At 44.3% G+C, this 121,896-nt stretch overlaps 3 protein-coding genes across 4 annotated transcripts; 2 read left to right on the forward strand and 1 right to left on the reverse strand.

Annotated features, from left to right (window-relative positions):
• The first annotated feature begins 13,132 nt into the window (after positions 1 to 13,132).
• Positions 13,133 to 14,014, forward strand: LOC142557955 (CXXC motif containing zinc binding protein). The gene has a single exon (XM_075670137.1). The coding sequence runs from the start codon at positions 13,279 to 13,281 to the stop codon at positions 13,759 to 13,761; it is 483 nt and encodes a 160-aa protein (XP_075526252.1). The 5' UTR covers positions 13,133 to 13,278; the 3' UTR covers positions 13,762 to 14,014.
• Positions 14,015 to 16,130: 2,116 nt separating this feature from the next.
• LOC142557931 (craniofacial development protein 1-like) lies at positions 16,131 to 52,952 on the reverse strand. Of its 2 annotated transcripts, none has more exons than XM_075670129.1 (9): positions 52,934 to 52,952; positions 52,343 to 52,413; positions 51,676 to 51,784; positions 45,243 to 45,453; positions 42,718 to 42,824; positions 39,420 to 39,524; positions 22,663 to 22,735; positions 20,553 to 20,638; positions 16,131 to 16,356 (listed from the first exon to the last, which is right to left on the reverse strand). In XM_075670129.1, exons 2-9 carry the CDS (start codon positions 52,410 to 52,412, stop codon positions 16,257 to 16,259), a joined length of 861 nt encoding a protein of 286 aa, XP_075526244.1. In that variant the 5' UTR covers position 52,413; positions 52,934 to 52,952; the 3' UTR covers positions 16,131 to 16,256. The 2 variants fall into 2 exon arrangements, with proteins under 2 accessions (XP_075526244.1, XP_075526240.1); XM_075670125.1 differs by lacking the exon at positions 52,934 to 52,952 and adding an exon at positions 52,515 to 52,669.
• Positions 52,687 to 115,750, forward strand: dnk (deoxynucleoside kinase). The gene is made up of 9 exons (XM_075670134.1): positions 52,687 to 52,820; positions 54,333 to 54,388; positions 54,852 to 54,926; positions 57,293 to 57,346; positions 81,512 to 81,675; positions 85,048 to 85,136; positions 102,702 to 102,781; positions 108,204 to 108,284; positions 115,019 to 115,750. The coding sequence occupies exons 1-9, from the start codon at positions 52,760 to 52,762 to the stop codon at positions 115,133 to 115,135; spliced, it is 777 nt and encodes a 258-aa protein (XP_075526249.1). The 5' UTR covers positions 52,687 to 52,759; the 3' UTR covers positions 115,136 to 115,750.
• The last annotated feature ends 6,146 nt before the right edge of the window (positions 115,751 to 121,896 follow it).

Genomic DNA, 121,896 nt, shown 5'->3' on the forward strand with positions numbered 1-121,896 from the left:
CATTCGTGCAGCTATTTACAAGGAAACAGCTACCTTATATATTGCGCAGAGTTTCAGCTTTTCTCTTCCTTGCCTTAGCATTGGCATGCAATATCTTGTCATTCATCTTGAAGCAGTAGTTCTTCAATAACATATTCGCTACACCACAAAACGTGCCTTAACACAAATTCACATTTGTGTCCATCCTCGCAGGCGTCGAACTATGAGGAATCATCACTTTCTTCATCACTATTTTTCAAAGGTAACTATTTAACGAAGTTCTGAACATCTTACCATGGAGAGCGGTAATACAATGAAGTAAGTCTGCACGTGGAAGCGCCCTAATCCAGGCACTCTGGGCTTCTTCATCTTGCCGAAACTTGAAGACATGATTTTTCTGCCCCGATTTGTACATGTAATTGCTCCGGCAATTGGGCATGCAGCACTTATTAGGCATATCTTGGCATGACACTTTACATAACGGGGCAATGAAGACTCGCAGTACACAAAATCGCAAGCACACCACAAGCGTTGAGACTACATGCACTGGTCACGTCTAGAAAAAAATGTGCGGTCGGAAGCATGCAACAGCGTGGCCAAACATGCCGGGACTTTTTTAACCCCGAAGCTCTTCAAGGAGCGGCAGGGCTCCTGGAACTAATCGAATTGTTGCCGCCGCCGTCGTCCCCTCGGTCTTCTCCGAATAGCCGGTGTTAATCATTGTATATCTTCCACGCTTCACTTTCAACACAGATGCGATGCTCGTAGCTTCGTAGCGCGCTGCACGGAACTTCTATGTAAGCTTCTTTTGCGTGAAGTAGCTCAAGGGGAGAGGGTCAGCTAGAAGGCCTTAAGTTCTCTACAGGGTGTTGCCTTTGCTCCTTGAATATGTGACTCTTCCTAGGCACTACGATGGAGTTTCTTTGCGCGTGCAGCGTGCGTTTGTCACTAGGCGTGCCGGCATGGCGGAGGGGGGTGGAGTTTGTTTACGCTCCGCCGCTGACTGCACGCGCTGTGAGACAGTGGGCACGGACGCCCCATTTAGTGATCACTGTCTCTGAAGGGGAAAGGTTCTGACTGTGTTGTATAAGACGCGGGTCACTTTGGTAGTCGAGGACGATAGATTGCATTTTTACAAGCACTGCTCCAGGAGGGCACATGTAACCGGCAAACCGAGGCCTCAGGAGAGCACCTGAGGTTATATTAAAGCAGGCGGCGCAGGATCTCCGGGGCACCCAAGCGGTAGCAGGGGGATCAAAGCTGGAAGCAGGGCGGCCCGTGGGTTGGGGCCGCGGAGGCCGAAGCGTGCCAGGGGGTGTCAGCATAAAAAATTGGCTGTCCGCTATAGCAGACAGGCCGCCATTGGAATATGAACCTGGCAACGCTTAAAGCTAGAACATTATCTAGTGAGGCGAGTCTGGCAGTACTATTGGAGGAATTAGAGGGCAGTAAATGGGATATAATAGGGCTCAGCGAAGTTAGGAGGCCAAAAGAAGCATATACAGTGCTAAAAAGCGGGCACGTCCTGTGCTACCGGGGCTTAGCGGAGAGACGAGAACTAGGAGTCGGATTCCTGACTAATAAGAATATAGCTGGTAACATACAGGAATTCTATAGCATTAACGAGAGGGTGGCAAGTCTTGTTGTGAAACTTAATAAGAGGCACAAATTGAAGGTGGTACAAGTCTATGCCCCTACATGCAGTCATGATGACCAGGTAGTCGAACGCTTTTATGAAGACGTGGAATCGGCGATGGGTAAAGTCAAAACAAAATACACTATACTGATGGGCGACTTCAATGCCAGGGTAGGCAAGAAGCAGGCTGGAGACAAGTCAGTGGGGGAATATGGCATAGGCTTTAGGAATAGCAGAGGAGAGTTATTAGTAGAGTTTGCAGAACAGAATAATATGTGGATAATGAATACCTTTTTTCGCAAGCGGGTTAGCCGAAAGTGGACGTGGAGGAGCCCGAATGGCGAGACTAGAAATGAAATCGACTTCATACTCTGCGCGATCCCTGGCATCATACAAGGTGTAGACGTGCTCGGCAAGGTACGCTGCAGTGACCATAGGATGGTAAGAACTCGAATTAGCCTAGACTTGAGGAGGGAACGGAAGAAACTGGTACACAAGAAGCCAATCAATGAGTTAGCGGTAAGAGGGGAAATAGAGGAATTCCGGATCAAGCTACAGAACAGGTATTCGGCTTTAACTCAGGAAGAGGACCTTAGTGTTGAAGCAATGAACGACAATCTCATGGGCATCATTAAGGAGTGCGCAATAGAAGTCGGTGGTAACGCTGTTAGACAGGAAACCAGTAAGCTATCGCAGGAGACGAAAGATCTGATCAAGAAACGCCAATGTATGAAAGCCTCTAACCCTACAGCTAGAATAGAACTGGCAGAACTTTCTAAGCTAATCAACAAGCGTAAGACTGCGGACATCAGGAACTATAATATGGATAGAATTGAACAAGCTCTCAGGGACGGAGGAAGCCTAAAAACAGTGAAGAAGAAACTAGTAATAGGCAAGAATCAGATGTGTGCGTTAAGAGACAAAGCCGGCAATATCGTTACTAATATGGATGAGATAGTTCAAGTGGCTGAGGAGTTCTATAGAGATTTATACAGTACCAGTGGCACCCATGACGATAGTGGAAGAGAGAATAGCCTAGAGGAATTCGAAATCCCACAGGTAACGCCAGAAGAAGTAAAGAAAGCCTTAGGAGCTATGCAAAGGGGGAAGGCAGCTGGGGAGGATCAGGTAACAGCAGATTTTTTGAAGGATGGTGGTCAGATTGTTCTAGAGAAACTGGCCACCCTGTATACGCAATGCCTCATAACCTCGAGCGTACCGGAATCTTGGAAGAACGCTAACATAATCCTAATCCATAAGAAAGGGGACGCCAAACACTTGAAGAATTATAGACCGATCAGCTTACTGTCCGTTGCCTACAAAGTATTTACTAAGGTAATCGTAAATAGAATCAGGAACACCTTAGACTTCTGTCAACCAAAGGACCAGGCAGGATTCCGTAAAGGCTACTCAACAATAGACCATATTCACACTATCAATCAGGTGATAGAAAAATGTGCGGAATATAAGCAACCTTTATATATAGCTTTCATTGATTACGAGAAAGCGTTTGATTCAGTCGAAACCTCAGCAGTCGTGGAGGCATTGCGGAATGAGGGTGTAGACGAGCCGTATGTAAAAATACTGAAAGATATCTATAGCGGCTCCACAGCCACCGTAGTCCTCCATAAAGAAAGCAACAAAATTCCAATAAAGAAAGGCGTCAGACAGGGAGATATGATCTCACCATTGCTATTCACAGCGCGTTTACAGGAGGTATTCCGAGACCTGGATTGGGAAGAATTGGGGATAAGAGTTAATGGAGGAAACCTTAGTAACTTGCGATTTGCTGATGATATTGCCTTGCTTAGTAACTCAGGGGACCAACTGCAATGCATGCTCACTGACCTGGAGAGGCAAAGCCGGAGGGTGGGTCTAAAAGTTAATCTGCAGAAAACTAAAGTAATGTTTAACAGTCTCGGAAGAGAACAGCAGTTTACGATAGGTAGTGAGGCACTCGAAGTGGTAAGGGAATATATCTACTTAGGACAGGTAGTGACTGCGGATCCGGATCATGGAGAAATAATCAGAAGAATAAGAATGGGCTGGGGTGCGTTTAGCAGGCATTCTCAGATCATGAACAGCAGGTTACCATTATCCCTCAAGAGAAAAGTTTATAACAGCTGTGTCTTACCAGTACTTACGTACGGGGCAGAAACCTGGAGGCTTACGAAAAAGTTTCTGCTTAAATTGAGGACGACGCAACGAGCTGTGGAAAGAAGAGTGATAGGTGTAACGTTAAGGGATAAGAAAAGAGCAGATTGGGTGAGGGAACAAACACAAGTTAATGGTATCTTAGTTGAAATCAAGAAAAAGAAATGGGGGGCATGGGCAGGACACGTAATGAGGAGGGATGATAACCGATGCTCATTAAGAGTTACAGAATGGATTCCAAGGGAAGGGAAGCGTAGCAGAGGGCGGCAGAGAGTTAGGTGGGCGGATGAGATTAAGAAGTTTGCAGGGACAACATGGCCACAATTAGTACATGACCGGGGTAGTTGGAGAAGTATGGGAGAGGCCTTTGCCCTGCAGTGGGCGTAACCAGGCTGATAATGATGATGATGATGATGATGATAGCAGACAGCCGATCTTACACTCCCCTGGCTCGCGCAGGCCTCTGCGAGCCCCAACCCATGGACCAGTCCGGCTTCTAGCTTTGATGTCGCCCTTGCCACTTTGGTGTCCTGGAGGCGCCGCCAATAATGCGGAATAGTGACACGTTGTTTTAGTTAGCAGACAACACGACTGAATAAATGTAATTGCATCAAGCCGCCAACTTGCGATGCTAGGTTTAGCACTACGACACCCCGCACCCCGACACTTCTGTCGGCGCGCCTAGGGACAAGCGCATGCAATACGCGCTAAGAAACTCCTCCGTATACAGTGCCTAGGCAGAGTCGTATATTCAAGGAGCAAAAGTCCCCACATTGCCTCTCTCGCACCCGCTCTTACTCGCGCATGCGCGCAAACGTCCATCGTCTCCGCAAGTGCCACGCCCCGCTGTACCTACTAGCAATTGGAAATACGCTGCCGGGTTCGCCTCGTGATAAGATCGTCATGGCGCGCCGTATGCTGTGTGTACAGTCGCGATCAATTTGAAGGTGATCGCGCGAGCATCCACCGGCGGGCCTTCCAAGCAGCATAGCGGCCGATTTCGGAACTGTAAAGATAAAAATTGCGCTGCCTTCTTCCCCTATTATGCTCTTCCAGGCTGCGACCATCACCCCCAAGACCAATTCGCCACATTTTTGTGTTTGTTTCCCTTTCATGGCAATGATCTGTGTGCATCGCTTCCTCATGCATATCTTGGCTAACAATGACGCCTCTGTGCAAAAGCAAATAAAGGGAGTGACAGCTTTTCAGCGAACACCAAAAGAGAGAGAGGGGAGCTATCTGATGTTTCCCTCTCGACCGACGGTGATGACGTAACGTGGCGCTGCTCCTACTTTTGGTCGCCGCTCGAGCGATCACCTTCAAATTGATCGCGACTGTACGAGGGAAAGCGTGCGACGGTGAGCCGACGATGGCGGCTCAATCTCGCGTGCGCAGGGGGTGAAAAGGCGGAGGAAGCACGCCGTCTTCTGTCGCGTGCATGGCACCGGGGGAAGGGTGGATGGGGCCGTTGTACGGTTTTCTTCGGCCGCGCACGGTCGCGCGGGCTTTATTTGAAAGCCATCTGCTTAGGGGGCACCGTCTAGGTGGACTGATGGCTCGTAGGTTTGCGTGCGCTATGTTCTCGCCACACAGTTTGTGTTCAAGCGATAGACAGCACTCAGGCCACGTCCCTCGCTGCTGCTGCCGCGATTCCTCATCGCAGCATTTTGACAAAGAGCGTCCGCAGTCCTCGAGTTTGATGTGTTCATGCTTGTTAATTTTGTTAGCAAGCGAGTGCTTACAAGGGGGCATTACATTCCGGCCGCTGCTGCGTATGGCGCGACCATGCGAGCCCTCTCTTGAATATGATCTGCGATGCGGGCAGTTTAGGCGTCTAGGCGCACCAAGAGCCGATAGCTTCATATGCGATATAGGACCCATACGCTTGCGCGTCACCCGCGTCCACGAAATGAAACGTCACTAACTTTTTGTTTCCTCCTCTTGTTTCCGCATGTGTCCGAGGGTGATGTGCGCCACAGGCCTCCAGTAGGGTGCCTCGATGCGCGCGCCCCCGGGCGCGGTGCATCAAGGCACCTTAGGCTCCATGATCGGTATCGGTGGCGGTCACTCCGAATGTTCGTCTTAACCGAAGAGTATGTCCGAAACGGTTCGTAGTAAGCAGATTTTTTTGTGCATTGAGCCTGCGGAAAACCAAACGCACATTCCCATGTTCGCTAAATGCAAGAATTCGGCTTAACTGAGCTCGTCTTAACGAGAGTTCACTATATATATATATATATATATATATATATATATATATATATATATATATATATATAAGAAGCCAACAAACACTGACACCAAGGACAACATAAGGGAAATTACTTGTGCTTAATAAATGAAATAAACGATATATTAATGGAAATTAAAGTGGATGAAAAAACAACTTGCCGCAGGTGGGAACCGAACCCACAACCTTCGCATTTCGCATGCGATGCTCTACCAATTGAGCTACCGCGGAGCCGTTTTCCCATCCACTTTCTTGGGTATTTATGTGTCCTAGTAGAACCCTGGCCTCTGCCATTGGTACTTGCCAGTACCCGGAGTGCAGATCCAGCGATGAAAAGAATTCCGCTCCCTGCAGACTGTCCAAGGCATCGTCGATGTGCGGCAGCGGATAAACATCTTTGCGCGTTATTCGGTTAAGACGGCGATAGCCGACGCAGAACCGAATGGAGCCATCTTTTTTTTTTAACGAGGACAACCGGAGATGCCCAGGGACTGTTAGAGGGCTGGATGACGCTCCAGCATGGGATGCTCCAGGGACGCTCCTGGGACGCTCCAGCATGTCGTCAACGTGCTGGTCGATGATACGGCGTTCAGCGGCCGACACATGATACGGACGCTGGCGCAATGGTGTTTGTTGACCGGTGTCGATACCGTGAACGACTGCGGGCGCTTGGCCCAAGGATGGTTGGTCAATGTCAAATGAGGAACGAAAACGTTGGAGGAGCTTGACGATTTCTGCGTGCTGCGCAGGTTTGAGTTCTGCGTCGAAGGCACGAGCGAAGACGTCTGCAGGGACATCGGTCGCAGCGGGAGGAGTGACGGCACAAATTGGAAGTGATGCCGTATCACCAAACGTGGTCGCCGGGAGAACGCAATCGAATGCTTCAAAGGTCCCCAGGCACTCGCCGAGAAGTAGGGATGATGGGCAGGCGGACGGATTGCACACGTAAAGGGCAGCAGAACCGTCGCAAAAAGTGACAATAGCAAACGGAAGCAGAAAGTTCCGGCGGCGCGCACAAGTGGCCGAAGGCATAAACAGAACAGATGAGTTCGCAGCAGAGTTACATGATACAGGAACCAAAGCGGCGGAGAAAGGTGCGATATCGATGTCAGAGGCGGCAACAACTTTAGGAGAATAATGGTCGTCAGCGTCAAAGCACGGCACTGATAACGTAAGTTCGGCACGAGCGCAGTCGATAAGAGCTTGATTGACAGATAGGAAATTCCAGCCAAGAATAACGTCGTGCGAGGAACGAGGTAGGACGACAAATTCGATGACATACATAACGTTTTGAATGACGACCCGGGCTGTGCACGACGCTGAAGGCTGAATGCGATGCGAAGTTGCCGTACGCACAGAAAGAGAGGTACGGGAATGGTCACTTTGTTTAAGTTGCGTCAAAGCTTCTCACTAATAATAGAAACGGCGGCTCCGGTGTCGACAAGTGCATGTACGGTGACGCCGTCTACGTACGTACAGTTCGATTTCGCTCGCCGGGGAAGAATGAGGCCTCGAAACGTTCGACGTAAACGCAGTTCTTGCCTCTGGAACTGCGGCTGTTAGTTTTCCTCTCGGGTTGGGCTGGTTCGGCGAACCATTGGGGAAATGGATCGGCGACGTGGGGAAGGCGACCGGCGTGAACCGAAGGGGAGGCGACTGTGAGGCGAGTCCGGAGGAAGGTTACATGGGTCCTGACGCGGAAGTCGAGCAGGCATATAGCCTGAGGCGCCCCCACTGCCAGGTAAACGGGGGCTGTGACGGCGGCAAAATCGTGCTACGTGGCCCGGAAAATGGCAGGAATAGCATATTGGCCGGTTATCAGGTGTCCGCCATGGGTTGACGACAGGGGCTGCAGCGGCCGAGTAAGGGACGACAAACGGACGCGAACGTTGCGGCGGCACATGGAAGGCGCCGGTGGCCCGGTAAGCATCAGGAGCCGGAGGAGCGTAAGGCCGGGCGACGACGTCAGCGTACGTTAGCGGTCCAGCTGCAGGCTGCGGAGGAGGGGCAGATGGCAGCGCCGCGGCAACTTGCGTCTGAATGACATGACGAAGCGAAGGAGCCAAGGTTGTCGACGGCTCAGGTGTGCTATTCGCCAGAGAGTTGGCGGGCGACTTCCTGACGGATAAACTGCTTTATCTCCGGCATTAAAACAGAGATGTCGGAAGCGTCGCGGCCGTAATCCAACGGAGATAGATCCGTGGTGTCATGCTGAGCAGCGCGTGTTGATGCACGCTGCTTACGCACCTCGTCGTACTGCTGACATAGCTGTATGACCTCGGCAATCGTCCGGGGACTCTTCGCGACGAGCATTTTAAAGGCATGGTCATTGATGCCTTTCATGACGTGCTTGATCTTGTCAGCTTCGTCCATAGAGGAGTTGACGCGCTTGCAAAGGGAGAGCACGTCTTCAATATAACTGGTGAAGGTCTCGTCCTGGCGTTGAGCTCGACCACGCAAGCGCTGCTCAGCGCGAAGCCGGCGAACGGCGGGACGGCCGAAGACCTCAGCCAAAGTTGTCGTGAAAGCCGACCAGGTGGTAAAATCGGCTTCATGGTTGCGGAACCATAGGTTTGCCACGTCAGTCAGGTAAAAGATGACATTTGTGAGCTTGGCGCGGTCGTCCCACTTATTATAGGCGCTTACACGGTCATATTCGGCGAGCCAGTCTTCCACATCGTGGTCGTCTGTGCCGCTAAGTATAGCCGGATCGTGCTGCCGTATGGCGCCAGAGCAGACGATGGCAGGGGCCACGGGAGCAGCAGCCTGGGACGGTCCCGGTTCATCCATTGCAATAGTTGGTGGTAGCGTCCGACTGCGGAGTTCCAGGATGTCGAAGAGAAACCCAGCAGCTCCACCAAATACAACGGGGATGTTCGCCTAGCAGCACTAGTTCTAGTTTGTAGCAGTATAGGCTTAAACAGGTCGGCGCTATATCAAAACCGGGTATGGTATGGTATGGTATGGTATGGTATGGTATGGTATGGTATGGTATGGTATGGTATTCCTTATGCGATGGCGCACACCCACTGTGTGGGATTGGCCAAGATTTGGATGAAATTAGGCTATCTTTATTAAAAACTAAAATTGGTAAAGCTAATTGGAGAAAATGAACAAAAATAAAATGTTTAAGAATTCAAGACAATCTCTTTGTAGCAATTATAAAGTCCTCCACGGTTGTGCAAATATCCCTGTGGCACTTCCCAAGAGAGGAGGCTCCTAGGGAAAGGATATTTATAATTGAAAAGCTCAAACCAAGCTGTGTAAATCTTGATTCTAGATTTTTTTCTTAAAGAAGTGAAACGGCGGCAGAATATGAAAAAATGATCTATTGTTTCATCTTTTCCACAGACTGGGCACAGAGGGGAGGGCACCAGACCAGCCCTGTGACGATAGTAGTTTAATTTTGGTATTCGACAACGTAATCGGGTAAAGATGACTTCAGTTTTTCTGGTGTGAAAGGAATTTTTGGGCCAAGGGAATAGGAGGTGTCGATATTCTGAAAAAATAGCTACAGCTGGGTTCAAAAAGTCTTGAGTAATTGTATATCTCCTGAATCTAGTAGTCGTCAGGTAAGCTATTGTAGGAAGTAATGGTAATACAAGGCCACTGAGGGCCGCTCTCGCGAGACTGTCAGCCATTTCGTTCATGACTAATCCTTTATGTCCAGGCACCCAAAGCAATCTAATTAAATTTATGTGGGCAGGCACTAGAAAATGAAATGTACGTAAAAGGTTAGTGACACCATTTGCTGTGAGCGAGGAACATAAGGATAAAGAATCTGTTATTATTACTACCGCCGATATTGACAAATTTAGTTTGCGTAAGGCTAGGACTACAGCCAAAAATTCAGCCAAAAATATGGAATAGAAGTCCGGAATTCTCATTGCAAATGACCAGTCTAGAGCGGGACAGAAAATGCCAATTCCAGATTTTTCTTCACACTATGAGGCGTCAGTCGCAATGACCGTACTTATAGATAAACTCAATAAATGGTCCTGTAATAAGCCGTTTAATATATTATAGGAGAGATGTTTTGCATTATTTGGGTAGATGTCATCATATATGAACCAGCACTTCTCGTCGTCCTCTTTCACTAGCACCATGGCCACTGCCCACTGCCTTCAGTACAATATATATATATATATATGGAAAGCTGGTCGGGCCTGTAGGGATGCTCGACTCTCAGGCCCCTAATGGACGTCAGACTCTGGAGTTTCGCAAGACGCGTAGCGCCGCCTGCCGTTGCGAAGAGGCAGTAATTGAGTAGTGCGAAGCCTGACTCCTTTGCTAAGTTGCCTATGCAGCTAGCGACTGCGAAACAACGATTTAACTAGATTTTGGTCCATATGGCGAGCCTTTTGCGCATTTAACACCCAGACAGAGAGCTACGAATTTCTACGCTAGTCGGACGCGCCTCCGAACTGCCATAAAGCGCTTGCTGGCTCATTCGTCAGACTAATAGCGGAAACGACGGCAACCGCGATAGCTCCGCGCGCTACAGAGAAACGCCGCAATCGACGCTACTGTTGTGTTGTAAATTGCCATGAACGTGAAGGACGGAATAACAACGTTCAGTTTTACCGATTTCCATCGCGATCGTATGAAGGGGAAGGTGAGAGCGCTGGATACGGGCCGTTCAACCTGTTGTGTAATCGGATTACTTGCATTCCCCACAACACAGCGGCTCGCATGAGAAAGTGCGACAATTTTGTTCTGCTGTAGTTGTGTTGCGTAGGCCTGACGGAGGACCGTGGTAACTAAGCGAAAACTCAAGAATTTGCAGCCGCCACTCCGTTAGTAACAGAAAAAACAACGTTGCGAGCCATCTTGCTTATGTGCCATCGATATCTCCGCCTTTTAACAGACGTCCTTTCTCCGGTTGACTCAACAAATGGAACGGAGAGATCTGGCTGGTCAGCTTAACCAAACATTTTGGTTCGTTTATGAATTCAAAATCCTGTTCTAGAGCATCGTTGCATCGCGAGTTCATTTCACTTACGGTATTTTGTATGTCCTGCGCCGATACAACAAGCACGCTTCGCAATGTGCTGAGCCTGCTCGACTGCGTTTTTCAAATGTGAGCAATAAAGTTGCTTTAGGAGCACTGGATGAGTAATTGCGAAATAACGCACATTTGTAAAGCAAAAAAATGTCGCATTTATTTACATTTATTTGTGCGCGCTTGTTGCTCGAAGCGTCTGCAAAAAGTTCAAATTAAGGTACTGAGCGATGCTGTATAGCTCCTGCGAGAAACAAAGATGCAGCGCGTAGGCACTGTAGGAAGCTTACTTACGTTATGATCGCATGCTGCCTTGGAAAACGTTTTCTGTTTGCTGCCCTGGAAAAGGCTATGAAAGGGTTTACTCTCTGTAAATAATTGCGAGACAAAACATTACAATAAATATACATAAAAACATAGGAGATACTTAATAAATCTTGTGTTCAGGAGATATTCAATATGAAACAATTTGAAATGCTTAGATTTTTATGCTGATATGCCTATAGACAAATCTGATGCTCTCTGTACTTGCGAGTTGCAGCACGCCGAAATAACGCTTGAAACTTTATTTTATATTGCACACGTACTTCGCCCTGCTAAGCTTCCTTTCCGAAGCGTGGATGGGCGGAAGAAGCTTTCCAGGCCCTTGATTTTTATGTAACCGTGCCTCAACACAAACGAAAGAGAAGGGTCCATTGTGGCCTATGCACCGTAGCCTGCGGACAGCTCTCCTTGCACTACTCAGTTTGCGCCAAGGCTCCGATGGGGGCGCTGGTGCCGGGTTTTTCCGCAGCGCCGCCTGGGCAGAGTCTGAGGTCTATATGTTGCTTTATCGCATAGCTCCCGTCTTCTGTAATCCGGCTTCGCCGCGTGGCTTTATTGCGGCGGTCGGTATGCTTGCAGGGTAGTAGGAGAGATGGCGCGAGTGTTGCTCTGCTAACGCCACCTAACGCCGGGGTTACTTGAGCGCAAAAAGGAGAAGGCTCTTCCTCTTTCGCTCGGGTTCGGAAAGCGGCGCGGACGTTCTGCGCGTGCGCCGATCCATGCTTCTGCGAGACCGTCTCGCGAAGCCTACCCCGGAATGGACGAACACGATCGTTCGAACGCGCCACCGTTCGCGTGACCGTACGCGCGAACGACCAGGCGTTGGTGTCCAGCATCATCATCATCATCATCATGATGTCCAGCATGGGGCGAACATATTCGCTCGTTATGTGGTCGCAGTGAATCGATCGGACTTCCACGATTTCTCGGGCGCCCATCGGCATATTTTGTGGATAGCAGCTCGGCTAGCAGGCATTAGTCTATGAAAGGTGCAATAAATGCCCTTGTGATTGTTTGAACTACTAGCTGTGTTGTCGCTCCTTTGTCCCAAGAGCACGGGTGAGAACCACACAGGCCCCAGCATCCCCCCCCCCCCCGGCGAAATTAAAACTTTTCGCCTGTGCATCTAAACATATAACTATATTTAAAAAAGGCTATGCACACCTTTCCCTGAAGCGGACTCGATCAACTTGCACACATCGGGCGCAGGAATTACATGTGAAAACCTTTACCGAATCCTCTGCCTTTGATAACTGCACACAACAGCAAGTTGTCCTTTCTAATAGCCTAATGTCCTTTCTGACATTAGGCTATCTCTAATCAACTAAAGAAAAATCTAGTACATGCTATGAATTTTTAAAACAATTTTTTTCAGTCTCTTATGGAGGCTAGAAAAGGGAAAGTTAGTTATGCCGTCTAGCATTGCAGCTGCCACCTGTGCTCGTTGTTTACCTTTCTTGCGCCGCTCCTCCTCCTCTAACCTCACTGTTCAAACGCAAAACATTCGCAAATCCTGTTTTCTTTTTATATTTGTGAATTTATTCACTCACCACCAATACAAGCGCTCTGTGCTTGCCAAAAAGGCAGCAGGAGCATTGGAACAAATCGCGGAAGCAGACGACACGAACGGGTTATAACTAGCGCTACTCTGCCCGTACATTCTGCCCCTAGCGACTAATAGACTAATATGAAACTCTATGCTAGCGACAAATAAGTTGAACTAGAGCAGGCGTGCTGGGCAAAGACATCACATGGTTGAATGAAGAGTCTTTCCTTTCTTTAGATCACTATCATCATCACATGATCTGGAGCTGAGCAGGTCGACAGCATTCCGAAAGTACCAGCGCCATTGACAACCAATTCGTTTTCGAACGTTTGCTAAGCAGGGTCGAACCAAGTCAGGCTGTTTGGCATCAGATTTTCTGCAAAGGTATATTTTACGCCAAATAAGAAATGGTGAAGATCGGACTACAACTTCGAGCGAACTTGGAGAACCTCGCAAACTTCAAGCCGTGCCCAGACTGCGTGTGGCACCTTCGATTGAAATGCATGAATTGTGGCGAGCAAACTAGCGCCTGGCAAACCGTCGAGGCCGCCAACCGATCGCCAATGAAAGGTAGTCGCGGCGATGCCAATTTAGTGCTGAAATGCAAGTTGTGCAGCCGAGAGAACAGTATGGATGTCCTCAACGACAAGATACAGGCGTACGATGCTGAAAACTCGTCGCAGTTTGTCACCGTTATCGTCTTTGAGTGCCGCGGCGTGGAGCCGATCGCTTTCGACGCCAGGGATGGCTTCACCGCTACAGCTGCTGAAAGTGGAACCATTTTTGACGAAGTGAAGTTCGAGAGCAACGAGTGGGCCGAGTACGACGAACAAGGGAAACAGGCCGTTGGAATTTACGACCTGGAGCATCAGTTCATCAAGGTGAAGTAGGCCGTGCATTGGCCTCCTGCACCTGGGGTGAACGCTTTTCTAGTTCTCCGGCACGAAGCAAGGGACGCCGGTGATGGGCCAGAGAGACGCTTGGCCAAGTTCGAGACTGAAACTGCGTGTGTGTGTGCCTTTGTGCAGTTAACTTTTTTTTTTATCGCTTTTCTGACGGTCAGCCAGCCGATAAGTCACAAGTGGTGGATGACTTTTTACACGCACAAAGTTGTGCTTAGTAAAATTTCATGTTACTAACCAATTGTTTCTGTTGCCAGTACTCGGTGCTCTGTTTTGCCCTTAATGTAGCACGAACAATACGCACATGGTTTAGCGCTCCATTGGCAACCAGTGGCGTGTTAGACTGGTGATAAGTAAGTTTCACGTACTATTGTTTGTCCATGCACGCAGAGGGGCCCCGATTCTCTGTCACTTTCGGCACGCATTCACTGTATAAGCCATCACTCCAGCTAGACGTTGTGCAAAAGTATCCCCGAAAGTAATCGGGAGAGTACGAGGCAGGCAAACATATTACAATCACTATTTTACACATACTGCAAATAATATAAAACTGTGGCACGAGACGTATGCACATTTGTAAAACGCCTCTTGGCAAGCAGTTGTTGTTGCCTCAAAACATGGCTCCATAGGGTTGAGCCAAAACGGTACAGTTTCCCACTACTGCTGCATTTAACAGGAAAAGTGCAACTGTGTTATGCCTATGTAAAAGAAATGAGCGAACATGCTTTTACTTGACCACGGTGTAAACCCCAGATGGTCGAAATTCATTTGGAGTCCCCCACTGCAGGGGGGGTGCCTCATAAATCATGTTGTGGTTCTGGCATAAAATCCATAATGTAATATATATTTTTTTAAATGTGAAGTTATGTGTGAAGGGAGAAATTCTGGATACAAAGCAGGGAAAATGCAGGAAAATATCTTGAGTGAAGGAGCAATTGACTTGAGAGAAACAAATGCAGGTTAATTGGGCGAACAGTGAATGGAACATTTCAGCATCCCTTTGCCCTTCCTTTTCGTCCAGTTATGCACTATACGGCACGGTCAATATGTTGCAACACACAGGAAAGTGCTCAATTACACTGGAGTGCATGGTGAAGATAAGCTACATGTTTGTAAACAAACTAAAATAGTACTGGCAGAATGAGCAGCTAACTACACTAACACAGGTCTTCAGTTTGAAAAATCTTTTCAATGTAGCTTTTAAAAACTGCCATGTCTATTAACCTTTTTAAAAACACAGGCAGAATCATATTGTGCCTAAAGCACAATGAGTGTGTTCATCATCAGGTGGTGTTCACAGAAAGTCTGACCTGAAAGCTGAGAAACACATTGTAAAATATAAAAAAGTGGGACTTTTTTCCACTTCATCTAGGACATTTTTATCAAAGGGGAATGTGCATCTTCGCTGCCCACTTCTATTTCATCATGGCTGCTCATAAAGGATCGGAAGAAGCCTGTGTGCACTAGTACACTTTAGAAGCAACCAATGCAATTTTCACATGCTTCCGCTGAGTTTCCTGAGCACCCTTTCAACAAGCATTGCCTTTAAGGGCTGCCCAGTAGCACAAAAGTTCCCTTAAAGAAATAGATCCTTCTTTGAAAGCCTCAAAGGCTATATACTAGCTGTGATGAGTGGATGAGGGTAACAGGTTAATCAGTTAATGGCAGTGAGAATGGCAAGTTGCGATGCCCAAGGTCACAAAAATGCAAAATGCACACCGTTGTCATGAATAGTCATTTTTACACATTTTTGATATACATATATGGGTAAAATTGGGTTTGACAGTTCCTGCAACTAATGTAACACGCTCCTAAAAGGAGCGTGCTACAGCCCTTAATAATATTGTAATGAGCTGGTCGTAACTGTTAACAGAGCCACACAGAGACACTCGCAGAACTTTTAAAACCTTGCATGAAAACTAGATAGTCAGAATGAAAAGTACTTGCAGGTTAATCAAGCACACACCTTAGATTGCACAGTGAAGTAGACACAAGACAAGCACTAAATTGCAGCAAAAGTTTATTCGGAGCATAGAGCACACATATAAACAAGGTGTGCAGACTATTATAGCGGCCAGGAATATTATAGCCATATTGCAATGCATACGAAAAAACTCGTAGCATTCTTTCTAAAAAATATTTGTTCATTACTGTGCAACAATACAGATGTGTCACTGATGCATGCCTTCTTATTCTTTGACATTAATTTGTGCACAAACTGTCTTCACTCTTACCCAGATTTGTGTCTACTTCACTGTCCCAATTAAGGTGTGCGCTTGTTACACCTGCAAGTATGAACCAGCTAAGCCTAGAAACATGTTCCATTAAAGAATGAAAAGTCCTGGACACAAGTAAAATGTGGTTTGGTACATGAAGTACAATGTCTTTATTATACATTAAAATGACAAACTGTGATGTTGACAAACATGAAGAAAGAATGAAAGGACAAAAATATATATAAAATAGAACACTCGGAATCTAGCTCAGAGGTAGCTGGATGGCCTATTCTTGGTTCTCAGGTTCTTTTCTATTTCAAACTGGCGAACATCAGCCCGCTGCAAGAAGGCTTGTTTCTCCAGGTACCTGCACGTTTGGATGACAAGTATAACTTGTGCATGGACCAGGATGTTGAGACACAAGACAATGCAGTGAACACAGGCAGAGTGAACTTCCTATAGGGTGAACTTAAGACAAGAGAGTTTTAGTTTAGGGGACGCAAGGCATTAGGGCCCCTAGAGCTTGGGTGCATTTGCATTTGAGTACGCAAGCAGAAACATGTTATATGTTAGCGGCCCCAAACGCAAGCCGCACTGAGGTCGCATGCGCTCACAGCGCCATCAGTGTCGGATAGTTGCTGTGTTATCATATTCTAAAATATGAAAACAAGCATATGAAGTAAAGTACATTAAACTATTTTTATTAAAAGCAGTTAATATATATAAAAACGATGTCTGTCGATACTAGGAAAAAGATTTGTAAAATTATCTACGTGCCTACGTTATGACTGAGGCCGAGCCAAAGCAAACCAAACATACGTTTCGTAAACTGTAGTTAGGCGTCTCGTGCAGCATAATCCGTTGTGGTCTGTGTTTTGTTTATTTAGAGACTCCCGCAAATTTTGACATGCCGCCGTTGCGGCGACAGCGTGCCGGTGTGTTCTGCGGCCAGCTTCTTTACCACGTCGGCCGTGAAATGCACACATGCACACGTCCTCGCTGGCGAAGCCGTGTTCTCCGTCTGTGTGGCGGGATGGGAGGCCTGTCTCCGCTGGTTTCGCTTCTCTTAAGTTCTCATACACCGCGAGAGTCACGTGGGTAACGTGACCCCTTAAGGGCAGCGATGTTTTCGGCCGCACCAACAGCCCAAGGACGCAAGTAGACGTAGCGGTCTGTGCATGCGCAGTACTGTTGCCCCTAGTTCTTGTGTATGCAAGCCGCTTGCGTCCCCTAAACTAAAACTCTCTGATAAGCTGAACAGTTTAATAACCTTTCTTGCCAATTCAGTGGGCTCCTGTTAAGATAAATATATGTAAGGTCCCTTTATATTTATCTTACTGTAGAGCACTAACAGCCACATTTTCATTCTAAAGTATAATAAGTACCAGGAATGCACTTGCTAGCTTAATGCAGGTCATATCAGTGTGACGATAATGTATAATGGTTAATTTGCAGTTAAGCTACAGTCACTTGAACAGGGGTGGGACTGCCCAAAGTCATTTTGGAGCAAGTATAACTGCATTTTGGAGTACGTACTTTGGGGCAGACAAAATTGCATTTCGGAGCAGCTTGGAGCAGACTAAATTTCATTTTGGAGCAATTTGGAGCAGATCAAACTTCATTTTGAAGAAGTTTGGAGCAGGCCAATCTGAATTTTGGTGGAATAATGGAATATGGCAGCGCACTTCAAAACCACGACAAACCAACACAAGCACTGTACTGCAACTGTCTTAAATAATGTTTTAAGCTGAATTTTGAAGCAGCTTACTCGGGTACTGAAACCGTCTAGTGCATGGAAATTTTGGTAATGGTGCCTATAGATTTTTATTAGTTATAGCAATCACAAAAGCATGCATTCTGCAATAGTGAGTCAGAAAACTTGAAATGTAGCCCAAAACATTTTTGATAAATACATCTTTCTTTAATGTCTTGACGGTGTGGGTAAAGTGCCTGGAAATGCACTTCACCAACAGACTGTATGGAGAAGCCATGGTTATTACGAACTATTCTAGTTTATTATTGATATAGCAATTATATGGACCTTCCAGGCGCATTTATGCTGGCATCGTCGGCTTCGCTGTGATGTCCTGTATAAAGTCCAAGGACAATAACATCATCACCGTGCACCATATGCTGTACGTGCGACTGAAAGCGTGCGAGGTCGAGCCGACGATGGTGGCTCAATCTCGCGCACACAAGGGAGGAAAGCTGGAAGCGTGCAGGGCACCGGGGGGATGGGGGGTTCTACCTTGGTGGCTGCTGCGTATGGTGCAGCTACTGGCGCGGGCCCAATCTTGAAGGTGATCTGTGTTGGGGACAGAGGCAAGTGCCGAGTGCTGATAGCTTCGTGTACGCTGTGTTTTTGCTGCTTAGTTTGCGTTGAAGTGAGGCAGCACGAAAGCCAATTCGCCCACTACTGCTACCGCGCTTGTTAATTTAGTAAGCTAATGATTACAGTTTTATACGACCAATAAAGCTACTATCCTTGCTTCGTATAGCTGTCTACTAATTTTCTATTGCAATCGATGCTTCGCCTCTTGGGCGAAACTACCTTTTTTAAAGGAATTTTTACATAATAGACCAGGGCGATTCCAAAGCACCTAATGCTGAACTTTCTGGTATAACGTAAAATTACTCCAATCTGTTTTTATTCCAAATCCTCCATTAGCCCTTGTCATAGGTCAAATCTGTGTTTATGCTGATATGGGCCTTGCCCATATCAGCATAAACACAGATTTGAATAGTTTTACGTTATACCGGCCCTAGGGACAGAGACGCTCGCCTGCTGGACCCGCTGCAGCATGCACCTGCCTAATATCTAGCTCGTTCACAACACCCTCAGCCTACTGTTAGTTGTTTTGCGCCTCAGCTATAGGGAGCACAGTGCCGCTCAGCCCGCTCAACCGTATTCTAATACACTCTAAAGACAGCTGCCCTGGCCATTCCGACAGCAGTGAAACAACAGTTTGGAGGGCCGCACACGTGCCGGCCGCTTGCCGGAAGCACTGAAAAGTCCTGTTAGAAGCGAGAAAATTATGAGAAACCGTGCAGGAGGCGGCGTCATGCAGTGTGAGAAATGTGAATGGCTGCACTCTTTTTTGGAGACCGAATCCGCTCACTGTTCACGGCCACTGCAGGAGCACACATGCTGAAGCCGTTCTAGTGCAGCGAGGTGCAATTTCAGTCAATTTCTGTTTTTGGTGCAGTTTGATGCAGGAATTTGCATTTGTATCAAAATGGTGCAGGAGTCCCACCCCTGCTTGAAGCGCAGTATGAGATACATAAAAAATTCTGCAGTTTCAACAGGACTCCCTTATACATGCTACACAAGTTGATTGAGAACAATCATTCAGAAATTTTCATTAAAATTGCGGAACACTAGTACAGTGAAATTCCAGTAATTTGAAATTTCCTAATTTGACTTGAATAATTCGAACTGTTCAGTTGGTCCTGCCAGAGTCATATGTACTATTTGAATAAGGAAGAAATACTGCAAATTCCATATTCCAGAACTGTGCAATGGTTATTTTGAACAAAATTGCTTGCGCTCATGGACAATCTTTCGGACAACCAAGAGTCAAAGGCTAACGTCCAATGCATAGCTAGCCACTGTAACTATGTGTAGCGTGGAAATGAGCTTTCCAGTTTTGCTTGATACATTAGGCTCACAGTGCATGCGCTGCCCTTCCATGAAACAGGGGTAAAGCACTGTGACATAGCATCATCATACAACTTCTGCCTTTGTAAATCTATTCAATTTAAGAAGATCAAGTCATTTAATTAGAAATCAAGCAAAGCCACTAGCAAAAAAAAAAAAAAAATAACTGAAACCTGGCACAGCGCATTTCCAATGCTGTTAAAAGCTTTTCTTGGCAGCCTTTAACATCAAACAAAAAGCACATACATCTGCACCGTCTCAAAACAGATACATTGCATAGTATAATGATAAATGCTCATGTATTGAAATGCCAAACAATTTCAGAATGATGCTGTTCTTTATCACTTCTCTACCTTTCAAGAACTACGAAATTTCTGGAACTATAGTAAGTGAGACACATGCTTGATACTAATTGACGCTAACTGATGCTAATAACACTTCAGGAACCCTGAGCATTAATTACCTAGGCTATGGGGGATGCCAAAATAGCAAGGCTCCAGATTACGGTAACAATAAAATTCAAACAGCGCTAGACGACAGGACCAGAAAGAGGAGGAGACAAACACGGCGCTGTCTCCTTCTCTTTCTGGTCCTGTCGTCTAGCGCTGTTTGAATTTTATTGTTACCATGGAACACCAACTCGCTCAATCCGCTGCCCTTCTCCAGATTATGTCAGAAAACCAAATGGTGTTTCTTATATGTTTGCCTAAATCTCACTATATGCAGTTTTTTTTCATCGTGCTATTACTGGAATCCAGCCATGGCAGCCAGGATTTGAACCTGTCACCTTGTGCTAAGCAGCAAAAGTTCAATATTGTTTTTGCCCAAATGTGTAACTGTGTCCCAGTGACACCAAAGTAACCTGGCCTGATGTGCAACAACTCCAACGAAAGCACTTTACTTACCCATCTTTGCCTCTATTGTGACTCTGCAGATCTTCTACAAGGCCCTCACTCTTCTTGTAGTTGTCCCAGTCCAGCTTAGACTTTTCCTGTGCCATTATGAAAAAAGCCTTTTAGCTAAAATCTGGTTGCAAAATTAATTACTGCAACTGTAATTCAAATATTCTTCAAGGGCCTATGGTGTGTATGTGACCAACACAATTAAATTCTACACTGCAGTGAAAAATACAGGGGCCTCTCAATGTATCCTTGTATCTTTAGAGCTCAGCGTACTATAAGCTGAAGGCTTGTTTTTCCCAACGGGAGCATGCACTGTGACGATATGGATCAAGACCCCCCCCATTACAAACTACAACTCTCCATTTATCGTCTGCAACGCACAGGCCACCGTCAGGCTGATGAGCTATGTAAAGTGTTCAGAATTTAGGACTTTCACCTACTCTTCCAAGCAGCTACAAGAATGCGGTTACATTAGACGGACACGAAACCAATCTCTCAACAATGCTAATTAGCCGATATGCCAGCAGATGGTGTTTCCAAAAACAGCTGGTTTGTCTCGCTAGGCAGACAATGATGCTGAGACAAGTGATGTTTATGCTGGCCATATTATGTACAATAGACTTCTGTTACCTGAACTCTGCTTAATTTGATTTTTCAGTTAACTTGATCTCAATCGAAGGTCCCGGCAGGCACCCATGCATTCCTATGGGCCCAAACTTTTGTGATTTCCATCCTAAAATTGGCCTTTGCTGGATAATTCAAACTTGACCAGCCAGCACACTCGTGCATGACCCTTACGATGACCCCAATAGCAACCCCTTTAGTGGCAGCATCTGTCTTGGCGGAGCTTGGGGACAGTGAATGTGGTGAAGACGTGTCCAAAAAAATTTCCCAGTGAAAATGCCCATTTATTGCATGCTCTAGGAACATTTTCAAGCAGTAACCGTAGCTCACAATGTCTGATCAGGGTATTTAACCAATTCCAACATGTGCCTTTTTTCTTCCAAGAAAATTGGGCCGAAAATTGCCTGCACGATGCAATCAGACATGAAACCAAGACAGGCTTCACAATGTTTGTATGCTTTACCGCATAACACATATGTATGTATTATGCCGAAGCTGACTTTAAGGAACGTGCAGCAAAGCTGACTTTAGGAAACCGGCTGCCATGGTGAAACACATTTAGACCCTTGGCCATTTTTCTCGACAAAAAATCGGCTGCACGTTAGATTTGTACTTTGTTTAGGAGCTTTAATGTAATGTATAAGTTAATTTCTCTGCTTTTGACACATAGAAAGCTGGTGCGCTCTTTCTTTGGGGGCTGCTAGAATCAGGCAAATACTGCCAAACGAATCAGCGGTGTGTTTTGGCCTTTTGGCCTTTTTTCTGCATCATTTAATTCAACCCACCGGATAATTAGGTAAATTTCACTGGTCCCGTCAGGGTCAAATGCACAATGGCATAAAAAGCTAAATGGTATATTTGGCTAGTCGGTTTTGAGTAGTGTTCTGAGAGCTCTTGGAACAAATTTCCCTAGTTCATTCAGAGCACCATGTTCCAACTACGTGTGACTGAAGGCACTGTGACCTTTGTGTTGCGAGTTGCAATTGAGAGCGAACAGAGTTCCAGTCAAGTGGCTGCTGAAACTTTCATTTGTGTGGTACCTGCTGGCATGATTCTGGAAGTTTTGTTTTATGCGTGCCTGCCTTGTGCGTCCACCATATTTTTAACAGAAGCAGCACTGATGTGCTTCCATTTCTGGCTTCAAATTGCGCTTACAAATGGCCGAACATTAGGCTTGGGCAACCTTCCTCGGGCTTTGATCTCAAGTTGGCTTTGTAATGTCGCAATCCATGTCTAGGTGCAGTAGGAACCAGTTAAATGTACTATAAAACCCAAAAATGTTGCCACAGCCTTTTTCACTAAATTGAACAAAAAGATGCGTAGTTTTCTAGCAAGGCATCCTAGGCAAAAAATATAGCACATCAAAAATTCCCTGATTCAAGTCTGTTAAGTTCATGTTCAAAATGTACGAAAAAAAGTGCAGGTTTAAACAACACTTTACCACCTCTATGTGATAGAATCGAGGAAATAAGAAGATAGCAGGACCAACCAGTGTACTAATTTTTTGCTTCTTGCTGAACAGCTGATTTAAGACATTTCCAACACCACCAGGCTTCCTTTTTCTGAAATTGAGAAAAAAAAAAGTAAAACAGAAGTGCACGTGTAAACATTCAGACTGCAACGTATCCCTCCTTTCTTCTTTCTTTTACATACAGCAAGAAAATGCAGGTGCCTTTTTTAAATCAAACCTCTGTGGGACTTTTGTTTTATCTTTGCTTGCATAATGCAAGACATTCACTGCAACCAACAATTACTTATTGCCATATGGATAAATGAAATGCAACGAGAGCATGGCGTGAAAGACAAAGGCTTTTAAACTATGGCATGAGTTCATTTTGCAGCCCCAGTAGCAAACTACTCTCGATTCTCATAAATTTTTCTGTGTACTCAACTGAGGCTTCACACAGGTTTTAGAAAAAAGGACAAAAAGAGGACATGCAAGGCATCACAAGGCACTGTCAACTTATTTTCAAGGATGCCACAAGATTCTACAGGGGGCTGATTTAGAAGATTTTGTTTAACTCTTGTTTAACCTGTTGGCTGGGAAGCATGTCTTCAGACCCATAATTTCAGCAGACCCAGTATGATCCTCATTAATGCTGGCAGTTGCAGGTATAATGTAAGTGATGCCTGCCACTAGATGCCTAAAGAGTATGTTCTTGTTACCTAGTTAAACATGTACTTGTTACCTAGTTAAGCAATTTCCCAGCCACTGTCAGCATGTTTGTGACATTGAAAGAAAGTTAGCCTAGTGTGCGAGAACTCTGAAGCATAGCCTGAGCTTTGCTAATGGCACCGAAGTAAAGCATGTGGTGCTGAACATGCAAGTAAAACCTTGTAACAGGCATGTTTGGGTATTTTTAGCAATGACTGCTTTTAATAAAAGCTCAGAACAGAACCCGGCCCAAAACATAGTTAGCTTTGAAACTGCGTATCCTCATGCACTGCACATGCATATGAGAGTACCACTACTTGGAGGTACAGACTGTAGTCGCAACTGTTACAGAAGGCTTGCTCATTCACATGCTTCTAATATGACAACCAGCAAGGAGTTTCTGGTACATTAATAAACATTCCTTCCATGCCCAAATTAATTTATTGCGGAAAAAGCGCTTACTTATTCAAAATATCTGCATAGGTATTTCTGTATCTGTATAGGTATAATATAGGTATTGTAGCAGCTTAACTATCATCTCCAAAGCAGGTGAAGAAAATGGGCTTATGTGCAGGTAGCGCATGTTAAACACGCTATAGTGCGCTCGACCTGAGCGGCCACGGTGTCGGCTGCTCCCGAGATCCTGCTGCACCATGGCTGGCTGGCCTAAAAAAACCATGGCTACGGCACCTACGTCTTCGTGCCGCCTCCCACAAATTGGTGACCTGGACGCCTGAGCCGAGCCGTGCCAGCATTAGCACACTGACTCTACCAAGACGAATGATGTGGCCTCACACAATCCGACAGAAGTCCCGCGGTAGTAGAGTGACCGCAAATTCATCGACATGCCGGAAATCTGGTTGATCCAGCTGGGCTGCATTTTCCTTCTCAGCAAGGTTCCAGGCTCTGGGTGTGTTCCAGGCTCCTGCTGTCATCCCCTGGCCCCAACGTCTACGCAGACTTGCGGGCAGCCATCCCTGCTCACTGCGTCACCTCGAGTGCTCACTCACAAAAGCTCTCGCCATTTGAACCATCGTGTCATTCTGCGTCTCGCCGTTCCACATTGCCTACGTTCACCTTTGCCGATCGTCAGCACACACCGCCCCAGCACCAAACCTCTACTTGGTTATGAGCCTCCTTCCTACCTCAAACGCAGCTGTGCAATGACTATTTTCAAGGACTTCACTAGGCCAAACATGCACGCTTTCAGCTACTCTTCGGCCCGCCTCTCTCCTTCCTTGGACATTTTCGCGAACTGTCTGCTTCCCGTACGAGGGCACCTCACACACTACAGATTCAGAGGCTCTCTCAGTGGCTCCACTAGGTACAAATTTCCCTAACACAGGCCCGGCGACACCACACGCATAACCTTGGCGATGCCTGTAGTGACCACGGCAACCCTGATACGATTGGCATTCGAGATTTCGCCACAAGCAGCAAGTGGTGAACCTTCCCATGTTGTGTGCTCACACCTTCTGCAGATGCATGGTCTACCAAAGTTTTACAGGAGCAGCTCTGCCATTTAGTTTCTTAAGCTCAAACATCACTTCTACATCTACATTGTGAGTGATAAACACTTGCGCTATCTCTATGTAAGTCCTGAGCTGCCGGACGTTCTACTTTTGGAGCTCCAACTTCTACATGCCTGGGCATTTACGAGAACCTGCGGCAGGTCATGATTTCATACTACGGCATCACTTTGGCGGCGCGGCGATCATAACCTATGCTGACAGTGCTGCCTGATACATCTCTCTGGGATTGCGTGAACTCAACACTACCAATGACGTCATCAACGCACAAGACAATGCAACTTGTGTCTAAACTTGGTGTTCCTACGGCACCGTCTGCACATTTTACCTGGACTCCTACACATATTTCCATTGTACTTCGCACTAGGAGGAGGGCCCTGTAATGATGCGACTATTGCATCCAAAGCAGGGGAAGTAGAAGATGGACTACGTGCAGGTAGCGCGAGAATAGAACACGCTATAGCGTGCTCGACCTGAGCGGCAACGGTATCGGCTGTTCTCGAGATCCCGCTGCACCATGGCTGGCCGGCCTAAATAAACCGTGGCTACAGCGCCTACATCTCCATGCCACCTTCTACAGTATCAACCATTATTGCAAAATTACATGGTCTCTTAAGATCTTTCTTAAGAAATGAATGGTGAAAGCCTACTCTTCCTCCTATCATTCTCCTCTTTCTCTTGGCCTCTTCTCTTTCTCTTCTTGCTTTTAGTCATTACTGCTCACTACTAAGCATTTTCAGTCATTCGTAATCAATTGTGGTCATAACAAGCCGTTGTTAGACATGTTGGTCATATCATAGTCATTAGTAGTCATTTCAGTCATTATTAGTAATTACCCATCATTACTAAGCATATTTAGTCATTTCTAATTAATTGTAGTCGTTACGAGTTGTTGTTAGACATATTGGACATTTCATAGTCATTACTAGTCGTTACAAGTCATTTCAGTCATTACTGCTCACTACTAAGCGTTTTTATAGTCATTTGTAATCAACTGTGGTCATTACAAGCCATTGTTAGACGTTGGTCATATCATAGTCATCAGTATTCATTCCTAATCAATTGTAGACGTTACAATTTGCCGTAAGACATATTGGTCATTTTGTAGTCATTACAAGTCATTTCAGTCATTATTGGTCATTGCTGGTCATTACTGGGCATTTTTAGTCATTTCTAATCAATTGTAGTAGTTACAAGTTGTTGTTAGACATATTGGTAATTTCAGTCATTATTAGTCATTGCTGGTCAATACTGGGCATTTCTAGTCATTTCTAATCAAATGTGGTCATTACAAGCCATTGTTAGACATACTGGTCATTTCGGAGTCAGTAGTCGTTACAAGTCATTAGTAGTCATTATTAGTCAATACTAGTCATTATTAACCTCTACCAATCTATTATAATGTTATCGTTCACTAACTGTCACTATCAATCATTTTTCATTCTTTAATCTGTCTTCATATGGCGTGATGACGCCTCGGCGGACACTTCGGCAGTTAGGTCTGCTGACACAAACTTCACCATGAGCCACAAAGGAAGACATTTAGGAGGTGAAACTCCCATCAGCGCGAGCGACCAGATAAGGTCACAATTGTATGCACCGACGGGGCCGTATGCAATGGCGGCGCCATGCGGCGCGTCATACAAGCCGCAGCGAAAAAAAAAAATGCAGCGCCCGGGCAGGCGGCTCTGGCGCGCTCTCTGGCCACTTCCTCCGTGCCCTCAATAGAAGTCAGGTGCGCACAGCCGAATGGGAGCAACACGCTCGAGCGGTTGCCCTGGCAACCGAAACGGCAGTAATTTCTTTCCAGGCCGCCAGCATTGATAATGGCGCCGCGGGCTTGCGACCTTGTCTGGTCGCCGCAATTTCCACTCCGAAATGTTTCTTGCTCCGTGCCATGAGCCTAGAAAGGCTTTCACCTTAAAAGTGAAGATTAACAGCACTGTATTATATGTTGTGTAATAGGTGTAAAAGGAGAACAATGAACTCGATGTTAGCCTGCAGAGTGCACTTTGAAATACTTCGATGAGTCACCTGTGTCCTCCACATCAAAAACTTCTTACCTAGAGATATAAAAAACGGGAAGCGAGGAAGGTGTGCAGGGGCCTTGTTTACGTTGAGTTTACACCACTGTCTTATTATGCCAAGTTCACGAGAAGCATAGCTCTCAGTAGACGAGGCAAGTGCATGGAGAAACCTCAATGTCGTTTCACTCAGAGTACACTTCATCTTTGGAATAACTCAATTAATTGCTAAAGTCAGGTTTTCTCATTTGCAAAGAAGCGAACAAATCTAGAGCAGCCGGTGGTGCCATATTTAAAGGCCTCAGTTGCTAACTTTTTATTTCCTCTGCGAGAATTAACTCACTCCTACTTGCACCATTACACATATTTTAGGCTGCCGTCTACACACAAAGCACGACAAGACACTGAGAGGAAGCCATTTTGTCCACTGTATTGCTAGCAAATGAAAAATACTGTCAACGAGCATAGCTCTTCTAGAACGCATGGATGAGCCCAGCTCATCCAAGGCACAGAAAGAATTAAATAGCCCTAATAACCATTTTTCTTCTGCACAAATGTTCACTTCTCTGACAAAATTGAATGCAGGAAAAAAGAAAGGGGAGGGTGGGGTCATATGCGACTAACAAAACGCCACTGAATTAAATGCAGTCTATTGGAAAGAAACTGAGATTTGAGGCTGTAAATACTACGTCTAACCATCGCGCTGGAATAGCTCCTTGAATTCCCCATGGGACTGTGCAAAACTGTTTTCCATGCTTCTTCAAGCAGAGAGCAGTGCTAATGTCCACAAGTTCAAGTTCATGCTTCTCTTGACAATCGCAAGAATTTTCCACACTCCTCTGACATTAAAGGGGCCCTGAACAACTTTTTTAATCACACTCAAGAAATGCATTTGAAATTAAAATGGACTATTTCATAAATACTTTGCTGAAAAAAGTGCTTGAATGTGTTCAGCAGAAGTGGAATTATTGGCAATAAACAATCCCATTCATGGTGCTCCCACTTCTTCAATGAATTGCACTGCAAAGGCATAAGAGTGGTGGGGTGTGCCCACAACACTCTAGTAAACATCCCTGTAGCGCACATTTCAAATTTGATTATGGATGCTTGCACAGACACTCCTTCAGATTTTGGCACCTACGATGTGCCAAATGCAGTTGTCATAAGCGAGCTGCAGCGTGCTCAGCCAGCTGCCGCAGCAGCCCGTGGCAGTCACAGTGTCTACACTACGTAGCAGACCGCAGCTACATGCAACTGTAGTGCATATGCACAGTATTTGCTTTGTGCACGACAGGGCTTGAGTGCAAGCGCTCGTGCTCATATACTCCAGTCTGGTCGTGCTACGTGGTGCAGACCGGCCTTGTCCTGCACCACCTTGTCCGACAAATAGTAGCCACATCCAACTTGCACATTTTGAAGTGCTATCAATAGCTCAATACAAAATGAAGTCTGCAAAGGTGTTTAACCAGAAGCGGCCCAGGAATGAGCACAGGCTGGCAAGCATGTGTGTTGTCTGACCTTAAGTGTCGCATGGTTCCAGGCTAGTTGACTGTTCGAAACTAGTCAAAATTAACGAGACCCAATGGCTACGACAAAGGGTGGCCAAAGTTTAATTCCTATACTGGCGGCCGCGGCCGTGCCTGAGCAGACGACAGTCAGCTTCTTGAAATTTGTAAGTATTATAGAAATTCGAAAGCCCATATTCGCTTAATTCAGCCTATTTATTAAACTGCATCAGCAAACATACAGCAACAGTAGGAAGAAGCCCACTGATCCAAAGTCTTCTTCATGATGTCAGCTATTGACCAATAGCAGCTGCGCATAGGATTCTGCTATATTATGAAATAAATCAGCCGAAAAAAGTGAGGAAGAAAGTGAGCAGGCTTCTGCTGAAAAGAGAGTGTTTGAGAAAAAGGTGACTTCACCTGCGAGCTCCACGCACCACACACAACTGTGAAATTTGGCTGAGATGTTCACAGCAGCATGTGCTAGCTGGGGACTGTTCTTTCACCAAGCCCAAGGGGTAGTTCAGGACCCCCTTAAGGTGTATGAAAAGCTTTGTGGCTGTCATCAAACTAGCAAGAAATGTGGAAAGCTATAGACTTCTTTGATATTTGTAATTGGGAGCAACATACAATGTTGTTTGTTGTCAACCTTACAGTCGACAACGAACACTTATTCAGCAAAGCTCTTGCACTAAATAAAGAGAACAAATGGCAGTTTTTATGGACTGAAAACAGTCAGATTAAAGCCCGTAAATCAACCATTAGCAGGGTCTTCTGAATAAACTGGGAGGCTGATTTTTGCATGTTTGCGTAGGCATAGCTTATTGCGACATTTCTTGTCCCGTGGATAGATTGCACACTCATCCCTGAATACTTTTCATAGTGTCTTTGCTATCACCAGCCGAAGTTAAACCATTGCTCACATCTTCTAATATCTCAATTCTTCATATCAATGCACGAAGTTTGTGCAAGAGCCATGATACCATTGCAGCATTCACTGACTCACTTAGTCACTTGTTTTCATTTATTTGTGTTTCGGAACATGGCTTGATACTGTGGATAGTAATTTCTACGGTTTTTGTCCACACCAAGCAGAATACTGCCACCATATTTCGAATTGATATGGTGGTCACGCTATATTTCTTGCACCTCATATTAAGTGTAAGCATAGGCTTGATCTTTTTCTTAATGTAAATCGCTGTGAATCAGTATGGACTGAAACCGACTTACAGTCGAATTCTCATAATCTTAACAGTTTTATTCTTGGTTGTGTCTACCACTCCCATTCTTCATCTATCCCTGATTTTCTGATGAACTCTCCATGGTTTTGCAAAAAATTTTTCTTGACTATAAGCAAGTCCTAATTGTCAGTGATATTAACATTAACTTACTTATGTCAATAATGGAAGTGTATCACCTTATACAGACTGTTTTGCTGGTTTCTGACTGGAATCATTAATTATCTCACCCACTAGGTGTTCTACTCATGGTACCAGCACGCTTCTTGACCATGCTCTAACATCGCGCCAACTCCAAACTCTGGTGTCATAGATACTCAGATCCCAGACCATTTTCCAATATTCATCTCCTTTCAGGCCAAAATACCTATGTCCGAGCCTTGATACTTTTCCTCCAATCTTGACCGAGATAGTTTTGTTAACACTATAACAAATATTGATTGGCCTGTAAATGCCTGCATGACCCCAATCAAGTTCTTGAAAATTTTTTTTTTCCATATATATAAAAGCCATTCGCGCTAACACAACTACCGTCAGATGCAGGAAACATTTTAAAGGGCCCCTCACCAGGCCCCATAGCAAATTTTGGTTATATGCTGGAAGTTGTTACGCATCCTCTAGGGAGTGTTCTGCCACAAAAATTTTTCAGGTCGGATCATTAATAGCCAAGATAGAAATATTTCAGTGTTGCGAACCCATGATTTCAGGAGACGAGCTTCACCGCAAACATAGATGCTCTCTCCACTTGCTCCGTCTAGCCTGTGCAAGCGAAATTCCTTCACTGCATTCTCCTATACCGGACCTAAAGGATCGCGTGATACATACATCACGGGCCCTGCCTGCATCTTTTTTTCTCCTCGCTTTTTTGCGGCACGGCGCATTTCCGCTGACAGTATCGTGTGCAAGCTGTTGCGATTGTGGAGCGGCATAATTCAGTGCTATACGAATACTAAGGCAGACACAAGCGGATCACAGAGCTTGATTCCACGTTAGAACACAGTAGAAAATGACATAGTTTCGGTGTCTGCGCAAGCAACCGCATGATGTGGGAACAAGCAGACTAAACGGAAGTGCATCTCTCTTGCTGCAGTGCGAAGTAAAACAAAAACATGTAGGCATTAGGTTTGTGTGTTTTATTATTTCTCTAAGCTTTAATTCGTCTATTCAAGCAACATATTACACAAATAACAGATGTTGCCTAGAATAATTCTTGAAGTCACGTGTCACCACGAGCAACGTCACAGCAAATGCGTGTACGTAGGAGCACTAGCACGTCATCCTCCGACTTGGAGCGCAGTAGCCGCAATGAGGAGGAAAAACAGCGTTCGGTTGAAAATCTCGGCTCTTTCCGCGGCGCGTAGAGATGTAATACTTTGCAGACATGATCGTTATCGCGCATTGTATGCTCTGTGCTTGTCAGCTAAAAATGGCTAGACGTGGTGAGGGGCTCTTTCAGTTTTCCGGTGATCCTTGGGTAACGAAAGCTTTACTGACTAGTTTGGGAAAAAAGAAAACCTATAGAAAAAGACCAAAAAGAAACCTTCTAATGTACGCTTAGCAGCACATCATAAAAATTATTGTAACATTCTGAATAACTTACTAAAGAAGTCTAAACGACAGTATTACATAAATGAATTTCGAAACACAAGAACAATCCCAAAAAACAATGGCAACTTCTTAATGCGTTCATGAATTTGCCTAAGCCCGGTAATACTGCTGACAAAATAAATTACAACAATAAAACTCTTATTGATTCTTCTAGCATGGCAAATAGTTTCAGCGACTACTCCTATAATATATACAGTAGTCGTTAAATGACCGCTACTTATCCCATTTATCACTGCAATCATCCTTTTTTTCGCTTTCCCATAACTGCAGATGAGGTATGCTCTGTGGTATTAGCTCTGAAGAATACTAGCCCTGGCTTAGATAACATTTCTGTATTTCGTCTAAAACTTGTTGCACCACTTATTTCTGATACCCCCCCACTTTGTATTATAATTAATCATATTTTTAAATGTGGTATTTTTCCAACTTTGCTTAAAAGGGCTAAGATTATTCCTGTACATAAGAATGTTGATAAAATGGACGTGTTTGACTATCATTCTATTTCTATCCTCTCGTCAATTAGTAAAGTTGTTGAGAAGTTATCTATTTTGTAAGTGCCTAAATGTTTAATTTTAAAAATTTAATTTGTTGCAATCTTGTTGCAATTTGTTGCAACGCTGGCAGTTCGGACTAACTCAGCTTTAATATCCCTAACTGACTACATTCGTCACACGACTAACACGGGTAACTTTGTTGGTTTGGTATTTTTGGACTTCACTAAAGCTTTTGATACAATAAATCATAATGTACTTTTTACTAAGGTAGAAGCCCTAGGAACTACCAGTCCAGTACTAAAACTCCTAAAAAGTTACTTGCATAATAGAGAACAAACAGTTTTTTCTGGAGGGGCTTATTCTGATACTCAAGTTATTAATCAAGGTGCACCACAAGGCTCCATACTAGGTCCCTTATTATTCTCCATTTATATTAATGATTTACCTTCGTGTCTTAAAGGGAACCTAAAGGTTACTATGAAGTCAAGTTAGAGTGATAAAGCAATGCTCTAGAATGTCTAAGGCGTCAATATAATCGCAAACAGAGCTTTAGTAACCGAGAAATTGAGGTAAATGCATGACACTATTTGAGAACCCTCAGCGACATTCCGACAGCCCACTGACGAAGGCACTCCTCATCATAATTTATATCCCTAGTACTAAACTGCAGTCGAACCCGACTATATCGAACCCGTTTACATCGAATTATTCTATATATCGAACAATTTCTGGTCACGGTATAGTTACAATGAGTATATATAGCAAAAATTACGCTTACATCGAACAAATATTGCAGTGACTCCCGATATATCGAACCTCAAGCTGTGGAAAAGTGCCCCCAGAAGTTGGCTTTCCCCCACGGTAGCAGGGAAACCCGGCGGCGCGGCTCCATTCAACCGCTCTCCCTACCGTGACCGTGCTGCCTCGGGCTGTTCAGGCGAGCCGTCGACACTCCCCAGCAAAAAAATGATCCTGGCCCGCCTACAGCGCTTGCTCAGACAGCCAATCAGAGGCTCTTGTGCTCCCGTCGTGCAAGATGGCGAAAGTGCGAGTTGTCTGGCTGCTTTTCTGGTTCATCGTGTTTGCGCCTTCTGGGCCCTCTCCCGCAGTGCTGCCGTGACGAAGCGGCAGAATTCGCCTTTTGTCGTGAAGCTCGAAATCATAAATCGCGTCGAACGCGATGAGGAGTTGGATGTCCCCACAGTGTGCAAGATTCCGAGGAGCACTCTCGGCATGATTAGGGCTAAAGTGGCCAGACTCACAACCCGGTGCCTGTGGCGCCCAACGCGTACGCGTGGCCGTGTACGAGGGGTTCTTCATACGTGCCGGTTTCCGCGTGCCCGGTGATGACTGTAAATTCTGATGAATATGACGAAGGCATTGCTGCCGTTGCCGAAGTTTGAAGCGAGCTGTCAAAATTTCCGGGACATTTGAATCAACGGTGGACGAGTTTGTGAGTGCAGATGATAGTGTCGTGACCACGGGAGAGCCCAAAAACGAAGAAGACTACATCACCGACATCGTACCGAGCACAAATGAAAGTAGGCACAATAACGAAAGCAACTACGGTCCTTTGCCCACATCTTTCGAAGTGATTGATGCACTTGCATTAGTCCGGTGCTTCTGCACGAATGCGGAAGGTTGCGGCCTCAGCTGCTCAGACTCCTTAGACAATGTGGGGAAGTGCGTGCGTCGCAGGCAGTGAAATTGCCCAAGCAGAAGAAAATGCAGGACTAATTTATGCAAAACTAAGCTAATTTCATCAATAAAGTGATTTTATAAATGGTATGTGCTTTTATGACATCCAATTATTTAGCAGGCTTATATCGAATTGTGCTCTATATCGAACTGATAGGCATTTTTTTGCGAGTTCGATATAGCCGGGTTTGACTGTACTCGTATTAAAAAGATCATTTCATTAGGTTACAAGATGGAATAAAATGGCACTTGTCTACTTCTGTTCAATTCTAAGAAAAAATAACATTTTGACGTTACCCTTCAGTAGTATCGGTGGCCGAAAGGTTTCGTTTTTGCTCGACTCTGCGCCGCGCGCGCTTTGGAGTTTCAGTTGTTTCGTTATCACGTCGTGCTGCGCTGGTTCTGCTGGCTCGCAAAACATGCATTTGGAACAAGCAGCGAGAATGCCACGTCCATGTGATGTCGTGGGATGCGCGAACGGTCCGCGGAACTTGGCCAAGGACAGTTGCAGCAGCGAATCCAAAGTTACTTATCATTGTGTGCCAATGAGTGAACCTCTCCGTCCGAAGTGGTTAAGTGCCGTACCTCTGCCACAGCGCATTGGCAAAGAGCCAAAAAATCGCATAGTGTGCTCGCTGCACTTTCGTCCAGAGAATTACGAGCTCAACGCCGACTTACTGAAGTCATGTGGAGTGCCTTTCAAAGCAATGCTTTTTCGTAGCGCTGTTCCGTCGGTCTTGCCTGCATTCTCCAAAGCGCAAGAACAACTGCAGGTAGAAGATGGAGCGGTGAGTGCGGCATTTCGTTTTCACGAAGGAAAAGCTACAAACGTGCAAATATGTACAGCCATGAAATACAGTTGCTGTGGTAGTAGCACGCAACGACACCGGCAGCACGAGCCCTCAGCAGCAGGTCACGTTCATCAGTGCTTAAATCGCTGAAGTCGAGCCCAGCATCACGAGCCAATGTGTCGTTGTCAGGGTCGTCCATTGCAACGGGTGTCAAAGTTGGCGTCATAAAATAAAGAAGCAGCTTATCATCGTGCGCTTTCCCTTCCACTAGCCATCATAGTTCCGCTTTCGCGCTGCTGTCAGCTATGTCTTGGCTCTGTTTCTGGCCGCGCGTTTGCGTTTTGCGCAGAAAAGCCGTAGCGCCGTCTGCAGGCGCCGTTTCACTCACCGACGGCGCAACGTCACTATGAGACCATGACATCACCACTCCTCGATCGGAAGGCGGGCGATATGAACTGCGCTAGAGGTACGCGGACGCTTCAGAACGCATTTTATTTTAAAGTACGTCTCTTCTTCGCACAAAACAAGTGTTTCGAGGTGGTATTTCAACAGTCCACGTTGACTTAATATTAACCTTTAGTGTCCCTTTAAATCTGCACATTGTGTACTATATGCAGACAATACTCGTGTGACAAATCTTTAACCTTATTCCTTAAACTAAACAATGAGCTTGAAATACCAAATGCATTTTTAAAGCGCTATGCGGAATGGATGTCCAAGTTCTTGCTGATTATCTTTGTAAAATCATTGCACATGGGCGAAGTTCCTGTGAAATGGAAAACTGTTAAGGTTATCCCTATACATAAATCCGGTGACCTTACCAGCACAGCAAATTACCGACCAATCTCACTTGTACGGCCGGCAAAATCCTTGAACATATAATCCTAAAACACACAGTGTCTTTCATAGAAAAAAATAATTTAATTGTCCCTAATCAGCATGGCTTTAGAAAAGGATTGTCTACGACTACTCAATTGATTGAGACAATCCACGACTTAGCGATTACAATGGACAAATGCAGTCAAACCGATATGATATTCCTAGATCTATCTAAAGAATTCGATTGAGTTTCCCATCCAAAGTTACTTCAGAAACTTATCCACTACCTCGGTGATAACAACATCACCAAATGGATAAAAAGCCATCTTGCAGGTCGACGTCAATATGTATGTTTCAAAGGCTACTCTTCGGATTGCGGTGATGTGCTATCTCGCGTCCCACAAGGAGCCCCCGTTCTAGCTCCTATCCTCTCTTCTTTTTATCAATGACTTACACATCAATACTAACGCCACTGTAAGAATGTTTGCAGATGACTGGAAATAACCTGTCATGAGGACCAGATAACCTTAAACAGTACACTTGAATATATAACACAATGGTGCCAAACATAGCAGATGGTGATTAACACAGGAAAAAGTTTGTATGACAGTGACGAATAAAAGAGCGCCCATGAACTGCCCATATTATTTACAAGGACAGATGTTAAAGAAAGTAGAAGAGCATAAATATTTAGGCTTCATAATTTCATGAGATCTTAAATGGGGCAAGCAGGTAACATATATTGTTAATAAATCACTGGCAGTTCTATACTCTTTAAAATGCTCACTTAGATCTGCATCAATAGATACAAAACGCTTAGCATACCTGTCACTAGTTTGCTCTATACAGGATTATGGAAAAGTATGTTGGTTTCCCTTCCGTAAACAGTACACAGCAAAATTGGAGAGTGTACAAAGGAAAGCGATTAGATTTATTTTTCATAAGTATCGCCGTCTTGACTCCCCCACAGAACTATTAAGGAAAGCTGAACTTCCCACTACACAAAATCGAGCTCGACTACTTCGTCTTAAGTTTCTTTTCCTTCTTCTTAATGGCAGTATGAAAATCAATGCAAGTGACTACTTACTACCGACAGAAACACGTGGTTCTCGAACAAAACACACCAAGCACTTAAAAGAATACAGATTTCACAATGACATATTCAGGTACAACTTTTTTCCACGTGCAATCCGTGAATGGAACATGTTGCCCTGATGACGTTGTCACCTGCACATCACTCGAAACTTTTATCGCCAAGTTATCAAACAATGCTCTGTAGCTACGACCTGCACATAGGTGAGCTGCATCGTACAATGGCATTCTGATTCACTTCTCAGTGTCTTGTATTCTGCCCTGATGTAAATACCTGCTGAATCTTGTCTCTTGTGCAATGCACACCCAATATATTTACTTTTTTTTTTTTTTGTTCTTCTTCTGTGTGCTAAACCTTCCAACATGGCGTTTACTACTATTTTTCCCTGCTCCTTTTATAGAATTTGTATAATAAATATAGAGTGCATATGTACTGCCTTGTTCACCTAAACTTATGTATGTCCGCGCCTACTTGAACTGTGTTCCCTTGAATATGTATCCTGCCCCTTTCCTGCAACAGCCTCAAATGTGAGGCTAGCAGTACATTCAAATAATAAAAGAAAAATATTGTTGCATGGTGTTCTTCCAATCATTTACTTATCAGTCCTACCAAAACTCAATTCATGATTTTCCGATATAGCCAAAGAATACTACCTGGCATGCTAGTGATAAATCTAGGTGGTCATCACATTCCCGTCTCCGACTGTATGTCATTTTTGGGGATCAAATTATATTCTAACCTAAAGTTTTCTCAACATATTGTCCTAATTAAGTAAAAGTGTACCTTTGATATTAGAGCATTAATCAAATTAACAGCATATTTCTCCAAAGACACATTATTAGCATTATACTTTGCTTTCATTCACAGTCATATTACTTGCGGCATTCTTTCCTGGAAAAATACATATTACTGTCATATCTAATCTACTCAGCACTTACAAAACCAAGCAATACGCATTATCACCAACAGTGTTTTTTTTGCGAGTGCTACTCCATTACTTCGTTAAAATAACATTTTTGTTTAATGAGCATGTTCAACAATTCTATAATCCATAATCTATAATTATGTTTTCTAAATTCAGCTTTCATACAAATTGATTGATTCCAGGTACCTCATTAATAATAATAATAATACCAGGTTTGCACATAACTCCACTTTTCTACTGCCTAGTTCATTCCAACTTTGGAAAAATGACATCATTTGCTGTTATAAAACTATGAAATGGTTTACCTAACGCCATTAAATCTTCATACTTTCATGCATTTAGTCATGCCCTTTAAGCTTTTTTACATGTATAACTAAGTTTACATCGTTCATACACTACATTTGCCATTTGCATGTATTGACAGTATTTTCATACACTATAGGCCTGTATACTGACAATTGTTTTCGTTTATTTAATTTTTCTATGTTGTATTTTTCGAGATTGTGTTTGTTTCTTTTACCTAGCTTGCTCATCTTTCATACGTCTCTCCAATGTTATTATTAACCGAGGGCCCGTTGCAGTCTGACTTTTGGACCCTTGTCTGCATATTGTCTCTTATCCATTCATTGTGTTTAAAGAATAATAAACAAGCTGAAACTAAACAGCAATGCATAGTAATGGCAACGAAGAAAAACTACCATGGGGAAAAGAAAAAAGATATGAAATTGTAGTTCTCAACCGGCGTGCTTCAGAATCAAGAAAAAGCATTTGATGCATCTTAATTCTTCAAGCGCCATGGTTGAGTACATGTATACAGTCGAATCTGGATATATAAAATTTGAAGGGGATCATAAAAAAAGTTTTATAGGTAATTCGATACATAAAATAAAAATACAAAAATTTTCAAGGGCATCTTACAGCTGTATGTTCTACACAATCATTGGTTATATGTGGGCTCGATATATCCGGGTTCAACTGAGGATGTATTCTGCGAATATTACTTTCGGCGATACTATCGTCTTGGCCACACCTTCGCTATCAGCGCGCACTGATTGGCTGGTTGGCCACTACGTCATCCGATTTTGCTCAAGCAGCCAACAAGCGCACAACTGATGGCGATACTATCGCCGAGGCGACATTGTCGCCGAAAGTGATCGTCGCAGAATACGTCCGCTGCACTCGTCTTATCACTGATGCAGATCACTGGCCATGCCCAAGACAATTTTTGAATATGCTAGTAGATGGTGCAAGCGTGGACTGGTTGCGTCATCTACTTAGAAGTTGATTTAACTAATATTTTATAGCAAGTTTTGTTTTTATACAACAGATGATGCAACAAAGCTTTTCAATTGTTGACATTGCTTGTGTCTTGTTTTCTGACAGGGCAGGCAGGTGTAAAAAGCCTGCCCATTTCTTTTAACGATGGAGATATTAAATAATTTGGCATTGATGTGGAAATGAAAAAAAAACTTCCTAGGGTTTCGATGTTGATTATGAGGGTGCCTTCAAGGGACAATGACAGAGATGAAGAGGCCATGTTGCCTGAGTAGCACGAATTATTCTAATTAAAATCATTAATTAGCATTTCTTAATTTTCTTTCGACTGTTCAGGTTTAAATGTTCACCAACATATCACCAATAAATAACAGTTGAATTTAAAGCCTGCTAATGTATTATTTAAAGAGATATTGAATTTATTGCGCTCTGGAAAAACACATGGAACCCAAAGAATCAAAACTTATAATATATTAATATTTGGGGTTTTACGTGCCAAAACCACTTTCTGATTATGAGGCACGCCGTAGTGGAGGACTCCGAAAATTTTGACCACCTGGGGTTCTTTAACGTGCACCTAAATCTAAGCACACGGGTGTTTTCGCATTTCGCCCCCATCGAAATGCGGCCGCCGTGGCCGGGATTCGATCCCGCGACCTCGTGCTCAGCAGCCCAACACCATAGCCACTGAGCAACCATGGTGGGTCGAATCAAAACTTGCCTGAACGTGCCTGAACATAGCCTGCTGCACCCCTTCCAGAGTGAATATAGAATACCTGTGGCCAACCTTAACATTACTTCATATGATGGCATTTACACATATGCATACAAAGTAGAGAGCTGCCATGGCAACAGTCAGCACTACCAACAAACAACAATGTACGAGTATTATTTGATACTTCCTCAATCTACAATGCCTTTACAATGCTTTGGACAAAGCTGGCACAAACCGATTCAAATTGCTAAGACACTCATTAGAGAATGTATGATTCATTTATACAAGGTTTTCTGTTAAAGCATAGCAAAGACCATTATTTCAGCAACAATGGTGGCTTAGACAATTGAAGCCTGTACACACTGTGCTTCACATACCCAGTCAGTGCTGGTGGTGACTTGGCCTGTCCAGGCACCTCTTCTTCCTCTTTCTTTGCGAATAAGCGTGCTTCCTTAGAATCAGCTGACACTTCCTTGTCCACCCTAAAAGAACCGAGGAGTTACAGCCACTGTCAACATAAAGAAGGATTCAAGAGCAGCTACCTGTCGACACTTAGTGCAAATACCATGAATGCTATTCTTTTCCAAGCACTAACATAAAGCACCATGTACAAGAGTGCCACATCATGGCACCGACATTAAATGACAATCAGCTATATAATGATGTAAGCTTGGCCCTGTCTTTTGCCTGTTCACCATTTATTATCCAAACATAAACTAATTCATACTTTATAGAAATGTGTTACATGTTTCATAAACTAATTAGTGCATGCTGAAGCAACTGGTGAAAGTCTTGAGTTAAAAAAATGTCCATAAATATATGCAGGTGAAATAGCCTTTCGGTTTTGTTACTTTCCAAGTCTCACCAATCTGGAATGTATTTGATGAAATACAGTTGGGCCCACTCAATGTCATACCTGCCAACCTGGCAAAATAAAAAATCGGGAGACTTTTTATTCGCGTCACCGGGGGATGGCGGCGGGGTTCATTCACTGCTTCAACTTCCAGTGGGACGGAGGGGGGGGGGTGTTTCGTTCAAACTTTCAGGCCCTGTTTGATGAGTCCTTTTGCAGGACCTTGCAGCAGCAGACTTTGCTCACTTTAAAACAATTTGTCGGAGTAGCTTCGCTCAAAACATGGTCCAGACTGATGGCCCTTCACTAGCAACAGGTGTTGGAGGGTTGGAGGGAGCAGATTCAGTGGAATCTCGGGGCAGCAGCTGAGGAAAACGCTGAATAAAGAAACGAAGACTCGAGAGCGATGCCTGTGAAATAAATTTCAGGTTGGCCACCTCCGCATTCTTCAGAGTTGCGTTTCCGAATTGCGTCCATATCCATAGCGCTTCGTTTCATCTCATTTGGGAAATATTTTCCGTAGAAGAGGCCCAACGTAGTTGCTGACACAAAGGGGTAGGTTGTGTTCCGACGAGGAATCCCGTAAACAGGCACTCCACACGTATAACACTGTCGTCGCACTTGTTCCGGAGAAAGTTCACTATGTTGCCTTGCTGCTCAGCAGTGCGAACATAGCTTTGATGCTTCGCCGTGGAAACACGCAGTTTCAAGTTGCCTTTGACACCGCGAGACATGCTGACGCCGCATCCACATGTTGTACAATATGCAAAATGTTCTCCTTTTCTTGATGTCAAAAAGCACAGAAATTCAGAAGTATAAGATCGCAAGAACTTCTGCAAATACCTTTTCTTGGGCTTTGATAGCACCATGGCATCAAGCACACGAGGATTCAAAATTTACACAGTGCACCGCACACAGATAGCCTAGCCAGCACTAATCACACACACAAGCAGCAGCAACAAGATGCACCGTGGAGGAAGGCATACATGAAATGTAAGAGCTACATTGGCTCTGGCTTTGGTCGGCTTACTAGGCACCGTAGTCGGCTGCTTAGTCGATGATACCCATGGTGCTAGTGCAGCCGCTGTTGGTGATGCTGACGATTACGATGTGGCTGTACATTCCGTGGTGCCTATTTCGTAAAAACCATTATTGCGTGAACAGAGACCACTTTTCGGGAGATATAAGACAGTGACTGTACAATGGGAAAGCTCAGTCAAAAATCGGGAGTCTCCCGGGCGAATCGGGAGGGTTGGCAGGTATGCAATGTGAACACTTGCTTAGCATGAAGTTTCTCAATGACAAATAAACATAACAAGAGGCCTATAGAGATCTTTCACTTATAGTGACCCAGCTGCTGCGATGGTTCAGTTAGCATGAATGGAAGCAACTGTTTTTACACTGGCGTCATAGCGGCATGACAGGGAAACTGAGATGCACATGGAAAGTACCCCTAGCACAAGTTGACATCCATGGTAGAGTGTATAAGCGCGACTGGACGGGGACGAAGAAAGAAACAGATACACAGACACAGCGCTTCACTTTCAACTATATATTTTATTTTTATTTTCGCACGCATCGATAAATATATACCGTGCGAGCGGAAACAAACGTGACAGCAAAAAAGAACATTGAGTGGTACATTTGTGTATCATTTGTGTCTGTGTATCTGTTTCTTTCTTCGTCCTCGTCTAGTCGCGCTTATACACTCTACCATGGATTCTAACCAACTGGCCCGCCAGCGTGTTTTAAACAAGTTGACAGGAGGCCACATTAACATCAACATTCCGACCTTAAACCTCCCTACTGTGTCTGCTGGATGTACCAGTGTACCATAGCTCCAGAGGGGCCATGCGGTGCTATCTACACACCTTGATTTTCTTGACTGACTTTTTACTCTTGATCAACCTTGGGCCATTGCATTTGCCCCCAACTTTTTGAAGCCAGTGTTCGTTCATTACAACTCCTGCCACTAGAAGAGTCTGCTTTCTTCAATTTCACAAGGTTCCCAATGTTGGCAATAGTCTTGAGTTTAATTATGCTGTAATTTTACTATGTATTGCATAAGATTTACAGCAATTTTTGTGACAACATAGTGCACTGCACCACCACCACATATTTTCTGGCTTAGATTTAATGGATTCATGCAGAGAGCCTGAAAAACCTACTAGAGTATTTCCTGAAATAAATGCCACATTCTTTATTTTCTAGTCAAGCACTGGCCTTACACCCTGTCATGCCTGTGAAGGCTGTATTGAGGGCAAGTTTGATTAGAATAACATTCTTATATACCCTTTTGCAAAACATAGCCTATTTTACGCTGGCTCTATTGCACACCATTAAATGTCCATGTGCTAACTCATTTACATACCCAAGACAGTAATTTAGATGTGCACACACATTTTTGTGGAGTGTCATGTATGTTTACATCATATATGGTGTGATCAGACCTCTTATGTAAACATCTCTCACTGATTAAGATGTGTAAACAAGTGGATACTCTTAGCAGAACAAGTTGGTCGCAATAAACAGAATGACAACACTATGACCAGAAAGCAGCACAGTGACAAAACCAAATGAGCAAGCAGAATGCTGGTTTATGACATAGAGATAACTGTACAGAACACTTAATCATATAAGGGTGTTCTATATTTTCCAACTTGATTCCTTACACAGCACGTAACAATCAAGCACCTTCAGAAGTCTTTACTAGGAGACTGTTATTTCAATTTACAATGTAAAAAATTATTGAAAACTGGGCAACAAACATATACACGACAAAATAGCTAAAGAAATAAATTCAAGGCTCTCTTAATGCTCACTTGATGGTCTCTCCAGCAAACTCCAGTAACTGAGTAATCTTCACTTTCTTATCTGATGGGGGCGTTTCTTGGGGGCTTGTGGTGGAAGATGACGGTTTAGTAGGCTCCTGCAAATAAGATGTTAGAAAAGACATGATGGTTGTTTCACTTAAATGTAATTTTTTTTTAGTGGATATACTACATCAAAAGCTTTCCCTACAAAATAATCTATAGTGCCTATATAAGCCAATTTCATACCCATCATTGGCTAATAAATTGACTGATTGATTCCTTCATTGTGTTTACCACCATCTAAATTAACAGAGGTACCATGAAAGATGCTGCCAATGGAGGGCTGTGGAGTAAACTTTGACGAGCCCAAACACGATACATAAATGTTTCGCATTCTGCTACAATCAGAATGCAACCACTGCAGCCATGAATTGAACCAGAAACCTCGTACTAAGCAGCAGAATGCCTTGGCCATCCAGTCACCCACAGCTGGCTAAACCCATAATCAATTATGAATAGTATACAAATCAAAAATTCACATGAAAACATAGCAATGAATGGCAAGTAAATGACAGGAAAAGGGATAATATCCATTTATGCATTGCTGATTTATGACTCTGAAGATTAAAAAAAGCAATAGATGAGTAAAGAACCAGAAATCCTGTCTGCTCGGGCAGAGCAATATTCGTCGATGTGCATTCTATATTGCTGCCCTTCTGCAGTGCCATATGTGGCGCAAGAGATATCAAATGCTCTGAAAGTGACCCCAGACATCGTAAGCAGTTGGTATTTCACCTATGGGGTGTCCCAGTGATGACTTAAGAATTTCTGCAATAATTGACAATAAGAACATTAATTCATTTCTTATAACATTTAAAATAATACTAAAGCACCTTTCAAATTTTGGAACAGAACTCAGAAAATGCAGAAGGCATTGAATATGGCAATCAGTTCTGTGGGAACCTGCAAGATGGAGAAAGGTTAATGAAAGGGAAATTTGTCATAAACCCAAATGTAGCACAAAGCTACAGTCAGAGTAAAGGGAATTACACATTTGCCCTTTTAGTGGAACAGGTTTCATTTTTAAAATGCTACCTTTCGTGGCAGATCAAAATGTAAATTTCTGCTTTAGCTGAAGGGATAGCAATATTTTTTTTTTTCATATGGCTGGACAGTGACATACTGTTGTAAGAGTGAAATTCTGTGTTCACTACAGGCCATGGATTCTGTCAGAATATGTGTATCAAAACGCAATAATGCAGGCACACATCTCTTGCCATTTAACAGCTGGCATTGTGAACATATACATGAACACCCAGTGCACTCTAAATACTTGCCTGGGCTCAGCACTTTGCGACACTAAATTTGAACTTTAATTTCAATGTCTTTGTCTTTGCAGCCAATAAATGCACAGCTGTATCATAATTTTGCATTGATCTTAAGTACTGCAGCAGTTCAAGCAGATTCTATTGAACTCATGCAGCAACTGCAACAAGGTGAATGCAGTGTTCATGCCGCACGCCTTTTGAATGACAAACCTACAATAATCAACAGTGACACCTTAGCTTGCATTCAAATGGTTCTGGGTGCCAGAAGAAAATTTACAAACACCAGACAACATAAATGTAATTCAAACAAGGCAGTCGGCAAAGCTTTAGCGGAGACATGATCATTCACTATGGATGAAGTTGCAGACGACAGTCACTAAAGACTGACAGTGCAAAGCTGATTTTTTCAAAATATTACCCTTTCCAAGGCAGTAGTCCTTTACTCTTTTTATGGAATAGATTAATTTGAAATATAACAGCAATGCTTAGAATTTTCTAGCTTTCGATCACATTAACTATCTTTTGTGGCTAAATTCAAAATAGGGCCAACAGTCGTTAGAGCGACCCGACTGCACCATCCTGTGCACAGAAAGGTGACAGGGATGTGAAGAAGCCATAAGAAAGCATAAGTAAACTTCATAGCTGTAGTTAGGACACAAATCAGTGCCTTGAAATTTGAAGTTTTTCAAGTAAACCCAAATCGTCTGCTTTTCTTACGGGCGAGTGTTTTTCAGATTTTATTGGATTAATGTAAAAGTGCAGAGCCGTATTTAACTGCCCTGTTCAAAAAGCACTACAGGGCTTAAACATTTTGTGACGCCCAACATGCTTCATGTTTCATTGCAATGCTCCATGCCACCTCAACTCACAATGCTGGCAGTTTCGAGCCATGTTATGCAAATTCAGTGAATTCACACTTCCAAAGCCTAGGGTGCACTCAACCTTGCTGAAGCCAGAAATTATTTTGCTCACATTTTGCAATCCACAAATACTGAAATGCGCACATGCTGTGGCCAGCAATCAAGCCCAAGGACCTGCAAGTCGCCATATCAGTGGCACAGCTGAGTAGCCTCAGGAATGGTTTCCTTAATGCCGAAGACCTGGCTTCATATATTTTGAGTCAGTGTAACTTTTTAATAAATTTTTAATAAATTTTTAAAATAAATTTTCACAAACTTGGCATTGAATGTTAAGACATGTACTTACAGCAACTGCACTCACAGCAGGGATAGTTCGTTTCCTTGGAATGGGTTCAACATCTCGCAAGAAATCGGACCACAGAAGGTCCGCTTTTTTCTTCTCCTCTTCAGGAGTAAGCATGGAAGTTGTCTCTTCTGCATCACCTGCCGTATTAGGGCTGACATTGTCATGTCCTGGACTATCTTCACCCTCCAGACAAATGCCACCTTTGCGCTTTCTACAAAAGACAATGAATGCATGTAACGCGTTAAAAATAAGACAAGTTAACATGCTAAGCAACAAAGCAAGAACACTCAAGAATAAGCTATGAATAGGTTTATAAGTAATTCTAAACATCACAGCCATATATAGCTCCATAATATATCTTGACATGTGCCTATTTCACTCACCCTCACGGAGTATGATTTAATAGTCTGAGAAACTTTTCAGTGCTATTTGTAACGACCTGGCAAGTTGCAGAACTCTCCTGTAACAACCTGAAAGGACACTACTGATTCTTGCACTTTGGAAGCATGTCTATTTGAAGGGCATTACATTCCTGACTTAATTGAACAGGCGTGAAACCAAATGAAAGTGGTTCACAGGAAGGTGGAGGCTTGACGTAATGAATAGGGGTTGAACAAGGAATGTCACTGAAGCCAATGTTTTGACTAGGAGACTTGTCTTCATCGGGGCAGCAACTGCCTTCCTTAGCAGCAGTCATATATGTGTAGCTTGCTCTCTCCAATCCTCGATTGGGAAAGGAAAATAAGCCGGTGCGAAGAATAAGGTAAAGAAAGTCCAATTGTTTTTCAAGAAGGGAAAAGGGAGGGGGCATAAAGGGGGAAATTGGGGAAAGGATGTTATAGAGAGGCGACAAGTAGAGGTTCTGCTGTTGGTCCTTCAACGAAGCAGGGGTGACAAAAACAAACGGGTTAACATGTGCAAGTAGACACTGAAAATACACGCAATGTCGCCCCGCAAAACAGAAAAATAAGATATGCTTTTTAGACACGTGAAAAAGGGTTAAAAAACTGAGTTGCACTAAGACGCATTTAGTTGGGAGTGAAAGTATGAATACACATCTTATCGAAGGCTGGGGGAGATAGAAACAAGCTACAAGAAGATACAGGGTCAACTGGAGGTCACTGAGAGACCTTCGTCCTCCAGTGGACATTAAAAAAAAAAAAAGGCTGATGATGACAATGTATATTTCTATCGCATGGAAAGCACAATTCTGCCATTTCAGATGAATTATCTGAAGAGGCCGACATTATTTGAACGGCCAGTCTCAATGTACATGCAGCTAATTAAAGAAACAAATTAACTTTTTAATTGTTCATTTTATGTTATATTATGAAATTGTGAAATAAAGTCACGCCTACTTAGCAGAAATTCTAAGACTATCACCATATTTTACATATCCTTCTGCAAAATTCGGTATGAAGTATATTCAGGTTACTGTAACACTCTCCCAAAACCTTTCTCTAACATTTCAGAGCCACAATAACTGATATATATTTTACCACCCTTTTTTGGGACAGATGCCTTTGAAGAGATGCTTGTCTTGGGGTTTCTGCTAACGAGATATGACTTCACTACTTCTCCATTGCAATTTCGCAACTTCAACAAGCGATTATTTAAAAAGTTTATTAGTGAATGTTTTTAATTATCTGCATCAAGATTTCAATTTGTCGTGGAAGTAATGTGTGCCTCTTCATACAGCTTTATACAGCCACTTGAACAGGCCAAATTGCTTTGTACTTCGCAGACAATTTGCAGAATCCTGGTCAAACTAAAAACAGGCAGTACCGCTCACAGTGAAATGGAAACATTGTGCACTTACATGAGCTTTCACAATCATTTACTGTCAACCCATGCGATCACTGCATTGAGACATTATTGGCTGAGGTTTATAGACAGCGCAACAACGCGAGTTATTTCCCACCACACTATCACAGTGATTGCACTTTTCATGTAAAAGTTTGGCTCAGCACACCCCATTGCAGTGACCATAGACAGTAGTCGTGCAATAAATTTTGTGGAGAGACAGTGTCTGCCTGTGTTTATAGTTTACTCAGGAACATTAATTTGACAGTTAAAAATTATCTTGTTTAGAAGGCATTCACAGAAATGTCCAGGAGGAAGCACTCTGCAGTGCTTCATTTGAAACTATGTGGAGCACACCGTAATATCTCTCACACTGTGCCCAATAGCTTCGCACTGTTTTGCACACTTTGTGCCATTTAGAAAGTATCATTTTTGGTTTCAGGCTAGATGCTATCAGTACATCAGATATTTTTGTCCTTAAAATTTTCTAAGTTCTGGTCACAAAAGATAATTTAACAAAGCAAATCAGTAGTTTTTGATCTCTTGACAGATATAGTCAAAAGTTTAACGGATACTGACAGGTATCCAGAGTAAAACTTGGCACTGATAGGTGCCCCCTATAGTGCTATTTACACTGCCAATTTACAAAAACAGTGGTTCTGCACAATTTCTTCAAATGCTATAACCTCTTGAAATCCCATGCCATTTATTTATGCATTTATTGCTGCTCTTAATGCATTCGTATATATGATGGCTGCAACAGTGCTTTTGCACTCACAGTGGGAGGAGGAAGTACTTGAAATCAAAGGTGTCATACACATGCTATACTTTTAACCAATTTGCCATGTTTTAAAATGACGTTTTTTTTTAAAGAATGTCAATTTAGGCTTGTTAGTATTCTACATTATTCTACTAGCACACAAAATACACTACGCCTCAGGATAATGTAACAATTCTATGCCAATGCCATTCCTTTTCACGCTTTGTCAGTAATCAGAGTGATGCATTGCCTGTATTATCGACGGGATCAGCTGGCCACAAACAGTGGATTATAAGTAGAGACTAGAACTTTAGGCAAAATGCCCATTTTTTTCTGATGTCCTCACTGTGTCTATTTAACATATAAGCAGGAACTATGGGTCTAGAAACATTTTAGTGGCACTACCTTTGTGCCTATAAATGCCTATTTCGATGTAGGTGCCTATATTGAATTTCTGGAGCCTAAAAATGCCTTTTTCAGTGTTTTGTCCCAACCTTACCTTTGTTTATAATGTCATGACCAGCTGGTAAACTTGGCCGAAGGCAGCCAATTATTACTATAAACACTTTGCCAGAGTAAAGGCTGTTATTAACAGCTTTTCAGCAGACTAGAGCATTGCTGCGAGGAGGGCTCAAACAACACTAAGCGACAATACACACGAAAGTCTCATAAAGTACTTGTGCGCTCACTTCACATTTTTAGCCAACATAATCGAGAGTGCTCAGGTGCAAATATGACGGGGAATGTGGGGATCATTTTGGATGTTCAGGAAAAGTTGGCCACTATCCTCAATGGACCTGTTGCTGATAAGAGTTTGCTCTGAAGTTCAATCTGCCTCAGACAAAAGTTCTGGGCTTTTAAGTTTTGAAAGAACTGTCAAAGGCTCTGACTAGCAAACATCCTAGAATTCCAGAAGGCATTGGACCGTAGATTATCCTAAAGTACAAATATGCACCCCTAATAATGGCGGATACCGAATGTTCCTTTTCTGCATACAGACAAATACTGAGTGAAAGAACTGTCAACCCAAAAATATTGAGGTGGTGCTTGTTTGTCACTGCGTTCGTAACTACTCTCATGGTGTCTATAGTAGCACTAAATTTCGGATAAATTTTGTAACCTACGCAACTTGCCTTATTTCTTTTTGTCGAAAAAAAATTTTGAATTTCACGAAACGGGGAGTTAGTGGGTTGTGCTCATTAAAAAATGATAATTTATTGTCAGATGCACAGGGGAAGTCATTGGAGCCCCATACCTGCTTAAAGAACAGTATTTGGTAGCCACATATGCCTTAAATGACGGCTTCAGTCTGGGGCAAAGTGTTGCACGCAAAAGCACAAGACATCCTTTTACAGCTTCATCACGAGATCCTCGAACCCATAGAACACTCGCATAACGACAAGATAGTCCTGGCACTCGATCTCAAGGGTGCCTTTGATAATGTTAAGCACGCCATCATACTAAGGCACCTTAGCGAGACCAACTGCGGCGCTCGCACATTCAATTATATCAAACATTTCTTAACGGACCGCTTGGCCTATATACGCCTACAAGAGACAGAGTATGGCCCATTTGTGATGGGAACACGGGGCACACCACAAGGCGCTGTGTTGTCCCCGCTTCTTTTTAACATTGCCATGGCACACCTCCCGGCACAGCTGGCGGGTGTCGATGGTGTTCAGCATGCGCTGTACACCGACGACATCACCATCTGGGCCACTACGGGAAACATAGGAGAGATGGAGGAATGCCTGCAAGCAGCGGCGAGCATAGTAGACAACTATGCCACGTACTGCGGCCTCCAATGCTCCCCGTCCAAGTCTCAATTTGTACATATTCGAACTTCCCCAAAATGCAAAATCTCAGTTCAGTTTTCTCTCGCCAGTGGCCCCATCCGAGAAGTAGAGGAGATTCGAATACTCGGTCTCTTCATTAATCAACACCGCAAGGCAGGCACAACTCTTGCCAAACTCCGCAAGGTCGGCGACCAGGTGGGCCGGATGGTTCGCCGCGTTTCCAACAAGCGAGGAGGGTTGCGAAGTAAGGATGCGTTGCGGCTCGCACATGCCTTCGTAACTAGTAGAGTATTGTACTCGACCCCATACCTTCGCTTACGGAAACATGACGAAGATTGCTTGGAGGTAGTACTCCGCAAAATGTTCAAGAGAGCCCTCGACCTCCCGATCTCCACTTCCAACGCGCGTCTTCTCGCGTTGGGGATGGTAAACACCTATCGGGAACTTCGCGAGGCGCATCTCGTTAACCAATACACGCGTCTCGCCCAGACCGTGTCCGGTCGCCGCCTCTTAGACCGGTTACATATTAAACATGACCACCATATGATGGAAAGGGTTCGAGTGCCCGAACTGTGGAGAAGCGCCCTCTACGTTCGACCCCTTCCAACTAAGATGAACAAGGAGGACCATAATGGCCGGCGCCAGGCGCGGGCGGATGCCCTGCACCGCCACTATGGCGCTAAGAAACACGTCTTCTACGTCGATATTGCAGGCCCCAACCACTCCAGGGGGGGATGGTACACGGCTGCAATCATACACGAGGAAAGACAAGTGGACGGCCTCTCGTTCAAAGCACCCAGCTCAACGCATGCGGAGGAGGTGGCGATCGCCCTCGCAGCCTCCCATCCCGACTCTAAATTCATCCTCACAGATTCCCGTGGAGCCTGTCGCAACTTCCAATTGGGATGGATCACTCCTCTCGCCGACAAAATTCTTCGCCGCTGTATTCGCGACTGCGATCCAACTCATCGCTCAATAATATGGGTCTCCGGCCACCAAGGCATGCCAGGTAACGAAACCGCCCATGAGGCAGCCCGCGCACTCACTTACCGGGCACCAGGCATCACTTGGGAGGACCTTGACCCAGATCACAGCCCTCTTCTTTCTTTTAAAGACATTACTGAGCACTATCGTGCCGAACACCGCCGTTACCCGGTTCCTATGAAGGGGCTGGGTAAAGCTGGCGAACGAACTCTCCTTAGGCTCTTTACAAACACCCTACTGTGCCCGGCGGTTCTCAAGCACTTTGACCCTTCTTTTGACGGCCGCTGCTCTTTCTGTGGGGAGGTAGCCGACACCTTCCACATGGTTTGGGCATGCAGGCAAAATCCTTCTCTCCCCCCCATCACCCCTTCCCCTTCCCGAGAGGACTGGGAGGCGGCCCTACTCGGCTGCCAGGAACTATCGGCCCAACAAGCCCTAGTTCGGCGGACCTACGTAGCGGTCAAGACCAACGGGGTCCCGGAATGAGAGACTCCGCCCAGTATTGCAAGGGGCGCGACCAACTAGAGGTCTCTCCCCGAGCACCTCTCTGTATATATATAGCCCAATAAAGGCTTTCCACCACCACCACCACGCAAAATGCAAAGGTTGTGGGATCGTTCCCCACCTGCGGCAAGTTGTTTTTTCATCCACTTTCATTTCAATTAATTTATCGTTTCTTTATTTCATTTATTAAGCACAAGTAATTTTCCCTGTGTTGTCCTCGGTGTCAGTGTTAGTTGGCTTCCTATGACATGACTAATAAAAATCTCGGTTAACGCCCTTTCTTCCAGCTTCAGTGCCTGTTATACATGCCTAAAACAGCATGTTTAGTGCCGAGACATCCTATATCTAACGCTAAGAGTGACATTGAATCGAGCGGAAGGAATTGTTACATTATACCGGCTTAGAACATCACAATAGACGTAGAGAAAGTGCAGAGCTTTCTCCGAGTCTATTGTAGTGTCTTTGTCTCGTGTGTAAGCTAGTAGGTTAATATGGATATACTATTTCGTTCCTGTCTGATTAAGCTGTGTTGAATGATAACACCGCAAGGTAGGAAGCCAGGATTTAGATACAGTTAGATCCTCACCTTGATGATTGCTTTTTCCTTGTTACCTTGCGCTTCTTCGTGGCAGGTACCTCAGCGTCACCCCCAGCGTCATTTTCAGCATCTGACTCATCGATGTCGCTCTCTTCGGCTGAAATATAGTCAAGTGACGCTGTGCAACGGGAAATCAAAAACCTTTAACAGACACGCACACAGACGAGCTTCCTGGCTGTGGCATCTGACGAGTCAGTTTCACATAAGTGACGCCCTAAAGATTTAGAAAAAATATAAAATCTTGCCGTTTGTACAGATTAACACAACTGTATCTATATTAACAGAACTGTTACCCGTTTGATAAAATGCGAAATCATACAAGCTCCCCGTAGGGCCGTAGCAAAGACTGGGGGCAAAGTGGCCATAGCAAAGATTGGTGTTGCAGCATTCGGGGGGCGCGGTAGCTTTCTACTTAGACATACCGTAAATTATTTAGGGGATAAAAGAAAAATATAAATGAAAAGTGCCCCGGCCCGTACCCTCTACTTAGGCAGGTAGCACCAAACGATGTCGCCCCTCCTAATAAGAAGCATTAACTGCTAGCACAGCTGATACAAACGGTGTGTGAGCTACCGACCGCGCTTACGATCCAAACGCTTCCGAGGCATCATCGAATAAATGAGAGGATGACAGTCTCGAGATTGGCGGCACGCACCCGATGGAACGTAGTCGTCATCTTCACTTTCAGAGCTGTCGGCCGGCTTCGTCAAGTCAAAAGTGGACATCCTGCAATTGAGGAAAGTATTACTCAGTGTTTTCTTCTCTCGTCTCTTAACAGCCTGCTCAAAACGTGTTTCGAATGCACATCACTGATGCATTATACGAACGAGAATTGTTGAAGCACTGCTGACACTTCTGGATCGATCTTGGGTTGGCTACTACGCAACTGCGGGTCAACGGCTACGAACTGTTGGACGGCTGTTTGCAGTTGCAACTTAGCCCATGCTTCGTGTTGTTTCTCTTTTCTCTTTGATAACGCCATGGACAGCGACGGGTTGCACGTGATGTCAGAAACGCGTGTTTACGTCAAGATTTAACAATCTGTTTAGTAAAGACAAGGATTAAAAGTTTCATGTTCGTGTCGAGAGTACTGCGACAGCTTCGTAAAGCTACGAGTCCACTTCACTTTTTGGGTGAGCGTTTTCTTCAAATTGTGATATCGAGCGTCGCAGCCCGCTGCGAGCGAGAGGCTCTTATCGTATACATACTTGTGTAACCTAGCAACGATGAAGCAGGAAATCTCACTTTTTTTCCCCGTATGATGTGCAACTCCGCATCAGCACTATGCGGAGCGGTAGTGCGGCTTCTGCGTGCAGCGAACCACACTCTGCTTTACCGCGAAAGAACAATTTTTTTTTTTTTTTCTATGATCTCGCGACATTAATCTCATCCGTGTAGCAGCGCAATTTTTTCGTGAAATAAATGAAGAACGTTGTGTAAAAACACACAGGTAATTACTATAGCGCTAGTTTAGCAAAATTAGGCCACCCGGTGGTCTCAGTAGTATCCGACTGGTGGCAGTGGTATGGTGTACTGTGGTGCAGCCGACATCGGTAGTTGCGGCCCGCGCGTTTGAAACGCGTGGTTAATGTGTTGCTGTGTGAGTTGTGTGTTGCTGGAAATATAATAGTGACGGGGTGCGACGACCTATTCAGCGTGTGCAGGAAAGCTTTCGTGGTAACGATGTGTACGCACTGACAATTTTGCACGCGCTTTCTAGAGTGTAGAGCAGTCCAACATAGTTTCGTTTTCCGAACTGTGCACGTGCCTAACATACGGCCGACCCACGCGCATTATTTTTCTCTTTAAATACTATTGCGTATAAATAACTTGTAATATTGTAGATTTTAGCGTGGTCGTGATGCACGTGCCCTTCGCTTCGGCGATATACTATCTCGCCCGGCTGTCAATGGTCGAGCGGTGCTTAAGTCTGCGTTATCTTCATATATAGCCCGGCCTATCGTGAGTGAGAAATGAATAGAATCGAGCGAAAGGAGTCGTTACATTATGCCACCTTTGCATAGTATTCCGCTTTGAAAATCTTTCTCGTGTTGTCTTTCGGCACGTATGCTTAAGCACAGGTTGCTAATTGCGCCAAAACCTACCAGAGTAAGGGTTTGACAATAAATGCCAGTATGTGTAATGACATTCGGTAATCGTAGATGTGGTAGTTGTGGCGTCGGTTGTGGTTAATGCATTAAAAGCAAATTTTTGTATGCATCATGTGAACCTCTTGCATGTTATCCACTCCCTGTTGTGTATAGGATGGCTTACGCGAGATGACTTACGGTGACCGGGTCTGCATGCATGTGATTGGCAAAATTTTCATATTCATCCTGCAATGTTATGGTTAGTACTAAAGTATTTTTTTAATACTATGTTGATTCATTATGAACAGAACCACAATGTTTAATTCAAATTTGGCAATCGAAGTTTAAGTACGGTTTAGCATGAAGCACATATGTAGTTTTAGCCTAGGCATGATTTTCGCTCAACAGTACAAATACCCCCTCCCTCTCCCCCATAACGAAAGCTATCTTGCACGTCTTACTCAAACATTATTTCATCTCTTTGTGTTAATGCACGCGTCTTGATTGGTTGGGTTTCGAACAGTAGCCTAATTTGGTTTTCTTTTATGCTAACAGATGTTGTGGGTGACGCTTCACTCCTTAAGGCAGCAGGGAAAGGCCATACAGTGAAAGTAAGCCCGAAGTTCTTGTGTAGTAGCAATTTTTTTGCAAGTTCTCCCAGTGACTATGTCAAAAGCTGTAATGGAATATTACAGCACTGCTAGCATATATTTGGATCAAATTGAATAGTTCAGACAATCCAGGACTCTCTAAGGCTCAGTCATGTGCCAATTTGTCTGCCTCTTTGGCAGTGGGGCTCAGTAAAACTTAGCCAACAGTTTGCTACTGCCTTTTGCTTTCTCAGATTCCTGTTGTCTATTTAATATTGTTTGTGTGCTCAGTTACCATAATGTGCACTGCATGAATGAGTGCAGTGACATACTCTTTTTAGCTAATAATGTGGAATTACCAAGAGGTGACTTAGAAGTGCTCACTAATCATCTAGATTTCGTGTTAGTTTAGTTTTGTGCTGAAATGAAACAGCCATCTACTTTTTTTTCTTTTTTACTCTCTTGTGCTTCATATGAATGGCAGGTGGCAGTGGAAGGCAACATTGGTTCTGGCAAGACTACTTTTCTTGAAGGTTGCCAACAGTTTGTTGACACAACGGTAAGTTTATTGTCACTGCCTAAAGCAAGGATGTACGAATATTCTTTTTTGTTTTTCATGTAACAGGTCGACTGTCAAGATATCCATTTACCTATTTAAATTGAATAGGAAGTATTTTATTACCTGCCACAGTGGTTCAGTGGCTGTGGCATTCTGCTGCTAAGTACAAGGTCACAGGCTTGATTCCTAGTTGTAGCAGCTGCATTCTGATAAGAGCAGAATAGAAAAACATTTGTGTGCCGCACTTAGGATGCACTATAAAATGGTATTGACGAAAAATTTTTTATCCTGCTCCTTTTTTTTTATGCCCTGTAACTACAATGTCATGGTAGAAGTCTTTGAACATGCAAAAAATTGACAGTTATATCCGCTTCTAAGATGACCATTTCAATATGCCCGCCAAATAGACCGTGGCTTCTTGGCATATGGTTTGTTTACATAGCATCTCTGCATGTCACGAAAATCGGGAAGTATTGATCACAGTTTTCAGACGTTCAACCCTGCAATTTATTAAGTATGTTATTTTCCAAATACTAGCATATAGAATATCTAGTGAATGTTATATCATGTATAGGCAGGAATTTTGAATTGCCAAGAATGGCATAAGGCATTCCTGAAAATTCAAGTTCATGAAGGCATAAGGCACAGAAAATTTTCACTTTGGCCTCATCAACGAACATGAAAAATGTAATGTTGCATGAAATATTTAGCAATGCAAGAAATTTTGGACTACTAGTAATCACCAGATTGCCACTCACAGGATGTTTAACGACACAGTGGTTGCATACAGTAGAAAAAAAGTGCAAGCCCCCCCCCCCCCCCCCTTGCCCACCCACCCTCCCCTCTATCTATTCTGGCAGTACTGTGCAATACATGCTATCAGGTGGCAAGTTATAGAATGTTCCTCACATGATTAAAGGCCAGCTGCAACGAAATATTGCATCATGTTTAAAAAACCAGTTTAAGATTGTGTAAATATAGAGGAGCCTCTGTGCAAAATTTGACATTTGAAATTTGAGTGGAAGCGTCATGAAAATCAAGCAAAAATAGACATTTTTGATACTGAAACTGTAAAAAAATGCTGCCATTCCTGCTCGCTGTGTGTGACACATGACCTAGAGTGCACGACTCCTCGGCATGACCTCCGCGGCTGCCTGCAGCATGCTGAAAAAAATCTCGGAGGAGGTGGGCTGGGGCTAGCCTCATAGCGACGACCGCCAGGTACACGCATCGTCTGCGTAGGTGCTGTTTAAAGAGAACTATGCAATTAATTACCAGCTCTGCAGCTCCACCAACATTGTTTTAATAGTATATACTACTCATTTATAACAAATATAGCCATAGTGAAATTTCGTTGCAGTTAGCCTTTAACAAAGTGGCAGATTGTAGGTAATTTTGGGGAGGTTTTTTTTTTCATAAGATAATGGCTGATCAATTTTATTTTCATGCAAACCTTTTACTAAGTAACCTCAAGATCTTCAAGTAAAATTAATTTTCAAATTTTGTGATCCACTTAATGTAGATACCACAGCCAGGCATGTTACTTCTTTACCACAATATGTTAAATATATGAGTAGCCGGATATATGTTTCCATGATTCATAGAAAAAAATAAGCTGCTGCCATCTGCACCATATTGCAGTTTAAGAGCAAAAGAAGGTTTTTCTAAATGCACTGCATGATAGTGTGCTTGATAATCAAGAGTGAATTGGACTTTTCCTTGATGTCGTTCCTCTTTTTTTTTTTTTCCTTTCTTTTTCACATGTTTTTCACATGCAGCCTCTTGGTGATAGTGAAATAACAATGGCTAGTCATGCTCTGTCGTTATGTTTTCTGTGGCATACTTTGTTACCCCAAAAGCACATTTCAGTCAACAAGCACAACCAACTAGCACCAACTTTATTATGTATGTGTATATAAATATATATGATTGAGAAAGAAAGGAAACCGAGGGGGCCGTTTTTTTTATTAATCACAATCATAAGATTCTTACTAACATATATATATATATATATATATATATATATATATATATATATATATATATATATATATATATATATACACACACACACGTAAAAGACCCCACAGTCATGTGTTACATTTGCAGTTAGGGAAACAAGTGTAGGTGACTTCCATAATTCAACTCAAGACTTCGGAGTTTGATGGCACAAACTAGGAAATGTAATTATCCTATTAATTATATTAATTAAACTAGGATATGTAATTTATCTGCACTAAGATGTCTTTTTCAAACCTTAGGGACTAATAAATGTATAATGATGCTGAATTTCTTTTATTTCAGTTCTTCCTACCAGAATTTTTTTTTTTTTGCATTTTACTAAATTTATTAATCTGACTGTGCAGGTACTGATTGAACCAGTGACCATATGGAGAGATATACAAGGACAAAATCTGCTGGTATGAACACAGCTTATTCTCAATGAGTTCATGTGCTCTCAGTGTCTACCAATCACCACTTAACTACATGGTCATATGCAGCACACATTGAAATTGCTGCTGTATATAGCTGGCTCTTCTGCAGCCTATTTCCCCTGACTTCCATCTCTTAAGGAGCAACATTTTGGTAAAAGTAATTTAATCTACAATCTTAGAAATTCCCCTAGAATAATTTAGTGCAATGCCCTCACTTGTTGTGCTATTTTTAAAGTTAAATACATTCAGCAGCCTTTTGGCATCTACAAGCATTGGTGTTCATTTGGGGCATTATTGTTGTCATTTCATTGTATGCTGCAGGTACAGTGCTCAGCAAATCAAACATGCTACTCGGAGCACATGGCTGCTGGCACTTGTTGCGCCACCGGTGAGCTTTCGTGAAAGTGAGCTGGTGCATTGTGATATACGCTGAGGGCAAGAGGGTGGGTGACTCATGGAGGCTGCATCCGGCTGACAGTCATTCGGTCTGTGTTTCGCGGTGGCGCTGCCGGAATGCTCCAAGCCATGGTTTCTGTACCACACTCACGTGGTGGGAGAAACTGGCAGCACGCGTGATTCGCAGCACGAATGAGTATTCTCTCGCAATGTGCTAGCATGGCTCATGGTTTTGTAGTAGGACCAAGGTGCTTAAGGCATACTGCATGCTGACTAAAACAGAGAGATGAATGAGTGCAGAAGGAATAAATATCAACTTTCATTCTTAAAAAAAACAGGCTTCCCTCACCCATGACTTTATGCACGCCAGATCTGCCTACTTGGCTTTGGCCTCCTGTTATACTAGTACTTCATCATGTCGCCTCTAGCAGCCACGACGGCCGCCGTCCGGTGGGTAAGGCTGTTGAACAGGCGGACGGTGAGTTCAGTATGCGCCAGACAATTCCAGTTGGCTTCCACAGCCACGCACAGTTCGTCGACCGAGGCTGTGGGAAGCGATTGACAAGACAGACAGACAGACAGAAAAACTTTATTGATAGCAAGTGAGTTTTGCTCCTCTGGGTCCCTGGACCACCGCACGGTCCCGCACGGTCCCGCACTACGTTGAGACGTTCATGCTCCTTTTGTTCATGACGTTGGCAGCCCGAGCCACCGCAGTAAGCTGCGATGTCGGGTCCGTAGACGAGAGCAGGACCTCCCAGTCCTCCCAGCTCGAGATGGTGGGCTGTCCCTGCGGGGGAGGATCAGCAGGGCAGCCAAAGAGGATGTGGGAGAGTGTGGCATGAGGGTCTCCACATAGGGAGCATGTAGGGGAGGTGCCACAGTAGTGGGATAGCAGCTGAGGGGATGGGAGAGAGCGGGTCTGGAGGCGTCTCCAGAGGATCTGTTGGGAGTGCGACAGGGAGGGGTGTGGAGGAGGGTAAGTCCGACGGTCCAAACGGGGTATTTGCGTGAGCTCCGCAAAGCTGTGTACCCGCTCCCTCGAGAAACCCAGATCGAGGCTGTCCTGAGCCCGGCAAATTAAACCTCGGGCCAATTTATCGGCAGCCTCGTTTCCGGGGTTCCCAGAGTGAGCCGGCACCCACCGGAGCTCAACCCTGCGTGGTAAATTCTGGGTGGAGATGTTCAACAAGTTCCAGGCAGGGTTGTGAATTCTGCCTCTGGCAAAGTTGGACAAAGCAGTCTTTGAATCGCTAAAGATGTATTCAGCATCCGAAAGGGCAAGGGCTAAGGCGATGGCGGTCTCCTCTGCTTCCTCAGGTGTAGAGCCCGAGGGAAGATGGTGAGCTAGGGGTCGGGGTAAGGTGGGGTTGTAAGCAACTGCTACAGCTTCATGCGCTGTACATGCAGCGTCTACCCAGATGGCTTTCTCAACTTGTCCGTAATACTTTTGGAGGGCATTTGCGCGAGCTACGCGGCAAGAGATGTGATACTGGGGATGGACATTTCGAGGAAGGGGTTTCACTACAAGGGGTGTACGAATGTGTCGCGGAATGGCCATAAGGGTTGACTGATTAGCGGGTATGTTGATGCGAAGGGAGGCGAAGATATGGCGGCCAGTGGCGCTCGCGGCAAGTCTTAAATACTGCGTCTGAAGGTGCGCCTCAACTAGTTCAAGAAGCGTGTTATGCATGCCTAGTGCAAGGAGTTTGGCTGTGCTAGTACTGCGAGGTAGGTTGAGGGCTGCCTTAGTTGCAAGGCGGATCATGGCGTTCACGCGCTCGGTCTCCGTGCAGTTCAGCTTGAGATATGGTGTGGCGTACAGAATGCAGCTAAGCGTAAAAGCATGCACAACTTTCATGTTGTCTGCTTCGTCTAAACCCTTGTGCAGGGAAGATACGCGGCGTAGAAGCTGCAACACTGATTGCGTGGAGGCCTTGAGTGTTTTAAGGGTATGGTCATTGCGTCCGGAATCCTGCAGGTAGAGGCCAAGGATGCGCAGGGTGGGAGTGATGGGGATGGGGGATCCTTGTAAAGTGATTTAGATGGGTGAGTTAGCGGCAGATTTTGGTCTAATTAGGAGGAGCGCGGACTTAGAGGGGGAACATTCGAGTCCGATAGATGATACGTGAGCGGAAATCGTGTCGACTGCTAATTGTAGAGTTTCCTCAATTTCCACGTCTGAGCCATGAGTAGTCCATACGGTAATATCATCAGCGTACAGAGTATGTTTTAGGTGGGGGATAAGATTGAGCTTCTGGGCTAAGGAGATGAGAGCAATGTTAAATAGAAGGGGGGAGAGGACCGCGCCTTGCGGGGTTCCAAATTCGAGTGTATAAGAGGGTGTGCTGAGCTGATCAATGTGCAAGGAGGCAGTGCGGCCAGAGAGGAAGGCACGAACGTTGTTGTAGGTCTTAGGGCCTACCTGTAGTTCCTGCAGTTCCCATAAGATGGCAGCGTGTCGAATTCTGTCAAATGCCTTAATGAGGTCAACCGCCAGGATGGCTTTAGTAAAATGGGGGATGGTATCATCAAGCACATCGTGCGTAATTTGAAGTAGGGCATCCTGCGCAGATAGATGCGCACAGAAGCCCACTATACTGTGGGGGAAAAGGTTATTTTCTTCCATGTACGTTGTCAGTCGGGCAAGGATTACGTGCTCAAAGGTCTTGCCGAGACAAGATGTAAGAGAAATGGGGCGGATGTTCTCGAGGGTGATGGGCTTGTGGGGTTTTGGGATAAATATAATTTTTCCATGCTTCCAGGAGGCATGGAGGGTACCTGCCTCCCAGCACTCGTTAAAGTAGGTAACGAGGTGAGATATGTAGTCATCATCAAGATTTCGGATGGCAGCATTCGTAATTTGATCTTCCCCGGGTGTGGTATTGCACAATTTCAATAGGGCTGCGCGAAATTCAGATTCTGTAATAGGAGCGTCAAGCTGTGGTTGGGGTGAGCCCGTTTGCAAGGAGGACCTGGGGTGGTATAGGTGCATTTCACCTGCGCGAGAAAGGCGTCGGTGTCGTGCCGATGGTTATGAGTGAGGCGGCGAATGCTAAGGCGCGTCGTGAGTTTTAGATTGTGTGGGATCGAGCATATGGCGTAACAGGTGCCAAGCGCGGGTTGTGGAGAGATTGCCTGGGAGGCCGTCACAAACCTGAGCCCAGTTAGCTTTGCAAAGAGTGTCACTATGGTGTTCTATTTGGGATTGAAGCTGGGTGAGTTTAAGTTTTAGTTTCCTGTTGTGCTTTTGAGTTCTCCACCTTCGCATTATGTTCTCTTGAGCTTCAAGAAGGTGGGCGAGCTTACTGTCGATAACGGGGGTGTCTGGGGTAGTATCGAGCGTTTGGGTATGTTGGCGAATGTCTTTCTGTAACTGAGTAGTCCAGGTGTCTAGATCGAAGGGGCCCTGTGCTGGCTGCGCTTGCCTCAATTTACGGAGCTGATCCCAATTTGTGTGCCTAGCGGTAAATTTGCGCTGAGGTCGGCGATAGTTCACCGCTATGCGAATCAGGTGGTGGTCACTGCCTATTGTGGCTTGCGTTCTTTCCCACTGTAGGTGAGCCAAGTTTCCACCAAGCGTGAGGTCTGGGCTAGTATCGGCAGTAACACTGTTACCAACCCGCGTAGGTAGGCTAAAATCATTAAAGATGGTCAGATGAAGTAATAGCGTATTATTGTATAAAACTGTGCCTCTGTGGTTTGTGCGTCGATAGCCCCAGTCCAGGTGAGCGCAGTTAAAGTCACCGGCAACCAGTAGGGGGTTTGATCCGGCCATTTTGGTTATGGATTTGAGGAGTGGAGCAAGTAGGTGAATCGGCTGTCGTGGGAGAAGATAGCAGTTAAGCATGAACAGGGAAGATTGTGCAGGGGTGTGGGGTAAAATTTCGATGAAGGTGTGAGCAATAGGGGAGGTAACGTCGTGCTCCGCATAATGCAAGGTGTTACAGATGTATGTAACCACCCGAGGAAGATCAGTGGAGTCAGAGGGGATAACAGCGTATCCTGGCAGTTGCCTGCAAACATTGGCATCCTGGATAGCGATAATGTCTGGTGGGGACAAAGAATTGGCAATAATCTGCTGCAGAGGGTCACGCTTTCGCCGAAAGCCCCTGCAATTCCATTGAATAATTTGTAAGGAATTATGGTGCCTCGGAGGAGCCATGTTGAAGGGTGGCGGGGCGAAGGAGGAGTGCAGAAGGTGGGACTGCGGGAGGTGAGGCCGCTGAGAGTCCAGGCATAAGGTTAGCTAAACGCTCCTCAACCTTGGCCATGATGCTAGATATGACCCTATCTATTATACCGGTAATGGTAGCTTCAATCATAGTCTGGCACTGTGCAGTGACCTGCGCAGTAATGCGCTCTGTGAACTTGGATTCTAGGTTTTGGGCGAGGTCCTGAAATTTGGCATCCAGGTCTATAGGTTGGACTGGGCTCTCATCAGGCCTCCTCTTTTTCTGAGGAGGTTGGTCGGACGGGGTGGATGAAGAAGATGCGGATGGTGGAGTAGGGGGTAGAGCAGGGGTGGAGGTAGAGAGGGCTGCCTTGAGCTGCCTTACCTCATCCCGCAGAGCCTTCACGTCCGAGTCCTGGGAGGTCATGATGTTCGTCTTGGCAACCTTGGAAGCCCATGTAGAGGTAGACGGGAGGGTCGTGCTAAGCGGGGGAAAGTCCTTCTTTGTAGGGAACTTTGTCTTCTGAGGCGGTGGGCTAAGTCGTTTGGTGGCGGCATTTCTTGCCTTGCACGAGCCGGTGCCCGTGAGGTGCTGCCCCCCACAGAGAATGCAGATCGGGATGCAGGAGGGAACATCTTGCGGCTCATGCTTGTCCCCGCACCGCGGGCAGAGACCACTCTTGGGGGGGGGGCACACGTCGTATCTGTGGCCCGGTTGACGACAGTTTGTGCACGCGAAAACGAAAAAATCAGAATCGTGACCAAATCCGGCAACGTAATCCCCGAGGTCGGCAAAATTAGGATCCTAGGCATGGTCATCGAAAAGCACGGAAGGAACGGCGAAACCATCACCCGTCTCAAGGCAAAAACAGCCAACGCGATTCGACTCCTCAAACGAGTCACTTCCCGAAAGGCTGGCATGAGAGAGAAGAGCCTAATTAGGCTCGTCCAATCTTTCATCATCGGCCACGTCGCGTACGTTGCAGCCTACCACAGATGGCTGCAACACGAACGAAACAAAATCAACGTGCTCATCAGAAGAGCGTACAAGACATCGCTGGGCCTGTTCGAGTCCACAAGCATGACCCGCTTGTTACAACTCGGGCTACACAATACGCTCGAAGAAATAGCCAAAGCGCAACAGACCTCTCAACTGGAGCGGCTGTCCATGGCCAAAGCCGGGAGGAAGATACTGGACGATCTGGGAATAAGACGCTCGAACGAGGTGGAGATGAAGCTCCCCGTCCCCGAAGAGGTCCGACGCCAGACCAGAATCGACCCCATACCGAGGAACATGAATCCCGAGTTCAACAAGGGAAGAAGAGTGGCGAGGGCCAAGGCTCTCATCGACCAGCATGCCAACGACGAACACGCGCGGTACGTGGACACGGCCGAATACCAACGGAACGCCTTCGCAGCGGTCGTCATAGAGGCGTCAACCGGCGCCACGGGGACGGCAGCGAGCGTGAGAAGCACCGAAGCGGAGCAAGCGGAGGAGGTAGCCATCGCCCTGGCCATCGCTGACGCAGACTGCCACACGGTGCTGAGTGACTCAAGACAGGCGGTGCGAAACTTCGCCAAAGGGCAAATCTGCAGGGAGGCTGAGCGCGTACTGCGAGCGGTAAAACTAGACGAACGAAAAGTACGACTCAAGTGGTTCCCGGCGCACGCGGGCGACTCGGAACGCAGTGAGAACCATAACGAGACGGCACACGCCGCGGCGCGAGCGCTAACCAACCGCGCCCCGGCGACAGACCGTCCGACGTGGTTCGGAACCAAGGACCGCATGACGGATTACAATGAAATCACGAAGGCCTACCGCTTGGCTCGCAGGACTCTTCCACCCCCGCACCCGAGACTGAGTCGAGCGGAGGCGGTAGTACTGAGACAGCTCCAGACCGGATCGCTACCGAGCCCGAAACTGTTGAATCGCATGTACCCCGAGACATATCCGACAGATATGTGCAGAGTCTGCCGGAGGGAGACCGCAGACTACACGCACATCTTGTGGGACTGCATTAAATATCCAGAAGACGCTAACTCAAGAACACTCCCACCGCGGCTCGAGGCAGCCGCGAAGAGCTACGACCGAGACGATCAGCTCTGGGCCGTCCAGCAGGTCCTCGAGGCGCTCGAAAGGCACGGACCCAGCGAGCCGGCAACGGCGAGCGGAGACCCGCGCCGAGTAACGGCACCTTCGAGGATGACGTAGGCCCTCGTCGGGGCGCACGAGCGCCCAACTGCAGGCATAAATAAAGTTTGTCCAATCCAATCCAATCCATGTGCACGCGTCTGGACTTCCCTTGTACGTCGTGCATCTATGCACTACACTCATGTAGCGTATGGTGTGAGGGACTGGGCCATGCGCAAATGTGATCAATATGGAAAGGGTCCTACCCATTCTGCGGGCTGCGATGATATCAGCTTCCGGGTTGCAAGTCTGGAGGTCTTGTAGCATATCTTCCGGTGTTTCCGCCCAGTAGGCTTGCGAGATGACTCCGCGCGCAGCAGCGGGCGGTGGTGCGATGTAGGCGGCGACGGGGTAACTGGTTTCTTGAAGGACCACTGCCTTGATTTGGACGAGATGAAGGGCCGTTGACTCGTGAGGTGTAGCGACCGTGAAGGTGTTAATCGTCGGGTGAATCCGGAGGTGAAACTCTCCTAGGTCCCGGTCAGCGGCGGTGACTCGCAGAGCTTTCATGAGTGGCTGCGCCATGGCTCCGTTCAAAGCGAGGCCTCCTCTTGGTCGGAAGACTACCCTTATAGTGCCGGGAGGAAGTGAAGCAAGTTGCTTACTTCGCAATGCGATTGCGTGCGTCACGCGCAGCTGTTGTTGTTGAGCACGGTATGTCGGCTTGAAGGTCGCAGGGGCAGTGTCGGCCGGAGCACCGACGGCGGGTGCGGCAAGCTTATCTCGAACAGGGGCTGCATGAGGAGGTACAACCAGCGTTTCCGGGCTTGGTTTGCCTCCCTTGTACGCACGGAGTATCGTGGTCCACTCACTGGGTCTGAACGTTGTCGGGTCGAGGTCTTCGCCCTGCGATTGCACCTCCATGGCTGTTGGGGGTGGGTGCGCTACCAGTGATTGGCCTAGCCTCTAGCGAGGCAAGACCCAGTGCGACGGCTGGCCAGGAGCAGACTTTCCGACATCGATACGGTCCAAAAAAAGGTTCGGATGTAGGTTTAGCGGTCGGCAGCGCCGCAAACGGAGGGGATTCGTGCGTATTCCGTAGTGACTGGCACACACAGCGCACGGCACCTCGGGAGGCCCGGGCGGGGGGCGACGGGCAAAGCTCGCGCCTCGGGAGGCCCGGGCAGGGGGCGACGGGCAAAGCTCACGTTGGATCGGTTCGGAGTGCGCACCGACGGCACGTACGTTCTCTTCGGGCAGATTTCGGGGTCCGGAGAGCGCCGACGGCACGTCCGTTCACTTCGGGTGGCTGTGGTTGACTCAAGACATAGACCGCTTTATAGCAGCCCAGACATTTTCCATTAATTATATTCATGTCAGCCCCTTGCGGTGACCACTCTAGCACCATAATGCCTCTTTGCTCCAGGAACCGAGTCACCGACACAGCGATATGGACAAGGCTCCTGTCTTGCTGGTAGTAAAAGAAGCCTTCCGAAAAGGGCTCGTCCAAGACGGGGTGCAGGGTGCTGTCTAGGAGATCTCTGTATGCAGTAGCATTGAACCGGCCTTCGAGATGCACCAAGGGCTCAAATCTGTCCTTTGATATAGCTTCCCAGACGCTGACAGAGCAGCATCCACTGCTGGCCACTTGCTGAAGATTTCCTCCCTGAAATCTGTGAAAATGAAGGAATGTTTGTCAATTATACTTTCTTATTTGGGCGTGATATGCATACACAAATTCTGAATACAGTGGTGCACAATGAAAGCATTGGCTGCATATGATAAAGCGTTCGAATGACAGAGCACGCCAATGAGCATCAGTGTGTTTCGGCGGTCGATAGCCCTACATCGATAAGGTATTCAAGCAGCTGCTCAGTGAAGCCCTGCCGAATTATGTTTTACAACGGAGAAGCACGAAATGCTAACCGATATGCAGTTTACTGTGTTTGCTCATATCCTTCCCACTTTGTAGGTGTCAACGTAAATTCTCCAAGGCAGGCAATGCATACGTAGAGTGACTATATGTAGCAATACATACGTAGTCACTCTTTCATAGCTTAGAGATTACTGATTACTTCGGTTCCCCATTCTTGAGTTTGGGTGCTAGAAGAAACTGAGGTCATTTTTGATCTCCTTAGCGGTTAAAAGTGGGTTGTACTTTTCAGTCTTCAGGATGCATTCATCTTCGTCGGACGTCGTTGCTCTCGGTCAGCACCCTCAGGGCAGGTTTTCTGGGCGGCCTTCATGGCAATACAGATTAAAAATCCTGCCAATTTGAGGAATATGCATGCTCCATAACTGTCGCAATTTGTGACTGCGACATGCCTCTGTCATACATGGCAACTATTTGAATATGCTCTGCCAAAGATATACCTAGCATAGCTGATTCAGTATGAAATTCCGCATGAATAGTTCTGTCCTTTTATAAGAATTTAGGCAGTCACGCGATTGATAAGGGTGGGTGTCTTTCGTGTCCAAACTATTAGATAAGACGGGTAACCGATGGTCATTGTCAGAATTTTTCACCACAGGGGCTCAAAGCATAACATTATCTATTGGCAGCAGCAATGCGTCATGCGCTGTGAGCACATGGGACGGGGGCTGTACGAAAGAACGTCTTGTGGTGCTTGGTAAGCGTCTAGGCCAGTTTCATGCCACGAAAAACGGTGATCTCGTGGACATGCCTTTCTCCTCTATGTTTTTTACTGGCCTTTTGCTGACGACTTCTTCATCATAACGTAGATCAATGCCCGTTCATACAACAGCGTCAGTTTGCAGGCTTTGGTTGTACGTAGACAGTTCGCCAATGGATGAATGTATCACAAGGTTTTACGTGTGAGAGAACAATCTACTTATGCGATTGTCTGGCGTGTTGTTATGCCCACACAGATATTAACGCAAGTACAAGAAATGAACAGAAATCTTGCTTCACCGAGCACTGTTTATTGAATCACTCACTTGTCAGGCATATTTCACATTTCGCATAGAGTAAGATTGCAAGGATACAATTAAAAATGGGATAGAACAGTAAAACCATGAAACTACAACAAAACCTCAGAGAAATGGAGAAAATTTATATACTGTGCGATACTTCTCTTTCAGTAATTTTGCAGTGTCCACAATAAAGAATGCAGAAGGTAAACTGAAATACCGTATCCATTTAAAATACTTAGTCATGAGAAAAGTATAATTTCTCGCTGCATCTATTCAATAATGTCATTAGGCACAGTGTCATTTTGGGAAGCCTTGAGCAACGCCATAGCCTTTGACAGCAGCCTGCCTGTTTCAAGACCTGCCCCTGCATATGTTGGTCGTTGTGGCAGCTCAGTTCGATATAACGAAGTATTCGGCTAGAGTCCCAAGGTACAAAACCTTATGCAAAAGGGTCAATGCTAACAGCACTTGCAGTCTCTTGCTCTTGTTCTTTTTTTTTTCTTTATTATATTTTATTTTGTCCTGCATTTTCTTACCTTTTTCTGTAGTAAGTCCCTTAGACGGTTCTCTGTGCCCATTTTTCTTGTTTTCCTGAGCACACAATATGTTGCAAACACCTTAATTCTACTCTGAAACATTACGCCACTCTAGCACATGTGGGGTTCTCCTCCGTGCTCTTGGGACAAAGGAACGACAACACAGTAGTGGAAACAATCACAAGGGCATTTATTGCACCTTTCATAGATCAATGCCTGCTAGTCGAGTTGCTATCCACAAAACATGCCGATGGGCACGCGACAAATCTAGAAGTCCGACTCATCGCGACCGCATAGCGAGCAAATATGTTCGCCCCATGCTGGATCCCAACGCCTGGTCGTTCGCGCGTACTGTCACACGAACGGTGGCGCATTCCAAGGCGGCCATGCGAGACGGTCTTGCAGAAGCATGGGTCAGCGCACGCGCGGCGCGGCACGTCCGTCCCGCTTGCTGTCCCGTCCCAAAGTCGAAGCGCCTTGTCTCTCGGCGCCCGAGTAACCCCGCCTGTCGGCGGCGTTAGCAGCGCAACACTCGCGCCATCTCTCGCGCTGCGCTTCAACCACATCGACCGGCGCGGGCATCACGCAGGCCACGCGGCGAAGCCGGATTACAGGAGACGCGCCATGCGGGAAAAACATATCAGGGGACGCGCGAGAGTCGCGCATCCCCATACACATCGCGAGAACGCTAATTAAAAACCTTTGTCATGCACACACAACCAGCCTCTCGCGAAAGTACGACTATGGCATGCCCACTTTGAGTAGCGTGGCAGGCACTGACAGCTCAGGGCCGGATTAAGAAAAATGGGGGCCCTGGGCTAATGTGCATGCAGGCCCCCTTTCCCTATACTGACCCCCCCCCCTGCCCTGTCGCCTGCTACGCTACTAGAAATATGCTGTTTCATTTTAATTCCACCAAATTAAAAAGAATGAAGTGTGATCAACGGGATTATTATTATTGTTATGTGGAAAACAACTTAACTTGCTTTAAACGCGTCCTGTTGTAAACACCAACACATATGTTCACCTTGTGATTAATCTGCATTCTGTTTTCAGCAAAAGCGAGGCTTTAAGGAAAAGTTTAGTGCACTCAAGATGAACAAGAACATAGAAAAGACAACACAGCTCAGATGTCGATCCTTCTGAAGCTAGGCTTTGTTTGCATCACTAAGTTTAATCCCGTGAAGAGACGCATGGTTGTATCCAAAACATTCTTTAATAAAATTCAAGCATCAGACTGCAGTAATCGTTATACATGTTACTCTATAAATATGCAATATATGTGTACAATACTTAAGGCAATACAAACACCATAAAAATACACTAGAATACAGATGAAAATGACAAACTGTAATTACAAAACATTATTTGAAAATATTTTCGTTAAAGGTAAGACAAGCAAGAACGGCACCAAATAAACGTGGCACTATCAAAAACAACAAATATACAGTTCTTTATAAGCACGCTAAATATCACAAGAAGAACAAACGAGACGAACAATAAAGATTTGCATATCTTGAATTACACTGCTCATCGTTTCATTGGCAACATGGAGGCTGGTAGGCGACACAACGAACTTATTGGAACTATTCATGTATTGCACAAACGGTCCTCTTTTAAAATGGCATCTTTCGCGCCTTCGCGTTGGCGAAATCAGCTGTAGTCTGTTCGAAGGATAGATCGCGGAGGAGGTCACTTTCAACGGACATGACAGCAAGCGAGTTCACCTTGTCGTCAAGGAGGCTCGAACTAAGGCGATTTTTGATCAGCGACAACTTGGAAAACGATCGTTCGGTCTCGCAGTTTGCCACGGGTATGCTTAAGTACATTCGCAATGCAATCGAAAGGTTGGGAAACACATCAACAAGCTTTCTTTCGTGCAGCAACTTCATTATTCTCAGGGGACTTGTGTCCTGGCACACAGAGTTGTGCGGAAAGTTCGCAAACTGAACGATTTCAGCGGAAAATGTTGGCTCCAAATAATTTTTGTAGGTTTTCACCAACTTCTCAGCCTGCTGTGCCAGAGAGGCCTCGCTCCCAACTTCTGTCAGCAATTTTAAGAATCCGAACCTTTCGCAGAGTTCAGTGTAGGCAGCCTTTCGCACTCGCAAAGCAGAGCCTAGACTGTCAAGTACAACATTGTAGGTCTCTAGATAAACTTTTTTCTACCTTGTAGCGCACTGTCGCTTTTTCCATCCGGGTGCTTGCTCAAAATTATGCGTTTGCCCTCATCCTGATAACATTGATTGGTACTTAGCGTGTGTGCTCCCTCTTCGAAGGTATGAAAGAGAGGTCGCAAAGAATTAACAAAGCCTTCTAGAGAGCTCAGCAGATCTATAGCAGTTGAAATATCTAGGCCTGGTTTCTGAAGTGCTACGCTCATTTTATCAAAGCACTCCAAGATTTCATTCCAGAAAATCGCCATGTATGCAGTCTCTAGTTTTGTCATTTTCTTGAAGAGAGAGTGCGCTTCGTTCCTAGTGTCACCGTTTTCTTCCTCGTTCTTTAATATAGCTTCAAGGCAACACAAGACTGCATTGAAATTTTTCAGAATGGCCTTACATGATTCAGCATGTCTTGACCACCTGGTCTCAGAGAGACTTTTCAAAACAAGCTGCTGGCCAGTTCCGCCCATGCTGTCCAAAAGATACCTCCATCACTTAGGTGAGGCAGCAAAGAACACATACAGTCTCTGAATTACCGTGAAAAATTTGACTGTCTCAAGGCAACTGTCAACGCTACACACGCCAACTATGTTCAGTAAATGACCAGCACACGGGACGTAGACTGCCAATTCGTTCAGGTGTTTGATTTGAGCTTGCAGTCCTTTGTATTGTCCTGACATATTACTTGCGTTATCATAAGTTTAGCCCTGCAATCATCAATTGAGATGCCGTTGGTCTTCAAGAGGGACATCACAGTATTGAAAAGATACAAGCCGGTATGGGATTCAATTGGAACAAATCCAAGAAAGCATTCGTACACTTTCCCATTGAAATATTATCGTAAAGCAACTGACAGCTGATCAGCGTGAGTAAGGTCTGGAGTCGAATCAACAATTAAAGAGAAGTATTTTGCGCATTTCACTTCATCGAGACGTTCCTTGACAGCCTTTGCCATATGCTCAATAAATTCATCATAAATGGTTTTTGACAGATAGGATGCGTGACGTTTTCCTTTGTTCCCGTTGCGTTTGATGTGCTCCTCTATAAAGGGTCCCGTTGCGTTTGATGTGCTCCTCTATAAAGGGATGAAACTTCGCAATGGCCTCAAGCACTCCCATATAATTGCCATTTCTCGGTGAACCAAAAATCTTCTTACTGCCCCTAAACGCTAGATTGCGCTCAGCTAGAAGAAGAAGAAGAAGTATTTTAATGATTGGAAAATGTAGAGAGGTCGGCCGGATAATGGAGCATCTGGCCTGCTACTCTACGTAAGGGAAGGGGAAGAGGGGAAGAAAAAGGGTCACAATGGGGGATGATAATGGGAGGAACGAGGTGAATGACACATTACACAACTGGTAGAAGCTTAACTACAATGACTACCCGCTTCAACACCTCTGTCCAGTAAGCGGTCTCAGTGACAAGATGCTTAACCAGCACATTGTAAATAGTGCTGCTCGAGTTAGAGCGGGCGAGCCATGCTGCCACGTAGTTCCGGTGTTTGACGCTATTTTCATGTGCGCAAACCTTTTCTTCTGCTCTTTTCCAATCAGAAACGCTATGCGTGGTGAAAGCACTGGGGTTGCTTGAAATCGAAAATAGTTTGCACATGAAACAGTAAACGGAACCTTTGGAACATGGTTATTTGAAGCCAAACTAACAGGAAACAAGTGAGTTGGTTTTTGGAATGTTGTTTGCTGGCGCTCGTCAGTAGGAGGAGGCTCATCGGGGAGGTTTGGCACCTGTTGATCAGCAGTAGTAGAAATCGGGCATAGCGGACCGGGCACTTGGAGCTCTGTGGCAGGGGCCCTGCCAAGTAGCATAGGCGTTGCTGACTCAGGAACAGGACAGGGCTCAGTTAGCGTCGGTTGCTCAGAAATATGGACGACTGAGGTTGGCACCGTTTTCACAGGATCCAGACAGCCAAGATGAGTCAAACCTTGCTTCTTGCCAGGAAACCGTGGTGAAGGAGTTGGCAAGTCCTCCACAGAAGCACAGTCGGTACTATTGGGAGTTTGACATGGACTCTGGGTAGAGCGATCATACTGCTCCGCGTCATCTTTGGTAGCTTCTTCTCACGCTCTTCTCTTTCTAACTTCGCCTTTCGTTTAGATGCACCACTTTGATGCTTCCGACCGAGCATTTTTTCATAAATGGATGCTAATTCTTCATCGGGCACTTCGTCAGTCCGACGCGACCGCAGGTGGTGGCCGTCCCGATGACTGGCGCACGCTGCCTGGATGGTCCGTGGCTGGCCAAGAGTGGTGCGTCCCCTGGGAGCTCCTCAGCGGGCGGGCTTATGCAAGCTTAACCGGCGGCTAGGGGCTGGATCGCAGCCCGTGATCAACTTCCTTTTATAGACGCGTGCCGCGTCTGTCTGTTACTCGCGCCAAAGCAGGCGTTCACATACGCATAGATTTCCTTGTACAAATTCCCTCCTTCTCCGTACAGACTCAGTCCTTGTCCCGTTCCAGTCTCGTCTTCCTATTGGCTAGGAGCAATCATCTGTTCTGAAAGGTTCTCGATTTTTATTTCGCCCCGTCGATGCCGAGCGCGAGAACGAAGGGGAAAGGGCGACTCCTAGCGCGGGCAAAGTTACGCTTTTCATCACCTCTGAGTCGTCTTTTTCTTCTTCTTTCTGGAAAGTTCGGCGGCCAGTCTGACCTACTTTTTCCGTCGAGCGCGCGCGAGGGTGTGCAGCCACTAGGCAGGAATGGGCCCTGGAGACAGGCCTTTGTGTCCAGCTCTCCAACTACCCCCTTCACTCTTCCACAACCCTAGCCCAAACAGTGAACATTCCATGCCCCACGGCATGCGGACAAAAGCATGTGTGACTTCTTCTTTCCTTTCCTGCCTAGACTCTGCCATTAGACTAATCATCATCTGCTATCGGACTCATCCTCCACTGCCCAAATTACCATCGCAGTAAAGAAAAGTCGAATGGGAAGCACTGTTGGATACTGCAGCACATTCTTTCTATGAGAAGGACAGCGGCGGAAATATTTGAGAGGAGGAATGTGGCGTGGTGGTGACGAGGGGCAAGGGAGGTTTAGGTCCTCATCCCACATTACATGTTTTAGGTGTTTCCCCCTTGCCCCTCCTCTCCAGACACCACTGTACTGATGGACTGACAGGAAACCATGAAAACTCTTCCAAGCAAACGCACCTCGCTTCATAAGAAAGAGGGCCCCGCTGGGGTGGCAGGGGATTCCTGTTTTTGCATAATCCTAATCCATAAGAAAGGGGATGCCAAAGACTTGAAAAATTATAGACCGATCAGCTTACTGTCCGTTGCCTACAAACTATTTACTAAGGTAATCGCAAATAGAATCAGGAACACCTTAGACTTCTGCCAAGCAAAGGACCAGGCAGGATTCCGTAAAGGCTACTCAACAATAGATCATATTCACACTATCAATCAGGTGATAGAGAAATGTGCGGAATATAACCAACCCTTATATATAGCTTTCATTGATTACGAGAAAGCATTTGATTCTGTCGAAACCTCAGCAGTCATGGAGGCATTACGGAATCAGGGTGTAGACGAGCCGTATGTAAAGATACTGAAAGATATCTATAGCGGCTCCACAGCCACCATAGTCCTCCATAAAGAAAGCAACAAAATCCCAATAAAGAAAGGCGTCAGGCAGGGAGATACGATTTCTCCAATGCTATTCACAGCATGTTTACAGGAGGTATTCAGAGACCTGGATTGGGAAGAAATGGGGATAAAAGTTAATGGAGAATACCTTAGTAACTTGCGATTCGCTGATGATATTGCCTTACTTAGTAACTCAGGGGACCAACTGCAATGCATGCTCACTGACCTGGAGAGGCAAAGCAGAAGAGTGGGTCTAAAAATTAATCTGCAGAAAACTAAAGTAATGTTTAACAGTCTCGGAAGAGAACAGCAATTTACAATAGGCAACCAGGCACTGGAAGTCGTAAGGGAATACATCTACTTAGGGCAGGTAGTGACTGCGGATCCGGATCATGAGACAGAAATAATCAGAAGAATAAGAATGGGGTGGGCTGCGTTTGGCAGGCATTCTCAGATCATGAACAGCAGGTTGCAGCTCGACAAGCTCTCCCCAAATGATCAGGCTAAATGCATGCTGTTACATTAGGCGGCGGGCCCCATCTGCTCGTTCTGCTTTTCTCACTTCATACATGTCGCTCGAAGTTCCGTTGCCCATGGTTCCATATACTAAGCAGGTTAGAATAAATGGACCCCCTTCTCGTACTGTCCAAGATGAGGCCCTGTGCTGCAGCCCCCCCCCCCCCCTTAATCTGTACCACATGTGAGTGTGGTACAGAAACCACAGCTTGCTGTGCTCTGGCAGCGCCACTGTAAAACACAGACTGAACAACTGTCGGCCGGATGCAGCCTTCGTGCGTCGCCAACCCTCTTGCCCTCAGCATATCCACAATGCGCTGTCGACCATGCACTCCGATATCACGTTTAATTTGCTGAGCATTGTACTTTTAGAGACCAACTGCAATCAAATTTCGAACCACGTGAAAGGCCTACATTCTAATAGTGTAGCAGATGAGCAGCCTCCATGCATAATTTTGCATTTAAAATAATCACGAAAAGGTTGCAAAAATTGTTGTTTCTGATACTGTAACTAGAGGGGAGGGGGAAGCTTTCATTACCATTTGCGAGAAGTAACGAAGGACCCAGAATGTTGAGAACCAGTGTATTTTATGGGCATGACCTTTGAGGTTAGGTAGTGCCCTGAAAAAATCTCGTAAGGTGACGTGCTGGGATTTGTTTCATATCGGTTAACCATGAGGTTCATGTGTTTTCTGCTTAGGTGCCATTTAAAGTAAGGCTGTTTATGAGGAGAATAGACAATTATATTAGCCATCCAGCTTTGCCAAGAATGCTTCAGTAGTATATACTACTCATTTATATCCAATCGAGCCAACGTGAAATTTCATTCCAGTTAGCCATTAAGTGCAGAGAATTAGCTAATTCTTCGTATCATCTGTGTGAGGCATCTAGCCGTTTGTCGAGCCTGAAAGTAAAGGTTGCATTCAAATATTGTAAGATAGCAGCACACACACCAAGTTGCATGGAGGGCTTAATTTCATTTGAAATGTTTGCCGTCAACTTCTACCATCTTTACCTTTAACAAACAACATTTTGAAGCATTCCACATGTAATAAACTGAATAACCGGCATGAAGCTTTCGTAATTATGGGTGCAAGTTGTGCACTTTTCTTTAGGCTTCCTAGCCCACATGGTGCTCATACTTATCCCAGGATGCACAGAAAAAAAAAAAGGAACACTTGGCGTACAAACTCCTAATGATGGAAGTCACGTTACGAGAGATTTGTGGTCACACGTGGCCACTATAGTGTGCAGAATGAATGTGTTACTTTTTGCTTCATCTCATTGGCCATTGAAAATGCAGTCACTATGAAACAAGGAAATGCGCGGGAATGACAATAGGTTATAGATGGCAGAGTAAGTGCATGAAAGGCGCAGTGCTGAAATTGTTTAACGCCATAACTATGAAGTCGCATTGCTACAGCAATGCATTAATAATTATGTGTTTGAAGAGGTGCTCATTATGGATAAGAGGGGGCCAACCACGAGGCAGAACTTTGCCCCCACCAAAAAATGGGTTCCTTTGCCAGCTCATATCGTTCATGAGCTAGTTGCAGAGGCTCCAAGCACCTGAAATGTAGCCACTCAAAATGTAGCGGACTCACATCACGTCGGCTCTGTATTCCACGAATGTTATTGTAGCGCAAATTGCCAAAAAGCCACCCTCTATTGCACACCAACGGACTCGGCTTGTTCCCAGGAACAAGTGGATACCAAAAACCAGGTGGAATTCCCATTTTTCAAGCCTCTACAACAATATTTTAGCCAGACCTCGTGGCGGGCAAGCTGCGAGGACGCGCCGGTGCCGGCTTCCTCAACAATTGCCAATCATTTTCTCAATAATGGAAGTCACCGTAGAGGGGCGCAGCATATCCCAGGAAGAAATGGATATAAGCAAGGGATGGAAGGAGGTCAGACACAGAAAATCAGACCAGCAAGCCTCCCAACATCGTGAGAGCACCTTGTTGCCGACGTGGCTCGACAAGCGCAACAATAACCTGTGGAAAGGCAGGCTAGAGCAAGTACACGAGGCAAGCAGAATGCCACATTTGCCAAGAGGGGATTACAAGATTGTGATCAGATCGTGTGGAGGACTCAAAATATCCGAGCACGGTATAGTTCACCTCACAGCGGCGATACAAGATGCGGCAGGCATCCCTTGAGACGAAAGGGAGGAGGACATTGTCTGCCCCAACAATTATCAAAATATCCTGATCGTCAGTACATCGGATCAAGAGCGTGCAAACAAATATAAGGAAGTAGCACGTATCATGATTCAAGACCAATGCTTACGAGACAGCGCCTGACATGACGGCCAAAGGAGCCATCAGAGGAATCCCACTCGACGAGGGCCCAAGAGACATCACAGCAGCGGCGGTTACAAGCAAAAACCCAATGGCAATAGCAGCAAAGAGACTCAGTAATCATACCACAGTGATTGTGCTCTTTGAAGGACACAAAGTGCCCACGTACATCCAATACAGGGCAGCACTACTCCCTTGCTCTCTGTACAGGAAACAAGTGGATTTCTGTCACCACTGCGACAGACTTGGACACAGAGGGGATGTATGTCCCAACCCCGACAACAAGATTTTTGCGGGATGTGGAACACCAAAGCCAGATAAAGACCACAGGTGCCAACCTAAATGTCAGTTATGCGGCGAGGACCATCCGACCGCAGACAAGACGTGCAAAGCCAAATTCAAGAAGCCCTTCATCGTTAAACAGAGACAATGGCACAGACTGCAATGGGAATGACAAGAAGAACATGAAGATGCTACCTCAAGAGAAGACAGGCCAGCGTCTCGTGGAACGCCCGGCCTCCCAAATGCCAAGGAACGACGCTCCAGTTCGAGAACAAGGTCTCCATCCACCACTAGATCCTTATCCCGGTCTGGCTCAAGGACACCAGGGACACGACCCGGATCCAGGTCCAGAACTAGGCCATCCTCTTCAGCAAACCAGACAACCACAGTGAGCTGGGCAGATGTGGTTGATCGCGTGCGCCTGGGGGCTGGCGGGGGATTGCCATTAATAACAAGATAAAGCAACTAACACAAGAACGTGCAGTTGAGGATTTTGCTAGCACGTATGAGCAATGAAATAAAAATTCTCAAGAAAGGAAAAAAAACCAAATAAGTCAGGTAACTCCCGCTCCACACGCAAGCACGAAAGAGCCATCTGAAATCCCAGACAGTAAGATGGACGAAGGGGATAGCCCCGCTCCACTCAAACGCAAGGCCCAAGACAGAAGTGATAAACAAGATAACACAGTGGTAGATAAAGCATTAGCCGATATTCAAAAGACCCTAGTAGAGATACAAAAGTCAAATGAAAAACGGGACGAAATGATGAACCAAATGGCTAAGGCAATAGCAGCAATTATAAGTAGATTAGACATCCTAGACGCAAACCAGTCACCAGGTAATGGACTCACCTCCGTTGCCTCAGAAGCACCACAATCCTTACCCACTTCACAACCACATAACTATATAAGATCAGCTTCTCTCCAATCTCCCGTCTCCCTCGCATGGTCGCACCCGAAATGAAGCGCGCTAAAAAAGGGTTCAGGATATGGCAGTGGAATTGTAGAAGTTACGAAAACAAAAAGTCAGTTTTGCAGCAGTATTTAAAAGACACAACCTTCGCGAAATGCGAAGGTTGTGGGTTCGATTCCCACTTGCGGCAAGTTGTTTTTTCATCCACTTTAATTTCCATTAATTTATTGTTTCTTTATTTCATTCATTAAGCATAAGTAATTTCCCCTATGTTGTCTTTGGTGTCAGTGTTTGTTGGCTTCTTGTGATATGACTAATAAAAATCGGGACCCTCGGTTAACCCCCTCTCTTCTCGTTTATTACATAACGAGGGTCTCGAATCCGGCAACATTGATGCCTTCAGGTAGCATGTGTGCGTTTATTGACCAGTTGCCTTCACTCAAAAAGATCACGTTCTCGTGACGCCTGCGGCAAAAAGGGCGTTCCACGTCCGCCGCCAAGGTCTGTGAGTGGTAGCGCTGGCTAACACCCCCAGGGTTCTACTAGTACACATAAATACCCAAGAAAGTGGATGGGGAAACAGCGCCGCGGTAGCTCAATTGGTAGAGCATCGCATGCGAAATGCGAAGGTTGTGGGTTCGGTTCCCACCTGCGGCAAGTTGTTTTTTCATTCACTTTAATTTCCATTAATTTATCGTTTCTTTATTTCATTCATTAAGCATAAGTAATTTCCCCTATGTTGTCCTTGGTGTCAGTGTTTGTTGGCTTCTTGTGATAAGGATACACCTGATGTCATAATTCTGCAGGAAACACACGGGATCGCAAAGCTAACAGGATTACAGATCTTTTGGCTATGCCGAAGGGGAGACCAGGGCATTAACCACGCTGGTAAAAAAAAACATAATGTGCGTGCAACACAACACAGGCATAACGCACATTGAGAATATTCTATTGGAACTCATCCCGCAAAAGAAGACAGGACGTAGCTTATCTATTCTCAACATTTATAGCAACCCCACGCTACATAAACACAAATTCAAGAACCTATTCCCGAAAACACTCAAGCTTGCTGGAGAAAATCCATTAGGTATAGGAGGGGACTATAATGCCCCCACAGACCACGTTCATATACCAGAGCAAAAGGAAGTGACTTGTGGAACGACTCGCAAGAATTAGGCCTCACGCTCCTCACAGACCCTGCCACTCCAACTACAGTAGGCACAGCTCTAAACAGGGGCACAATCCCAGACCTAACCTTTACCAAGAATATTGAAAAGGCGACGTGGCACAACACACTAGAAGATTTGGGTAGTGTCGAAGTTACACGTCAGAGAAGGGCCGAATAGACCCAAGGAACGACAGATCAAATTAGTAGACTGGGAACTATTTCGTAGAATACGAGAGACTGCACAGCACCGATCCATTGCAGACATAGAACAATGGACTAAGGAGCTCAGCAATGACATCAAAGCTGCCACAAAAATAGAACCACCTGAATCTAACTTGGAGAAATGCGACAGCAGACTTCTCCACATGTGGGAAGCTAAGCAGTCGCTTCAGAATAGACTTAGAGGTCAGAAGCATAACAGAAAGTTAAGAAAGCGCATAGCGCTCCTCAACAACAACAAAAAAATAGAAGAACATGCTAAGCAATTGACCAAACAACAACGGGACAAGGTATGTAATTCCATGGACAGGCAATTAAACACCGGCAAAACCTGTCACATGCTCAGGTTCCTGCTTGACCATGAGAATAACAAGAAAAACCACATACAAGCCATTAATAAGTAATACACGCATATGAAGGCGCAGAGGAGGAATTTCTCATTGAATTAGAGTGGAAATACTTAACACAGGCAACCCCTTGCAGCTATCCTAGCTACAACGGAAGTACAAACGCAAAATTAGACGAGGAACTCACGGAGGCAGAAATCTACGCAACCCTACAAAAGTTAAATACCAAATCAACCCCAGGCCCAGACGGTATAACCAACAAGACTTTCAGGAACCTCGATGAGGAATTGATCACCAAACTAATACATAAACAAGTGTTGGGTAAAGGGAGAAGTGCCAGCTCAATTGAAGAAAGCGACGATAACGCTCATTCCAAAACCTGGTAAGAAGCTTGAGATCGACAACCTCAGACCAACCTCCCTAACATCTTGCGTCGGAAAATTAATCGAACATGTAATTTTAAACAAAGTACATAACTTCTTAGAGGATAATAACATATACCCAGATACAATGATAGGATTTCACAAAAACTTTTCGACACAAGATGCGATGCTTCAACTTAAGCATCAGATAATCAATTATAAAACGCGCTCTATAAGGGCCATCTTGGGCCTTGATCTTAAAAAAGCTTCTGATAATGCCAACCACGCAACCATATTGGAAAACATTGAACGGATAGGACTAGGGCAACGGACGTATAACTATATCAAGAGCTTCCTATCAGATAGGAAAGCAGTCATCTCCATTGGAGGGCTCACGTCGCCCGAGATCGACATAGGGTGAGCCGGCACGCTGGAAGGCGCTGTCATATCCCCAATGCTGTTTAATCTCGTCTTGAAGGGACTCCCCGAAAAATTTAATCACATAGAGTCCCTAAATTGCACAATTTACGCGGATGATATTACTGTCTGCACCTGTGATGGCAACGACGGATCAGTAGAATGACGACTCCAGACTGTAATTAACACAGTAGAGGAACACCTCATAGTAACCTCACATGCTCTGCAGAGAAATCTGAACTTCTCTTGTACCGCCCCACACTTAAGCCTGTTTCACATGCAAGCGAAAATGCTCGCGAATCCTGCCGCCGCGCCGCAGAAATCTGTTTCGAGCGGCGGCGGCGGCACTAGCGGCGGGTGCGGCGAGGTTCGGGCAAGTTGGAATTTCATCGCAGCGGCAGAGCGGCAGTACCACTTCCGAACGGCCCCCCTCGACACGTGACCAGTGGAGGACTAGTGCGGGAAAGCCTGCGCATAGGATGATGTTTATTTACTTGCTACACGGGGTACGAACAACATGCCCAGAGAGCTTTTCAACGAATTGTTAATTGCTAAGCGCAGGATATGTATTCGTAAAATAAAAATTTGAGAGGCAGGGACAAAGCAATGCTTATGTTGGTAGTCGCAAACTACCGAAACTGGCTGAAAGTCCCGTGTTTTTTGCCAGCAACATTGCTATTCGCTGCGGCGGAAAACGCGCGGCGGCAATGCATGTGAAACGAAACTTTGCGAAAAGCTTCGCAGCGCCGCGTCGCTGTTCGCTCCGTTCGCTCAATCGCTTGCATGTGAAACAGGCTTTAGGGGCAGGCCTCCCAAAGGATACGACAGAAATGAGGCTCATCAGGAAGTAAAGCTACACACCAAGAATGGGCGGAATACCCCAATAGTCAACCAGCTCAAGATGCTGGGTCTGGTAATCGAGAACAAAGGCACAAATGAGGAAAACATAAAGAAGTTAGATGCAAAGGTAACAAACACCATGAGATTAATCAAACGAATTTCTAGCAAGCACCAGGGTACGAAGGAAGAAAGTATCATACGGGTGATACAATCATTCGTAATCAGTCAGATCACATACATAGCAGCCTTCCGCAATTGGTTTGCAGCTGAAAAGACTAAAATTAAGAACCTGATAAAAAAGGCATACAAACTAGCACTAGGGATTCCCATCAGTACGAGCACGGATCTCTTGCTAAAGTTAGGACTCCGCAACATACTGGACAAACTCATAGAAGCACAACAAACATCTCAGGCAGAACGACTAACCAAAACCAAACAGGATGGCGGGACGGCTTGGAGCTCAGAGCTCCAAGACCAACTTTGAGCCGTCTAGCGAGCCACGGAGGCCGCACGGGAGCAGCAGCTCCCAGTGGCCATCTAGGTGGCCCCAGGCCTAGGCCCCCCAGTCGCCGGATTCCAAATAAAGTTATCACATCACAGCACAGATAGAGGATGAGGAAGCTTGCATATATTATTTGGTGACGTGAACGTCAACAATGCATGACATATTCCAAATTACGTCTTTCATTGTTATCTATGAGTGCCACAGGAGGCTGGACACTGCTAGGCAAATCTGCATCCCCGTCAGCAGTTCAGCTGGGGCAATTGCCACCTGTGCACACCTATGCACTCCTGTTACTGAAACATATTTGGCATGTATTCATTACTTTGTTTGCTTTTCTTGAAACAGGAGCTGATGTACAAGGAGCCGAAGCGATGGAGCCTTGCATTCCAGACCTATGTTCAGCTGACAATGATGCAGTTGCACTTAGCACCTGTGCAGAGTCCAGTAAAACTTATGGAGCGGTCATTGCAGAGTGCACGTTATGTCTTTATCGAGAACTTGTACCGCAGGTGAGCTATTACAGTCTGTTACATTTCGCTGGTGATATCAGTCAGGGCAGTCACTTGGTGTCAGTGCATTGAATCCTTCATGTATTGAAGCACCTAAATTATGCTAGCGCAGCAAAGCACGTTGCTGTGTTTTGTACTGGTGCTGCACAGGAGTTGATTAAAGCAGCAGATTTTGTCAAGGATTTTGGTAAGAACCACTCAATTTCTGCACGAAAAAGCACTCTGTTCATTATGCAAAAAGGTGAGGCGTGCAGACAGGACAAAAGAGAAGTGAAGTGGACAACACGAACGCCGAACATGAACACGAACACAGCGTTCGTGTTGTCCACTTCTCTTGTGTCCTGTCTGCACTCCTCACCTTTTTGCATAATGAATCCTTACCAACTAGCTCAGCTTTCTGTTGTTCTAAGCTTCACTGTGTTCAGGTTTGGATAATGTCCTGTCAAGAGAAAAAAAAGCAGAGGGCCCATGTGGGAGGACATGACAAATGTGACATGTAAGCAAACATTAAAAATGCTGTAGGCATTAGTCTTAAAGTTAAATCTGCAAGGAATGTCCAAGAGATCAATCTGAGCCTGAGCCTGTTTCATTCAGCCTGACTAGGGTCTGTTATTTTATTTGTTTTGTAATTGCCATTAAGTAATGGGATTGGGAAATATTTATTAGTTTACTTATTTGGAAAGTAATTTCCCATTTGTTGATGAAGACATTTTAATGTGGATGTTTACCTTTTCATTTCTACGTGATATTTGTGTTGTTACAACCATTACACATAACATGTTACCATACTTTTAGAACAACGAAAAGTTATTCTTGTAACTGGTTCGTGAGACTGTGGAATGTGTCATTTACAACTATAGGAACTTTTCTGCTCCTTTTCTCCTTCTTTTTTCCAATGCCTGGGACATGGCTTCATAATCACATCTATAAAATTGTTAATGCCACAGTGCAAACTAATGTTACATAAAAAAGTTCTAACATATATGTGTACACTATGGATGTCAAGCCAGTGTTGTCACAAAGAATGTGTAACTGTCATACAAATATGTGTCAGTTGTCCAACTAAGTGATTAGCCCAAGAGTGTAACTGGAAGCTTTGCACAAGTAGTGAAACTTGTTACTACAGTCGACTTGCGTTAATTCGACTCTTATGGGACCGACCAAATTGATCTAATTATCTGGCGTGTTGAATTAAACAAGATGTTGAAAAAACGCCAAACACACCACTGATTCATTTAGTGGTGTTTTCCCTGTTTTAACACGCTCCCGAATCAAACACGCACCCGCTTTCTTTGTGTACAAAATAGAGAGCTAACATCGAAATGACATTAAAGCTCTAAGCAAAGTACAACTGTAATGTCTGCCCGCTTTTTTTTTTTTTTTTTTTTAGCAAGAAAAATTAGCAATATGCAATGCACAATGGCTGCCAGTTTTCTAAAACCAGCTTTGCCACATGGTTGTTGTCAACTTTGCCACAATACATCAGTGTTACGTGGTAAAGCATACGGATGTCATGAAGGCAGCTTTGGTTTCGTGTCTGATTGCACTGTACAGGCAATTTTCGGCCCAATTTTCTTGAAAAAAAATATATTGCACATTAAATTGGGATAGATACCATAATCAGACATTGTGAGCTATGGTTATTGCTTGAAAATCTTCCTAGGGCAAGCTGAAAATAGGCGTTTTTGACGGGAGATGATTTGCATTAAACGCATTCACTGTCCCCTAAGCTCTGCCAGGACAAACACTGCCACTAAAGGGGTTGCGATTGGGGTCACCATAGGAGTGCATAAACTATTCCTTCCTATAGTTGTCATTCGCGATGCGCATCCAAATGGTGTTGGCTTACTAATTCCACTGCGCGCTCCCTCATTGATGAAGTTACTACCCTTTGTACAGCTAAAAAAAATTGTTCTCGCATGCTTTTCCATTCTATTCTAATGAACTGCATGCAGGACATGCTTCTTAAAGGCCCGATATCAAGAGTAAGTGCTCCAAACCATGTGACAATACCCCATCGTTCTGTCGCTGTGCCCATGCCCAGGTTTTGAAATTCTTATCCAAAAACGTGCTGAATTTTTTAGAAACATCGTTCCAGCGCACAATTGAACACGGATAAGAAGAGAAAGGCAACACGAACGCCGGGAAGGGTTTGCACATAAAGGAGGAGGGGAGAAAGGGCCCAATGTACTAGAAAGTATATCGCTAAGTATGGACAGCTGGGCTAGTTGGTTATGATTAGCATTATGAAACATCGTTCCAGCGCACAATTGAACACGGACGAGAAGAGAAAGACAACACGAACGCTGGCGTGTTCTCGTCTGTGTTCAGTTATGCGCTGGAACGATGTTTCATAATGCTAATCATAACCAACGAGCCCAGCTGTCCATACTTAGCGATATACTTTCTAGTACATTGGGCCCTTTCTCACCTCCTCCTTTATGGGCAAACCCTTCACCGGCATTCGTGCTGTCTTTCTCTTCTCGTCCATGTTTTCCGTGGAAATCGGGAAAAAAAAGATTAGGATGGCCTTTTAAAAAAAAAAGAATTTAAGGTAGCATTAATTTAACGATAGACCTTACTTGAGTGCTTCTTGTGAATTTTTAGTGCCACCTGTGGTGAAGAAATTTGCCTCAAGTTTCAATGACTTTCATGGCAACAGGCTGACAAAATTCTAAAATCGCGCTCTTCAATGATACAAAAAAAAAAAGCTCGTAATGTTCCGTTTTTGCAATTTATTTTCTCCACATCATAGTGGTCATACTCTAATATTTTAGAATCGATGCTATTGACCCATACTCTATAACTAAACATATTTAGAGCCGTAGCTGCAACACTAGTTTGAGGGGGAGCCAACCAAAATGCGGATTCTGCAAAATTTACAAGAAGTGCCTCTGGATAACTGGGCGCTTTCATAATTTCTTTCAGGAAGACAAATTCTTTTTTCTCGCACAACTAACATTGATTTCGTCTTTCTTGGCACTCACGCAGCAAAATATATATATATATATTTTTTTTTTTGTCAAAATTAAAAATGGCCACCAGACATTTTTTGCTGAAAATTTTCACCTCTCTTGTTGTTTCCCGAGGACACCGGATGTAATGACCGAAGGTGTGACACAGAGACCAAGGGTGTCGCAGTGTCAGAGCGCCGAGCGCAAAGAGTAGGTGATTCAGAAGTTTCCACAGCAATACTGCAGTCTTTATTACGTAGGGGTACAAATATAAGCACCGATGACATCAGGGCATGCGATGATGATAGTGATAGCTGTTCACACTAGTGAAAGAGACATATGTGTATCAAAACTGAAACCGCATCTACGACTTACGACTCGTGCTTCAGGCTTTCTGCATTTGTTTTTGGCATTGCAGTGGCCACATGACATCTCTGGAGTTGAGCATCTTGGACCAGTGGTTTGGCTGGATCAATGAAAATGTTGCTGTTGGATTGGATATGATAAGTAAGCACCTGCTGCCTGTTACGCAAATGTTTCACAGGTGATATGTGATACTGCTTCTCTCTATTACACATCCATTGAATACCAGAAACCAAAAACATATTAGTTTTCCTTACTGACGTGGTTTACACTGAAGTGACCTGAATTTGTTGCAGAAAGTGCTGATTGTGGTGCACTAAGAATTAGTGGTCTTCCTTTACTTCACCGTTTGCCACATTGGCTATCTACTGGAAGGAGAACATGCAATGCCAAAGGCTTGAGAATTTCTTCTCGAGTTACATTTGTCTACTCACTATGCCTCTGCCTGTTACAAATGTCCCAAGGGTGAAGGCTTACCAGTATCTTTCCTCCTTAAGAGGAAGCTTTAGCTCGGTTGCTCCTATCTCAATACATGTGAAAGGAGAAATTGTTTTTATCGGCAACTACTGCACCAAATTTAACGAGGTTTGTTGCATTTAAAGGAAAAGCCTAAAATGTGGTGACTGTTAGTTTCAAATTTTTGAATTAAGTTGTGAATCTTTTATTTAAAAATGGCAGAAATCACGAATTTTCATAAAACAAAACTCAAGTATACAACTCTGTAACTCGGCAATCAAAAATGATATCACAATTATGTGCATTGCCTCTAATAGTACATCTAAAGCGCACAAAATTGATATATTACGCATGAATCTCAAAAAATTTTGTGGTATGGAAATACAGCTTTTGCAGAACCTTTGTACACAACGTAATGAATTCATGCAAGGCATAAATTGACATATCGAATTTGTCCGCTTTGAATGATCTAATGTATGCCATCTACAGAACTGCGATAGCTGTTCTTGATGCAGAGCTATTAATTTGTAAACTTCGTGCTTCTATTTTTTTCGAACATTCGAATTTGTGAAAATTCTTTTTAAACAAGTCAGGCCCTAAATCGAAATTGCACTTCCAGCAGTCACTAGAATTTAATGTTCTCTCTCAATTGGGACAAATTTCATTAAACTTGGTCCAGGGGTTATATTAGAAAAGCTTTTCTGCATTTTACATGTATTTGAATAGGCCACATTGGAGTTGGGCCCTAGCTAAAGCTTCCTATTAACTCTTTAAAGGAACCGACAACCATTCAGCATGTGGCTTGACATTATTCTGCCAATAGAACTATCGTGACTCACAATGACAGGAACAAGCATAATTTTATCCCTTAAATAAGGAATTATATATTTAGATAACCTATACACTCTATACACTCAGAAATAGAAGCACTTGGCTGACTCCCTTTTCAAGAACATGTCGTGGAAGAAACAGGTTAAAATCGCGCATAGCTACCCTTTTAGGTGACTTCGAAAATGACGATATCAACGTAGATAACTTAACCCGCGAAAAATGGAATACATTTCTACTAAATCGCTTGTGCTCTTAACTACATATAGTCTGTTCGTTGATTTGTATGATTAGACTGTTACATCGAATTGAAATATTTATGTTGTGTTTCTTTTTTCAATTTCAGTTTTCAGTTTTCTTGTATAGAGGTTTCTAATTATTTTACTTCATGTGCTTAGCATTTTCTGTAGACTGCTGTTCTGTGGGCTACTGTTCATTATATATTTTACAGTGACATACTATAACAGAGCAGTCGCTACAGATTTTTGAGTATCTTATATGATGTGCTTTATGTCTTTTTTTTCCCCACTTTTCTTTCTTACGTGACTATTTGAAATTTAAATATTTTTTTTCACCCAAATGTATTTTTCTGTCTCTTGTTTCTGCCAAGTAATGGGGCAAGCACCCAATCAAGCTGCAGCTTAGCAGGTTTTTGTGCTTGTCCTAGCATTCTTCTGTTTTTGTACAAAAGAAATGCTGATATAAATTGACTTGACTTGAAATCGGCCCTGAAACTCACGAAAAAATGATGGGAAGTGTCATTCTGCTGCAAAACATGTCATTAAGCCCTTGAACACTGTCCATTTCTAAATAAATGTACAGGGCTCAGTTGGTTTAAAATGCTATTCCTATAAAGTTATAAAATAAAAATGTTTGTCATAATATTGCAAATTATCTCTATTTATCTGTATATTTGTAATCCAAGTCATTAAGGGGGGATAAGGGTCATGAAAACTTCCTTTTTATTTTTCAGTATATGTTGCTTAAATTTTGTGTGGAGATATATTGTAGAATGCTGATTTCAAATATCTATTTAGATTTCAAATATCTCACTTGAAAGAAATGATACGACAGAATACAATAGTCCTAATTAGGTCATTTCTTATGGGCCTTCATAGTAATTTCTCATTAAAATAATGTGTTTTTAGGAATATGTAGACATTTCCAAAGGCCCACTGCACACCCTAAAGCTAAGCAAATACCAATAAAGTAATTGTGATTATCACAAATAAATATCAGAGTTCGGAAGAAAAAAATAATGTGGCAGTAATTAGCCTATATTTGATCTAATTAATAATCTATCACATTTAAGGAAAAACTGAAAGTATTAGGATATAGCTGAGATATTACTAAAAAAAGTGATACCTAGTTCACTGAGATCAGTTGGTGCAAACATCATCAAAACTTCCGTAAGGCAAAAGCACTTGAAGAAAAAAAGAAAGTTGAAAAAATTGCATTTAAAGTTTTACTGCCACTATCTTTTTTGTCTGTTGAACATATGGAAAACCTTCGGGCTCTAACTTGTTGCCCAGGTGTTGCTGAGCACACGAACACCAAATTTACTGAAATTGATTCATGAAAACTTTATCAAACCTTTCATAAGGCAAAGGCACTTGACGAAAAAACATCCAGAAAGTCACTTTCAAGTTTTTTAATTCTCCCACAAGTTAACACAAGACCTGGGCAGTAGTCATGCGTCTCATCAGGCTTGTGCTTCTTGGTCATTCTCTTCATCTTTTCAGTCTCTTCGTGACCCTTGTTAGACCTGTAGAGTCTTTGGTTGTCCTTCTCAAGGCTCCTTCGAATGAGGGAGCCAGCACTATAGCCAAGCTGCACTGCAACAGCCTTACTGGTTTGTGTCGTTCCCTGATTGGAGTACGACACTGCTTCAGCAACAGCCCTTTCCACAGCCAGCAATGATTCATGACTGTTTTTAGAGCTTTGGGTCCAGATCACAGAGTGCAGGCACTCAATGGCATTTTGTGTCATGCCATCACTGCAGCACTGTAAGAGGGCCTGGTCACCAGCCTTGCAAAGACTGGCTCTAGTGCACTGCGAATAAACCTTGGAAGAGGGTTTTTGTGCGGTGGTGGCTCCTCTTGGTTGGTCAGGGCACAGTTGAAGAAGCACCAGGAGTCATCACCTTCAGGACAGTGACTGTGATCAGGCGATTCGTCCGTTGAAGTCATGTGCAACAGTGTGGCCTGCACTGCCTTCTGCGTTGCAAGAACATCATGCGTGTGTCTCCTCAGAGAAATACCCATAATAGTTTATCTTTTCTATTTTATTCTGGGTAAGTCTCCCCTTCCCACCAAGAGACTCTCCTTGGGCTTTCTTTTTTCTCTGCCAAGGTGCGAAGGGCTGTCCCCATTCGCTTATGGACATGGTTCACTCAGTCTTTTTTTTTTTTTTTTTCAATGTCTAAGTATCCATAGATGCTGTATTGAGTCAGTGCATGAAAAGTATGGCTATCGTCATCAGACAGAATCGTTGTGTAGCGCAGCCCATTCTTCTGCAGGGACCGCCTGAACAGGATCAGTGCTGCTTCAGTCTCCATCCGTCCGGCATTGCAGTCAATGTGTTTTTGACACTTGTGGGTCATAGCCCAGTCACCGTAGCCATCATCATCGTGGTCAGATGCTCCTTGGCAACCATGGCAATACCGAGAAAGGACAACAAGGTCCAGTACCGGGCCTGTGTAAAGTTCAATAATGCACCCCACAGCTATGCTAGAATTGGGGCCATGGGTTTTCCATGTGCCATCAAAAATGACATCCACGTTTCCTACAGGGTTGAGGAGGCCCTTGTAGAGGGTTCTGACTACTTCCATGCTTGCTGCCTCTGGGGCTGTAGCTGCTGCCTGGCAAGTTCGCACCATGGAGTCCATGTGTCCCCTGAAGGTCTTGTGGTGAAGACTCCAGTAGGAGAGGTTCAGGTTCAGAGGTACGTGCTCACCAACAATCGCCTCACATTGTTCGTGAGCACGTACGGAGCGTAGTTTCGGCAGCGGACTCCACAAGTGATAAGCGCTTCCTCGCATCTCGGATTGCCAGTACTTGCGGAACGCAGCTGACTTGTGTTGTAATATGCGCCTGTGTACATATTGGCTTGCTGTCAGTGCGTGAGGAGCATAGTTTTGGAAGCTGGTTTGTGTTGTGATACGCTATTCTGGGCATATCGGCTCCACGCATTCATCAGTACTTGTGGAATTTGGCTGACTTGTGTTGCGATACGCGCCTCTAGATATATCGGCTCGCCGTCAGTGCATGAGGAGCATAGTTTCGGAAGCTGGTTTGCATTGTGATACGCTACTCTGTACATATCAGCTCGACGCATTCATCAGTGCTTGCGGGGCATAGTTTCGGAAGTTTACTGGTGACCATGGGTCGGCAACTGGTGAAGTACAAGACGACTCATGCTTACAGCACTCGTAAGCGAAAATCGACGACGGTGAAAAAGACTGCTTCAAGGTCGTGTGGCAGTACTGTGCAGCATAGCGCAGAAGTCACAGACATGCAGCCGAGGACTTCACATGCGGGCACGATGCGTACGCATGCCAATGATGCCATTCAGGAGCCGCCGCCGAGCACTTCACACACAGGCGGAATACCTACTTGTGTCAACGATGTTGAGGAATCGCTCTCTGGCACTTTTTACGCGGGCGAAACATCTCGTCTGAGCAGCAGTGCCACCGTTGAGCTTGTCGTGCCGCATTCCACATGTCGAATGCATCCAGCGATCGCGCCTCGGATGTGTCCGATTATCGTCTCGGCACTTCACACGATGTTGCTACGCCATCTACAAGTACGGGCAGCAGCATTCAGGCACGCCTGGAGCCGCGTTTTGTATCGGCCGAAGCATCCCGGGAGGTCGCCGCGAAAGTGCAAGCAAAACTAAGTTCGGTGTTGGCGACCGCGTGGAAAATGGAACTATAACGGGTGAAGGCGAGGTCTTTGCCGGTACAGAACAAGCGGAGGAGTTTCTCATAGTTCAAATGACTGCCCTGAACGTGCTTCTCGGCAAATCTAAGTGCCATAGTGTTCCCAAGCAGGACTTTCAGTTCAGCTGGGAACAAGACATGGATTAACAGTGCCAATGATACTGGCGTGCGCGTTTTGTGGCTCTGTCGCGAAGGGGTGGTCATTGCCGCAAAAGGAAGGTCACAAAATTTTTTATGTGAATATGAGAGCTGTTCAGGCTGTTATAAGTATTGGCAAAGGGGCAACAGCTTTGACCGATTTTTTGTCAATAATGAATGTCTCCCATAGAGGGTTTCATCATAAAGCATTTCAGAAACATCTCAAGGCTGAGTTCAGACCTGCCAGTGAGACAGCTGCTGGCAATATTTTTTCTGATGCTGTGGTGGCAGTGCATAATGTTTACAGGGAGATGGACCCTGCCTTTAATACCAACATAACAGTGGTTTATGATGGGACATGGTTAACACGTGGCCATACATCCCACATAGGTGTCGGCATTGTAATAGAATTTTTCACAGGACTGGTGCTCGACTGTGTAGTCCCATAAAACCGATGCCATCATTGCACGCTTGGCCCCAAAGAAGGGGCTGAAGGCTACGATGATTGGAAAGCATCACACATCTGCCAAAAAAACACAGATGTGAACCTCTGGCAGAATGGAGTTTGAAGCAGCATTGACTCTATTCAGGAGGTCCCTTAGCAAACATGGTTTGCGATATACAAACATTGTTTGTGATGGTGACAATAGAACCTTTGTAGCACTCTGTCAGGACAAGACTTATTGATTTATTCCATTTACAAAGGAGGACTGCACTAATCATGTCAAGAAAAGGATGGGGACGGCTCTGCGTGCTCTGATCACAAAAGGCAAGAAAGGGAAACCTCTTGGAGGGAAAGGTGGCCTCACTCAAGATTTAATAAAGAAACTGACAAATTACTATGGCATGTCTCTGCGTGACAACGACAATGTTCAAGACATGCAAAAGGCCGTGATGGCAATACATTATCATATAACATCTACTGATGAAGACCCCCATCATGACCTTTGCCCGTAGGGGCCCCACAGTTGGTGCCAACACCAGGCTGCAGAAGCAAAGAAGCCTCCACCTCCTCACAAGTACTGGCTTGGAAAGCATGTTGCCTATGCATTGCTACCCGTGTACCAACGCCTTTCTGACATGCAGCTCCTCAGCTGTTGCCTAGGGAAAAAAAAACCAAAACGCTGCCGAAAGCCTTTATTCTGTCATATCACTGCTGCCAAAAAATAAAACTGCATCATTGGTTGCGACAGAGACAGCTGTCCATGAGGCAGTCTGCAAATACAATGCTGGGGCCCAGCGTGCGTCTGCTGACTATTGTGCATTACTTGGACTGCAACCGGGACAACATGCTCTCCGCAGAGCAGCAGAAAAGGATGTCTTGCGAAAAAAAAAGTTAAGCAAGGCACATCAAACCAAAGGCAGGGCACTCAAGAAACTGCGCACTGAAAAGGACAGAAAAGGCTACAACCCTGGTGCCTTTTGATAATGTAAAATCTAAGCTACAACTTTGAAAGCCTTTTTCTCAATATGACTTTTCTTGCTTCCTGCTTTGCTTGTACCACTGATTTCTTTGTGACCACCAGGTCTATTTCAGTTCCGTTTTTTCCCCTGTATTCCTGGATGTACTGTCCAGGGCACGACACTCTTGCTTTTGCAGTTTGACTTTACTACAATTAACGATTCAGCTACTTGCTCACAGCCTAAATGCCTATGGTACAGCCACCTCTTAAAATATGAGAACTAAAAAAAAATTGCATTGCAAATAAAAAAATCTTTAAAATGTCACGACCTCAACCATTAATCTTAGAATGCACAGTGCTTTGCACAAGTGTTCTATCATATTTTTTGAGTGATTCAGGCTTGGAACAAGGTCAGAAGGAGAAAAATATTATACATTAGAGAGTTCTAAAGATACCTTTATGAAATTTATACTGTAGTATCACAAACTTTGCTGATAAGTCTGCCAATTTTCATAAAAATCCACGAAGAAATAAGAAAGTTGTTATTGAACGCCACATCCCCCCTTAAAACCGAGGCAGTGCTTAACTGTTTAAGTGATGTTGTGCTGCATGTTATTAGCCCGAGAGATTCATAGCCCTCCCTCTATCTAGAGTGTATTGCTGCGAGCTTAGAGTTTAGTAGAGCATGTGCCTCCAGACCCTTGTACTTAAGAGTCTTAGTGAGGTGGCTGTGCGAGTGGAATCGACACATCTTTTTTCATGTTATTTCATTTTAGAATATGTTTTGTGGGCATCACTCACATCACTCATCCTTCAGATTATTTTAATACTTGTATATTTTATGTACCTTATAGCAAATATTTTAGGCCTGCATACAGCCTTGCTACATCCGACAGTTCTCATTCACCGCATCATTGACTTCCCCACACCATGTCTTGGCACTCTTTGGCCATCCCTGGCCCTTGCGCCAACAAACCCTATACATCATCATCTCCGAGACGTGCTGCGCCGTGTTATCTCAGAGGCCACTGCAAAGAGGAGTTGTAGTCAATGCTAAGTGACTGTCGCTGCCACCTTATGCAAACAGTTCCCTTTCCATTCACAAAGCTAAATGAGCTAAAGCGTAACTGAGCTAATGCAGACCAGTGTATGTTCGTGCATGTTTGCTGTCTGACATTAGGAAACTCTATGCGCCGTACTCGTTGGTTTTGCATAGTTTAGGATAAGCTCTGTCGGGCCCTGTAGTGCGTGCTCTGCCCATTCCACATTGTTGGCGTGTCTCATGTTCACACTTAATACTGGCAGTGTGGCCTTGATGGGAGAGGTGTTCTCAACTGACGGCATGGACTTCATGCATTTGGCATGGTGGCTGTGTCATGGCACTCGGGAAACCGAAACTTAGCCTATCTATTAACTTCTTTGCTGTGTCGCATTTATCTATGTGTGCTCGTAATGCAATAGATTTGTAGCTCTGCAATTTACTAGCTAGACGACTTCAAGCCCAAAATAAGATTGCTCGAATGAACATTCTGTGTACCATGTGACTGTATTGCTGCGAGTTATTTTGTGCCTTGGAGGTGCATGGTATTCTTCTTTTAATAAGCATGTAGGTTGGCTCAGTGTGGCTGTGTGATGGTCATTATTTGTTTGTAAGTAGTTGCGTATGTGGATTAACATGCTCAAGAATATTTGCAATGATGCGCACCGGTACTTAGGTACCGGTACCATTTTTGACATACAGGAATAGTGCCCATGCAACAATAATTTAGAACCATCGTTGTTGACTGCTACAAAATCTGCTCCAAATCATTGGTATTGCAGCTCCAAAACCTGCTCCAAAACGCTGTCGGCCAATCCCACCACTGGAATTCTCTTTAATAAAAAAATTGTAATTGCTTTAGAAAACAGAAAGCTGTGTCAGACTGAAATAAGAGACTTTGTCATGATATACTTTGTAAGCAAGCATGTACTGCCAGTAGCCACTTGTATGGAAATCCGTTTAGTTTTTGTCCCTATAATATGGTACTATGACTTTTTATTCATTCATATTTTGTTATTGCTGGCACCTTTTTAAATGCATATGTTATGCTCTGGAAAAATTATGTGTTGGTGCATGGCACTGCCATACTGTGACTGCTATATTTGGAAGCTTGGGGGCCACATGAGTCTGGGAAACAAGTGGGTCATAGACAACACAGGGGCCAATAAGTGGTACAGTATGTCCAGTATAGTGGTTGAAAAAAACACACACACAAAGATGAGAATACAGTCAAATCTTGTGAAGTCTCATTCTAGACAAAAATACCTTTGTTATATCTGATATTCATTATAGGTATACATGCTGATTGTGAAAAATAAATCGCCATGAGGTCTATATATCAAAGAAATGCAAGCGTGTTGCCTCCAACAGACCAGCAAAGGGTCTCCTGTAGATTTTGATGGCTCATTTCTAGTTTGTTGTGCAGATACATGGCATGGAAACAACATTAAATTACAGAATAATCTCGTTAAATGGAAACTCAAAGGACTGCAAAAATATGTTTCAATTAACAGGTGTTCTGTTCATTGAGAAATATGTGCAGAGGTGCAGCACTATATGTCACGCACCCTCTTAACACTGTTACATATGTTAAGCATAAAGAAATGAATGTAGCAGTTAGTTTGTACTGTAGTTAGGGTGTAGTCAGCAGCTACTGAATTTACTAGGCTTTGCTTGTTTCGATTTCAAGAAGGTGCCGATGACATATCAAAACAAAAACATAGCTCTTACTGCTCCAGGTTGTGGCAGAATAACAAGTGCTCGAGCAGGGAGAGTATAAATTATCGAACGGCACTCTGTAAGGCATCTGAAATTTCAGTTGTCCTTATTTTTGTTGCCTATAGGGTGGGTGGTGTTGCCGCAAAGCTGTCCAGGTTGGTACATGCTGTGCATAAGTATCTATCAAATTTTCCTGCTTGATTCTTTGCCACCGCTTTTTAAAGGGGCCCTGCAACCATTTTATACTTGCTATGTTAAGCCCAGGATACATGGAGTGGAAAATTGGCGTCCAGGCGACAAAATACGCCCGGTGGCGAACGCTCACCCCTCGGCGTCCAAAAATTGACTCCCGGTGGCTACCCGGTCCAATTGGAAAACCGAAGCCCGACGATAATCGCCGGCGAAAGTGCCGGGAGTGCCTTGCGCGCTCACCAGGCGTTGCAACGATCGATCTCCCTCTGACTTCCAGCAGCTGGTTGGTTTTTGTGTATTTTTGGTTGTCCATAAACGCACCCATCGTGCGGCCACCATGCTGCCGCGCTGAAGCGCCGGAATGCGGGCGTTTGGGCTAGTTTGGCCACGCACTTTCGGGCTCTCTGCATGTGAAAGGGACGCCGTTGATCATTACAGCCGTATATTGAATGTTTAAGAGTACAAATTTGTGTAAACTTATTTTTCATCTACAAACTTAAGTGAGGTGCTCATGAAACAGATGATAATTTTAAGTGCAGTGCACTTTTCTTACCAACCTGATTGAAGGTTCCATAGCTCAAAATAGTGTGGGCATTGTACTGCTTTTCTTATTATTGTCTTTCTTGTATGTGTGGTGCCGCCCATATGGGTTTGGGTATTGGCGGCGGGGAGTTATGGAGTCGCCATCTAGCGGAAGCGCCTTGCTGGCGTAGTACGAGGGATCACGCGGCGCGCTCCTCATAGGTTTTGCTGTCAGCGCTCACAGAAAACACCACGCACGAGCTCTCCCGGACATTTCTGTAAGTACTTTCGAAATGAGAGAAGTTTTTTACTGTCTAAATAATAATCTTGGGCAAACCGAAAGCACAGAATCGTTTACAGACACTATCTCTTTACCGAATACGTACAGTGAACGCCACTGCGCGTGGTCGCCGCCATGGAGTCTCCCGAACCGGCTTCTTGCATGAAAGGCAGGCAAACGCTGAGAGCAGAGTATGTGAAATATGTCCTTATAGTGATTGTATAACTAAATGGAGCCTAATTGAATGAAGCCTCAATGCAGCGATCGCACAGATTCGCAGCGACTGACTGTGCGTCTGCATGCTTGTTCGCGCACTGTTTCGCTTTCGCCGCGTGTGCATTTTCGCACCGTGCCATGAGCTTTAGGCCGCAGAATATGAGCATTTGACAGTATACAAGCAACCATTGTTGCGTGGGCGCTATCAGAGCTGTTCAAAAATAATTTCATTGTAGAGACTTCAACGACTACGGGGATGTGCCGTCACGACGATTCAATCTTTCTTTTTTCTTCAAAATTCTTCGACATTTCAATATTATTTCTGGAGTTGCGTCGCACTGTATGTTTATCGGTGTTCTCAGCATGCGATTTCCCGCTGCCTCTTTTTTGTAATACAGTGCATTAATTCATAACACAAACATGACCTTATGTCATACTTTTTTTTTTATTATGTGCTTCTTACGCTCCCTTTCCACTCCAGTGAACTTGCCAGCATCTATAGCACCGACAAATTCATCGACCAAACCATCATGACATTAGTCGGGCGAGCGTCTCAGTGCGCGTTTTGCGAAGATCGCAGACCCGGCGCCGTAGCAGAAATCTTCCTCGTGTCTGTGCTTGCTGCATACCCGAGTTGTAGCTGATGAATGTTTGCCGGTTTTATGTTTCGCGAGCCAAGCTTCATGCAGCTTGTCCTGCGGCTACGTGTGAGTAAGGCTGACACCGGGCTCCATTGCGTACGTACGGCACTGCTGCACCGAGCAGTAGCCTACCATGTTGCGCGCCTTCAAAGGCAGCCACTACCTATTGTAGTGCTTTCAAGCGTTGTAGAGGAGACACTCGAAGCGGAAAATCTCACCACTAAATGAGGACCGCAGCATATGAGGGAATTTAAACTCTCGTTTTCAGCTCGCTTCGGCGCTCCCGAAGCAGCCAACGCAGCCGCTATGTCCACATGATCCCTAATAGCACATCACGCCGACGGTGGCGCCAGCTTTTCCAGTGGTGGAGCTCGAGGCCAATAGGGGACAAAACGGTTTCTTGTTTGCAGCGCCCGAAGCTGTTCTTTTTTTCTTTTTTTTTTTCCCCCGCTGTCGGCACACATGTTCGCAAAGCTTGGTTTTGTGCTTCTTTCGTGAGAAACCACTCCTGCTCTACAACAACCGCAAGTCCCTTCTGCTCGATGTGCCTTGAGGGAAAAGAGCGACGACAGATTATAGCTAGAAGCTGACGACGCCTGGTCTTGTGGCTGTTTGCATCTGTGTGGGCCCAGGCGGCGCACGGAATGCCTAGGGCATCGAGAACGAGAGCCACTGAGATGCCTATTTCACGCCAAACACCGATAATTCTATCCTCTCCGGCTGTTAGAGGCTTGTTAAACTTGTTAGAGGAGGCTTTAAAACAGGAACTGAAACTGAAGTAAACGTGAATAACCACGATGTGCTTTTACACAAAGTAAACTAAAGTCACAGTTGGAAAACCACAAATCCTTCTGCCTGCGTTCCGCGGTGCCAGCACTCAACGTAGCCAGACAGCGCAAAGTCAGCCCGCTAAAATGCTTGCAGCTCAGTGAAATGTGCGGAAATCATTTGTAAGCACCTCTATGAAACATTTTTCCAAGTTGTTTAGTCATTAAATACAAATAATAATAAAAATCCTATTTGGGTTTTGTTTTTTTCTTATCCAAAAACACATTCCTAGAGTCTGGCAGCATGAACAGATACGCGCTGCGTCCGCCTGTTTTTCGCTGAATATAAGCGATGCCAGTGAACCATCGGCGGCGTCCCACCACGTCTATTTGTGCCAGGTGACATTCTCCGTGAAAGTCTGCTCCATGTGTCCCGGGCTTTATGCATCACCATGCATTCCTTGTGCTATACCAGGGTGAATGCAAAAGAAATATATGAAAATTGAGGCAGCCAAACAAAATTTATTCAACTTACAAATTCAAAATAAAGGCAGACGACAGAAAGAGGCATACTTTTTCATATTCTGCTCACCCAATCAGAATTTATACCGCTTCCAATTGGACATGTTCAGTATGACAAGTAAGCTATAGTGCGTGCCATCTAGCAAAATCATGACAAAGTGGTGTCGCGATCTCCCATAGGAGCCACTTGGTGGACATTGAATTGAACCCCGGACCCCCAACCCTTCAGTTTATATCAGAGGCCATTGCCCGAATGGAGCTCTCGCAAAACACCATATTGTCCGAACTTGCTTTGATCCGTTCTGCTCAGACAAATATAGAAAACATTGTCAGTGGTCTCTGCAGCCGTGTTGATGTACTAGAAAAAAGTTGAAGTCTTCCAATCCACTGACCAACCTGTCGATAATACTGTCCTTATAAAGCTGTCCTCAGAAATCAAGGAGCTTGCCGGGAAATGGGACGATTCAGAGAACCGCCTTCGCCGAAACAACCTGTTGTTTTTCGGAATTACAGACGCCAGTGGCGAAATGTGGGCAAAGTCTGAGTCGCATATCATATCATTCTGTGTGGAGCACCTTGAAGTAACAATCTCTAGTTCTGATATCGAGCGAGCTCACAGGCTTGGTCGTTTTTGCGATAATAAACAATGTCCCATTATAGTCAAACTAAGCAGCTTTAAAACGAAATCGAATATTTTGTCTGCTGGATCTAAACTGAAGGACACGTCATTTTCAATTCGAGAAGATTATTCTACACGTGTACGCAAAGCTAGAGCAAGGTTATACGTATATGGCCTCAATAGTAAGTTGCCTTTTAAGATCCGTTTTGATAAGCTAGTCATTGGTAACAAGCAATACACTTACGATGCCGGATCAGATTCTGTACTTGAATTGAAAATATAGCGTTTACCGCGTCTTCCAAGGCTTCCACAGCTAACATCGTATCGGCCAGTATATCGCCCTGTCAGCGCACCAGCAGACCAAACAATATCGGCTGTACTTACCAATATCCATAGCTACTTTCCTAAAAGGGAACGTGTCGAAGCCATTCTAGTATATAACCTTACTGACATCGCTGTTTTTACAGAAACATGGCTAACCCCTGATATCTCATCTGATGAGCTACTGACCAATATGCCATTTTCTGTGCACAGACGTGACAGGGTCGGATGGAAAGGCGGTGGTGTTCTAGTTCTCGTGAATCCCAACCTACCTTCCTCTGCACTCGATATTGAATGCCATCACGAAATTCTCTGCGTGAACATATCTCTCCCTGGAAGCACTAACATACTCATCGCGTGCTATCGCGCACCTGACTGTGACATTTCCTTTGTGGAAGAACTACACACTGTCCTTCTCGGTTTGCACAACCGCTTTCCCTAGAGCCAACATTATTCTCTGGGGTGATTTCAGTAACCCTGATATAATCTGGGATTCTTTATGCGCTACTTCTGACCAATCTAAAGAATTCTTCGATCTTGTACTTATGTATAATCTTACACAGACAGTCAATATGGCAACTAGGATCAACAACACCCTTGACCTAGTTTTTGTTTCACACCCAGAAATGGTCCACTCAGTGTCTCATGCTCACGGTCTCAGTGATCGTAATATAATTTTATTCAACCTATCAGTATCGAAGCCTTCCCGTAACCCTTCCACTAAAGTTATCCGTGATTATAACTAAGCAGATTTCACTACTATGAACGCTGAACTCGCGAATCTTTTTCACACCTTCAAACAGCTCGCTCCTTCCACGACTGTCAACCAAAACTGGTTAATATTCAAGCGCAAACTCTTGGCACTAATTGAAGCCTGTGTTCCAGTCATTTACATTCGGGGCGACGCTGGCAAATCCTGGTTCAGTAGTGCCCTAACAACGCTATCCCGGAAGAAAAAACGTCTTTTTCGCTTAGCTAGGCATTCTAGTTCAGCCCTCAGGTGGGAAAAATACTTCACATGTCTGAAAGAGTATACAAGCCTCTTGAAGACCTCCAAAAAGAAATTCTTTCATCAGGATCTACTGAACATAATGAGCAAAAATCCACAAAAATTCTGGAATCTAATTTCCCCTTCTAGCTATCAATCGCACAACATATCGCTTTCTAACCTGGATGGTTCGCATGTGTCGCCTGACGAACGACCTGATGTTACGAACTCTTACTTTTCTTCGATATTCGCTCATGAACCGCATCATAACATCCCGAACTTTTCTGATCCCAAATTTTCTCAGATGCTGCTCATTACAGTTACGGCGGAAGGCATCGCAAAGCTGATCGACAAGTTGAAGTTATCAAGCAGTCCCGGCCCCGATAACATATCTGCTAAAGTGCTCAAAGCAACCGTAGTCCCATCAAGTCGTTTACTACAAATAATCTTCACCCAATCCCTCAATGAAGGTGCGCTTCCAGATGACTGGAAGGTCAGCAAAGTAGTTCCAGTATTCAAAAGTGGTAACCGGTCTGATCCTTCAAATTATCGTCCAATCTCTTTAACATGCATTGCATGCAAACTAATGAAACATATAATTTATTCTCAAGTCGCCCTACATCTTGATAACAATGGGTTCTTTTTCGCCAATCAACATGGCTTCAGGTCTGGTCATTCTTGCGAAACGCAACTTTTTGAATTTACCACAGAGCTTTATTTAAACCTAGATTCATTATTTCAAACTGATGTAATATTCTTAGACTTCTCAAAGGCATTCGATCGTGTTCCCCATCTACGACTAATCTGCAAACTCTCTTCTCTCAGCCTACACCTGAAAATTCTAGCCTGGATTAAATGCTTCCTCACCGACCGCCTTCAGTATACCGTTATAGGTGGATGTTCTTCAGCCTCAAGCAAGGTATTTCCTGGAGTACCACAAGGATCAGTCCTTGGTCCCCTTCTCTTTCTCATCTACATTAATGACCTCCCTTGTGGTATTTCATCATCTATACGCCTCTTTGCGGATGACTGTGTCCTATATCATCGAATTTCTACCGAGTCTGACCAGGCCCTTCTTCAGAATGACCTGCATTTAATAGATAACTGGTGTACCAAATGGTTGATGCAGCTTAACATTTCTAAATGCAAATTTATTCAAATTTCCCGCAAGCACACTAACATCACCCATGAGTACTCATTACGCACAGTCAACATTTCGCAAGTACAAATGTATCGCTACCTTGGTGTCCTAATCGCTAGCTATCTCAACTGGTCGGAACACATCACGAAACTGATCGCCGACAGCTCTAAAACACTAGGCTTCATCAGAAGAACATTATCGTTGTCACCCACTTCCGTCCGTAAACTGGCATACAAAACTTTTGTTTGAACAAAACTTGAATATGCTTCCGCGATTTGGTGTCCACATAAAACATATCTAATCAATGCAATAGGATCGGTCCAGAACCATGCTGCTCGATTCATATCTTCAATATATGACTACAAAACTAGTATCAGTAGTATTAAGTCATTGCTCAATTTACCCACATTAGTCTATCGACGCAAGATAGCACGTCTATGCTTATTCCACAAGTTGTACTACCATTTTCAACATCTGCGCGAATCACTTCTTCTACCACCAGCACATTGGTCACGACGCCTGTTCAATTCACTTAGTTTACAGCGCCTGTCGGGATCAACTTCTGCCTTCAATAAATCATTTTTACCTACAGCAATCCAGGAATGGAATGCACTCCCAGATGCAATTGCCAGGGAGCATGATCCTGAAGAATTTAAAGAGCGGTTGCTTTCACATTTTGGAAACTACAATTGAACGATTTCTCTTTTCATTCCAAGTGTTGTTGCATTTGAAGTCGCCTGTACTCCTATTTTGTTTTGCTGCATTACTTAACCTGCATTATTTCAATTCATTCTTGATGTAACATCTTTGACTTATGTATGGCTATGACCCCCCCCCCCCCCTATGTAATACCCTGTAAAGGGTCCTTAAGGGTGCAATAAATGATGATGATGATGATGATGACCGCAGTTGAAGCTTGTATCCACTGTAGCTGTGGCCCGACCAAGCCAAGCTGCTAGCCAAAATGCATCTGCACATCTGGGATGTGTAATTTAATTGTAATTGGAGTTTTTTTCCTCCATGCATTTCAAGTTGCACTTAGTTGCCAAAGGATTTTTTGGACTCGAAGGGGGTCATACTCAGACCCAACTCCGCTGCGAAGGCTGTCAGTCTAGCCCATGCATGCGATCTCACCCTCATTTGCCGATGAGGTCTGCTGGTAGGACCATATTCATGGAAAGCTTCCAGCTACGGCTTGTTATTAGCTACACCATTAGCACATTTTTGTTGCAGTCCAGTAGGCCACTATGTATGCCATTAGGCCTCACTAGTGCCGCTTGCATGGAAGTTGGCTGTCAAAGTTGCGGTTTTGTGCCAAGTTGATGTGGCAGTGAATTTTTCTACAGCCACCATATTTGCACCATGGCATGGGGGATCGGGTCCGAAAATTTGATCAGCATATGAAATTTCAGTTTCTTTTATACATTGGTTCTATGGGCAGGTGGTGGTGCCACAAGTCCAAATACGCAAGTCCAAAAAATACTGTTTTATCAGTTTCTTACAGCATCTTGAGTAGAATTGCTGTGAAATTAGTTGTTCTTGGATTGCTGTGCTTGAAACTAAATCTGTGACTTTTGGTTGGTTGTCCTATCAGAACAACAACATTACAAAGAAGCATGTTGCTTGATTAACTAAAAAAGTTGCGCTGAAATTGCTCATCATATGTTCCTAAATGACCATGAAATTTCTATCATGCAATAGTACAAATGTCTTTGAAATTCACAACAAGAAAAACAAGACTGTTGACTTGTTGACTGGCCTGCAGGACATAATAAATTTTTCGTTTAGAGATGAGGGGGTGAGAGTGGGGGCTAACTTACTGCACCTTGAGGTTCGTATATTACGAGCTTTCGCCTAAATTTTGTTCTCCATGATGAGACAAAACCTGGGAGGGGCTCTTGCTTTGTGTAGTAAGCAGAGTGTGAATGCAAGAGAGAAGAGAAAAAAAAAAGTCATTATTTTTTTTTCATTACACAGTCTACTTGAGAACAAGGCCAGAAGTTGCAATGGCCAGGATCCAGAAACGAAAACGCCCTGAGGAGGACCAACTTCCTTTTGTATGTATTATAAATTTTAATTATCTATGGAATAGTAACGGTAATAAGCAGTGAAATTCATTTGTTGAAAGAAAAAATTGTGTGGTATATTTAGTTAGCTGCAAGAAAGAGTTAACTTCCACGGTAGTAAGGGCCAAGACATTTGGCCTGTGTCTCATTGCAACAGTGTTGTGCTTTAGGACTAACAATAGAAGCATTGATGTCACAGGAACCTTTTAGATGAGCTTAGGAGTTCATTACAATGTTGACTTCTTAAAAGTGATGCTAGGTGGGACAAAGAAAGACACACAGACAGAACTAGAGATGATGAGTCCCTATTTTTCGTATCACCCTGTGTTATACTATCACCATTCACAGCAAATCAGACTTACTTGCCAAAGTATTTCACTGTTGACCACCCAAGTTGATATTGTTAGTCTTACATTGTTGAATACAGATTAGCTATAGGTGATGTAAGCTGAGGACATCTGAATATGTAATACTGTAAACAGTGTATAGAATATGTAGTACTGTAAACAGTTCAATAGAATACCCTAAACAGTGAGCCAACAAAGCCTTAGAATAAGCCTCCGTTTGATCTCAGTCTGAGGAAAGAGCCAAAACCGATTTCTCATAATAGCACAAGCATAGTTAGATTGGGGTATGTGTAGCTGTACAACCACCACAGAATGGGGCAACCCCCCTTTTTTTCTGTCTGTTAACCCCTTAATTTCCCGTCCTCTTGTCGCTTCCTTTTTTAAATGACACTAAAAATTTGTCAACAGCATTATTATTGTTACTATTATTTAAAAAAATAATTAAATTATGGGGTTTTATGTGCCAAAACCACGACCTGATTATGAGGCATGCTGTAATGGGGAACTCCGGAAATTTGGACCACTTGGGGTTCTTTAATGTGCACTTAAATCTAAGTAAATCAGTGTTTTTGATTATTAATATTACTACTACTACTACTACTACTACTACTACTACTACTACTACTACTACTACTACTATGCCATTGCCACTTAATGAACTCAGTGGGTACACTGCTGGCTACATTCCCCCATTAGCATAAAGCATATGATAATTGCCCAAGCATGGTGAGTAAAATGCACATGTGCAGTGTTCCCAGGATAGTGGCACTGTGCATTTGTTTCACAATCACCTTTTCAGTTGGGTAATTCGACTCTGCTCTTTCTCTGTCCCTATGTGATGTGACATGCTGTGCTTGTGCCTCCCTTCTTCTCTCATTCCCTTCTTCCGTTTCTCTTTAAGCCAGTGGGCATGCATGGTGTCCTTTCAAGAGGCAATGGTCAGCCTGTTTTTCTTTCTTTGATTTTTGTAAGTTTTTGTGTAATAATAATAATAATAATAACAACAAAACATTTATTATAGCAACCGTGCAGCACCTAGAGATGGCGTGGCAGCACATTGCATCACTGCCACCAACAGCCAGTTCGGTGTTATGTTGTGTGCTGCTGCGTGTGGCTCGTTTTTGAGACGATGTGCTTGTTGCCTTCACAGACCATGCATTTTCCCACACGTGCTCATGACTGTTGCATTCGGAATCAGTAGGTACACTGTGTTAACGTGGCATAGAACTCAAGAGCTGAAAATAATTAAAACAAACACAAATTGGGCAAAATATATTGTGTTACGTGCTGTAATGTTCACATCTGTGGGTCAGTTGGCTGCTTCAAAATCATCTTAATGTCTTTTTAAAGCGGTCAGTAGATGCTAGTGATCAGGTTATATGTTGTCGGTTTTAGATGAAACAGGACTGAGATAGATTCGAAACGTGAACACCCGTGTACGAAGCTATATACTATAGCTAGTGCATGTTGGCACAGCATTGAAATGGGCTAGCAAAGCAAGTGTGCATATCACAATGCTTGTGAGATGCACAGTACATAGCATCAACATTAACATGGGCACAGCTACTAAACAAGCGTAAATTAATGTCTGTTGGCTCTGCCAACACAGTTTTACCCACTGTTTATACATACTGCATGCCTACTACTAGCTACAGTGGTCGTACATATCATGTACACAACAAACGAATGAGTATGCCTCTGTTGAACAGGCTTTCTTAGCTGCAATTGTTTATGACTGAATGCAAACTGTAGATGTTATTTCATCCGCATGTGGATCAAATGCCCCAGTATACATTGTAATCAGTTGTAGCAGATGATGACAAGTGAGCATAACACTTTCATAATATAAGTGATAACTTAAAATTACAAATTTTAAGTAACTGTTGGCGCTTTGGTATTCTCTATTCAAAGCACTCTCTGCGACAACTCCAGCAGATAATGTTAAAAGAACTGACAAATAATTTTCATGGTAGCCATTTTTTTAGTCTAATGGAAAGCTTGCCTGTTAGAGTGTCTAATCATGAAGCAGTAACGCAGAAAACGCTGTGAAACATTTTTTATCAGAATTTTTCAATCTGCAGTGGGGATATAGTCGTTAACTGGAAGCATGCTGAAAATGGCGATAGGTGAGCACGATAGTGATTATTCGCGGGCTTTAGTGGGAGGCATATGACAAGTGCAGCCACTGTAGCTGTGAGAAAGTATTATTTTATCAAGTCGATGTTCCTGTGATTCATGTTTTCCAAAGTGTTCTAAAGTATTACTTCGATAATAGCTACGCATTTTTGTGGTTTCCTGATGAACTGCGTTGGTATTTAACCAGTCAAAATGAAACCAATCGGATCGAAAACGAAACGACGCTTTTACACGTGATACACAGTTCAGCGTATTGCCATAGCCATTCATGCACTTTTGATTTCTGAAGCATAGAATAAAGTGCAAGTGTCTAATAATATACAAACTGCAATTTTAAGGAATAATTATGCTGTACCTAATAACAGTCGACTTACGTACAGTAATCTCAGAAACTACATCCGAAGTACAACGATTTCACTGCCAGACCTTGCAACTTATTGGTTTTTGAGACTTTCTTTGCCAATTTAAAATTATAATTCCTACTTAAATCGTGAACAGAGTGCTGGATTCTGTCACTGTAAATCATCTTCATTTCATTTCTATTAACATCTAGCAACACCTATGGCCAGTTCTCAGTCCCTTTAAGTAAAAGGGGGTTACAAATTACAAGCGCTTATTTGTTCACCTTCTTTGTGTTCTGGTGCTTCTCGAAAGATTTTCGTAGCAGTTCTCTGAGCAATGAACTTTTCCAGGTGCAATCTCAATGCTGCATCTTTAAGGGTCCTTAGATATAGCATGTGGATGTACGTAAACATATATTGAAGTATCTATTTTTCTTTATGTTTACAATGATCTAATTTATTCTGTTGTCAAAGCTTAACATGTGTAATAGAGAAAGCAGAAATCGCTACTTCAGGACCCATTCATAATCATTTAAATGGAAGATTGAGTTGCAAGGAACATAGCACTGCAGAGCAGGCTCTATCTGAAAATAAAGTCTGGCGCAAACAATCTCGCTTAGTCATTCTTCATTTGTCATAGTTACAGGAATAGTGGCATTGTACTATTTAGGATCCAACTGTGACAATTATTTGCACATTTTGTGCAAAATTTTTCTCAGAGCTTTGTTTACAGTAAGTGTGCTGCTCTCACTTGCCGTCATCTGCTGCAGCTTGCATGCTAGTCATCTCGATGGCGTTCTGCCAAGGCTGCACCCCCATCACATTGCACACCCACCACATTGCACACTCCCTATAGTGCCTAGGAACAGCTATGAAGCCATGGTACTGGTGCACTTTAAAACTATAATACACAAAACACAATGTACAGAAAAGATGAATGTGGTAGTGAAAACAGTATGAGATAGAGGAACAAACAGGAGAAACAATAAACTAGGAGGCAAGCATGAAATCAAGCTAATCATACAACATGTTACCTACACTTATACCGAACACAGCAAATGAACACTGAAATATGTCAATATAGGCAGAAGATGAAGAAAATGCAAAATGCTGCCTGGTAGATTTTTCTAGTATGCAAAAGTTTACATGATTGAAAAGCTTCGAGTAACAGTGCCATGAGCCACCTTAAAGAGGAACAAAAGGTCTGACATAATACATCTTGACTTTAGAGATGCAAATTGAAGTACACGTGAAAGTGCTGAGTTATGGTCAGCAGAATGGCTAAGGCGGCACTTGAAAGTGGATATAAATTTATGCTGGATGTGCTCTATAATGTCAAAATACTACAGAGGCATACTCTAGTGGTGGAAGGCACATAGTAGTATACAGCTTCAGAAAGGCAGCAGGAAAGTAGAAGTCATCCGATACTAATAATTATAATATGTGACCCCTCATCTTCTACCTCATCTGCCTTCATACATCCCCCACCCCTCCCCTCCACTATGTGAAGTAGCAGGCCAGAGATGTGTCCTTCAGGCAGACGTCTCTGCCTTTCCACCATTAAATAAAGTTTCCCTCTCTTTTTTTGTCCAACACTTGGCTCAGAGTTTCCTACACATGATGCAGCAACAGTTTGCTACAAAGAGACTTCCTTCATGCATATAACATGCGTTAAATTTGCCTGCACCACTGCAAACCAGTTCACTGCGTGGCATGGGACGTTAAGAAATTGTGCCGCTCAACTTCAGCGGTGCAGGCACAACGCAACACTCGAAAAGAATGCCGAGGTGCACATTTAGTACTGGAGTTACATTTTGTTTGCCTAATGTGTGCCATCCTAGTTGCTTTGAGAGGTTCTGAGATGCAGGTATAGTCAGCTTCTGAGGTGTAAACACACCACACACTGTGTAGGCACAGCAGACGCGGGTAAACAGGGTTTTAATGGCGCTTACATCCGTGTGCTGTGTCCTCTGTTACGCTGGTGCTTCGCAGCTGCATGTCATCACCAAACTGGCACCATGAGTAGGGAGAGCGCAGAAAGATCGTGTACCAGCCCTGCACCTTTCCTTCACCTTTTGAAATGAACGGCATGTTTCAGAAGGCACCATTGCTGCGTTGCTCGAATGAATGGCAGGGTGCAGTGCCTCGTGAACCAGTTCGGGTGGTGGACATAAATTGAACAGCCCTATATTTTATTTTTAAATGACACATGCACACACACACACACACACACACACACCCACAAAGAGAAATTTTATGCCCAAGAATAAGATTAGGGGGAAAAAAGGCATTCAGTAAGCAATAAAAGCTGCATAGAAAAGAAAAGTTCTAGTGTCTGCCGTGCTATAACCTCGTCTGCTCTCTTGTGGCCTGGTGGCGATTGTTGGAACCAGGCACGACGATCAGTGCCCTGCGCACTTTCGGCTGATACAAAGGCATTAGACTGTATAGGAGGCAATGATTTGGTTTTGTGCTTGACCTCACAAGTGTGAGACACTATGTGCTCAATATCGGTGGTATGCAGCATAGCAGAACTATTGAGTGTAATGATCCATCAGTTAAGTAAATCAATTCTTATGCTTTTGTCAGGATTGGCTTTGTCAAGTTCATAACCTTCATGAAGATTGGCTACTTGGTCGCTCAAAGTTTCCACTGCCACCTAAGGTCTTGGTGAGTATGCTAAAACCTTATCCAGATGTCATAGCTCACAGTAACTGAACAAGATTTACAGAATACAGGTGAAGTGTGCTTCAATTGATTTTCTTTCCCAGAAAAGAAAAGTAAAACGCACTTTATTGTATTGTGAATGTGCACTTTGGCTGCTTGTAATCATGTCATGCTGAACATAGGCATGTTCACCGTTCATGGCAAATTCAGCTGGTCGTGGCCTCTAAAATCTATTGGCGTGCACCGCCTCATTTCAGAGGTCATAACTGGCGAGTGCAGTGTCGGCGTAGTGCCTCGTGCGTTTGTATCTACACATTCTACACCAGATATAGTTCTGTATCCCGAGCATGCATTGCGTCAGCGCCTGATTTGGTGTTTTTGTTTTGGTTAATTATCCCTGCCTTTGGGGGGGGGGGGTAGCACGGGAGGAAACACTGGCCAGTTGCCTCCGTTCCCCCCCCCCCCTTTCAAAAAAAAAAAATGTGTGTACCAGCATGTTACCTGCCCAGCCACCACCCCATACCCGTCCGTGCGTGCACCCCCTCCCAGAAAAAAATTTGTGATTGTGCCACTGTCGCCACATGTGGAAATAAATTGATAAGCATGAATAATGGTATAGTACTAAATGCAAAACTCTCTCGCCGTCGTGTTCAGTACAAAGTCCAAGTGCCATAAGATCATATTGCGTCCCATGCATCATATGCTGTGGGTGCAAGGGAAAGCATGCAAGGGTGAACCGAGAAGGATGGTACTTCATGCGTGCCATCTTTCCACATACGCATGGAGGGCAAGGGTAGGTGAGCGTGTGTCTCCTCCTCCGAGGCTGTTAGTGCAGCACGCCTTATTTTAGAGCTAATCTGCAGTGGATGCAGACACTGGGCGAGCCGAGATCGCTGGTAGCTTCGCGTGTGCTTTCTTCTCGATGCTTTCTTCTCGCGCATTTCGTCCTGGAGGTTGCGTAATCTCAAATTTTGAAGACGCATTGAAGCAATAGGCAGGCAAAGTGATCATTCCCCTCTGCCTCCGCTCTTCACCATGCCAGCATTGTGGCAGCAAGTGTGCAAGTTCATCAAGTGATATCTGTTTATACTTGCCTTTGTGCATGTACCACCATGCTTGTTAGTTTAATTAGTAAGCAAACATTTACTGCAATTTATATGGCCTATAAAACTATGAACCTTCATGTTGTTGTCAATACTTCAACTGCGGCATTTTACTCATAGAACCAATACTAAAAAGAGTGCATAATGGTGACCGAAATTTCGGGCACCATACTGCATCTGGATCTATTCCTTGGCCATGACGAGTGTGCGCTATGTTGCAAATTTATAACAAGCATTGCAGCTGTGAACAACAGGTTAACACCCATCACCGATTTTAATGCGAAGCTTTCTTTGTCAAGTCCCACGAGTTGATGCCACATTAGTCAAACTGTATGAAAGGCGTCGTCCCCATTACAGACATCAGCCATAGCATCGGAGTGGACACAAAAGCTTCTCGGGCTTCGCTTCATACTGCTGATGTAAATATATTGCCAACACAGCATAGAACTGTATCTTTGGTCACCAACCCTACAAAACTACATTTTTTTGTCTCATTAAAATTCTTTTTTTTTATTGCCTGATAATGAGAAAAACTTTACAGCCCCTACCATGTAAGAAAAATTTGTCAGCAATTGTCCTTATTTACATGAGAGGTTGAATTTCAGTATAATGAATTTTCAGTATAGCCAAGTAAAGCGCTGATTTTACCGACATTGTTATACCGAGGTTTAACTGTATAAATACTTGGGGGTAAAAGAGTAATATAACATGACATCATCAAATACCACTACAGTCGACGACCGCAAGATGCAGAAAAATTCCAAACACATGCTGATTCATTTGGCAGCATTTGCCCTAACATTCCCCCAAATCAAACAAGCGCCCAGTTTCTCTATATCTGAAGCAGAAGATTAACATCTAGATAACGTTACAGCTCCTGAGAAAAGTCGAAATCTAATGCATACTCGATAATTTAGCATGAAAAATGTGCAAGGGTCTATTATGTGGCCAGCTTCTTAAAGTCAACTTTGGTGCGTGATTTTTAAAGTTAACTTCGTCGCAAGACATTCCTGTTATGCGGCAAAGCATACGGAGGGCCACGAAGGTGGTTTTGGTTTTATACCCGATTGCGCCGCATGGGCAGTTTTCAGCCCAATTTTCTTGAAACAAAAAAGGCGTGCTCTAAAATTGGATAAATACCATACTGAGACAATGTGTGTTAGGGCTATTGCTTGAAAAGCTTGCTAGGGCAGTCCAAAAAATGGGAGTTTTAACTTTTTCATTACCACGAGAAAATGGTAGTTTTTTATAGGTCTTGGAAAAAAATTATTTGCCACTACAAATAATATCCCAGCACACATTGTAGCATAGTACATTGTGCCTTATGAAATGCCCTTTCCAGAAACATATGTTGCCAAACAAAAAAATTCTAGTGCGCAGTTTTCGCTGCCAGTTGATAAAAACAATAAAAAAACATTATAGTTACAAAAACATTAATATCAAAAGAAATCCAGAATATGCAGAATGCTCAGTACACTGCCATTCTTTGGATACAAAAAAGAAACTAAGACCAGTTCATCGCTCATGCCATGCGGTGAAGCAGTTCCTGGATTTTGTGAAGCATAAATGGACTTTTCCCACAAAACGTCCGGTTTTTGTTCAACTCTGCGGTCCTCGTAACATGTTTTGCAGTTCCACCATTTCGACATCTCCTGAGGATCATCCGATGAGAAGTCCAAGGAACGTACTTCACCAGTTCACCTAGAGTCATGAACATCTTCCAGGACCGATCGCTCTCAGCGTAGCTGGGCAACTACAAGATTGTGCATCCAAGCATATCTATTTGCATTTTTGCAGATTGTCTTTATCACCTCTGCAGAGAAGAAAAGTGCAAACAAATTCCACGCTGCTGTAAACTGTCTTGCACTGATCCGTAGTGCTGGGCCAAGATGTGCTACGGGTGGCCTTCTTGGCATGAACGAAAGTTTCTTTGCTGCCAACGGCAGCACATTATAACCAAGCGAAGTATGCACCCTGAAGATAATCAGTAAACCTCTCAGGTCGTGCAGAAAGATCGGCAGATAAGTGCGCATAAGCAAGGAGACCGCTCACAGCCGTAAAGAAAACTCTCCGGTGAACAGCTGCGGATGTCCCATGCTTACTCAAAACATTGTCGGCGTCAGAGCTTGAATGTGCTTTGCTGTCATCTTCGGAATCATAACTCGAGTCCTCATCACTAAATTCAAATGTGGGTGCAGCACTGTTTTGAGCACGACGCTTTTCTTGCGACCAACCGCGCGGGACGACGCCGTGGGAGCGACTTTTGATAACCGCGCCGTGACACGAGCAGCGCCCCTTGCCAGAATTTTACGAGACAAGCAAAACCTAAACTCTTGGAAACTGGTTGAAAATGCCAGGCCCACATGTTCGACATTCGGCGGACCTTCAGGAATACACTTTGGCAGAATAAAATGACTCGTACTCCAAACCAAAGCTCACTAGTGGACAGCTGGCATAATTTTCGGTTGGTTATCACCATTCGGCACTGTCGGACAGCAAATCCAGCGATATAATTTAATTCTTGCCTTCATCATCATCGTCATAATCACCCATATTATGTCCACTGCAAGACGAAGGCCTCTCCCTGTGATCTCCCATTACCCCTATCCCGCGCCAACCGATTCCAACTAGCGCCCGCGAATTTCTTAATTTCATTGCCCCACCTAGTCTTCTGTCATCCTTGACTACACTTCCCTTCTCTTGGTACCCACTCTGTAACTCTAATGGTCCAGCAGTTATCTGACCTGCGCATTACATGACCTGCCCAGCTCCATTTTTTTCTCTTAATGACAATTAGAATATCGGCTATACCCGTTTGCTCTCTGATTGAAACCACTTTCCTTCTGTATCTTAACGTTATGCCTAGCATTCTTCATTCCATCGCTCTTTGCGCGGTCCTCAACTTGGTCTCAAGCTTCTTTGTCAATCTCCAAGTCTCTGCCCTATATGTCAGCACTGGTAAAATGCACTGATTATACACATTCCTTTTCAATGATAATGGTAAGCTTCCATGCAGTCAGGAGCTGACAATGTCTGCCGTATGTGATCCAACCCATTTTTATTCTTCTGTGAATTTCCTTCTCATGATTAAGGTTCCCTGTGATTAGTTGACCTATAGGTAAACGTACTCCTTCCTACTTTTCTGGTATAGAATTAGGGTAGCTGTGGAATCTCTAGATATTTATGTAAGCTGTTTGTACTCCTTGATTACGTAATAGGGAGAGGGATACTCTACAATGGATGTGATCCATTGTATAGTATCCCTTCCTGAAACCTGCTTGATTGACTAAAGGCCAGTGTTGAACTTATTTTAGCAGTCGATAGACACTTCGTGTAGAGAGTCGCCAGTTTTCTAAGCATTCTGTCTCCTCCATCTTTGATTAAATCGACTGTTATTCCATCTTCTCCTGCCGCGCTTCCTCGTTTCATGTCTTGCAAGGCCCTTCCGACCTCATCTCTAGTTATAGGAGGAGTTTCTCTATACTGTTCATTACTGTTTCTAATTGAGGTATCCTGACTCCTCTGGGTACTGTACAGGTCAGTATAGAATTCTTCCGCTACTTTTACTATATCTTCCAGATTGCTGATGATATTACCCTGCTTATATCTTTTAGTGCATACATCTTGGTTTGTCCTATGCCAAGTTCCTTTCTCACTGATTTCAGGCTGCATCCATTTTTTACAGCTTCTTCAGTCTTTCTCACGTTACAGCTTCGAATATCACTAATTTTCACCTTGTTGATCAGTTTTGACAGTTCCGCGTATTCTATCTTATCTCTTGAGTTGGACACTTTCATTTTTTCGTTTCTTTGTTAGGTCCTTTGTTACTTGGGAGAGCTTGCCTACTGGTTGCCTTGGTGCGTTGCCTCCCACTTCAATTGCTACCTCTGAAGCCAGCCTAGTAACGGTTTCATTAATTACCTCTCTGTCATCTTCATCTCTCTGTTCTAAGGCTGCATATTTTTTTGCAAGCAGCAGTCTGAATTTGTCTGCTTTTACCCTTACTGCCTCTAGGTTGACCTGTTTCTTCTTGACCAATTTTACTCTTTCTGTCTTCAAATTGAGGTGAATCCTAGCTTTCACTAACCTATGAACACTGCACTTTACCCTACCTATCACTTCTACATCCTACACTATGCTGGGATCAGCAGAAAGTATGAAACCAATCACATTTCTTGTTTCACCATGAGGGCTTTTCCAGATCCACTTTTTGTTTCTACGCTTCTTGATAAAAGTGTCCATTATTCTTAGCTTATTCCTTTCTGCGAATTCTACCAGCATCTCTCCTCTAGCGTTCCTAGAATCCACGTAGTAGTTGCCAATTGCTTGTTCACCAGCCTGCTTTTTCCCCACTTTCACATTGAAGTCGTCCATTACTACAGTATACTGAATTTGCACTTATCTCATCGCTAATTCAACATCTTCATAAAACTGATCTACTTCCTCATCATCGTGACTGGATGTAGGAGTGTTGGCTTTTACTACCTTTAATCTATACCTTTCATTAAATTTGATTACGACTACTGCTACCCTCTCATTAATGCTGTAGAATTCGTCAATGTTGCCCACTATGTCCTTACGGATTAGTTATCCTACCCCCTATTGCTTCTTATCTTGGAGACCCCTATAGCAGAGGACCTGGCCGTTAGTCAGCAATGTATAAGCCTCACCATTTCTTCTAATCTCTCCACCTTGCGGGTTTCCGCAGAACTACTACGTCGAACAATTAAGGTTCATTGACTTGAACGCACTGCAAACTGCCATAAAGCAGTGGTTTGATTAGTAAGATTAAAGGTGGTGCTTTTTACAATGCATAGCAAGCGTTCCAGGCAAATTGGTGAAGTACACAAGTGTGAGGTGGGATTATGTTGAAAAATTTTATTTTTTTGCAACCTTCTGGTAGTTTTCTTATGCAAGTTACAATACTTACTGATTGCCCCTCGTACCTTTCAATGACAGCAGTAGCCTTCATTGCATCTAACTACTATCACTGACTTACGTGCAGTGATTGAATGCACTTTCTTATGTGCTCATCTCAAAATTGTCAACTAGTGGTGTGCAATGTTTGCAGCTCCCAATTTCTGTATTTTTATACTTACAGAAGTTCTCAACATAATCAGCTGTGCAACATCTTTTTTTCTCTAAACTTGAGAAGTTCAACATTTTACTTGCAAAACAAGCTTTGTTTTCAGGATAACCTTTTCTTGTGCTAGTTGGTTGAAACTGTCTGATGCCATTGTACTCATCTAAGGGAGTAAGCAAAGGAACTACTGCATGTGAAGTTTTGGAAGCCTTTCATATCGGGAAAAGAGGCTCATAATGCATCACGATACTTCTGTGTTTATTTATAAGCGAGATTCGTTTGCTCTTTTTTTTTATTTGCAGTAGTTAACCACTGTGCCTGCACATTTTATTGTACATTTTCTTCTGGCTTCCGGGAGGCTAATGAATCAGTTGTAAGTGTAGTGCCCGTGGTGCCCAGTCTTCTGTTCTTTGTGTCTTGTTTCATTTGTGTTACAATGGCTTCATGAAGCTTTGTTTTGTCTCAAATGATTGCTTCCTAATGCAGTTTCTAATCAATTTCCTCATTTTTTTTAATTATGTGTTTATTGCTAAGTGCTTTGTTGTGTGCAGGTGATAGACGCTAACCAGGACTCCATTGACATCCAGCAAGAGTTTGCACAGAACTTGCCCGACATTCTGGGCCAGCGCCACTTATGTCATGCCCCGTCAACTCAACACCCTGTGTGATGTACCGCATTCATTGATTTCAGGGGCCCTATAATGCAAAACTAGTCCAATCTGTTTTTATTCCCAATCTGCTATTAGCCCTCCCTGATGGGTCAAAATTGTTCGGATCGAGCCCATATGGGTGGGTATCACACCCATATGGGCAGAGCCCAAGCCATTTTGACCTATTATGAAGGGCTAAAGGCAAATTTGAAAAATAAAAATAGATAGAGATGTAATAGTTTTATGTTATACCGACCCAGGTTAGCCAAGTTACCCAGGCAGGTTTAGTCTGGCATCTGCTGTTATGTTGCATTTTGCGCTGTGCGTTTGTCTGTTAGGATGATCAAGGTGGGCAAATGCATGTCAAAATTATGTTGTAGATGGAACACAACAAAGTTTAATTTGGTAGCCAGCATATGATGGTTTGTGTTAGCAACTTAATTTTGCAAGCAGCAGTCTACTTCCCCCATTCCTACTTTGTGGTATTTTGCTGTATACTGTGACAGGAGAGCATAACAATACATGGTCCATTAGTTTTCTGCTCATCATTAATTTGGAAGTATTTCTTTCAGCACTATTTAAAATTGTGCTGTAAAACAGTGTTTCATGCCGCATAAATATCATCACAGAACAGGGGCTTTGTACTGAATTATGACTCACTGCATACTATGACATCTGAGCCATGTGCCTCACTGCACAAGGCTCAGATGTCATGCCACCGTGTCACTGTGTTGTGTTACTGTGTTCAGTCTAGTGTAACTTGTGTAAGTATATACCTATTCCCTATCTATTCGGCATTCTTAGCATCAAAGGAGGAAAACAAAAATGTTCTCATAATATGTATAAGCAGACTTTCCTGAAGTCGACCTCTCCTTCTTCACACCATGGTTTTTGATAAGGGGAAGTGGCTTATACTTATTTTAGTGTAATACAGTACCAGCACCTAATCTTTATAGAGTTGCTTTTAGATAATTTGGTTCGAAATTCTGACTGCAGGTGCAATTTCTTTTGGCAGTATATGTACACACAAAGCTAATCTTTTATGCCTTGTTCTGCAATCATTCACTACCTAGTCTAAATTCACTAAGGTAATGCTTTGTGCTTTATTCCATGGCTATTAGATGCCACTATTTCTTAGTACAAGGTTTGCTGTTGTTGATGCATAACCTAACCTGTGCATCTAGGTAAGGCATGAACATTTAGTGCAGAAAGTTAGTCAGATGTGTTGGTACTGCAAGTTTTGTTTAGTGTATATATAGTGTATCATTATACCTGCATTAACTGAACGGCTGGAACGCTTTGAATGGTCCTGTGTGAGATTATGGCATAATGTTTTCCTTAGATACGCTCCTGCAGTGTATATAGTTGAGCTATGTTGTAGAAAAATTTGGGAGTTGTTTATGGCGCTATACAGAAACAATGTCAAAACAGCAACTAATGTGAACCATTAATCAAATTCAAAGTTGTATGTGTGTACTAGAATGACAGCTATATTGGTTGCAATTACACTTGCTTTCAAAAATGTGCTGCCTTCATTGTGGCCGACATTAAAAGAGGTGTTAACATCCTTTACAAAATGTGTGTGATTCTGGCTTTTGCTAAACTTTATTGCCAAGTATGTATGTTAAAAGGCCTTTCTGAATTTGAAAAAAGCTTTACTCTGCTTTATCCTATGGTATGCTGCATATATTGGCGTTCTGGATTTTATTGTGGTGTGCTATACTTTTAAAGTGTACCTAATAGCATAATGCCATTATTATCAACATAATTTGGATATTGTCAGCTATGTTGCTGAACGGTGCCTACAGTGTTGACGGTGCTTACAGTTATTTTTTAAATGTGTTTTTCATTTCATTGTAGAGTCATATATTCAAAGAAGTGGTAAGTTTTGATGCACTGACTTTTAATGCATTGGCATTAGGAGTGTCAAAGTGGAAAAAAGTGTATGTGTGCATTGGCATTAGGAGTGTCAAAGTGGAAAAAAGTGTATGTGTGTGTGTGTGTATATATATATATTAGAGTGTACTAGAATACGGTTGAGTGGGACGAGTGACTGGAGGCGGCGCAGGCTTTGTGGTGAGGCGCGCGACGACGAAAAATACTATGGTGGCGCTGCATCGAACTGGATAGGGCCGCATCAAGGTCGCACCGTTAGAAACTGCTGGCGATTTTGCTCGGTGGCGTCGTTCGTACTGCTTTGCGCGCTACTGTTTGTGATGAGACCGCCCACTGGTGTTTATAATTGGATATGACATGTATTTATGCCTTAGGAATATGTGCCTTTCTTTCTCTTCTTAATTTCATTGTATTGATTTTTAATGCTGCTTGGTGACTGCGCGTGCATTGTGGCCGCAGTGTCGGCTTTCATTCTACTTGAAGAACAAATATTTTTTTGTTCTTCAAGCGGTATGTATCTCTCGTGTGTATTTTTGCGCATATAGCTTTTCATCAGTAGGTCTTGCGAAGCACAGCTGGAAAAAAAAAACATATATAAAACGTCCTGCTTGCCGCTTCAAACAAATAAAACATATCGGCCCCATTCGGCATCCTGTCCTCAGCTTTACGGGAAGTACTCCGATAGAAAAAGAAAAAAAACGCCAGTGCAACATACCATTCATGTTTCAGTCTTCCTCGCGTAACAGAACACAGAGTAATTGGCACAGTTTTTCTTCCTTTTTTTTTCGGCACTCGGGAGCCGGAAACAGTTTTAGGTAGCGATTATATATGCTAATCTTTGGCCCGTAAGCCATGTGAAATTTTATGTGCAGTCCATGCTTAACAACAACAACAACAAAATAGTGCCCTTCCACTCTGTGAAGGATGACCAGCGAAGTTGTGTATGTGGGCCCCTCAATGGCGAACTGCACCTCCGCTGCTGGTCAGCCCGCTATTGTACTATCTTTGGGATCGGCCCAGGTATGGGGAGTGTTTAACGCCTGCGTCACCTCTGCCACAGGTCGGCCTGGCATGGTACATCTTTGGGATTTTTTCTGCATGTGGACGCGATAGTGGGGAAAGTTTGAAGTTTGAAGTTTATTTCCTTTCTCCATTACAGAAAGAGGAAACAAGAGCTAAAGGCCATTCGGCCTGACAGGGGCTCTTGCTCCTAAGTGCGTTCGCCTTACATGATGATCCAATGTACGAAAAAAGCAAATATAACAAGAAACAAGCAACTACGATGTAGAAAATACAAATAAACAAGATAATGTGTACATTATACAATGACTATGTGAAAAAGACATTTATGCTTCAATTTTTGTTTGTGCAATCACATTACAGCGCAGCTTAAGGAATACATATATAGTGCATAAAAAAATTTTAGTGCGAGAGCAATTTATGTGTAAATAATTTGATTGTGTATGAGAAGGTTTTTTATACATTGCTTAAAATTAGGTGCACAGAAATCAATTTTTTGCTCAACAATGTTTAGTAGCCTTGGAATTTGATAGTTTATATCCTGACGTCCGTAGTTGGTGCGCGTGAATGGTACTTTCTTGATTTGATAACGTAAAGGGTATCGAGGAGATGTGGGTATGCAGACAACATGGAGCCTGTGTTTTTTTATATGTAAGAGTAATCTATAATAAAATACTTGATTTGCTCGGATCAGTAAATGTTTGCTGAAGAGATTGTGTGTGGGTAAGTCACGCGGCCTACCATGGATAGTTTTCAAAAATTCGGACTACTCGTTTTTGCAAGCTTAATAACTTATAGTTTTTTGCTGTAGTTGTTCCCCAAATCAAGACACAATAAGTTAGCTTCGAGTAAAAAAGGGCGTAGTATATTGCTTTCTTTAGCCATAAAGGTATTAGATCACCTATTTTATACATACAGCCTGCTACTTGGCTAAGATCATTGCTAAGCTTATTGACATGGTTGTCCCAGGAGAGGTTTGCTTGGAACCATACCCCCAAGAACTTTTGCATTGTTACTTGTTCTAGCCTCTTGCTTGAAATAGAACAGTTATATTAACAGGCAATGGCTTGTTTATCGGTCTAAATATTATATATTTGGTTTTGTTGACATTCCATTGTAGTTTGTTGATGTACAGTCATTCAGATAATAAATTTAAACAATAATTTATTTCTTTTTGTAAGCATTGCAACAAAGAATTTGCAAAGAAAAGATTAGTATCGTCTGCGTACATGATGATATTAGGTGAGGAAGAAATGTTAGGAAGGTCATTGATATAAAGATTAAATAATATAGGACCAAGTATGGATCCCTGTTGCATTGCTAAACTCGAGCTCACGGGTCCAAACGAGGTCGCAGAATTCTATTCATAATTTTTAATTCTGTTTAGGTGCATCTTAAAGAACCCCAGGTGGTGAGAACATAACAGGGTGACTCATAAGCATATTGCCAGATGTAAAATGCTAGAATTTGTTGAATTAAAAAAGGACTAGAAAAAAAGATAAGGTAGCTGCGCCCTTCGGCTTTTTTCTAGGGGTGTAAACGAAAGAAATTATTCTCAAGTCTGATTACTGACAAAAACATGTTACACTTATCTTATATTTCATGCCTTCAATATAATGCCGTTGCCGACTGTACGTCCGCTCAACTAAGCAGCTTCTGCAATATGAACTGCTGCTTTCAGTTATCCAGTGCACTATCATAAGAAAAATACTGAAGCAGTTAAAGGAACGGCATGCCTCACATACACGTAAGCATATTTGTAGATCTGGCGGGTTCATTGAAGAAGATAAGTGTAGTACTACATTGGGCACCCACTTTTACTGGGTTACAGTCTTGCAGACATGGTGAGACTGTCAAAAAAAATGTTTTCCTTGCCTGAATCAAGTTGGCAGATTTACAGGCTGTCCCAAAACAGGGTGTTTATATTGAATGACAGCTAGGAACTTGTTCACCAGAACCAATTAGCACCCGTGCGTTAATATTCTCAGGAACTGGTGCGCCTCAGTGCAACACTCATGACTCTCCAGCAGCACAATCATTCGGAATAAAAGTCCTCACTTGCATCGGCCCCTCACCTTCAAGGCTTCAAAAGTGCTGTTATTCCTTACATTCGAATGCAAACGCCTATTAATCATTTTTAATAATGAATTCTGAAGTCAAATGCTATCTGAATATCAAATGCCATTCGATTAGACTATATTTTTCGACTTCATTTCGTCTGCTTGCACGTTGAAGGAGATCGCCAGACAAGCCACAGAGATTACTTTGGTAAATACTTCCCGGCCACCCCAATTAAGTCTGAGTACATAGGCAATATCTTGTCCCTGACACTGTTGATCATATTAACGTCCTGAGAAAAGGTTTATTGGCGGCTCCTAATGCAAAGGCACAGCAACTGGGAATGGCGAGGCAGCCCGAAGCACCATCCAAACGGACGCCAGCAATCAACAGCGCGAGCTGAGACGAGCCGCGCGTTGGCAATGCGGCTGTGCTGTGAGGCGCGTCTTCTTCTTCACAATCTCCCCCCGTACAAAAAGAGCCATCCTGGCGCCTTAAGAATCAGGAGGCAGACGGTCGTTGTAGGGCTCGAGACGCGAAACGTGGACAATGTCACGTCCACGCCAGCGCAAGTCTTCAGGTGGTGACAGGGGCTCAATGAGAAAATTCACCAGGGATGTTTGCTCCAAGACTTGGTAAGGCCCTTCGAATTTTGGAACGAGTTTCGAGGAAAGCCCCGGCGTTTGAAAAGGGACCAACAACCACACAAGAACGCCTGGAGTGTAGGTGGTTTTTGGAAGTGTGTCGATGCGGTTTTCTTTCTGGCACTGCTGTTGCTCTGCCATAGAGGAGCGCGCTAGCTGGCGGCATTCTGCGGCTTGTCGGGCGTCAGGAGGGTATGGAAGGAGCGTGTCGATGGTATGCGTAGGCTCGCGGCCATACAGGAGGAATAAAGGTGAAAATCCCATAGTGGCCTGGATCGCGGTGTTGTACGCGAACGTGAGGAATGGAAGGATGCGGTCCCGGTTACCATGATCAGATGCCATGTACATAGAGAGCATATCACCAAGTGCGTGGTTAAATCGCTCTGTGAGCCCGTTAGTCTGTGGATGGTATGCCGTGCTTGTTCGATGAATAATATGGAATTCCGAAAGCAAACTTTCGACGACTTTGGAGAGGAAGGCGCGACCTCGATCGCTGAGGAGTTCTCGAGGTGCGCCGTCTCGAAGCACGAAGCGATGTAGGACAAAAGAGGCTAAACCCGCGCTGTAGCACTTGGTAAAGCAGCAGTTTCGGCGTAGCATGTCAAATGGTCAACAGCAACTACAATCCACCGATTGCCGTCTGGTGTCATAGGAAGCGGGCCGTATAGGTCGATGCCGACGCGATCGAAGGGTGTGGCAGTGCACAGGAGCGGCTGCAAGGCACCAGACGGACGTAAAGGCGGCGATTTGCGGCGTTGACAGTCAAGACAGCACCGAACAAACTTGAGTACAAAATTGTACATGCCGCGCCAGTAGTAGCGGTGGCGAAGTCGTTCGTACGTCTTGAAGACTCCGGCGTGGCCACACTGGGGATCGTTGGGGAAAGCGGCACATATTTGAGACCTTAAGCTGTGGGGAACCACCAGAAGCCACCGACGACCTTCAGGAGTGTAATTGTGTTGGTGCAGCAGCTGGTCACGAATGGCAAAATGAACTGCTTGGCGTCGGAGGGTTCGGGATACAGGGATGGTCGATGATCCAGAAAGATAGTCGAAAAGAGAAGCGATCCACGGGTCACGACGTTGTGCGGTGGCAAAGGAGTCCACGTCGAGAGATGACACGGAATGTGCAGAAGTTGTTCCACAGACCGAGTCTGGAGGT

This window comes from Dermacentor variabilis, chromosome 1, assembly GCF_050947875.1.
Source record: "Dermacentor variabilis isolate Ectoservices chromosome 1, ASM5094787v1, whole genome shotgun sequence".
Classification (NCBI taxonomy): domain Eukaryota; kingdom Metazoa; phylum Arthropoda; class Arachnida; order Ixodida; family Ixodidae; genus Dermacentor; species Dermacentor variabilis.

What these genes read in the sequence shown, in the direction of transcription:
- LOC142557955 (XM_075670137.1), top strand. Translation starts at nt 13,279, where the DNA reads ATGGTGAAGATCGGACTACAACTTCGAGCGAACTTGGAGAACCTCGCA.
- LOC142557931 (XM_075670125.1), bottom strand. Translation starts at nt 52,669, where the DNA reads ATGGCGTTATCAAAGAGAAAAGAGAAACAACACGAAGCATGGGCTAAG. An exon ending in TTTGCTGGAGAGACCATCAA is followed by an intron (nt 39,525 to 42,717) that starts GTGAGCATTAAG and finishes CGGTTCTTTTAG; the next exon opens with GGTGGACAAGGAAGTGTCAG. An exon ending in TCACCACCAGCACTGACTGG is followed by an intron (nt 22,736 to 39,419) that starts GTATGTGAAGCA and finishes TCTCAATTTCAG; the next exon opens with AAAAAGGAAGCCTGGTGGTG.
- dnk (XM_075670134.1), top strand. Translation starts at nt 52,760, where the DNA reads ATGTTCGTGTCGAGAGTACTGCGACAGCTTCGTAAAGCTACGAGTCCA. An exon ending in ATCGAGAACTTGTACCGCAG is followed by an intron (nt 81,676 to 85,047) that starts GTGAGCTATTAC and finishes TTGGCATTGCAG; the next exon opens with TGGCCACATGACATCTCTGG. An exon ending in CACTGCCACCTAAGGTCTTG is followed by an intron (nt 108,285 to 115,018) that starts GTGAGTATGCTA and finishes TGTTGTGTGCAG; the next exon opens with GTGATAGACGCTAACCAGGA.